Source organism: Spermophilus citellus (genome assembly GCF_964194105.1).
Source record: "Spermophilus citellus genome assembly, chromosome: 17".
NCBI classification, from domain to species: domain Eukaryota; kingdom Metazoa; phylum Chordata; class Mammalia; order Rodentia; family Sciuridae; genus Spermophilus; species Spermophilus citellus.
Window position 1 is genome coordinate 28,609,258 of NC_138199.1, and position 143,139 is coordinate 28,752,396.

General features: G+C 48.8%; 1 protein-coding gene across 1 annotated transcript; it reads right to left on the minus strand.

The window, feature by feature from the left end:
• Positions 1 to 13,272: 13,272 nt before the first annotated feature.
• On the minus strand, positions 13,273 to 116,637 carry RPH3AL (rabphilin 3A like (without C2 domains)). Its single transcript, XM_081269992.1, is given in 10 exon segments — positions 13,273 to 14,309; positions 15,830 to 15,859; positions 15,861 to 15,976; positions 18,590 to 18,697; positions 38,870 to 39,044; positions 69,052 to 69,138; positions 97,564 to 97,693; positions 100,350 to 100,493; positions 102,605 to 102,717; positions 116,408 to 116,637. Coding segments are annotated over 9 exon segments (1,041 nt in total). The 5' UTR covers positions 102,682 to 102,717; positions 116,408 to 116,637; the 3' UTR covers positions 13,273 to 14,135.
• Positions 116,638 to 143,139: the final 26,502 nt, after the last annotated feature.

Here is a 143,139-nt window from a genome sequence, read left to right on the forward strand (position 1 = left end):
GTGTGGCTTGGTTGTCCTGGCTGTGGCCTTCAGGTGCCTCATTCTACAATAAAGGTGCCACCAGGGTCCACATCAGTGTCCCGGAGAAAGCCAAAGGCCTTGCAAAGTTTTCTGCAAACTGTTGGAGCTCTTAGCATCACCTCTGCCCTGAGGTCAGCTTTGTCATGGGGATGGATAGGAACCCCAGACAAGGTTCCTAATCACAGAGACACAGACGTGTCATGCTACCCCTTTCAGCCCCCAAATTCATTTCCACAAGGCATTAGGACACATGGGAGACATGGTGGACATCTAGGGTTGACATCACTGCAGTGGAATTACCGTCACATGAAACGTGACACACTCGTCCTGCATGGGGGTTCCGGGGGGCGGTGGGGCTTCTCGTCCTGCATGGGGGTTCCGGGGGGCGGTGGGGCTTCAATACAGAGTTCCCCATCTCTCTGACTTCTCTTCTTTCCTCTAAATGCTATTCATTCTGTTGTCCCTTCTGTGTCCCTGCTGAAACGTGCTCTTTTTTAACTTGTTTTTATTTTTATGTAATGCTGGGATTTGAACCCAGTGTCTCATGCATGCTAAGCAAGCACTCTACCACTGAGCCACAACCCTGGCTGCATCTGAAACGTGCTCTTGGGCTCATTGACAGTCAGCCTTTTAAAGTATTCTCCTGGAGCTGGGTGTGGAAGCGCATGCGTGTAGTCCCAGCGTCTTGGGAGGCTGAGGCAGGAGGATTTCTTGAGCCCAGTCGATGGGGGCTGGCTGGGCAGCATGGTGAGACCATGTCTCTTAAGAAAATAATAATAAAAACGAAAGCAATGTCCTAAACATAGTTTCCTCCTCTAGAGGAAACATGGGGCCACCTCTTCAGATAATTATCTGCTGTTCAATTATCTGCTGGGACTTGAAAGGCCCTAAGAGTTGGGAAAGGCTACTTTCGTGGTCTATTTCAGGCTCGTTTGGAGGTAGATGGCCCTGAGCCCAGTAGTCTAGCTGATTTCTCTGGGCCTGGGTGATGATCTTGTCCCCAGCTCCTGCCATTGAGGGGCCCGGGAACCAGGTCTGCTCTTACCCCGTTGCCAGGGGTGAGGTAGTACCAAGTCACAGACCTTTAGGGCCAGCAGACCCTGGAGCTCATGCAGCTCACCCTAAGCTGAGGCCCACCCCGGCAAGGCCACCTGTCCAAACTCCCAGGCTCTGGAGGTATCCAAGCCAGGAGAGCAGCACCAGAGCATATTTGAATGATTTATTTTAAAATACTTGATTTATTTTAAAATACTTGATTTATTTTAAAATACTTGTGTGTGAGTTTCTGTAGAGATCTGCATACACGTTTAGGGTTGATGAATGAACATGTGAAGTTAATCCCAGTTAATCCTCCGCTGCACAACCTCTTAGGGGTTGCTGATTGACATAAGGAATGCGGGAGTGGTTTTGGTGGATAGAATTTGTGGGGTTTAAAGTAGGGGGTCAGGAGGGATTATGCAAACTCTGGAGGCGGGTAGCTGAGGTGGGCTGGGTATAGGCCTATGGAGCCAGGATCCCAACACAGTTCCTCCCCCTCTGCCCCTCAGCTCCTGGTGAACCAGTGTGGGTGGGCTCTGGCTGGGTAGTGGGTGAGTAGCTAAAGGGAAAGCAGGCCAAACCTGCCACTCTTTCCCCAGATAGTGGCTGCTTTAGAGACCTGGCCTGGTCTCCACACCACGTCATAATTAAGGCCCCCAAAACTGGGTCCTCGATGGCCTATGGGGCATGTTTCAAAATCAGCTCTTTCTGGGAGACTTTTGGTCACTTTGAACTGAATAAATCCCAGGTCAGGAATCCACAGCTTGTGGGAAGTGTAGGTTTGGGTTCGTGAGCTGGTACCTTTTCCCTAGGGAAGGAGAGCAGGTTGGCCAGGGGCCTGGGAGTGTTTTCATCCCTCTGTGCTCCTCTGTCCATGCACGCACGCGCACATCCGTCTTCCCAATGGGACAGCATCCATCTTCCTGTCCTTTGGTACACTGATCCACTGAGAATAGCCATCCACCAATCTTTCCATCCATCTGCCCAGTGCCCCACCAATCCATTCCCCATCTATCAACTCACCGGCTCATCTACCTTCCCATCCAACCATCCATCCAGCCAGCCAGCAATATTTCTAGATGCTAAGCAGCAACTCAAATATGAATAAGACACGGCTTCTGTGTTTGAGGGGCCAGCATAAGACAGGGGCCCTAGGGAACATGGCCCAGCCCCACCACATCTAGAAGCAAGGCCCAGGCCGGTGGTATAGGGTGCTGATCTGTGTAGGCCCTGCCTTGGGGACAGGGTTCATACCACCCAGCTTTGGGTCCCCTTTTCCCCTGAAGGAGCCTGGGAGAGAGGGAGGAGATAGGAGGGAGGAAAGAGGGAGGGAGGGAGGGAGAGATGAGAGGCTTCACTTGTCAGCTGCTCAGCAGGTACAGTCAGACTTAAAATGTCCCCAAAGAGTGTCTGCTGAGATGCAGGGGTTGAGCACACTGAGTTATTTCTCCAGTAATTGGCACTGAAGAAGCTGCAGACATCCTGGGGTCTGCATCAAAGGGCTCAGAGCTTTGGCCTGTCTTCACGAAGATGAGGGGAGTTTGTAGGGGCTCCTCGGGGCTCTTGGAGCGCCCTCCCACCTCTCCCCTCCTCCTGCCTGCTCTCCTCTCCCTGCTCTGTGGTGCAACTTAGGGGTGGGGTGGGGTGGGGGGACGATGCTCTCCTTTCCTTTTGGCACCAGACAGCCTGGGGGTGGGGCTGGTGCAGCAGGCAGGGAGGCCTGGTTGGTTTTTCATGGCCTGGAGAGCCCTAGGGAAGTGGGGAGGGAAGGAGCACAGAGGCCCTTTTCCTGGGGGTGGAGGGGCACCAGGATCTAGCCTTGGTGGGGCCTCTGCCAACGTTCTGTCTACAAGGTCGGGCAGGGTGTTTCTACCCTCCTGGTGTGGGCAAGGCCTAGTTTCCATTTGGTCTCATCCTTGACCTGTGCAGAAGGGCCACAGCTAGTTCTCAGATGAGCAGTGTGATCAACTGGCTGTGCTAGTTTATAAGCCATTGAATCTGTGTCTGTAGGTACTGGATGTGAGTGTGTGTGTGTGTGTGTGTGTGTGCACTCTCCTTTGGCAAGGGCCCTTCCCATTGCATTTTTGGCTGGCACCTGGGCACCTCTCCAGCAGCAGGGCCCTCTGCCTGGTCACCTCATGCTGGTGGCTTCTCCCGCTGCAGCAGGAGAGGGCAGGGAAGGTGCAGCCTGGGGTTGGGGACCAAGACAGGTGGACTCCTCAGACCAGTCTCCGTGTCCATCCTGTTGTGGGATCCAATGGTCGGGGAGGAAACTTATCTTTTTCTTCTACTCATCTCGGGCTCATTGGCTGGGGGCCCTGAAACAACAGCCAGATTGACAAGAGAAAGCATGCACGTTTATTTAATATAAGTTTTATGTGACACAGTTGCAATTGGACACAATACCTTTATTTTATTTATTTATTTTTATGTGGTGCTGAGGATCGAACCCAACGCCTTACATGTGCTAGTTGAGCGCTCTACCACTGAGCCACAACCCCAGCACTTACTCTGGGTCTTTTGACCTGTTTCAAGGGAAGACCAGAAAACCCTTCCTAGGTTTTGCGGCCTGCTTCAAGGGAAGATCAAAAAGAACTTCCTCACCTACAGTTCCTCAGACTCCTTCAGCCTTTAAATTCTCACTATTCCAAGGAGCCAGGGTAGCAGGTCTTGAACTCCACCATGGAACCCTAGCAAGGATGTCAAAGGGGAGCCCCTATGTTGGCAGTAGGGAGTGGGACAGGTTCTAAGCCTCCCTCTGGATCTTCCCATCATCTGTTCCTGCTCCAGAAACTCTGGGGAACACAATTAGAAACTATTTAATACTGCTGTCCTTTACAGATGGGGGGGTAACAAACACACAGGGCTCACAACAGGTCCAGGTGAGGACGCTGGTACCCAGACACAGTCAGAGGCTCTTGTCTGTCAGTAGAGAATTTGAGGACTCACCCAATCAGGCCTTGATAGCACATGATCTAGTTATTCCACTTTTGGGTTTATACTTAAAGAATTGGAAGCAGGGACTTGAACAGATATTTATACACTCAAATTCATAGCAGCATTATTCACGCAGCCAAAAGGTGGAAACAAATCAAACATCCATATTTAGATGACTGGATAAACAAAATCTATCATATATGCAAAAATCCATGTCTGTCCAGTGGCATGACACTCAGCTATACGATGGAATTCAGCTATTTTGACACGGTCCAACATGGATGGACCTTGACAACAGTATTCCAAGTGAAATAAGCCAGATACAAATGGATGAATGTGATGTGAGCTATTTAGAGTAGTCAGAAAAAAGAGACGGACGGATGGTTGCGGGGCTGGGAGAAGGAATGGGGAGTCATTATTTAATGGGTGCAGAGGTCCAGTTTGGGATGATGGAAATTTCTGGAAATGAATGGGGGTAATGGTTACGTGATGCTGTGCATGTACTTAACGCCACTGAACCGTGTACTTATAAATGGTTAGAATGGTAAATTATATGCAGTTTCACCACCAATTAAAATAGGCAGGTGCCCATGGGATGATGAGATGGCCGTGGTCACTCCTGAGATGAGCTGGGGGCCTGTCTCATTATAGGGCTCCCTCTTGGAGCTCAGGTGACACCTCTGTGGCCCAGCTCCCATAGCCCTTGTGGAGTTGCAGGACAGTTGAAAGATAGGTCCTGGGTTCCGAAAGCTCCCACAAGGTACTTGGTTATTAGAAGCTTCTAGAAACCCTCTATGCCAAATCCACCCCCCGTCCATACACGGCTGGAAAAGACAGCGGCTTCATGAACCCACCCCCGGGTCCCCATGAAGGAAGACTGGTGTCAGTACCTGGGGTTCTCAGCCACCTTGGGTCGAGACAATTTCCAGGGTGGCAAAACCTCTGTGTAAGGACTGGGCTTTATTCTCATTTGTCACATCGGCAGTGGGAAATGTGCCAGTGGGACAAGGGGCTGATTGTGTCCCTTCCCATCCAGAAGTTTCCATCCGTGCTGCTGATACAACTCAGTATTCCTGCCCCAAGAGTCCTGATTTGTTCTCACATGCAAATCTCAACCCTGTAGTACAGCTTCAAGGGTACAGTCTTTGGCATCTGATGACCCTGGATGCAAATGGGGTCTCTCTCTCTCTCTCTCTCTCTCTCTTAATATTTTTAGTTGTAGATGGACACAATACCTTTATTTTATTTATTTATGTGGTGCTGAGGATCGAACCCAGTGCCTCACACTTGCTAGGCAAATGCTCTAACACTGCGCTACAGTCCCAGCCCTGCAGGCTCTCTCGATCTCTCTGGGCCTCAGTTTCCCCCTCTGTGAAATGGGACTAGTAAACATAGCCTAGGACTCCCGGGCTGGTGAGGTTTCCCTACTTTCTCCGCAGGTGCCTGACTCAACAAATGGTGGCTACGATGGTTATTATCTTCCCTTCACAGCAAAATGCTTCATCTCTCCCTGGCCTTGGCTCTGTGGAATTGAGGGCTCTTGTTTGTTGTCAGCAAACAAAGCCCAGCCCGCGAGGGGCGGGGGCGGCTGAGGCGTTGAGGGAGCTGCAGCCTGGAGCCCTCCGTGGGGCTCCCTCCCCAGCCAGGCCGCCTCCCTCTCCGCAGCCCGCTGCGCCCTGCGCCCGGACAGAACGCAGCAGCGCAGCGGTGACAATTCACAGGAGAGGCAGAAACAGTTCATGCAGGCTTCTGGCATCCTGGAGAGGCAGCACCAGACAACAGGCCGTGTTCCCATTAGGGAGAGACGCCAGCCCTCACTTTTTGGGGTGGAAATGGCTCTAATTTGCTGAGCCCGTGGGAGGTGAATCCTCCCGTGGATGCTCTTTGTTCCGGGGCTGCACAGGCTCAGGGCAGCGCATCTTTCTGGGGGAAGGCACACAGCAGCAGATCTGGGTTCAAGGAGTCAACTGGAGACAGGGGTTCACCCTTCAGCCTTCGGGGGGGGCTGCGGTTTTCTCTGCCAGCCTGGTCTCCACCTCCTCTGCCTCCCCTGCCAAGGTCTATGTCACATCCCCCAGTTGGTGTGGCTTTAGGGATGCTGGCCGAGAAAATACAGGTAACCCTAGTGGGATCTACTGCATCAGTGCCCCTCAAAGTGAGGTCCCCCAAAGGGGAGCCTCAGTGTCACCTGGAAACTTAAAAATGCACCTCTCAGCCCAGCCATTTAGACCCCGACTCTGGAGAGGGGGACCAGTGATCTGTTTTAAAAGTCCATTGGGTGATTCAGAGGCAATAGGACGACAGGGGTCATCTCTGTTTTGTGCACCATTAGAACCCTGCCCTGGCCCTCAGCAGGGCATGGTTGAGATGTACGAATGAGTGAGACCTGTATCATTGTTCCCAAGCCCCAGCCGGCTGGCACTAGGTGGCCGCTGAACTTCTCTTTAAGCTCTCCTTACCTCATCAGAGAGCAATGCCTGAAAATAAAATAAAATAAAATAATGCCTAAGGTAGGTGCTACATTTGGGTCCTATAGGAGAAATGACTGCTGCTATTGATGTGCTGATCAGGGTGGCAGGACTCTGCGTTGGTTTTCATGTTTTTTTTTTTCCCCATTACTGGGTATTGAACTCAGGGGTGCCCTACCACTGACCTACAGCCCCAGCCGTTTTAATTTTTTTAAATGTTCATGGGCCTTTATTTTATTCATTTATTTATATGATGCTGAGAATCAAACCCAGTGCCTCACACATGCTAGGCGAGCTCTCTACCACTGAGCCACAATCCCAGCCCCTCAGTGTTTTTTGTTAAGAAAGAATTTCTTGGCTCTCAGACCAGCCCACAGAGAACCCTTGACTCTGGAAGTTGCTGCTAATCCCCCATGGGAGGGTCTGGATCCCATCTTCACCCTAAACCTGAGACTTCCAGCATTGATTTATGATAAATCTGTTTCTAGGACATGAATTTGGAATTCATCCTTGGGCTGCCGGGAGTGGGTCCCTGTCCTGGGCTAGGTCTGAAGGAGACCTGGGTTTCTGTGGGGGGCTGAATGTGGGGCTCATGCTGCTGCGAGTAGGAGAGGGATTGGTCCTTTGAAGAGACACAGGTAGAGCACCTGTCACTTAGAAATGGAAGCAACAGCCACTCGCAGGCTAGATGCTTCCCAGGTGGAGTTGTGGATACAGGAGTCCCTGGACTTTGGATGGGGTTACGTTCCTATAAACTCTGTTAATTTGAAAATCTCCTAAAGTAAAAATACATCGAATACACCTAACCTCCCAAATATCTTAGCTTAGCAACACCTGTGGAGTGTGGGTTGTTGCCCCTCCTGACTGTGGGGCTGCCGGAGAGCTCGCTGCTGCTGCCCAACCTGGCGGGAGAGGACCAGCTACATGCAGATAGCCAGGGAAAGATCAAAATTAAAAAAAATTAAAGTCCAGTTTCCATTGAATGTGGATTGCTTTTGCATCATTGTCAAAAAGTTGCAGATTGAGCTGGACACACCTGACATCCCAGTGGCTCAGGAGGCTGAGGCAGGAGGATCTCAAATTCAAAGCCAGCCTCAGCAAAGGCAAGGCACTAAGCAACTCAGTGAGACTCTGTCTCTAGATAAAATACAAAATAGGACTGGGGATGTGGCTTAGTGGTCGAGCGCCCCTGAGTTTAATTCCCTGTACACTCCCCCCAACCCCCACCCCCCATCCCGCCAAAAAATTTTGCAGGTTGAACCATTCTAAGTCCAGCCCAAGTCTGTACGTTCTCTGCCTGGCTAGAACTCACAGTCTCCATGCCTCACTCGCTCCTTATGGCCTCAGGGCTCTCACTGCCTCCACCCGCTGCCCTGTGGGTTCGTCAGGAGTTTGGTATGTATTTTTCCATTATTTTTTAAAATTGTTTTAAATGTAGTATGTAGTCTACAAAGGGCAACTGTCATACCACACTTACAACATGGAGTAGCAATCCCCTGCCACTTGGAGTCCCTCTCTAGGCAACCCCAAGAATTGTTCTAGCTCCTTTGTACCTAAATCTCATGCTTATTTTAATTCTTGATTTTTTAAAAATTTTATATGATTATAAAATAGGATAGGATTCAGCTCTTAGGTGCAATCTACCCAAATAACACTTGTTTCTTGTATATCCTCATCTATTTCCCCTGTCTGAGCTCCAGTCTGGCCAAGTCACACATCTTTACTATCCCCCTGGATATTCTCTGCCTCTCTCCTGAGTCCTCTTTATCCTCTTTTATGGTTTTCTCCTTTGTATGGTTGGAGCATATCCTGCAGTAGCTGCCTGAGAAAGAGTACATGAGAGGTGGAAATTTTCAAGAATTCCTGTATTTGAAAATATTTTCATTTTCCCTTCACACGCCACCAATGTTTGGCTGAACATAAAAGTCTAGATTAGGAATAATTTCCCTTCTGAATTCATGTGTGTGTGTGTGTGTGTGTGTGTGTGTGTGTGCGCGTGTGTTGAACCCAGGGCCTTGTGCATATGAGGGAAGCACTCTACCAGCTGAGCTATATCACCAGCCCCTTCCTGCTGAATTTGAAAGGATATTTCTTTGCTGTGTTCTGGCTTCAAATTCTACTTTGAGATTCAATTCAAATTCTACTTTGTATGTATGGGATCTATTTCTTTTTCTCTTTGGAAGAAAATTTTTCCTATTTATCCTGATATCCTGAAATTTCATAAGAAGGCTTGGATCTTTATGATTCAACCTTGGACCCAAAGGGAAGAGGAGAAGAATAAGGTCATCATGCACATGTCACTAGAGAACAACATACACAGAACTGATGGAGAGGGCAGACTCTTACAGAGATCTGAAAGTCAATTTCAATAAAGTTTCAGGATAGAGTCAATATCTGGTCACTTTCAAGGATGCAGGATTTTTATTATTATTTTTTTTATCTTATGTCACTGACTAGAGACATCAACAAATGGTAGAATAGAAGCAGTAAAAATGAGCTTTGCCATTATTTAAACCAATATATATTGTTCAAGCCATTACACAGTACCCAATGTACAGAAACAACCTAAATGTCTACTGACAGATGAATGGATAAAACAAATGTGCTATATCCACATGTTGGAATATGATTCAGCCTTAAAAAAGGAGAGATCCTGCCATTTGTAACAACATGAATGAACCTCGAGGACATTGTGCTAAGTGAAATAAGCCTTCAGAGAAGGACAAATACTACATGATTCCACCTACGTGAGGTATTTAAAATGATTTAACTCATAAAAACAAAAAGCAGAATGGTGGCTTCCAGGGGCTGGGGGTGGGGGTTGGCAATGGGAATTTGCTGTCAAATGCATAGAAAGTTTCGGTTATGCAAGATGAATAGCGTCTAGAGATCTGTTCTACCACATTGTGCCTGTAGTTAACAATGTCACATCATGTAATGAAAGGTTTGTTACAATGATAAAAAAGACTTGATACAGTTCCTTAAATTTTTTACTTTAAAAAATCTGACACAGAAAAATAATTTAAATGTAACATCTAATATGCAATGTATTCACATGTATAAAATATAATACAATATAAAATATATTACAATCTTTTTTTTTAATTGGTACTAGGGATTGATCCCAGGGATGCTCCACCACTGAGCTACAGTCCCAGCCCTTTTTAATTTTTTTTATTTTACTTATTTCACAACTCATTAAGTTGCAGAGGCTGGCCTCAAATTTGTGATCCTCTTGTCTTAGCCTCCCTCATTGCTGGGATTATAAGTATGCCCCACCATGCCAGGTGAAAACCTTTAATTGCATCCCTTGTCTTCCCAAGTTGTGTCCTTAATCTGCTGTTTATCCTTCCACTGTCTTTCTTTATTCTTTCACTGTATAAAAAGTATTTGGATACAATTTTTTTTTTTTTTTGGTACCAGGGATTGAACTCAGGGATGCTCAATCACTGAACTCCATCCTCAGCCCTTTTTATTTTTTGAGACAGGGTCTGGCTAAGTTGCCCAGGCTGGTGCCAAACTTGCAATCCTCCTGCCTCAGCCTCCTGAGTTGCTGGGATTACAGGTGACACCACCCACCTGGCTAATACATAAAACTTTTGCATGTTTTAAAGTCTCTACATCATAACAAATTTATTTTCTAGCCATCTGTTTCTTTGCTTACCATGTTTGTGAGATTCATCTATCTTAAGTATGGACTTATTTTCACCAGTGCGTAATATTCCACTCTTTACATATATTTCTGCATCTATTCTTCTGTGGTAGACTGTTCCCAATTTTCTGCTAAATATTCTATTCATGTCTCCTGGAGTCTATGTAGAAGAGCAGGGAAATGGCCCTCAGCTCTCCCAGAACCCTGCTGTTATCTGGTGAACTTTAAAATTCCTCATGTTAAGACTGCTTCCAAAATTAAACCAGAATTTCTTATAGTGGATCTGGCAGGAATGCATTTAAACCTTCCCAGGTGATTCCAATGAGCAGCCAAAGGTGACAACCACCACTGGAGACCAGGGCGACTCAAGGCATGGCCTCCCACCCTGTGCATCCCCTGGAAGAGTGTTAAGGTGCACTCTCAGCTGCTCAGCCAGTGAGGGGAATCCGGGTGTGATGTAACAGCGCATGCTTACCTGTTAGTAGGTGCTGCCAATCAAATTCACCTAGGCAGCACGGGTCACAGTGGCAGGGAGGTGCCATGTCTCTGTGCTTGCCTTTAGTTCTAGGAAATACCCTTTTATATTTTCTGACCTATTTTCCTTTAATTTTTTTTTTTAGTTGTTGATGGACCTTTATTTTATTTATTTATATGCGGTGCTTAGAATCAAACCCAGTGCCTCACACATGCCAGGCAAATGTGCTACCACCAAGCCTCAGCCCCGGCCCCTATTTTCCCTTTCTGTGGTATGGGGGATGGAACCCAGGGCCTCTTGCATGCCAGGCAAGTTCTCTACCACTGAGCTATATGCACAGCTTCTTATTTAATTTTTAAAACTGATGCATAACATAAAATTATGCATATTTATAAGGTACCATGTAATATTTTGATTTGCATATACACTGTGTAATGTTTGAATCAGGGTGAGTATATCTCTTCAAATATTTATCATTTCTTTATGATGAAAATATTCAAAACCTTTTTTTCTAGTTCCTGCCTCCCCAGTTTTGTGGTACTAGGGATTCAACTCAGGAGCCCTGTACCACTGAGCTGCACCCCAGCTTTTATTTTTCATATTGAGGCAGGGTCTTTCTAAGTTGCTGAGGCTGGCCTTGAACTTGCGATCCTCCTGCCTCAGTCTACCAAGTTGCTGAGATGATGGGCGTGCACCACCATGACTGGCTTCTTCTACTTTTTAAGAATCCATAGTATGTTATGGTTGCCTATAGTCACCCTACTGTGCAATAGAACCCCAGAACTTCTTGCTCCTAACTGTAAGTTACTACCCATCTAGAAAACATTTAATAATTTTCTCTCCTTTGCTTTCTGTTTCTCCCTTTGAAGTTCCTATTAGTTGGAAGTGGAACCTTCTGTATTGATCATTCTTTTTGGTTGTACATTGTTCTTTTTTTTTTTTAATTTTAACATTTATTTATTTTTTTTCTTAGTTCTCAGCGGACACAACATCTTTCTTTGTATGTGGTGCTGAGGATCGAACCCGGACCGCACGCACGCTAGGCGAGCGTGCTACCGCTTGAGCCACATCCCCAGCCCTGTACATTGTTCTTGACTTTTTTTTTTTTTTCTCTCAATGCCACGATGTTTTATAACTTGCTGGAACTCGGGCCAGACCAGCAGACCTTTTTCCTTTTTTTACATTTTTTTATTTTTGTATTTTACTTTCTGGGAGATTTTCTTTGTTCTCACTGTCCATCCCTCTCACATATTTTAAAATTGTTGGTCTCAACTGTGTGTACTGGTGCACGCCTCTAATCCCAGACACTCAGGAGGCTGAGGCAGGACGCGTGCAAATTTGAGGTCAACCTCAGCAACTTAGTGAGAACCTGTTTCAAAATGAAATAAAAAGTTTGGGGAAGTAACTCAGTGGTAAAGCACTCCCTGGGTTCAGTCCACAGTATCCATCCTCCAAAATGCTATTTTACTTTTAATTTTCAAGAGCACTAACACTTCCTTTAAAAAAATATCTTTTTGTTTCACAAGTGCAATAGCTTCAGAGGACTCTCCGGACTCCCATCTCCTGTGGATTGGAAGCTCTGCTTTCAGTTATGGGACTCAGTCGACTCCTGGGTGCCCTTGGCTGCTCACACTGTGAGTGAAACATGACAGCCCCCCCCCCATGTGGACAGAGTATGTGAACGAGGAGCCTCCCAGTGGTGACTGGGTAGAGACCCATTGTTAGACTGGAGGGACCCCCCCAGGGTCAAATCTGTCCCTGTGTCCTCTTTGATCAGTTTCCCAGAGAGAAATTCAGTATGCACTGCCCCTTGGGGGTAGGTGGGGGGGGGACTAGGTTTTGAGAGTGAAGGTTTCCCATTGACCATTCCCCATCCCAGGACAGCACCTCCCTGCAGCCTTTGGCTGGCCTGGGCTCTTTAATCCAGAATCTTTCTAGTTCAACTTCAGCCATCAGTAAACTTGTCCTCTGCCAGGGTTAGGGAAGAGCGGTCACTAGGCAGGTGGGCCACTTTTATTTATTTATTTTTTGGCCCTGCTGGGGATGGAACCCAGGGCTTCCCATGGGCTAGGCCAGCACCGTCTAAGCTGCACCCCCTGCCCATTTAACCGCTTCCTTCCACCGGTACCATTTTCACACCCATCCCGAACACCCACCCTAGGGATACCCAGTCCCTCCAAGTTCTGAGCATCTGGGGGATTCTGCAGAGCAAGAGGGCTTGTTCCTTAGGGGCTTCCTCCCTTATAGGTGTTTTGGAGCAGGAGAGCCGACACGAGACATCATGCTGTCCTGTCGCCCAGAGGTCTCCAGCCCCCTCGTCCCCTGCCCTCCTGTCTCCTGTGCCTTTTCTGTGGTTTGTGCCATTTTCATTGCTTGATGTCATTTCAGTGGGCTTCTGGAGGACAGAAGTTTTTGTCCACTTAAAAAAAAATTTATTACAGATGAACATATACATCTGATATCAATCTGAATAACTTTTTTTTTTTTTTTTTTTTTTTTTTACATAGATGACTTTTTTCTCCCCATTCAACATTATTAGCTTCGTGAACTCTTGTCCCACACCTCGATCTGGCTCATTTCTTTTAAATCAATGTTACCACATTTCTCCCCCCACCCCCATCCGTTTCTCTCCTAATGCATCTCAGAAGCACAAACCTTGTGGTCTCTGGATCAACACTGGCTTAATGCAAATTCTAATCTTTATTGTTTTAATTCTGAAGCGTAACATGTCACAGGGGAACATGAGTTTTACCGTCTGCCAGCAGCAAGGGCAAAGAGCTAATGGTGGGGGACACGAGGGCTCCTGGCCCGCAGACAAGGAGGCCCCTGGAGAACCGGGTGCCCGGGGAAGGAGGGCAGGGTGTGGACACTCACGCACACAAACACACAGGGTTTTCCAAAAGCATTTGCCTGCATTTTGTGTATTTTTCATGCCAAACCAAACCTACTGAAGAGAAGTGAATTGTGTCTTTGGGGAGTCTCCTGCCCGGGCTGAGAGCACCCTGGGGAGGCCAATGGGGGGTTCAGAGAAACCTAACAAGGAGCCAGATTTCAAGCCAGCTCTTGGGCCAGCCCCAGGGGAAGACAGGACACTGTTTTTGCCTCCCTGGGAGCCGAAGCTGGGGGAAGGGGTAGACAGATCTCTCACCCCACCTGCTCTGGGCTCGGGTCTTTGCACCTTGAGGGGCCAAGCTCAGTTTGAGGGGGGACGCTCAGGGTTGTATTTCTTCTTGCTCTAAATATAAATATGGAGAAAGACCCATGTAGCTTCCTGCTGAAACTTCAGTGCATATGGGAAGGCCCCTCAAGGTGGCTCTGAAGGCCCTTCCAGCCCAACCCGAGACCCAAGCAGACTTAAAGATGGGTCAGACTGGGGGGTGGGGACAGGGGTGGGGGGACAATAAATAAAGGTCAGTGACGGAGCAGGCTGGTGGGTGGGGAGTGGTAGAGGAGGAAGGCGCCTTGGCAGTGGAGGGGTGCAGAAAGGCACTGGGTGGGGGTTAAGCAGACTCGGCCCCCAAACACTGGTTAGTTGAGTCAGAGGTCATGGCACTGGGGTGGCTGGTGAGAGCTCAGGAACTGGCCAGGAAGGAGCTGGGAAGGCCTGGCTCCTGCTTCCTTCCTCTCTCTCAGGATCTTCCACTGGAAAGTCTGCTCCATGCATCCAAGTCCCAGAAGCCACATCAGTAGCGGGGACTCGCCCGGGGGTGTCTTTTGCCTTTGGAGGAAAGAGAAAAAGACCAGTGCACAGTGAGCAGACACGGATTCCCTCCTCAGGGACAGCTCGACCTCTGGGAGCGAAAAGAGGTGAAGGCAGCCTCCTAACTGGAACCGTCCCTGTCCCTGAGGCTGCTGCCCAGTGACCTCGGGATGTCAGAAGGAGCCACGGACAAGGGGACAGAAATTCTCTTCTAAACCAGTGCTTTCCACATTGTTTCTGAAGCCCTGAACCCTCTCCATGCCCTGGCTACGTCTGGACATTTCCTGAGGACCTACTCAGGGCCGGCAGTCCCCAGGGACCCTGGATCTCACCTTCCCCACAACCCCATGAGGGACACTTCAGTGATAACGGGATTGTGGAGAGAGTCTGCTGGTGACTGACTGACTGACCTACAAAACCACGGTTTCATTTGTGCCCAGATTCACGTGGTCATGGGTGGTGGGTTGGGCCTAGAGCTTGGGCCTGCTTCATTCCAAACTGACCTCTGTGGAAGACTTCGGGAGGCTAGAGGGAGGGGACAGGGTCTATTCCAGGAATACAGATGCCTCCATTGCTTGGAGGCCTGCCCCCCTCCCAAATGCCCTGGGAAGGCTTCAGAAGAGGCAGGAGGGAGGGACAAAGGGAGGGTCCTGGTGGGTGGCTGCTGGGGTACACTCAGGCTCCTGGCAGGAGCCCCCTGCCCTGCTGCTAGGAGATCAGCTGCTGCCCCGGGCACATGTGCCTGTGGGTCTCTGACCAGGGAGGTGCCCAGTTCAGTTAGGGCTTCTTCTTAAGGGAGCTGGGCCACCTGCAGGTGCAGTTTCTCATGAGAACCCCCCCCCCCCCCCGCCCACTACATGAGGATTCTGGGCAAGGCCAGGGCCAGGGGGTTGGGCTCCTTAGATAATTGCCCTTACCCCCTGTGCCTGGTTTCCACTCCTATCAAATGGGGGAGAGTAGGGCTCCCAACTAATCTGTCAACAGAATGGAAGTTGACCTTGGAGGAGCTGGGGCAGGCTGGGCTCTGGGTCCCTGGCTCCAGCACCCCAGGATCTCAGTCCCAGAATATGGGCAGCTCTAGATGGCCTGGGAGGCCGGTTCAGCTTCCTCCCTCATGGGGCAGGTTTCTGGAGAGCAAGGACTGACCAGAGCCCCCAGTCCCCGGCCAGGCTGGCATATGACGGGGCTTGGTGAGAACTGGATGCCTAGCACAGAGTGGGCACAAGGTGGGGTTCCTGTTCGTATTCAAAGATGGGGAAAGGCTTGGACAGATAGATTATGCATTGTGAAGTAGAGGTTGGTAACAAGCATTGCTAAATTTATTGACAGGGTGGTTGCTATTATTTTGGGTTCCTCTCTCAGGTCAGGGGAGCGGGGGTGGGGGGTGGATCTGGCTTTTTGCCCCAGTGCCTGGTACTGCGCTTGGTAAACATCAAGAACTAAAAAACCATCCCTCTGCAGTTTTGGAGGAGGGAATGAAGAGGGGACAGAAGAGGGGGAAGGTGGTGGTTAAGTGGGAAGGTGCAGCGGGTACTCACCGGGGCCCTTGGGCTCAGGCCAGGGCGGGGCGCCCCCCTGCTGGTCTGCAGAGCCTCCCCCAGTCTCACTGGCCAGGCTGCTCTGGCTTCCCGAGAGGAGGCTGGGCGGGTGGGTCAGCCCCATCCTAGGGGACTCCGTGCTGCCACCTGCAAGGACCACAAGCTGTTTCTCACAGCAACAAGCCACCGACAGGAAAATTCACAATTATTAGTTTTTCCCGCCTTCCTAGGATGAGGGTGTGTGGTGGGGAGAAGGGTGTTTATTTTGGCTAACCCAGGAGGGAGAGGGAGAGGGAGTCTACTGTCTTTAGTCACCAAAGAATCCTCCAATATGGTGGTTAGTTCTTGCCTAGCTGAGAGCAGAAATGGAGCCTGTAACACTTCACCCAATCCTTTCCTGTCTCCTAGTCCTAGCTGGGAGTGGGCGTGAAGGGAGAGGATGGGAATCCTCACGGTAGGAGGAAGGAGGAGTGTGGAAACCAAGGTGGCACGGGTATTTCCTTTACACTTTTTTTTTTTTGGTACTGGGGATTGAACCCAGGGTGCTTAACCACTGAGCCACATCCCCAGCCCCCCCTTTTTTTTCAAATTTAGAGACAGAGTCTCACCCAAGTCATTTAGGACCATGCTGAGGCTGGCTTTGAACTCACGATCCTTCTGCTCAGCCTCCCGAGCCACTGGGATGACAGGTGAGCATCATGGTGCCTGGCTCCTTTACAATTTTTCTAATGAAGAATTTTGGGGGGTGGGGTTGTGGCTTAGTGGTAGAGCACTTGCCTAGCACGTGTGAGGCCCTGGGTTCGATCCTCAGCACCACATAAAAATAATAAATAAAGGTATTGTGTCCAACTACAACTAAAAAATAAATATTAAAAAAAGAATTTTTGGGGCCAAAGGGGCTGAATCTAGGGCAGTTTTTATCTTTTGCAATCATCTCTGCCAATTGATATTGACCACTTGGAAAACTGTACTGAGAACTCTAAGTGCCTAGCAGGGCTCAGAGAATCATGATCAATGAGTACTGTGATATGGACACAGGACTGAGAGTGGTCAAAAGAGCGCCAGGCATTTGCCATCTCTGATCTAGCCGAAACTTCCATATAGGACAGATCACCTAGTCTTAGCTTCAGGATGGCACCCCAAGGCATTTCATTCCAGTTTGGGGTAGTTACTATACAGCTAGCACATGCACTCTCTCTCTTTCTCTCTTAAATGGTACATTAAACTCAGCCTTCCTGAAACTTCTTTCAAATATTCTACTTCTCAGGCTGGGTTGTGGCTCAGTGGTTGGGTGTTTGCCTTGCATGTGTGAGGCACTGGGTTCGATCCTCAGCACCACATAAAAATAAATAAGTAAAAATATATTGTGTCCTATTGCCCTTCTCGGACTATTCCCTGAAGACCTTAAAAGAGCATGCTACAGCGATACTGCCACATCGATGTTCATAGCAGCACAATTCACAATTGCTAGACTGTGGAACCAACCCAGATGCCCCTCAATAGATGAATGGATAAAAAAAATGTGGCATCTATACACAATGGAGTACTATGCAGCAATAAAAAATGACAAAATCATAGAATTTGCAGGGAAATGGACGGCACTAGAGCAGATTATGCTTAGTGAAGCTAGCCAATCCCTAAAAAACAAATACCAAATGTCTTCTTTGATATAATGAGAGCAAATATGAACAGAGCAGGGAGGAAGAGTAGGAAGAAAAGAGTAACATTAATCAGTGATATGAGATGGGAGGGAAAGGGAGAGAAGAGGAAAATTGCATGGAAATAAAGGGAGACCCTCATTGCTATACAAAATTACATATAAGAGGTTGTGAGGGGAATGGGAAAATAAACAAGGAGAGAAATGAATTACAGTAGATGGGGTAGAGAGAGAAGATGGGAGGGGAGGGGAGGGGGGATAGTAGGGGATAGGAAAGGTAGCAGAATACAACAGTCACTAATAGGGCATTATGTAAAATTGTGGATGTGTAACCGATGTGATTCTGCAATCTGCATTTGGGGTAAAATTGGGGGTTCATAACCCACTTCAATCTAATGTATGAAATATGATATGTCAAGAGCTTTGTAATGTTGTGAACAACCAATAAAAAAAAAAAGAAAAAAAAAACAACAAAAAAATAAAAGTCTTGAGAAATTACAAATAAAAAAAAAATATATCGTGTCCATCTACAACTAAAAAAAAAACAACCTACTTCTCACCTGGGAATATGTCTGAATGGAGCGTCTCCTTTTTCAGGAAGGTCCTTCGTGTGTTTCAAGGGAAGGGGGAGGCCTTTCCTTACCTTTCTAGGGCATGCTCTGCTTCTACCTCAATGCTGCAGTTAACCCCCTGTTACACGACAGAGTCACAGAGGTGAACTCAGCCATGTCAAAATCAGAGGAAACTTTGGAAACCACCTTCTCTGTCTCCCATGTGCTAAAGAGAAGGAAGTGTCCACCTGGAGGCAGTGGCACATATTGGGAACCCCACTGTGAGCATGGGAGGAATCCCAGGGTCAAGGTGGAGGGTGTGGCCTGGCTGGCCCTGCCTCTTGTCCCAAGCCCCAGCAAATACAGATGAGCCTGGCTCCACGCCCTGCTCTTCAGTGCTGCTGAGATTTAGCTTCTAGTGGGCCCAGCCCCAGGTCCTCCCCCACCCCCATTTATAACAACCAGATGCCAGCCTCAAAGTTGCCATCTAAGGAAGTGGCAAAGCCACTCAGCACCTGGGGCTTTAGAAACAGTGTTATAACCCACACTTACCTGATTCCCCCACGAGCTTGTCACCTTTGGTGTTCCTGACCCCAGTGGGTGGGAGTCTGTCCTCCAGGCTGGAGGAGCTGAGATCGGAGTCACTGTCGCTGGAAACCACTGGAAAAGACAGACATGGACAGAGGGTGTCACCCCTGTGGGCCGCTGCTTGGATAGAAGGGACCAGAAAGGTTCCCTCCTGCCATGACAGTGTGGTGTAGAACCTTGGGGATTCTTCTGCGAAGGAGGTGAGTCCTGGTGTGAGGAGTTGGGATGTGGACCAAACTCATCCAGAACTGGCAGGGAGGCTCGCCCCTTGCCCAGCCATCTCCACATATGGCGGAACTGGAACCCGCCTAGAACCCGCCTGCCTGGTAGAAGCTGATTATCCCCTTTGGTGCAAAGGTCTAAAGGCAAAAGGTGACACTCTGCAAGGATGAGAATCAGGTCACAGCTGACCTTCACACAGCTTCCCAGGACTTTACATATGAATTCATGGGAGCTTCAAAACAACCCTGTGAGATAGGAGATCTCATCATCCCATCTTACAGATGAGGAAACCGAGGCATGTGCCCCAGGTAGTAAGTGGAGGAGCTAGGATCCTAGTCTGGGCAGGCTGGCTCCAGGCCTGTGTTGTGACCACTCTGGTTCCACTGGAAGAGCAAAATCAGGAGCCAGAGGGCCTGGCTTCTCATTGCAGCCTCTCCCCTTGTGCATGCAGAAGGAGCCGCTGGGCGGGGGTGGAGTCCCAGGAGGGCGAGGGAGGGAGCGCTCCGGTGAACAGTCTCTTCTGCACTCGGTGAGACCATATTTGGCTGGTTCATCAACAGTGGGCGTCATAATACAGAATATATTCATCCTTTAAACACTCTATTTTAATTTTAAACATAGAAATGTACATCCATTTGCCAACCTTTGGCGGCAGGCCTTGGCGCTTCTCTGAGGCTGGGCCCACACGGCCTTCCCTGTACAAGCCACATCCGTGCGGCCTTGTCTCAGTCTCCAGCTTCGGTTTCTTAAAAGCAGAGCAAGAACTCAAAGACACCGACTGGGAAAGCAATCTGACTGCAGAGTCTTCTCTATTTTCCCCTTTCTTCCTCTTGTTTCTCACAGTTGTCTGCCCACACCTAATTCAATAGATTTTTTTTTTTTTTCCCAAAGCAAGTTGCTTCCATCAAGACTTTACAAGATCTTGGTTTTAATGAAACAGCTCTGATCTCTTTTCATCAATTTACATAACGTTTAATTAAGTGATATAAGGATAATAAGTACAAATGACAGAAACCAGCTCTCCCAGGTGACAGGACTCAGCGGATGGGGTGGGATTCCAAGGTGTGTGTCTGTCTGATTTACTTTGAAATGCAAAATGCTGGTCACAGAGGGAGGATAGGAGGAGAGGCACTGGGCTAGGGGCTTAGCAGGCAGATTTTACACAGTCTTCTCCCAGCCCTGAGCTGTAGGTACACATTGGTAGGAGATAAGATTAGAAACAGAATTGATCTGTACCAACGGAAGCTAATAGTTTGATCTGCCAAGCCCTGTCTGGAGAAGCCTGTGGAGAATTCTGAGACTGCATTAGAGTTCAGCAGGAGGAAGCGCCTGGTCATTTAGGGAAATCCACTTCGAGTACAGGAGGGGGAGATGGCAGCTTCCACGTGGATCTAGAGCCTTCTGGAAAGTCTGCGCGACTTTAGCCTCTGTCATCTTTCAGCTAAGGGAGTCATAGGTCACAGATGCAAGCAGCCAGAAGGTCAGGGCTGGGCTGACCATTTTGGCTGTAAGAGACGGCATACAGTAGGTGCTTCATGGAGGGAGTATGACAAGGCGGTGCTTGCCTCTGTCATCCTCATGTCCTGCCAATTGCACCATGAAAATGGATCTTGGATCAGTTGCCTCCTTATCACCAAGGTCTTAGTTCCTCCAGCTGAGACACCAGTGACAAGATCCCAGCAGGGCCCCACCTGCAGGTGCCTCCCTGTCAGATCTCCCTCTGCACAGCTGAGGACGTGCCAGCTCCCCCTCTTTAAAGGCCAAGCTCCTGTCCACCAATGAGACCACATGGATCTCCTTTCTGTGGCTGGCCCGTGGAGTAGGGTGAGCCAGGACCACGTGGCTGTTCCCAGTTTTTCCTTCTTCTGTCTGCTCAAGGATCCTGCCCTTTTCTTCTCTGGTTTTTCCCCTCTGCTGCCTGCCAGGGAGACTTCTTTGGTTTTTTAAGTCTTTTGTGATTTAGAACCAAGGGGGTCCACCCACCCCTTCCCAGTACCTGAGCAACCTGACAGACCTCGGTTGCTTTTCTGGTCCTGGATTGAGCAGCTTTGAGCATGAATCCGCCGAGACTGGACCTCCCGGGCGGGCGTCAGAAGCATTTGCGTAGTTTTGACTCATCTCCTGACTGACTAAACGCCAGTCCTGTGGGTCCCTGGACAAAGCAGGTGGGAGGAGGTGGGCAGGAGGCAGAGATGCCAAGAGCAGGGGAGATGGAGCAGCCAGGCCGCTGTGGAGCCCCGTGGTGGGACAGTCCCTGCAGAGACGAGGTGACCGACTTCCATGCTGGTTTCCCCCTCTCTGGCAGAGACTCTTAAATGCGATCCATTTGTGCTTCCTGCCTTGGAATGTTCTGTCTTCCCCATGGCTGATCTGCAGATCATCTCTGCACTTAGGTGTCAGAGTGGGCTTGGGGCTCTCTGGTGTCAATAATGCCTGATCCTTTGGTGCCAAAGGACTCAGCGGGAGATGATGGGATGGGATATCCCAGGGCTCAAGTTGTGGTGGCACGCTCATTCCTTCCTTGCCACCATGCCCCTGGCTCATTCTGTCATCTGTTGCATGTGGTCATAGGCTCAAACTGTTCCATGCCACATTGGGAGAACAGCATTTATTGTGAGCTGTATGTCTTGCCCAAAAAGGCACCCCTGGAGGTGGGGTGAAGGGGCCACATTGCCGTGTCCCCTTGGGGTACCTGTGTTGTACAAGGGTTAAAAAAACAGCTTCTCCAACTTATTGTCAGTTGGCTTATTCTTGAACTCCTGATACAGATCCCAGAGGTCCCTAGCCATGGGAAGGTGGGGAACGACGTCAGAGGACAACTGAGCTCACCATGGTGTCACACAGCAGACTCATTTCTTTCTGATGCACCGTCTCTTGGCTCAGGCAGCTTTGCTCATTGTATGTGGGATTTCAAGTGGGGGCCAGGTCTCAGCTTAGAGGTCTTTATGTTCAGACCCAAATCCCGTCTCTAATCCACTCTCATAAACCCCACTCGAAAGAAACAAACCCGAAGTGTCAGCTGGTGCACTTACTGTCACTGGGGAAAGGGAAGGTGCTGCTGAGGGGATCTGGGTCCCACAAGCCCTTTACCCAAATAGCCCCCACTTCCTTCAGCAGCCAAGGAAGCTGTTCTTTCTTTTCCTGTCCCCAAGATGCCCCAAACCTTGGCTAATTTGCCATTCGATCGCCACTGCTACTTCTCCTCCTGCAGAGCAGCTGCGATCCTAAATCTTCCAGGTCTATTTTTTTAAAAATTTTTTAGTTTTCGGCGGACACACCATCTTTGTTTGTATGTGGTGCTGAGGATTGAACCCGGGCCACACGCATGCCAGGCGAGCGCGCTACCGCTTGAGCCACATCCCCAGCCCTCTTCCAGGTCTATTAACAAAGCTTTTAGGCTCATAAATCTTTTGGCCCTTGCTCTTCCATCCTCCACGACATACTCCAAGGGTCTGAGGGCTGAGTTTTCTTCTTTCCTTTAATTCTCCAAAGGCTGTGTCCAGGATGGCTCAGCTATGAGAGCTGGGATTCTGCCCACGCCGGATTTTTCAGATCGAGGATGGGAAAACCCGCGGGAGAAGACGGGCCGGTCGCCTTAGGGAGGACAAGGAGCATCGCGAGGATCCAGGGAGAGGCAAGGAGGCAGGGAGCGGGGAGGACTCTCCTGGTCCTCCTCCACAGGATCCTGAGCTCCATCACTTGCCATGGAACCTGGCATCCCCGAATTTCCCCCATCATGCCCAGGAGGGTGGCCCTGCTCAGCCTCAGCAGTGGACAGACAGCCCAGCGCCAGCTGTGTCCACGTCTTTAGGGATGGGCCAGCGTCCCCCCCACCCCCAGCTCATTCTTGGATGGATTTGCAATTTGTCTATCACCATGGAAACTCAGAGTTTTGGTACATGAATTGGGGGAAGACTCTTCTTTTTTGGAAAGTCTCTCTTGACAGCCTCAAAGGACACATGTGGCAGCTGCTGTCCTGTGGAGATACTTTGTCTGGGATAGGCCAGAAGACAGGTGGATGGGGCTATGTGGCCTCACATTATTGCACTGGGACCTTGGGGGCCTTCCTCCAGGCTCTGCTTGGCTATTATTCTCTCCGTGACCCCAGACATCTCTCTAGGTTTCATGGCCCAAACCAAGAGGTGTATCTGGCAATCACTAGGAGTCTGAATCCTGGGACTCAGTTTGGGGTCAGTCTAGCAGTGGAGAGACCCCTGATGCCCCCTCCCTGGCTGAGAGGTAGGGAATGCCCTTCTGTGCCACCCAACATCCGTCTGCCTGGCACAAGGACAGCAGGCAGCCTGTGAGCCCGGGAAGCACTTGTGAGCCATGGCTGCTCTGCTTGGAGGCTCCCAAAGCCCCCAGAAATTATGGGAATTAGAGAGGAAGGGAGATATTTTCAGCAAACATTCTGCCAAGGCAAAGCAGATGGTGGAAAATTTTGCATACTAAAAACACAAGGAAAAAAAATTTAAATGTAAAGGAACGATGATAAGGCCCTGGGGAGCGCAGAGACATTTCCAAGCCATCCTCCTGAGCCCACCAGGCTGGTGCGGCTGCAGATGTCGAGCTTGTCCCTGCTGGGACAGAGGATGGCTGCCTCCCTTGAATACAGGGCTGGGTCTGTGGCCTGAAATTTCACCGAGATGCCTCCCATATCCGGGGCTCTGTTTTGGTGGCAGCAGGATGGGGCTGTGGGGTGGTGAGGAGGTACTGACTTGGAGTCAGACACTTGGGTCTGTGTCCTGTCTCTGCCATTTCCCAGCTGTGTGATGTTGGGCCAGTTTCTTTACCTCTCTGTGTGCTTAGTGGGCTCAACAATGAAATGGGGGGTGAGGACTCCCTCCCTGGATGTCTGAGCATTAAGAGGTAACACTGGCTATGTCTGGCACGTGGCAGGTGCTTCATAGATGGAAACTATTTGTGTGTGTGTGTGTGTGTGTGTGTGTGTGTGTGTAGTATCTTGAACTCATAGGCCCATATCGCTTGGTGCAGGGCTGACCTTGGGGTTCACCATGTTTAGTGCCAGGAGTGTAGGTCCCCAAGCTCTGCTTTGTAGGATGGATGTTAAGATCACAGATGCTTCCAGAAACTGTTCGGTCGGAGCTGGGTTGTGAACCAGGGCTACTCATTGCCAGGACCATGGCCCCCCATCTCACCCAGCACACAGGGCACCCACAATCTCATTCTAATGTCCCTAGAAATCCTCCTCTTGCTGGTGATGCATGCCTATAATCCCACCGACTCCGGAGGCCGAGGCAGGAGGATTGTGAGTTCAAAACCAGCCTCAGCAACTTAGTGAGCCCTTGAGCAACTTAGTGAGAACTTGTCTCAAAAAATAAAAAGGGCTGGGGATGTGGTTAAGCATCTCTGGGTTCAATCCTGGTACCAAGAAAAGAAAAAAAAAAAAAAAAGAAAGAAATCTTCCCAGGCAGCCATTTGTCTCTCTACATCCCCAATATTCCTCTCTGTGTCTTCTCTGGGCCTTTCTCTGTCAGTCAGAGGCTGTGTGTAGTGTGGGAGGGAGACTTCTAGTTCATTCTCAAGCACCTAGGGTTGAACTTGGGCCCTGCTTCGGATGTACCTGGACAAATACCTCAAATTTCTGAACCTCAGTCTTTTCATCTATAAAATGGAGACAAAAGAACCACAGATAAAATAAGGTTAAGCAGGACAAAAAGCTATACAAGGGCTGGGGATGTAGCTCAGTGGTGAAGTGCTTGCCCAGTTGGTGCGAGGGCCCTGGGGTGGATCCCAAGCACTACGCACAAACGCACATACACACATACTAACATAAATAGCTAGCTAGCTACACAAGTCTTCAAATATTTTTTAAAAATATATTTTAGCTGTCAATGGACCTTTATTTTACTTATTTATATGCGGTGCTGAGAATCGAACCCCGTGCCCCACACATGCTAGGTAAGCGCTCTACCACTGAGCCATAGCCCCAGCCCCATCTTGAAATATTTTTAAAAGATGGCATCTAATTCATCCCCAGAAGCCCAAACTCTGGCCTCTACAGCCTCCCCTGCCCCCAGAAAGGAAATGTGAAATTTGACCTCCCCTCTCCCATTTAGCAACTTGTGAATTTCTTTTCCTCTCAAAGCCTGCCTTGACTTCCCAACCAAGCCAGGAGCCACTGAGGGCAAGGACGCATCGTAACCCACATCTGACTCCTTGAGCCTGACAGTGGGCCTTAGGAAGAGCAGGCCCAGGAGACCTCAGGGCCCCAAGTGCCACCTCTGTTCCCATAGAAGAGCTGGGCTTTCCACCAGGCAGGCACCTCTCACTGCTTCTCCCTTGAAGGACACTCAAGGGGGTCGAGCCAGGGCACAGGTAGCCTTCGACTGAGCAGGGACAGAGCTGGGGGTCAGTGGCGGGGGGGGGGGGACCGTCAGAGGCTGATTGCCATGGACATTGAATGAGTGGGCCCTGAGGGAGGGGGCACTGCTCTTGAGGGTGGGGTGGGGAGGGAGAAATGGATCTTCTTTAAGTTTGGAAATTTCCTAGGCCCCAAACAGGGAGAAAAATGGCCCCAAGGCCCGGGGAGTCTGTCCTCCCAGGGATGGGCCTACTGGCAGCCAGAAGATACTCAGAACCAGGCTGTCCCTCTCTCTCAGGCCCTGGAGTCAGGAGATCTGGTGTGCTCCCAGTGTTCAGATGGCCACCAACCAGATCACCTCATCTGCAATTCAGGGGTGGTCACAGGACCACTTGGGAGGCCTGGGTGAGGCTGTGGCACCTGTGTTGTGATGGTGAAGCCTGGGGGCGGCCTTTCCAGTTGCCACCGGAGGACCTGAGGATGGCCCCAGGGGAGGGTCAGAGGGCAGCACAGACTGGGCTGGGGAGTCAGACACCGGGAGTGGAGGGCCTCCTGGGCTTATTCCTTCGCCATCGATTTTAATTTACTCCTGCTTTCAGGCTCCCAGACAGGTAGGAGGCACCAGAAAACGAAGATAAATCCTGGGATCGATAGAGATGTGGTTGCCAACGTGGAAGTCCTGTGGTCCCTGCCCTTGCCCAAGGAGCTCTGGATAGATCGGGAGGTAGATGGATGGAAGCTAAGAACTGCTCCTTCCAGAGAGAACATGATACACAGATTGTGAGTTGGCGGCCTTCAGGCAGAGGGAAAGTCACAGAGAACTTCCTGGAAGAGGCGGAATTTAAGGATGGGTATGATTTAGGCAGATATGAAAGCGGGGGAGGGGGTGTGCCAGGCATCCAAGATGGAGAGCAGGAAAAGCCAAGGCCAGACCTGCCTGCTCCCTGGCTCGGGCACTTGGGGTACAGGAGGCTGGGCTGGGCTGGGCTGGGCTGGGTGTTCTCTGCACTGGTAGGGGACAGATTTTGCTTCTGGTTTCTGGCAGACATAAAACACAGCGGGTGCCTGCCTCCTGCCTACTCCTTGTGGGATGAACAGTGCCTTCCGTTGTTCCTGGCTGCAGGTGCTTTCTGTTCTTCAATCGCTTTGCACCTCTCACTGATGTTTCCAGAATTCTCTCTCTGCCTTTGCATTTCTTACCTCTATTTCCCTCTCTTCTGGGTCTCCATGTGTTCCAGGTCTTCTTGGGTCTGTTTCTTCATTCTTTTTCAGTTTCTGTCTCCAGTCTCTGTCTCTGGGTCTCTGTTTCTTCCTCTCCCTCCAGGTCTCTCTGCCCTTGAGGCCAGGTTTTTGTAGCCTCTGGGGCTTGGGCCTGTTTCCCTCACCTGGGCCAGAACCTCAGCCCTCCATAGTCCCAGGGAATCTGTGCTCAGAGCCATGGTGTGGGGATGAGCCATCTGCCATTCCTGGATCCCATGGTTACCCAGGGGTAGCCGAGGCAGAGGAAGCCTCTCCCATTCCTGTGTGGACTCTCAGCCTCTGCTGTCTGCTCCTGGAGCAGCCATGGGAAATCAGCTCAGCCCCATCTGTAAGGCTGGCCTCCCCCTGTAATGGGCAGGAGGCCCCAGAAGGACCTGCCAAGATCAACACGGCGAAGCTGGTATTGTTATCGCCCAGGGTTTTATTGGAGACAGACAAAGCCCAGATTCATCCACTTCACCTGGGTCCCCCAAGGCCACTAAATCTAGAGTGGGTGGAATTAAGTTGTAGGTTCACTGGGCAAGACAGGTGAGCAGCTGGCGAGGGCTGGCTGTGCTGGGTGAGGAGCCCAGCATGGGCCTGGCCTTGGACGCAGCTCCGTCCCCTTCGCCTGCCCTGGAGCCCGAGGCTGGCTTCCCTGTTTCCGTTCAGCTGGGGGTGAGGAACCCTAAGACCTCACCTTGCAGTGGAATTGCCAATCATCTGAGGCTGTCATCAGGTTTGGGTCAATTAGAGGTGACAGCTGTGCCCCTATCCTCTGTGGTATGGCTAATGAGGACCTTCTGCTCTTGAGAAATTGATGTCCAAAGCCACTGAGGATACCAGGACAGACAGGAGGGCTGCTAGGGAGGGGCAGGTGTGGCCGTGGGGGCAGGGGCACTCCCTCCAGCTCAGGACTCCTGTTCTGGGGAGGGTCCCTCTGCTCAATGACACTGCAATTTTGGCTTAAACAAGGCTCCAGGACAAGACAAATTTCGTATGCATGGTGCACGGGCTTCCCTTCCAAAACAGCCGTATTAAGAGATGGCCGGGCCTCTGTTTCTCTGAGATTTAAGGGAAGGGCAGAGTTTCCTGAAAGCTACTGGTCTCTCTTCTTCCCTTTCACGCTAAGATGACAGTGCAAATTATTTGACCTGTCCATGCTTTAGTGTCCCTTTCTATAAAGTGGACAATGGTGGAGTCCCTTCCCAGGTTGTGGGGAATCCCAAGAAATACCGAATACTGGATGCAGAGATCCTGCCATGAGCAACCATGGAGTCTACGGCAGCTGCCATTGGGCTCTTTTTCTTTCTTTCTTTCTGTTTTTTTTAATATTTATTTTTTAGTTTTCGGCAGACACAACATCTTTGTTGGTATGTGGTGCTCAGGATCGAACCCGGGCCGCACGCATGCCAGGCGAGCGCGCTACCGCTTGAGCCACATCCCCAGCCCCTATTTCTTTTGTTTTTTGTATCTTTTTTTTCAAGGCAGGGTCTTGTAAGTTGCCCAGGCTGGCCTCCAACTTGTGATCCTCCTGCCTCAGCAGGGATGATAGGCATGCACCACTGCATCCAGCTTGGAGCTGTTTTTATTTGTCCAGAGATGTCCCCTCCCTGTACAGAATGATGGCAAACAGCACCCAAGCCCTCTGTGGGCCTGGCTGTCATGACCAATGGTCAGTGTCTTCTCTTGTGGGGCCCCTGGGCTTGGGCTCCTCAGTACATTCCCCTGCCTCTATCATTCAGTCCCCAGATGGATGGCGGGGGTCACAGACAAGATGCTCTGACTATAACTGTCATCCATTTGCTTACTTATTTTCTTGATTCGACCGTTATCCTTCTAAAGGCCCGGGTCCTTATGTGTACCATGTGGCACCCGCACACCTCTTTCAAATGGTGCACACTCGCCCACCCTCCTATCCAGTCCTTACTGGCTCGTGTGTGTGGCTGGTGGCTTCTGTTATCTTTACATTAAGAAAAAAAATCCCAGGTACTTCCAGCTCCCCAGGACTATGGAGCCTACGCAGGAAGAAAAAGGGAGAGAGACGGGGAAGTGGTGATTAAGCCTAAGCAGTGACCCTGGGGATGGGACCTGACAAGTGGTTCCTAGGCACTTAGCAAAAGCTTCTCATGAGCACAGTTGGGGCGAGTGGGATGGGACTTGGTGGGCAGCACAGTCCTGGAAGACATGTGTGACATATGCATGTGTTTGGGGGGAGGGCGCGATGCAGAAAGGGGGGCTGGTCTTTGCAGTCAAGGCTGCCTCCCCATGGGACCTGAATGCTTTGCCACCTGCCTGAAATTCCTCCCCAAAGGCTCATTCCCTTGGATTTGCACCATTAGAAAACTGGAAGAGAATAGGCTCCTGCCCGAGCTCCTCGTCCTTCACTCTCATGGGGAATCTAACACCCAGAGAGGAAAAAAGTCATCCTCAAACCAAGGATTTCCCTGCAACATGGCCCTTTAAACCTCCACTGGCAATGGAGGTAATGGTGGTGGCCACCTCCATGCTCCCAAGAGGCACAGAGACACTACAGGCAGAGGTTGTGGGTCAGGATTAGGTGCAGGGACTCATGTGACATGGTCAGGCTCCTGCTTCTAACTGTCCAGGTAGAAGGTCAGAGAGTGAAGTTAGTGGGTCAGATATGAGAAGCCTTCACTTCCACAGAGAAGCCTGTCCATTTTTCTTGCAACAGGAGTCCCTGTTAGTCTATCTTCTATTCTCTCTCTTTTCCTAGGGCCATAGAAATACGAACAATTTCCTTTTCTCTTTTGTGGTACTGGGCATTGAACCCACAGGTGCTTAAGCTGAGTTACATCCCCAGCCCTTTTTACTTTTTTTTTTTTTTTTTTTTTGAGACAGGGTCTTGCTAATTTGCTTAGACCTCGCTAAGTTGCTGAGGCTGGCCTCAAACTTGAGATCCTCTTGCCTCAGCCTCCCATGTGGGTCACTGGGATTACAGGTGTGCACCATTAGGCCTGGACCCTTTCTTCTTAATAACCCTGCAAAGGGTGATGTTAAAAGAATGTCAGAGACAATAGGGAGGGGTCCAGACCACAGCAAAACAGAGAACATGAGCCCTGTGTAAAGGCAGAAGCTGCTACAAAGCCAGATGGATTTTTCCAGAGAGGGGGCAGACCTTCTGATTTTCAAAAAAGAAACCAGAACTCCATTAAAAGAAAGAAAGAAAGAAAGAAAGAAAGAAAGAAAGAAAGAAAGAAAGAGAGAGAGAGAAAGAAAGATAGGTCATAATTTTTCCACATTTAAAAAAGTTGACAATGAATTTTAAGCTAGACTGAGTCACTGCTTTACCAGTTTGTGACCTATAACATAGGCAAAATGTCTAACCCTGCACAGACAGATGGCATCCCACCTCCCGACATGGATACATCCTGCTCAGCTCTGCCTCCTTCCACCTCTTGGGCAGCCTGGCCTCCTGCACACGGCGCACACTTTGTGCTCCGAAGGCTTCTGGGAATTCAGGAACCATGGCCAGCCAATGTGACCAAAGCGGCAAGTTCAGAGTCCACTGGGGAAATACTGGGGAGGGGAGAGGTCGGCGGGGCGCTCTGAGGAGCTTCCAAAATGCTAATTTCTCAGAAACAGAGAAAGAAGGAAGGCAGCATAGCAACAGCTGGCTCTGGGCAGTGAGCAATCCTGTCTGAAAATAAAACATTTTACAATCCACAACCGAGGCTCATTAAGAATGAATGGATCTACTGGTATAAATAGCACGCTGCGTTAAGAAGTCAGGAAACAGCATATGCATTTGATGGAAAAACGGCTGCCACAGAACTGCTTATTAGCTTAGTCGGCTGTGGCTCCGTGCTAACAAGACAGAGGTCTCGGGTTCAAAGCCTGCCAGGGCCACGTGGCTTCCCCAGTCTTGGACCACAGACTATATCTTCTGGCCCAGACCTGGTGTCAATAGGAGGTCATAGCTCTGGACATACAATAATAGCCCACAGTGAGATTCTTCCTGTTTTGGATCTATAGGATCCCCACTATAATACCCAGCTTCTGTTGGAATGCTCCCCATAACAGGGAGCTCACTACCGTGACAGATGCAAATCAGTCAGTTCTGTGGTTAGCTGACTATAGATCCAGAACTAGAACCTTCCCCTGCCCTGCCCCATCTCTACTCAGAGGGAAAGTGGTCCTCACCAGCTGTGTCCTTGTTATGTCCCACTGTGGACTGGATGTAAAAGGGGTGCTCTGAGCAGAAATGAGGAGCCAATCACATCCTGAGGGTGGCTGTGGGGTCCTGAGAGTGGGGGCAGGTGCAGAGACTGAAGGGCATGTGGACTTGGGCTGAGTGTAAGCTGCTGGTCAGGCAGAGGGAGGGGAACGGGGCTGAGATGCAGAAGCAGCTGTGGCTTCCCCTCCCGCTCCAGGGACCTCTCCTCAGCAGCCTGGCTGCACCCCCTTACTCAAGCCAGTTTGGGGGCCGGGGTGGGGGCTCTGTTCCCAGTCAGAAAGGAAAAGCCATCATGGCGGTGATGTGGGCAGAAGCTTCACTCTGTACCACGAGGGAAGGGGGTGGGACTGGGATTCAGAAGCCTGGGTCCCTGGCCCTCCTGGCCACAGCCCAGCCGCCTACGTGACCTTGGGCAGACTTCCCCTCCTCATCCATCACGAAGAGTCAATTTCAACTGTCTGTAGCTGCACCATAGGCTGTTCTGAGCATCAAATGAGATAATGACCATGAGTCACAGAGGGCTCTGGCTGAGGCCAGCGCGAAGTTGAATGACTCGGCTCCTCCAGGGGCATGGGGACATGGGCACACTCGGCGGGTGGGTGGACAGGTTAGCTGGGGGGGTCACTCAGCAAGGGCAGCCCCAGGTAAACCTCTGTGGCCTGAGCTGATCCAGATTGCTCAGCCCCAACAGAACCCTGAAGCTTGCTTTCACTGCACTACAACCAGGAACAGGTTAAGATTTTAAAAAATTTACTTAAACGCTAGTGAATCACTGAAATGATAACAAAACTCCTATTTTTTTTTTTCTTAAAGTTACCCAAATGGAAAAAATCCAAACCCTCGAAGAACTTTTCTAGAATAGACCTTGAAGGGAACCAGCAGTCCAGGAAGCCAGGGTCCAGCCCAGGAGAAGGAGGGCAGGTGGGGGCTGGTGTATATAGGGGGGCTCCTGTGCAGGGGGCGGGGACTGTTCTGGGGAGAGACTGTGACCCAGGCAGACCCAGTCTCATAGCTTCAGGAACTCCAGGCATTTGAAGCAGCCTGTGCCCAAGACAGGGTCTTTTTGGTGTCTCTGCTATCTTGGAGGGGGCCGAGGCGAGGAGGAACTGGATATCTGTATCCTGTGAGCAAAGCTTTTCAGGGTCTGGAGAAGAGGTGGGCTCAGCTCTACGGGGATGCTGACTGTGAGCCCTGGTCCAGGTTCTGCCTCTTACACCTCATGCCTCCGGAGGAAACAGACCAGGCCGAACCAATAGCTGACTTTATTTATCGCTGCTATAAACCCAGGGCCAGGAAGGATCTGCCAGGCAAAAGCAGCCTGGGACACACTCCACCCACCTCGACTGGGCAGGAGGGTGGAGAACTGTCCCCAGAGGTGACCAGGTTAGACTCGGGGGCCAGTTACCAGGAGGGGTCTCAGGTCAATCTGTTCACTGCCCCCTTCGGTGGTGAGAATGAGCACCTGCTGTGGGCAGGCTTTCTGGGGAACATCAAGGGTCTGCAGGCAAATTCTTGGCTCAAATCAACATGCAGAATCCAGAAAGGGGATACTAGCAGATGCAGAGAGTCAGCTCCCTGTCCTGTGGGGCCACAGCAGTCACCAGCTGTCCTTGGGGTAAGAGGAAAGGGCCGTGTCTCCTCATTTCTTGACAATTTCATGGTTTTATTTATTTTTAGGTGGCAGCCTTAAAGTCCTGGACTCTTGGGCTCAAGGAATCTTCTTCTCTCAGCCTTCTGACTGCTGGGACTATGGGTACATATCACTGTACCCAGATTTCCTCCTTCTTTTTTTTCTGTACTTGAAATTGAACCCAGGGCCTTGCACATGCCGGGCAAGTGCTCCACCACTGAGCTACATCCCCAGCCCTTTGTTTATTTTGAGACAAGGTCTTACTAAGTTGCCCAGACTGGTTTTGAACTTGTGACCCTCTTGTCTCAGCCTTTCAAGTAGCTAGTATTACAGGCATGCAACAGCTCATTATTTTCATCATCATCATCATTATTATTATTGTTATTATTATTATTATTATTATTTTTGCAATACTGGGGATTCAACCCAAGGCCTTGTGCATGCTAAGCGAACACTCTGTCATCAGACTATGTCCTCAGCCCTTCCTTCTTTTATTTTTTACATTGATATTAGATGTGTTTCTGAATTCGTATAAAAAGGGACAGAAATCTAATGACACTAACTCCAGTCATTAAATAAATCGTTATTTTCCCATTGAAGTGAAAAGCTACCTATATTCAGCTTCTAGACATTCTCAGGTCTATTCTCTCTCTATTATAGCCTACTTATCTATTTATTTATTCTACAATAAATAAGCTATTCTCTAACTTCCTTATGAATTTTTAAACTCTTATCTCATAAAATTCACCCTTTGAAAGTACACAATGCAGTGGGTTTTAGTACAGTCATAAAATTGTATAACCATCACTGCTGTTTAATTTTAGAACATTTTTAGCATCTCTAGAAGAAATCCTGTACGTATGAGGTCATCATTCCCCACATCCTTCCATACTCTCCAAACCCCTGGAAATCACCAATCTATTTGCTGTCTCTACGGATTTGCCTATTCTGAACATTTTGGATGAATGGAAGCATCCAATACGTGGCCCTTCTTGGTGTTTGTGTGTAGTACTAGGGCCTCACACATGCTAGGCAAATGCTGTACCACTGAGCTGCATCCCTAGTCTTTAAATTTTATTTTGAGACAGGGTCTCACTAAATCACCTAGGCCTCATATTTGCAATCCTCCTGCCTCAACCTCCTGAGTTTTGGGGACTACAGGTGTGTGCCACTCTCCCCAGCAATACATGGCCTTTGGACTCTGGCTTCTTTCACTGAATATTTTCAGGGTTCATCCATGTTACAGCACCTATCACTACCTCATCCCTTTTCAGAGCTGAATAATTCCATTGATTGATTATGACACATCGTGCTTATCCTTCATCAGGTGAGCCTAGATGAAGGTTGTTTCTACTTTTTGGCTACTGTGAATAGTGTTGTAAGAACATTTTTGTGTTTTTTGTGAACTTTAAACAAATCAACTTATTCCTTCCTAATAAGTCCACTGGGAATCTGATAGGAATTATACTACACTTATAAATTGGGAAGGACTGAGATTCTTATCTGCCTCTCTGTTCAGAGCTTAATTTTTGTCCTTTGATATGTGTTATAGACTGAATATTTCTTTCCCCTCCCCCACCCCATCCCAATTCAGTTCAAAGCTCTAAATCTCGGTGTGGCTACATTTGGACTCAAAGGATGAAATTATGGTTAAATGAGGTCATAGGGCAAAGCCTGGGGATTAGTGTCCTCATAAGAAAAGACACTGGAGAGTTCTTGTTCTCTCTGACCTTGTATTCACACACTGAGCAAGAAGGCAGCCTACCGCATCCCAAGGGGTGAGCCCTCACCAGGTAACAGCACTGCTGCCACCTTGATCTTGGCCCTCCAGCTTTCAGAACTGAAAGGAAAACAGGTTGCTGTGGTTTAAGCCACCCCTAGTCTGGTGTTTTGTTATAGCAGCCCAAGAAGACTAACATAATAATACTTTATAATTTTCTTTAAAAAATTTTGTTTCTAGGCATTTCATTATTTTTGTTGCAATTACAAATGGAGTTTCCATCTTCCAATTTTAATTAACCAGCATAGGTTAAAGCTATTGACTTTGTTATAGATTTATCTTAGGCCCTGGCAATTTCCAATCTTTCTTCTTCACTCTAGAGGGTTGTTTTAGTGGAAACCGTTGCGTTTTCCCGGGATATAATCACATCATCTGCAAACGGGAGAACCACTTTTCTTCTCTTCCAATATGAACAGGCAATTTTATTTTCTTGCTTTATTATATTAGTTAAAAATTATATGGGATGGGGTGTGAAGCTCAGTGGTAGAGGGCTTGCCTGCTATGTGTGAGGCCCCTGGGTTTGACACCCAGCACTGGAAACAACCACAAACTAGAAAATACTGTTGAATGATTTTTTTTCCCCCAGTCCTGGGGAATGAACCCCAGAGGCACTCAACCTCTGTGCGACATCTCCAGTTCTTTCTATTTTGAGATAGGTTCTAAGTTGTTGAGGCTAGCCTCAAACTTGCAATCCTCCTGCCTCAGCCTCCCAAGCTACTGGGATTACACGCATGCGCTATCATGCCTGGTGATGATGGGATGTTCTTGACTTGAATTTTGATTGAATATGGTTTGACGGCTTTATAAATTAATGATATCTGATTTTATATATTTTCCCTTTTTTGTTAACTTTGTCATAGACAGTTTCCTTTTACTCTCACATTACTTACACTATTTATTTTAGCACAATTTTTCTGAAATGTTCAGGCAAGGAAGGCATTTCGAAGTAAGACAGGAAACAGAGACACCACAAAGCAAAAGACACACTTGACTTCACACACACACCACTGCTTTTGCATGGCGAAAGATGCTATCACAAAGGTTAAAACCCAAACCAGATCAAATGGAAAATTCAAAAGAGGAGAAAAACATTTGCAGCCCATTTAGCACCATGTACTACCCCTAACATGTAAGGAGCTCTTGACAAATCAAGAGTAAGGAAATGACTTAGCAGAACATGAGCAATGGATGTGAACAGGCTGCTTTAAAAAGAGGAAATCTGAAAAATCAATAAATAACAACCAAAGGAAGAGATATTTGAATGTGCACATTAAAAACAACAAAATTCCCTCCCATCCTGCATCTTGGCCCCAACTATAAACCTCAATAATATTCACGGCCAGAAAAGGTGCAAGTAGGTGAGTGTCTCATGGGAGTGAGTGTAAATGACGAGAAGAGCTTTATATATAGTTGACAACGTCCATCGCAATTTAAAATGTGTGGCCCCACTTTTGAAAACCTACTCCACAGATTTAAAAGCTCGGGTTCGAACTGGGCACAGTGGTGCATGCCTGTAATCCCAGCGGCTCAGGAGGCTGAGGCAGGAGGATTGCAAGCTTAGGGAGGCTCTAAGCAACTTAGCGCCTCTAAATAAAATATTAAAAGGGCTGGGGATGTGGCTCAGTGGCTAAGTGCCCCTGGATTCAATCCCTGGTACAAAAAAAAAAAAAAAAAGCTGTGGTTCATGGTATTTTATGCATCAATACATTTCAGTACTGCTTGCAATGGTGAAAAGGGAGAAACCATATGAATGTCTGTTGATGGGTGAATAATAAAGCCCTGGTGCACTATACTCTGGAATTTATTCATCTATTAGCATGAATGAAGTAAAATCTATACCTAGTGGTCTGGAGGGATGCCCACGGTACTCTTTTAAAAACAACAACAGAAAAAAGCAACAAAGTCCTGGGTAAGAGCCTGTTTACTTTTGTTGCTAAACAAAAGCAAAACTAAAAATTTCGATGCCTAGATTTGTGCCTGTTTGTAGGTACAGTGAGAAAGGGGTTGGGGACAATAGCAAGTAGAAGAGATGATTAGTTTTTCAGATCCTGTTGAATTATTTAACTTGTATTCTTAGGTAATTAAAAATGAACAAAGAAAACTCAGAGGAGGAAGAAAAGGAGCACATTTCAGAAACATCAATACGTTCACCCAGTTGCTCTGAGGATTGAAAAGTTCATGGCTCGTATCTATTGATTATCCCTCCTCTTCCAACCGGACATGAGAAAAAACGGGGAGGGCTGGGACGTGGGGAGAAGTTGTCCGGGGGCTGCAGGTGCAGAAGTCCGAGGGCTGAGAGACAGAGGGAGAGGAGGGGAGATGGAGGAGGCGGGTGGGGAAGAGGGTCAGAGACAGAGGGAGGCTGGGAGAGGCCGAGGGAGGCTGGGTAAGTGAGCTGGTGCTGGGATCAGCTCCATGCCATGAGAGGACAATGCTGGTCAAGGGGTCCTGAGAGGCTGAAAGAGGGTCACCTTGGGGAGAATGGCTTTAACAGTCTCCCAGTGTTATCTGGGGCCATTCAGGAGACCCTGGGCCCAGAGGAGCCTGCTGGACCTAATGAAAACCCCTCCACGGGGCCTTCTCCTCCTTGTGCATGTCTGGAGCAGGTGGTGGCTGGGTCACCCATCCTCGCTCTTATCTAATTAGGGTCTACCCTGGGCTGCCCTTTGCTGTGTGCTGAGGAACTGGCCTGTCAGGACAGACGTGGTCCTTGCTGACCCTTAGTGCTGTCGCCTGTTTCCGCCTGAGCTCAGTCTGGACCCACACCACAGCTGAAGCCCCCAGTCCCGGAGTCCAGCAGACTGCCTGGCACCAGGTCCTGGATGGTTCCGGGGTTGGGGTGAAGGTAAAGCCACTCAGAGCCAGGGGATCACCAAGAGGACATCCAGTTAGCAAGGGACTAGATAGGCCCATAGATGTCCCTGCCAGGGCTGCTGGCTATCTGCTTCCTGGAGCCCCAAAGCTAGGATGGCAGCCAGAATGGACGGAGACAGTAGCTTCTGGCAGCTTGGCGACTTTCCCAGAGGCTTCCACAACTTCATCTTGAAGCCCTGCGAACTACTAGGAAGCCGCAGGGAGGGCTCCTCCCTGCCCTCAAGCCCAGCACTGCTGCTATAAGGCTGCCCAGGGCCTTCTGGTCTCCCACAGGCATCCAGGAGCCACCTCAGGACTCCTGTGAGTACATGGCCAGACCTGGGATAGCAGAGGACACACTCCATCAGAAAGCACAGACCCCAGCCTCTGCACAAGATAACCACAGGGGACACGGAAATCACCCAGGAACGGGCTTTGGAGCAGCTCAGGGACAGTCAGCCATCTGTGGTTCCCCAGTGCCCCTCTTTGCCCACCTAACATAGAGGCTCCCTTGGGATCGAGAGCTTCCTGTGTCTCCTGGACCCTGCCTCCTCTGCCTCTGCCACCAATTCTTCTCCCTGCCTTCACCCAAGTTTGGTCCTTCTTCCACCCACTGCACCTCCGTATCCCAGCGTGGTCCCTCTCAGTGTGGATTCAGGGGCCCCCTGAGCTGCCACAACCAGACAGGCCACCAGCTCTCCCCAACTGGCTGCCTGTGGGGTGACACTTGTCAAGAGTTTGACGTGCCTGGCACAGGCCTGGCACAGAGGAGCCTGGTGGGGGGTGGGTATTGCCATCTGGTACCTCAGAGGGAGAACACGTTCCCGTGGGGGAGCCTCTAAGTGGCCTGGTCTGGCCTTGGTGCAAAGTTGGTAAGAAACAGCGCTGATTCCAAGTGAGTGGGGCCACCGGCCTCCTTGCCCACATAACAAAAAGGCCATCTGTGTTTGTCCGGCTGGGGAGGTGGTGGGGGCTCTGCTCCTGCCCAGGGCATGTGTGGGTCTGCAAGCGCCTATGTATGCACATGATTGTGTGTATGTGCACATGTGTGTGTGTGTGTGTGCGTGCACACATGATTGTGTGTATGTGTCTGTAAGCCTGTGTGTGTGCTTGTGAGTGTGGGTGTGCTGATCTGGAGCAGATAGGGTAATGATGACCCCTTGGGGTGCTCCTTAGAAGACGCTGTCAAGTCTAGTATCTTGGGGTTACCTCTCTCAAGATGAGCCCCTTACCCCTCTGGCTGCTGTCTCACTTAGGACCCTTAGACCCCGAGTCCTGGGCTGAAATGTGGTCACATCAGGGCAGGAGGGTAAGGGCCTGCCTTAGAACCCGGCTCTGCCACGCACTAGCTGAGCCAGGTCCCCCTCTCTGGGCTATTCCTCTGTAAAACGGGGCTGTTAAATCCCTTCACTGACTATTGAAAACAAGCCTAGGAACAACAACAACAACAACAACAAAAAACTATCATAAAAGCTGTGGAGAGCGCTCAACAGCACCAGGTGATATCCCAAGGGGACACACCCATGGCGATGCAGCCATCACAAATGCCAAGGGCACTGGGCCACAAAGGTCCCTTGCTCATTAGGGCCAGGAAGCCCTTCTTGAGACACAAGATGAGTGTGGGGGAGAGGGGCACAGGCTGCCTGGGGAAGATACCGTTTTACATCTTGCAAGAAAACTTCACCTGATATTTTATTTCTGCAAAGATCTATATGTCGCCGGCAGCATCCCTGCCCCCGAATTAGCACTTGTTTGGGAAACTGCCCCCAGAGGACCTTCCCACCACATCCCTGCACGGAGCGAGCCATACTGTGGGCTCAGAGCTGCCCTCTCCCTTGGGTGTATGTGGGGAGCCCAGGGCACAGGAGGGGACGAAGCACAGAGTGACCATGTAGAGAGTGTAGTGGCCCCAGCCTCACACCCATGTAACGCCTGGCGGGCTGATGGCCTGCAGGTCATCCACGGTGATCCTGGGAGAGAGGGCAACAGGGTCTTACCTCTCCCTCGAGCCCACGTGTAGACGCGGCTGGCCTCAGTGCTCCTGGGTTCTGGCTCTGCCGGCTCCACAGGCAAAGGTCGGAAGTGGGGGTCGTCAGCCCGGCCAGGGGTCTTCAGGGGCAGGATGTACTTGGGGAGTCCTTTGTAGAACCAGGCCCCAGACCTCTTCCAGACCTGTGTGGGGAGACATCAGCTTGGAGCACAAGATGCAGAGTCCCTGTGCTGAGCAATCACTGCCCGCCCGCCCTCTTGCTTCAGCCCCATGCTTTCCGGTGATGGGGGATGGGAGAGCAGAGAGCCATCAGAGTGGGAAGGGACTCCTGCCTCTGCCCTCCCTGGCCAGTGGGCCAGGGTGGTCGCTTCCCCCTCAAGGACCCAGGACAAGTGGGAATAAATTCCACAGAATCTTTGCATCTAATTTAGGGACCATTCTCTGTCTTGCAAAGTGGTGATTTCAGGGGGATGACACATTGAAGCATGGAGACATGCTTATGAAACTGTCCACTGCTACCATCTTGTCCTTTCCGGTTCCCAGAATCAGGAAACAACTAACCACACACCCCCCCTGCCCATCCCCAGCCCCTCCAGGGCTCTATGGAGTTTCTAGTAGATCTGCCCGTGACAGGCTCCCTCACTGCCGGCTGGCCTCACCCGCACCTTCTCCCTCTGGCCCCATGTCAGGGGCCACACTGCGCCGACCTGCTCAGCCACTAAACAGCCGTGTCTACCTCACCCGCTGGCCAGACATGGGTGGCCTCCTCTGCATCCTGCTCAAACCCCAGCTTCTTGAGGATCCGTTTGGTGGTCCCTCAGGTATTCTGTGCCCCCTCCCATCGAGCCACTCCTGTGTCTCATGTTTGTCACTGACCCTCAGAGAGGGGCTCAGAAGTAGCTACAAAGTTCCAGGCTTGGTTGGCTACCCCCCAAGCCATAGCCATTGGCTTTGCCCTTCTTTTCCTTGCCTTGATGCATCCTCCTCAGTGCATCCTCCTCAGGTCCTGGGTGCCCCAGGAACCCTTCTCCATCCCACAGAGCCTGCCACAGAGGTCAGATGATGCTCATCAGGTCCCAAGCATGTGCAAAGCATGCTCCATCACCTCCCCTTGGAAAAGATCTAGGGCTGGGGAGGCAGCGAGAAGAGATCACAATAAACCATGAAGTGGGACTTCCGGAGGCTAGGCAGAGCCAGGGAGCTGAGGATGTTCACCCGCATCCTGAACAAGAATGACAGGGCAGGAGATATTTGGAATCGGGGACCTGCAGCCTCTTGGGACTCCTGAGGAGTCCCTCTGTGCCCCTATCACCCTCAGCAGGTCACTCAGGCTCCCCTCCTGCTCTCCCCTGGAAACAAGGTAGAATCAAAACAGCTTCTACACCCACTGTCTGTGTGTGGCTTTGGGTGAATTACTTAACCTCTCTGAGCCTAAATATTTTCATTGTTGAAGTGTGTCCAACAGGGCTGCTGAGAAAGTTGGGGAATGATCAGCCCGGTGCCCAGTACCTGGAAGTTGCTCAGTAGGGGCCACCTGCCTTCCTCCCGACCAGCCCTTTCCCATGAAACTCTGGACAGAGTGACAAGAAGCTTAAAGAAAATCCAGGCTGGGCCACATCACAATATTTGAAAGCTCTTCCTGAGGGCTTCTGCAGCAGGCACAGAAAGAAGTCGAATCTCAGAGCCTCAGGTTAGAATTCAGAGCAGCAACTGAGATAAGGTCCCTAAACTCTTAATGCCTACTTCAGAAGACACCAAGTCCTCTCTAATCCCTTTCCCCATGGAGGAAATGCATTCAAGGCATTGAGTAAGGAGGGCTGGGAGTGTGCGGAGGACTCCTGTCAGAGAAGGACAGACCTTGCCTGTTCTAAGCAGACAGCCCGAGTTTGAATTCTAGGTGTGTCACATGCCCAGCAGCTGCTTGATTTGGACACATCCACCTCCCTGACCCTCGGTTTCCTCATTAGTAGGTGGGACATGGGACAGTGCCCTTCTCACAGGGCGGCCAAGAGAATGGTGCAGGGAAGCCACCCCACAGCTCTGAAGCTCAGAATCACTATGCCATCTTCCTCCTCCCATCTGATAAACACAGCCAGTGGACCCAATCCCCTACTAGAAAGAAAGAATTTAAAATAGAATCTTTTCTCTGAGACAGTGTCTCCCACTCCCCAAAGGCCCTCAGCTCCATGCTGATGCTATGGGATGTTAATAAGATCTAAGCCACAAAGAAGGAAGGAAGGAGAGGTCTGAGTGAGTATTGCACCGACCCTGTATTGCACCAACCCTGTATTGCACCACTTCTCAGAGCCTCTGATCTGCTAAAGCACAGAGTTTTCCATCAGGGCAAAAGAACACACCCTGCTCCCACTGAGCCTTTCTATGCCTGCTGCAGAAACTCAATTCCATCCACTCAGCACTTTGGGGGACAGCACTGTTATAGTCAGCTTTTTCATTGCTGTGACTAAATGACCCGACCAGCACAACTGTAGAGGAGGAAGAGTTTATTTGAGAGTTCACCGTTTCAGAGGTGTCAATCCACAGGCAGCTGGCTCCATTCCTCAGGGTGCCAGGTGGGGCAGGGACAATATGGCGGAAGAGTGTGGCAGAGGGAAGTGGCTTACAGGGTGATCAGCCAGCAGAGAGAGAGAGTCCACTTGCCAAATACAAACGTATATACCCAAAGCCTGCCCCAATTCCCACCTTCTCCAGCCACACCCTCCAGTTACCACTCAGTTAATCCTATCAGGGGACTAATCCACTGACTGGGTTCAGACTCTCACAACCCAATCCCTTCTCTGAACCTTCTTGCACTGCCTCACATGGGAGCTTTTGGGAGACACCTCACATCTAAACCATAACAAGCACTAACTTGCTGAGTGAGCTGCATCTATTTCTCCAAGTAGACGGGGTCACCTCTTGATGCTCTGGAGTGCCAGGCACAGGACTGGCAGGAATCACTCATGGCTCCTCCCAGTATCTCTGCACAGCAGGGACTGGTTTAATGCAATTCTTGAACAGCACAGGTTTGTGGGATGCATGCTTTGTGGAGCCCCTTTGGACAGCATCCCGAACCCCTGGATTGATGCTTGTCCCCACCAAAACTTAGGTTCAACTTTAATGCTCAAATTCATGTGTAAATGGTGTCCAGAGGTGGGACCTTCAGGAGGTAACTGGCACTGGATGAGTTTATAAGGGTGGGGTCCCCGTGATGCCATTAGCTATCTTCTAAGAGGAAGAGCTGGTCCGTTTGCTCTGTCTCACAGTGCGACACCAAGGTGCTCACCAGATGCTGGCACCATGCTCCTAGATTTCCCAGTCTCCAGAACCATGAGCCAAATAATTTTTTTAAAATAAACTACTTGGCCTCAGGTGCTTTGTTATTGCAAAATAAAATGGACTAAGGCAGTTGTGGATGCACATAGTCTAAATCCACAAAGGCAAAGTCTTCTCCCCTGAGGTGTCTGGTGATAGGAGCTCACTGAGGAAGCTTATGTTATTACTCCACTTTCCAACAAGTTCAGCAACTTGCCCAAGGGCCTCAACCCTATCCCCAGGGGCTCAGGGTCTCACCCCCACGGATGCAGAGCTGATGCTCACTGAATTGTGGTTGCAAGTAAATAAGTCCTCAGTGGGTCAGGCGAGGCCACCAAAAGCTAAGTGTCCTACAGACTGGATGCTCAGAAGGGAGGGATGAGCCACAGAGGGAGAGGGATAATAGAGCCTCTAAGGCCACTCTGTCCCTGGAGAGCTGCTACATGAGAACAGACCACAGCAAGACAGCTGGGGTCCGGAGGTGCCTGCATCGGGCTCCCTCAGCCTCCCCGCAGCTAAGCAAGGCCTGAATGGTGGTAGTCCATGCCTGCCCCAGCCTGGGCACGACAGCTCCTGTCCTCCAACGTGGGCTGGGCTTCAGGGCATCAAATGAAGTGGGCACGGACAGCCATCTGTAAGCAGGGGTCAGTGTGGGCTTGGGACCTGTGCCACACCACCTCCCCCATCCATGGAAATTGCTTTGTCTTTTTTTTTCTTTTCTGAGAAACAGATACAGAGTACAGAAAAATCAAGACAATAACAATGAAGTAAAATGAAAAAAAAAAAAAAACAACACAGGTTGCAGATAACCCTGACCAGAGAGAGCCCTGCTTATCACCAATGTGTGAGTTTCTTTTCTATTTCTTACTTAGGGCATATGCACCATTTTTTTTTATTTGAAAAATAAGCGTGTATAGATATAACCCATCCTCTCCTATCATGGAATTGTTCTGTGTTAATAAGTCATGGTCTCCATCATTGTTTTTTTGATGGACCTTTATTTATTTTATTTTTATGTGGTGCTGAGAGCAAACCCAGTGCCTCATACATGCTAGGCAAGGGCTCTACCACTGAGCCACCACCCCTGCCCCTGCCCCTGCCCAGCCCTCTTTTGTATTGTATTTTGAGACGGGGATCTCACTGAGTTGCTTAGGGCCTAAGTTGTTGAGGCTGGCTTTGAACTCACAATCCTCCTGCCTCAGCTTCCCAAGCCACTGGGACTACAGGCATGTGCCGCTGCGTCAGGCAACTTTACGCCCTTCAGAGCAGGGCCATGGCCACCATCTTTGTCCATGTGGCATTGGTCAGTAGGGGGCTACTGCCTTAGGTAATATCCTGAGAAGTGGGATTGCAGGTCAAGGGATGTGAATACGTCCATCTAGATGAGGATGTGTATATTGGCAGCTTGGCCTCCAGGAAGAAAAGTGACATCCTAGTGTGACACTTAAGTGTCTTCAGGGTGGGGACCTTGTCTTATGTTCCCCGTGGAACCTAAGTCTGTGGACCCTGCTTAGGAGAAGTTTCCCAGGGTTGGTGGGCTAGGGCATTTGTCCAGTCCTGAGGTCCCCAGATGTAGGTGCGGCAGGAGGGACAATGGAATCCCCTGCCACTTCTAAGATATTTCTTCAGGAATGGGAGAGCACAGGGACAAGGACATAGTCTGTGACCAATGAGACCCTGAGGACAGCCCTCAGTGCTTTGCAGCATAGGACCATGGTCCTGCTCACAAGTATATATGGTCCTTTTGAAAAAAAATTAAAATTTTTATTATGCCAAAATATACATAACACAAAACTGACCGCCTGAACCATTTTTCAGTGTCTAGTAGTGTCAGGTACATTCAATCTCTGACTCTTTCCCTCTTGCACACAGAACTCTGTCCCATTAAACAACAATTCCCTCCCTCAGCACCTGGCAACTGTCCTTCTCCTCTCTGCCTCTGTGAACTTGACTGCTCTGGCTGCCTCATGTAAGTGGAATCAGACAGGGTCTGTGCTTTTGTGACTGGCTTATTTCACTTAGCACAATGTCTTCAAGGTTCACCTACACTGTAGCACTGTCAGGATTTACTTATTTTTTGAGGCTGAAAAATATTGCATTTTATGGATGGATAAGTGACTTGTTGATCCACTCATCCACCCATGGGCACTTGGGTTACTTCCACCTTTTGGCTGGTCGATCCTTCCTTCCTTCCTTCCTTCCTTCCTTCCTTCCTTCCTTCCTTCCTTCCTTCCTTCCTCCCTCCCTCCCTCTCTCTCTCTCTCTCTCTCTCTCTCTCTCTCTCTTTCTTTCTTTTTCTGTACTAGGGATTAAACCTAGAGGTGTTTAGCTATATCCCCAGTCCTTTTTTATTTTTTATTCTAAGGCTAGCTCTTGCTTAGTTGCTGAGGCTGACCTTGAACGTGTGATATTACTGCCTCCACCTCTGAGTTGCTGAAATTACAGGCATGTTCCATCACCCTGGGCTAGTGGTCCTTCCATTTTTAATTGTCTCCCTGCAGGACTCTACCATCCAGGAGGAAAGGTTATGGCTGCTTGTGTCCTCAATCTCCTAGCACGTGCTCAGTACACACTGGTGAAATGACAGGCAATCACGGGTAGTTTGTTGGAAGATATGCAGAGCCTGTTGGCTTCCTGGGGAAGGAGCCTGGGCGTTTCACCCAAGTTTTGGGAATTAACCAAGTGGACTATTGCAGATGAAAGACAGGCTACAGAGGAAGGGCCCAGCAGAGTGTCCTGGTAGAGAGCAAGCCCCAGGGTACCTCCCAGCCCCTCCTGCCTGTTCTCCACAGCAGCTCCTGTCTTCTCTGACATAGACCAGCCATTAGGCCCCAAGCCTCAGCCTCAATTTCTGCCTTAACAATCCATCTTCAGTCCACCTCCACCAAAAAGACACAGTGGTCTGTAAGGTGCTTTTGGGAGACAGGATAAAGAACACAGGAGCCACAGTTATCAGGTTGAATTGCATGAAACTGTGGGTCATCAAGCTCTTTGGTGAGTATTCAACCCTGGAAACCTAGGAAAATCATCATCAATGTGACATCATTCACTTATTATTTATGCTCAGCAGAACAATGTCCCCACAGGCCAGCCAGGATGAGGGTCTGTCTGGGGTCCGTGGGCAGGTCTGTGGCTGCCCAACGGATCAGTCATTCCTATGAGTGCGCTGTAGTGGGGACTCCTGGCTGACTGTTCTCTGAAGTCCAGGAGGACACAGTCTGATGATCCCGACTGCCAGGAATGGCTGGGATTCTGGCCTAGTGAGGGAAGTGGCAGCTCTGGAGTCCCTGCACCAGAGGGCTCAGAGCACACAGGTGTATCACCCAGTACAGGAGGCGCACCTGTGCAGATGTGCATAACACAACACTGTCAGTATTTGGAAGACGCCTTCCGCGTGGGTGAGCAGGCCTGGCGAGGTGAAGCGAGGACTGAGGAGGCCAGCTGGGCTGAGTTTGGAGGAGCAATGCCCTCCCCAGGCCAAGCCATGCACATCCCGACCTTCTCCTGCCTCGCTGCCCTCTGCCATTCCGCACAATGCACACCAGCAGCTGTCAATCATATGACTCCTGCTTGGCGCATCCAGCTCCATCGCCCACGGCCTGACATCAACACCTTGCCCTTCCCCAAGAACAGGGGTAGGAGGACCCCTCCGTGGGAATACACCCACCCTGCACCCCAGGCTAGCCCCGCAGCTTGGAACTCATTCCTTTTCTGGAGGAGCCGAGCGCTTCGGAGAAACCCTACTCTGCTCCCCACGTGTGGTTTGCTGTGATAAGGCCAGCAAAGCAGCCAGCCTTGAAAATGCCATTTAATGAGAAAAGACCCACACAGCCACCATGGCACTCGCAGGGGGTGTCTGGCAGCACTGAATGCTCCCTGGTACCACACTGCTTTGTGCTCGGCTTCGAGGTTTTCATTACGATTTCAGCTCACGGCCAACCTGACTGCAGATACTGATGGATATTAGCCAAGCTGTTCCCAGGGAATTTTAATTACCATGATAACAATCACTAATCATTGGCATTTCCTAAATGGCTGTGGCTGGAGAAGGTGGTAATTGCTGGGACCCTGCTGGAAAGAAGCGGAGGCCAAGCGGATCGGGGAGGATGGGGGAGGAGGGGGCTGACGACCGCTCTGGCCACTGCTCTGCCCCGTCTGAGTGTGACCCCCTTTCCGTCTCCCACACACCTGGCATGACTCAGGTAAGTGTCTTCACTGGCTTGGGTGGGTGATTACTGTCTCTGCCCCATAGTCACAGAGGAAGTTCATGGTCTTTGTCATGTTGCTCCTATCACCTGTGACACCCATCATCTGGGCTCCATCAGGCAGCTTCACTTCCCCTGGGGAGGCTTCTGAGCCATCTAGGGCAGAACCAGGATCCCTGGGCTGTGCTCCCAGAGGCCACGTAGTACCACTGGGACAGCATGTCACACCTGGGCTGGAGTGCACACTTGCCCATCTTCCAGACTAGGAAGCTCTTCAAGGGCAGAGTTGTGCCTGAGCCATCTCTGCATGCCCAGGACCCAGCAGGAACCTGCAATGTGGCCGACACTCAGACAGACAGAGGACCAAGCAAAGGAACAGTCTCCAGGGGATGGAAGGTGGAACCATGTCTTCAGGGAGACTATGTTCTGTCTACAAGCCACAGGCTGACCCAACCTTGAAAAGCCATGGGAAAATGGCCTGTTAGAGAGTGGTCCTCTCCTTCACACTGTGGTCACTTTAAGGGTCTCTCTAAGGTGGTGGAGGAGTGGTGCCTGCCCCCCACCCCCCATCACCTGAACCCACACACACAGAGCTGGTCTTCCAGGGACCTACCAGGCAAGCTGCACTCCATACACATCATGGTCCTCGTCCCCACCCCTCCCCACCAGCCGGACACAGCTGCTCTCACCCCCTTGACTATGCTAAGCTCTCTGTTGCCTCCTGGACTTTAAAATGCTGTTCCGCCCCCATTCCCCAGACTAGTTTCTCTTCTGTCAATGGGAAACCACTGTTATCTAGAAGCTTCCACAGGCAGAACCTTGCACTTCCTCCACCTTGCCTTCCTGTGGTGAGATTGCCTATTTACATGTTTGGTCCCTGCTAGATCAAAAGGTCTGCAACAGCAGGAGCTACCCAGGGCACCCAGCACATGCCAGCACATAGCAGGTGCCCAACAAATATGGCAGCTCATGACTGTGAAATGTGACGTGCACATTTCAATGCTTTAAATCACTCAGGTTACTTAGGAGAAGCACAGGCTCTTAGAGGGTGTTAGGGACTATACTGTGTCTCTCCCAAATCTGTATGCTGAAGCCCTAGTCCCTAAGGTGATGCTGTGTGGAGGTGGGCCCTGGGGAGAATATTTGGTTTAGATGAGGTGATTAGGGTGGGGCCTTCACTAGAGAGTGGTATCCTTATAAGAAGAGACCTGGAGAGAGTTTGCTACCTCTTTCTTTTTCTCTGCCAGGTGAGGACACAACAAGAAGGCAGCCATCTGCAAGCCAGAAAAAAGGCCTTCATTGTGGGACTAATTCAGCCTTGAGCTTGGATTTCTTGGTCTCCACAACTGTGAGAAAGAAGTTTCTGGGTTGGGGGGTGTAGCTCAGTGGTATAGCACTTATCTAGCATGAGTGAGACCCTGTGTTTAAACCTCCGTACCACAAAAACAAACTAACAAAAAACAACAAAAAGAAATTCTTGGGCTGGGGATGTGGCTCAAGCGGTAGCGCGCTGGCCTGGCATGCGTGTGGCCCAGGTTCAATCCTCAGCACCACATACCAACAAAGATGTTGTGTCCGCCGAGAACTAAAAAATAAATATTAAAAAATTCTTTCTCTCTCTCTCTCTCTCTCTCTCTCTCTCTCTCTCACTCTTTCTTTAAAAAAAAAAAAAAAGAAATTCTTATTGCCTAAGTTAGTCTATGGTGTTTTGTTGTAGCAGCTTGAGCTGACTAATACAGAGTAAATGCCTGGGGGGTGGGAGGGTATAATAGATCAAACATGGCCCCAAATTATTTTATTCTTCTCTCTTCAAGAGATGGAGTCTGTTTTCCCACCTCTTTAATCTGGTCTAGTCTTATGATTGGCTTTGACAATAGGATGTGGCAGATGTAAAATGTGACTTCTGACACATACTCAAGAGTCCCTTAGAACACTGCCACCATTATGAGACAGTACCTAGTCCAGTGTACAAAGGGATGAGAAGCCACATGGAGGTAAGCTAAGACACCCCAGCCACCAGCAGCTGCAGACAAGTCATCGAGCTCCCTCTGACCTTCCCTGAGTGGAGCTGTCTGAGAGCTACAGCTGCTAAGGACTCCAGGAGAGGTCAGCAAAAGAACCACCCTGCTAAGCCCAGCTCAAACCACAGAGCCATGATCAAAGAAGGAAGGGTCCTTTTCAGCCATTGAAGCTTTTGCACATCTGGCAGAACATCCATCATGTTTTTACCACTTCTAGAAAAAGAGTCGGATATGTTGCTAATTAGATGAGTGCAGCTGGATAGTCAAGAGTTCAGGGACTTAGAAAGGCTCATTCACCAAATAAGAATGTTGGTCTTATGCTATGAAAAAGGAACAATTTGAGAATAAGGAAAGGTTCCCAGGAATAAAAAATAACAGTGCAGAAATGCAAAATAAAGACTGGAAATTAAAAATGAGGAAATTTGGAATATAGAGCACAAAGACAAAACAACAGAAAAACGTGAAAGAAATGATAAGTGACAAAGAGGCTCAACTTGAGGGGTTGAATTCTTAATAATAGGAATTGAGAGAGCAACAGGAAAAAGAAATTTCTGGAGCTGAAAGGAGGACAGTCTTCACATAAAACATTTTGTTGATTCTAAGGCAAGAAAAATGAAAATATAAAAAGCAAGGCAGGGAGACCAGGGATGCCCAGGCCTCCGTGCAAGGCCCCAGCACCACACAAAGGCACACCCAAAAGCAATAGACACGTACCAATAAAATCACTTAATTAAAAATAAAGCTTCCAGAAAGAAAAAACAAAACAAAACAAAACAAAACAGGTCGTCTACAAGGAAACCAAACTCAGAATGGCCTCAGACTTAATAACTGTCAACATTGCATGCTAAAAGGTTCTGCATCTAGAATCTATCTGCCAAACTATCAATTCAATATGAGGGCAGAATGTAGACATTTTAAAACTCACAAGAATGCCAAGTTTCCCTTGTACCCTTTTCAATAAGTTACTTAAGGATAGGTTTGAGCACAACACAGGTGAAAAACAATAAGGAGGAAGAAGACAGGATCCTGAAAACAGTGTCTCCAACTCCCAGAGAAGGCTCCACACAAGAGAGAGTAGAATGACAAAAGATACAAAGTTTCATTATTATATTCTTTTGTCAACAACAATGTCAATAAAAACTCCAGGAAAAACTAAAAGTTACTCAAGAATAACATGTTCCAAATATTAGGTAAATCAAAATGTGACATAGTTTTAAGAAAGAATTAAAAAGGAATCCATTTGATTATGAAAGTAGGAATGTTTCCCTTTGGGTGATCCAGGGGTTAAGGTAGTTAACCAAAATGAAATTCTTACATACCATTGGATCCTGAGATATTTAATTTAAATTTAATAAAAATAATTTAGATGCCAGGTGTGGTGGTGCAGGCCTAGAATCCCAGCGGCTTGGGAGGCTGAGGCGAGAGGATGGCAAATTCAAAGCCAGCCTCAGCAATGGTGGGATGCTAAGCAACTCAGTGAGACCCTGTCTCTAAATAAAATATAAAATAGGACTGGGGGTGTGGCTCCGTGGTTGAGTGCCCCTGAGTTCAATCCTGGTACACAAAAAATAAATAATAAATAAATAAATTTTAAAATTTAACTCCCTAATAATTATTGAGTACTCTGTATGTGCCAGGTACCATTCTAGGAATTTTATCCATAATTTATATAACTCTCACAGAAATCCTATGTAGTAGATATTATTAGATATTATTATTATTATCATCTCTATTTTATAGCCAATGAAATCAGGCAGAAACAATAAGTAACTCAAACAGGAGAAATGGCACAAAAGTCAGAACCCAGGCAATCCAGCTATAGCCTGCTTCTCACCTAGTTATAAAATCATACTCTATTAAATACTATTCACTGATCTTTTTAAAAAAATTTTTATTAGTTATTGATGGACCTTTATTAACTTATTTGTTTATATGTGGTGCTGAGAATCGAACCCAGGGCCTCACACATGCTAGGCAAGCGCTCTACCACTGAGCCACAACCCCAGCCCCTGATCTTTAACTCTTAGGGCTAACTAGAGTCAAAATATTCTGTGTTTTCTCAGATTCTGCAGAAATATTAATGGTCAAGATTGTTTACCTCTCCCCAAGGACCTGGCTTTTGTAGGCACCTAAAAATATGATTATCCAACTCCTCCTGAGCCCACATCCCCAAACATCTCCTTTATCTAACTCTCACATAAAGCCAATATTTTCGCTGCCCTCAATCAACCTAGGGCCAGGTACTACACAAGCAGGGACAGATTTTATGCCCAAAGGCTGCCAGACTCGCTGGCTTTCGGCTGCCCCTTGTTTAACCTTTTCTGCAGAAACTCTGATCACTCTTTGCCCCATGCCTCACCCTGGCTCCTTTTGCCTCCTGAGTGACACTGGTGGCCCTGCATGGTGTGCTGAGCCTCTTCTCCTGGGAGCTGTAGGAAATAAATCCTTCTTTCCATGGCCTTAGCCTTTCAGTGTCACCACTCAGTCACCCTTGTAAATTAAGACCTGGGCACAAAGCACCAAGCATGGAAGAATTAATTAACTGCTAGCGAACAGAATCTAAATGTGGAATTCTGGCAATCTACTAGTAAAGACATAACCTAGCAGAGGAGGAGGAGGGTATGGGGGAGGGAAGAATAGGGACCTTGGTACGTACAAGTCACCCAGAGGGAGCCAAAGTGAGCATGCTACAGCCTATGGAAGAAGAAAGAGGAAAATGTTATACGAAGTGATGAATTTAACCAAAGTGCTAAGAATAATATAGTCATCAAAAATTAGGAGGGAGAGAGGAAGCGGGGTAGTCCAAGTTAGTCAGCTGTTCACCTTTCAGAGTGCCAGTCGGCAGAGGGTGTCGCAAGCTGACGGATCAAGAGAAAGAACCAGAAATCAGCACGGGACCCAACATGCAGTTTGATGGTGATGGACAGCCAGGGAGGAGCCGGCGGGCGGCTGCCTTCACCAGCAGATGCTTTCCTGAACAATTTGATTTTTTTTTAAATCACATGCATTAGTTTGATTGAAATTAAAATATAACAGATTGGTAATTGAATGTTGCTGTTATTCAATCCTTGGGCCACATGGCAGGTCGACACGTGGGGAGTTGGAACAGGGCTGGTATATTGAATCTGGATGTGGCTTTAGGGAGAAAAACTGGTAGCTCAGGAAAGGAAAGAAAAAAATATATATTTTTTTTTCTTTTTTTGCTAAGAGGAGCAAGATAGGACAAGACTTAGTGAAGCTACGGTTAGTTTGAAAACATTCATCATGCTGACATTCCTGTCCCTGAAAAAAGCCAAGTGCCCTGGCGTGTCACTGTACCCACCTACCCACCAGGACCTAGAATCTTGGCAGCAGGAAACGGCCTTTATTGCATGAAGGTGGGCAAAGCTGGACCTGGTAGAAAGCAGGAAGGGCCTGGGGTACCATGCAGTTGGTCGGGGCAGTCTTGCTCTCCAAGCCTGCTGGACACACCCTATGACCAGGTTTCTGTGGTGACAGGCTGAGTACGAGAGGCTGTGATTATACCCAAAGGCGAGAAGCTGGGCTTGCTGGAGTTTGGATCTGGAAACCCATGTCCCCAGAGGCTCACATGTTGAAGGCTTGGCCCTTCACCTGTGATGCTACTGGCAGGTGGTGAAATCTTTCAGAGGTGGGGCCTCGTGGGAGGTCTTCAAGGCCTGGGGGTGGGGGGAGTGTCCTTGAAGGGGACAGGTGGACCTTCAACCCCTTTTTCTTCCCCCTCTTTCACTTCCCAGCCTCAAGATGAGCAGGTTGCTTGGTCACACACTCCTGCCCTATGTGATGACCTACTTCCCAGCCAGAAGCCAAATAGCCACAGGTCTGCCTGATCCTGGACTGGAACCCAAAAACGTGAGCCAAAATAAACCTTTTCTCTTCACAGATGGATTGTCTAAGGTGTTTGTTATAGTAACAGAAAACTGACTAACACAGGACTCTACCAGAGCCTTGGGCCCATGAAAATACTGAAGGAGGCAGGTCATGATGAGATACACTAATGCATCATATACATGTTTGTTTCTAGCACTGTTTTCTGCTAGAAATGTTGTCTGTCACTCAAAGCAGATTAGAACCATCCTACCCCAAGTTCTGGCTAATTGCTGGATTACCTGCTGGCCCACAAGCCTCCAGACCCATTCAAGTTGGATGGAGACTCAATTCATACTGGGTGTGACTACCATGTGATGGGTGGTTACTTTGTGTGTGTGTTTGGTTTTTCTGACTAAGGGTGCAAAAGAGGCCACAGGCCTGTAACACAGCAGCAACACAGGGAAGAGCTTGCCATCTTCCCTTCCAAGAGCCTAGGGTAGTGGCTCCACCTGCCTCTGTCATCCGAAGAATAGCCGAGACTGATCTCCAATGGGTCCTGTGACTCTGTTCGCAAAAAAGACAATTCAGAGAGGCAACCATTTTCCCTAAAAAACTGCTCAAAGGTATAATAATAGGTCAGTTGGCCAACAGAAGAACTAAACAGCTCAGCATGGTAGCAGAATATTCACAACAAAGGCAGAATTCAGTTCAAATAACGAATGAAAATATAGCTACAAAATATAACAATGTGTAATTATGTTAAGAAGATAGGGTTAACTGTGATCTGATGCAGAATTTCAGATTATTTCAATGAAAACCAACTGGTTGGAAATAAAAGCACTGGATTCCTCATGGTGAGGGAATTACTATATTTTTCTATTGTAATGGAAGAGATTAGGCACACATTGCTTTGACTATTCATAAAGTTACATACATGCAGATACATATCTAAGACAACCAGTAGAATGAAAACCAGGAGAAAGATCATCGGACATATTTAATTTTCTTGCTTTCCCTCGTTTCCTTCCCCCTCCCGATTTTCCTTCCTTCCTTCCATTTTGTTTGCAATTTTTCTTTGTGGTTACCTTTTTTTTTTCTTTTGGCAGGAATTAAGTTTAGAGTAATTATCTTTCCTGTTGGCTTCCCTGGAAGATGATGTTCACAAACAACTTCTGAAGGGGGAGTCTGTGGATATTTATTAATTCATTCAAATCACATCCATTGAGCTCCTCCTGTGTGTTAAGATTGAGCTATGGAAACTAAAACCACATGTGGCCCAGGGCTTAAGTCCACAAAGGGCTGTTTTCCTCTCTCCTGCCTGGGAGCACGGTCGTAGTCTGGGATGGTGTAGCTCATATCCACCCTGCCCTAGGGAGGGCCACTGAATACATTCAGCGGGCCATGTTCAGCAAAGCCAGCCATCAGAAGCCCTCGGAAGAGGTGGTTTGAGGTTTGTCAGACTTGCTGCGTAAAGCTGTCCAAGACCTGGATCTGCTCCTCGTTTCTTCTGGCCCAGACAACAATCTGGTTCTAATCTTGCCTAAAGTGCTAACTCCTAATTGAGGCTGAGACTCCTCCTATAAGCATTAGCATAGCTGCATTTTAAAGAGTAACACTTCTTTAAAAAATTACAGTACTGGGAATCAAATATGTTATACCACTGAGCTATACTCCAAGTCCCAGGATAACACTTTAAAATCACATGGATAGCTGGGCCTGTAATCCTAGCAACTGGGGAGGCTGAGGCAGGAGGTTGGCAAGTTCGAGGCCAGTCTTAGCAACTTAGTGAGATCCTGTCTCAAAATAAAATCCAAAAAGGAATGGGGATGTGGCTCAGTGGTAGAACACCCCTGAGTTTAATGCCCCATACCCAAATAAAAACAAACTCACAGGAATGTATGTGTATGTGTGTTGGTGAGCCTGGACCACCAACACCACCACCACCCATCTGCAGCAGTGAACAAATTTATTTTGCCTGGAAAGTCTCCTGCCTCTGGGGTCTCGCTGGTGGCTGGCTGGCTCCCCTCTGAGCTCTGAAAAACATTATGCAAGTCCCCAGACCTCCCAGAACAGAAGGCAGGCTGGAGATCCAGCCCCAACAAAGGCAGAGCACGCACACACCGCTGCCCTTTCTTCCTGACCTTGTGGGTCAGGAGAGCTCCCTGCTCAGCCCAGTGGAGTGCAGGTTTTCCCAGGGCCCCAGTGAGTTTCCTCTTCACTTCAAGTGAGGTTTTTGAGCAACCAGGTCAGTCCGGGAGCCAGGCAATCGCCAGCACAGCGGAAAGGAAAAAAATGCAGTGAGAGAAAATATTATGAGGGTGCTATCTGTTTTCTTGACAGATAATTTAAACACCTTGGCTGGATCATTTCAGAACCAGAGGAAATGCTTTGGCTTCCATTAACCCCTGGTGAGGGGCTGCTCGGGTGAGGTTTCTGCACAATCACCACAATTACTGGTGAGGAGTATTTGCAAGCATCACGGGGGTGGGGGGAGCCTCTGACGCTGGCTCCCTATAGACAGCCACATGCCTGGGCACCCCTGCATTAGGGAGAGGTCCTGGGGCAGTCTTGCTAAACTCCAACCCTGGCCTCACCTGCTCCTTGTAGTTCAACCTCAGGAGCTGTGTCCTGTTGGGTAAACCCTCAGCCCTTGCATCTCCCATGTTCTCTGGGGTGTGGAAAGGTTCCCATAATCCACTAAAAATGGGGATCCTTATCTTCGCCCTCTGGCCTCCAATGACATCTCCTCCCTTTGTCCTGATGGTCTTGCAAGTTTGGCAAATCCAAGGAGGTGGTGTTCCTTTCTTTGCAGAGGGTGGTGGGGGGCAGGTACTGGGGTTTGAACTCAGGGGCACTTAACCACTGAGCCACATCCCCACCCCTATTTTATATTTTATTTAGAGACAGGGTCTCACTGAGTTGCGTAGTGCCTCGCTGTTGCTGAGGCTGGCTTTGAACTCGCCATCCTCCTGCCTCAGCCTCCCTTGCCGCTGGGATTCCAGGCCTTGCCCGGCTGAGGTGTCCTTCTTAATTATTTGCACCGTCAACATTTTGCAAAAGCTTCCCTTAACTCTTAATCCTCAAGCAGTAGGAAATTTTTTTCAAATCCCAATATTTAACTCGATTCCCTGTTCCCACGCAGGTCTGAGAGAAGCTGTGTTGGTGACGTTTGGCAGGGAAGCCAAGTTCTGTCCCCAGATGGAGTGGGCTGCACACAGGAAATGAATAGAGGCTGGCAGCAGAAAATTGGACCGGCCAATTACACCCAGCCAGGTCTTTTCAGAGGAGCTTCATGATTTTGATTCAATTCCCAGAACAACAAATATGTCTATGTTTAAACACAGTCTCAGAAATATGTTCCAAAGTTAAAGTGAAACCATTTCTGAGCTGACCCCTCCTGGGCAGGGGCGCATGGGGGGCTTCCACTCAAGGACACTTTGCTCACTCATGCATTTGATTATTGCTTCATTTCCAATCAAGTCTCATTCCCTCTTCAGGAAAACTTCTAATTCTGAGGTTGCATGAAGCCTTCTCTGCTCTTCATGTTCAGCCTTCCCTAATCTAGTTCAGATCTTTGACTCCACCCAGCCCCCCACAATCTGGAAGACCTTACGGGATTTCCGCCGAATCACTGATATTTTTTGACCTTATTATTGTCTGATTTTAGGGATCTCCTGTATTTTGGGGGTGTGTGCCTGTGAAATCTAGCATACATATGAAAGTGTGTTTCATACATAGCACATTTCAAAGAATCATATTCAAGTTAACACCTGTAAACTCATCAAGAAACCAAACATTAGAAGACCGAGAAGACCCCACAAGCCCACTCTCTCTTCCAAAGGTAAACAGCATCTGAAATTTTGTGTTAAGCAATCTCTTGCTTTTTTTTTCAATTAAACAAAACAAAACAGGGCTGGGGATGTGGCTCAAGCGGTAGCGCGCTTGCCTGGCATGCGTGCGACCCAAGTTCGATCCTCACCACCATATACCAACAAAGATGTTGTGTCCGCCGAGAACTAAAAAATAAATATTAAAAATTCTCTCTCTCTCTCTCTCTCTCTCTCTCTCTCTCTCTCTCTCTCTCTCTCTCCTCTTACTCTCTCTTTAAAAATAAAACAAAACAAAACAAAAAACTCCAGACAGGCTCAGTGGTGCAGATCTGTAATCTCAGCCACTTGGGAGGCTGAGGCAGGAGGATTACAAGTTTGAGGCCAGCCTCAGTAATTTAGCAAGGCCCTAATCAACTTAGTGAAACCCTGTCTCAAAATAAAAACATAAAAAGAACTGGAGATGTGGCTCAGTGGTAATGTGCCCCTGGGGTCACTCTCCAGTACCGAACCAAACCAAAGCAAAACAAACTCACTCCAGGGAATGCATTTCTAAATTAAGTAAGTATTCCTCATTACCTGTTTTTGAACGTCATGTATTTGAGTCATTGTGCTTTCTTTGGTAACTTGCTATTTTTTGCTTATTATCTTTTTGATTCAAACTTTGGTAAGCTTAACTGACTTCTCTGCAGAATATACAGCATATTCTTTCATTGCCCAAACTGATCTATCCATTCTACTTTAAAAGGACATTCGGGTTGTTTCCAGATTTTTTTTGCTATTACAAGAAATGCTGCAATATGTATTCTTGGCATGTTTCCTGGAGAGGGAGTATGCCCCACTGGCTGGGTTGAAGGTTCATGCACAGGAGATGAAGCTAAGAAGGATCTCATGAGGTGCCAGTTGCAACATGAAGAGGTACCAGCCAAGATTCCTACAGAAGAGGCTTTGTGCTTTCTTTGGCAAACAGGGAGTACTGGGAGCTAGCCCAGGACCATGAGAACCGACCTCAAATTGATGCAGTGTTAGGAGCGTGGGCAAAAGTTCAAGGGTCAGAGGAATAACCAGGTCCTGAGACCCAAAGCAAGAGTCAGAGATGCATTTAGCTAGATAAAGGTCAGGGCCAGGCTGGGTGTTAGTTGTGACTTGCATTTCTAAATTAAAAAAGTAAAGTCACAACTTGCAAAGTCAGGGCAAGAAGAGGCAGGGACCTGGAATTCCCCAGAGATGGGAACCATTGAGGAAAGAAGAAGTTGAAGGGCCACCTCTGTTCCTCTGTCCTTCTTCCTTCAACCTGCAGGCCGGCCCTGGAGCAGGAGGTCTGTGGGCTCATTGCTGAAGGCAGGGGTCACGGGCCTGGTGGAAGGGAAGAGGAAGCGGATCTAGAGGAAAGAGTCTGTCAGGTTCACGAACCAGCTCTGCATGTCCTGGCAGTGCCACAATGGACTTGTCATTGAAGGTCCCAGAGCTCCATTTAGCTAGAAAACAGGGCATCAATGCCCATCCACCTTGAAGAAGGACCTCGGCAGAGGCCAGTTCTTCCTGTTTCTCTTCCTCATCTGATGAAATTTCTGGCAGCTCAGTAGGATGTGCATAGGAGAGGGGATGGATGTGTGGTTCCAGGGCCCGGCACCACCCAGGAGCTTAATAAATACTTCCTGAAGGATGGAGCCACCCTCAATTCCCCAGTCTCCATCTGTGAGACAGCTGACTAGGGGGAGGGGCACAACTGTGCCAGCCAATGTCACTTGGCATCTAAAAAATGGGCAGGAAAGTTGGATCAAATTTTTATTCAAATTAGTGCAAGAAAAAACCTAAATTCTGATGCTTTCCCCCTTGCTTTATACCCCTTCCCCAGGGGCGTGCATGGGAGAGTACCATAGCAAGATGCGTCATGCCCGACACACAGGCACAGAGGTGCGGGTGGGTGGCTGCAGCAGGTCAGTAACACATCATCTGCTCCATGGAAACGGAGAGGCACCTTTCAGCTTGCTGTGGTCAAGACTGGTCCCACAGAATAGAGTGTTCCCAATACCACCAACCTCTGAGCATATCTACTGTGGTTGAGTATCTGGGAGACACCAGTCGAGTGACACAGCCAAACGCTAGGAACTGTGGGCCCAGGGATTTCATGGAGGACCATGTCAACCCCAAAGAGCCTTCTGCTACCACTCCAAGCACTCACCTCTGGGGAGTCCAGGGCCTGGCACCTAGAAGGTGGGGTCTCTGAGTGATAAGAATATGCTGTGCCAATTGTCCCCCTAGACCAGCCTGCCTCAGGTCTTTGCTGAAATTGAACCTTCTCAAAAAGGCCCATCCTGGCTAATCTATTTGTTTTCTCTCAACTGTGGTTGAAATATACAGCACAGGCCAGGCATGGTAGCACATGCCTGGAATCCCAGCGGCTCAGGAGGCTGAGGCAGGAGGGTCGCAAGTTCAAAGCCAGCCTCAGCAAAAGTGAGGAGCTAAGCAACTCAGTGGAGCTCTGTCTCTAAATAAAATACAAAATAAGCCTGGGATGTGACTCAGTGGTTGAGTGCCCCAAGTTCAATTCCCTGTACCCCTCACACAAAATATATATATATATATATATATCTCACATAGAATTTGCCATTCTAACCATTTTTTTTTCAGGAGTCCTAAGTGCAGTGGCCCTGTGCACGTTGCCACCACCCACCTCCTGAACTTCATCTTCTCAGACTGAGACTCTGCGCCACTAAATACTACCTCCCCAGCCCCCTGGAACCTGCTGTCCTACTTTCTGTCCCTATGAATCTGACTATTCCAGGTATCTCGCCTAAGTGGCGTCCTATGCCAATTGGTACTTTTATGACCGGCTTATTACTTATTATTATTTTTAGTTGTAGTTGAACATAATACTTTTATTTTATTTATTTATTTTTATGTGTTGGTGGGGATTGAACTCAGGGCCTCACCCCTGCTAGGCGGGTGCTCTACTGCTGAGCCACAGACTGGCTTATTTCACTCAGCACAATGTCCTTGAGGTTCATCCAGGTGGCAGCATATGTCCAAATATCATTTCTTTTTGAGGCCAAATAATATCAATAATATTATGTATGTAGCACATTTTGTTTATCCATTCATCTGATGATAGACGCTTGGGTTGCTTCCACATTTGGGCTATTGTGGATAACGCTGCTATGAACACGCGTGTACCAATATCTGTTGTTGCTTTCAATTCCTTTGCCTAGATGCCCAGAGGTAGAAATCCTGGAGACGCGGTAATTCTACCTAATTTTTGAGGAACCACCTCCATGCTCACATGGAGTGAGCACATCCTCACCTGCAGTGCGCAGGTTCTGATCTCCCCACAGCCTGACACTTGATATGTTCTGCTTTTCTATAACAGCCATCCTGATGGGTGTGACAAGGTGGCTGGTAGACTTTAGCATGGCCACCTCCCTCCCATGCCCAACACCCCTGATCACTTTGCTATTATCCTTGTTTCTATTCAGCATCCAGCAGGCTGTACCAGGAGCTTATGAGTTTGCTCCTGCTTTAATCATCTGGTTCTTAACTCTCCATCTCTGGCCTCTGATCAGGACACAAGCTCTAGGCAAGAATATTAGGCTGTTTTGCTTATTGCTGTTTTCCAAGGGCCTAAAACAGGGCCTGGCCTGTTGCAAATACTCAACAAATATTGGGTGAATGAAGGAAGAGCAGAAAATAAGTCATTGCCCAGCATTTGCAGGAAGGTACTTCTGGCTTTGTCAATTACTCTCTGATGTCATTGGGCAAGTGGCCTCCCTTCTCAAAGCCTTAGTTTCTCCATCTGTCACAGGGAACAACAGCTCCTTTTACGCATGTCACTGGGCTCCTGTGAGGATAAGAGGTATTTGCTGCTGGGTTCTAGCTGGTGCTCAGCTAATGTCTGCTATCAATAATCAGGCTGCATTGGCATGCCTGGATATGGACTATTAACTCGGAAGGCTAGAGCAGCGTGCTGATGGAGTCAGGTTTCTCCAGTGCAGACACGTGGGTAGGCACCCCAAACAAAGTTGGGGAGTGGGGTGGGAGTGGTTCAGTATTCGGGGGTGGGGAGGGTGTGCCAGAGGGTCCACCCTAGGCAGAGTGTTCTGGGGGGTGCTGGGGGCCAGGAGCCTCCTTCTGTCACCTGTACCGGTGTGGGAGGCCGGGAGGCAACACTGATAGTGGGTCTCCTTGGCAGAGCCACAGTGGTGTGGGAGGCAACCAACACACTAAGGAAGTGTGACCATCCGGGTCCCCCGGGGACGCCGAGACAGCAGCCCAGAGTGAGCCAGGCACAGATGGCAGGGTGCTCAGACAGCCACCCGCCCCAGCGCCAGCCACCCACTCCTGAGCGCACTCACGGGCCTGCGGAGGGGGCCCTCTGGCAAAGCTGTTTGCAGCAAAAATCCAAACTGCAAGTAACAGCGGGACCAGGAGAGAACCAGTGTGGAGAAGCAGATGGCAGCTTGCAGCAAGCACAGGCCACCCTCCCGGCAGGCAGGTGCCAAGGATGCTGGGCTCGGCTGGCACAGCTAGTTCCCATCAGGGACTGGCTGGGGAGGGGAGAGACCCTGGTTCTCCTGACCCTCTGTGAGTTGGAGATGGTTTCAAGCTTACCTGGGTAGTCACTTTCCTTTTTCATAAATCCCCTCTACCTGTCAATCAACAAGCAGGAGGGGGTGGGGCAGGCAGAGAGAACACACAGCCACTGTCTGATGGGCACTTTGGCCCCAGCCAGGGTTTCCTGCTATAAGACTCCAGGGAAATCAAAAGCACCCGCTGGGAAGAGGTTCTAAAGTGATCAGAGCAAGGACATTTCTTTGCAAATTTCTCTTCCAACCAACAAACATTTCCTGAGTACCTTTATATGCAAAACACTGTGGGAGGCCGAGTAAGTGTTGGCTGCAGCCCGGCCTGGCAGCCCGGCCTCTGCCGAGTTATAATCAGGGTGCGTGCGAAATCTGAACCCAAAGCAGATGATGAACACAGGAGAACGAGCTAATTGTATTAATCAGCTTTCAATTACTTACAAATTGGTCTTTACCCCTTCCTAGCTCATCCCCCGCCCCCTCAGATAACACCTGAGTCTTCAGAAGCCTTCTTACGCCACAGGTATCTGTTAGAGGCTGACGGAATGGTTTCTAGAATCCGGGGTAATCTAGATTCCAATTAGTTCTTTCCCTGATTACCTTATGATGTTCACTGAGTCACGCTGGTTTTTCAAAAATGGATAGAGACAAAAGGCTGGACAATAAATTAAATGAATTTCCAGTCTGCAACACTGTGTGTTTATAAGTCCCCCTCTGCTGTCCCTTCCAACCCCAACTAACAGACCCCTGAAAACAGATGAAAAAAGAAATCACAAATGAGAAATTATACCCCCTTTATGTATGCTATATCAAAGTGCATAAATGCATTCATTCTACTGTTATAACTAATGAAAACAAATTCAAAAATTAAAAAAAGAAATCACAATTGCCAGAGCAGGAGGGATGTGACAGTAGGTCACAGAGGGTCCCCCTCAACCACAGGTGATGGATGGCAAATGTGTGCAGAGGCACAGCAAGGTCTTGCCTGCCTGCCAGTGGGCAGGGGAGGGCTCAGAAGCTGCCTGGGCAGCCTTCCTGACCCAGCAGGGCTGCAGGTTTCTGGAACCACACAGGGGCTGTCCTCCCTCCTCCAGCCCTGCCATTGTCCCCAGGAGATTTGACTCCCAGACACAGCCAGGCTGGCAATGTGCACTGCATCTGGGAAGGTGGATTTTTTTCAGGCTCGGTGTGGGAGAGCAGAGAGAGGGAGAGATGAGGAGATGCAAACCAGGGGCTACAGTCCTGCATCCTCCCTGGTTCCAAAGGCCCTCGAGGGCCCAGTCACAGGAGAGTCAAAGGTGTCTCCTCCACAGATCAGAGCATCATTTCCCAAATAAAGGGAAGTGCTGGGAGAGATCTGCCCATGGCCTCTGGGTCGACCCTGGTTGTCTAGGCTCACCACACCTGAAGATGGGTGAACAGAGAGAAAATTGGGGCCAGGGAGAACTGGAGGGCAGGTGCCATCCAGAAGACTCAGAAAAAGAGAAAAACCTTGAGAATATTGAGTACGTGTGAATGTGCATGCCAGGTTTCAGAGAAAAGGGGATGATTGTTTGGTGCCTTGAAAAGATGAAGACTCTGAAGTCACCAAGAGAGGAAAACAGGCCACAGGAGGGGAATGATGGAGGACTGTAAGAGCAGAAGCCAAACCGACGTCAGAGGCAGGAGAGTGCAGAAATGACCAGGGAACTCTGGTCACCTGCTTGCGGGAGCACCCGGAGGTCCAGCTACTTTGGAATACAACTGGGAATTGGATAACGAAGTTGAATGTGAGCACGTGTCCCAGCCCAAGAGCAGCCCTCTCAGGTGTAAATGCTGGAGAAATGCTCACACATGTGTTCTGGGAGACATGGATGGTGACAGGAGAATTATCCCCAACAGCAAAGGAATAGAGAGCCACTGACAAGATCAACAGAAGGACTAAAGCAGCGAGGGCTGTATTCATCCCAGGGAAGAGAGACAGCAACAAGAGGAAGGAATACGGCCACTTCAAAATCACAATACTGAGGCCAGGCGTGGTGGCATGCACCTGTAATCCCAGCAGCTCGGGAAGCTAAGGAAGGATTGCAAGTTGGAGGCCAGCCTGGGCCACTTAGTTAGGCCCTAAGCAACTTAGTGAAAACTTGTCTAGAAAAAAAAAAGTATATATATATATATATATATATATGGCTGGGGATATGGCTCAGTGGTAGAGTGCTCCTGGGCTCAACCCCCAGTACTGTAAAATAAGAAAAAAAAATCATAATGTTGGATAAAGGAAAAACAAGACACGTTTCCATCTTATTTATGTCAAACACAGGCATGGCAAAGATCAATTTCTTGGTTGGGGCAGTAGTTAGTGAACATCTGTTTTATGATGATTCTTTAAACTGTACACAAATGATTTTGAAGAATCCTGTTTAGGGTATTGACACACACAAACATGCTCCAAGTGACATGGGAGAAAAGCTTTAATATTTTTCCAGAATGGAGGGAAAAATGAAAAAAAAAATAGAAAATGACTTTAAGAAAATGGCTACTATGCAAGACAGAAAATGGAAACCCAAACTTCAAATGAGTAAGGGCTCTTGAAGTCAGAATAGTTGGTACAAATAAGCAAAAATGTAATTAAAAAGTTTTCCTGGGTCAAATATCCAAATATTGTCTATTTGTTTCAGAAAAAAAAAATCAATGAAAATGGCCTAGGCATATCAGACCAAAACTTTTAACTTCTAATTATTAAATTTTTTAAAAAATATTTATTTATTTAGTTATCGGCAGACACACAACATCTTTGTTGGTATGTGGTGCTGAGGATCGAACCCGGGCCACACGCACGCCAGGCGAGCGCCGCTACCGCTTGAGCCACATCCCCAGCCCCTAATTATTAAATTTTTAAAACACAACAGGTTGTTAAAGGGGAATGAAAACACAAGTGTGGCTTCAATCTGTGCCTGTCTCCATTGTCACCTTTAGAACCACTTTGCAGCTGGGTGTGGTGGCGTGTACCTGGAATCCCAGCAGCTTGGGGGTTCAGGCAGGAGAATCGCCAGTTCAAAGCCAGCCTCAGCAACTTAGTGAGACCCTAAGCAACTCAGCAAGACCCTGTTTCTAAATAAAAAATAAAGGACTGGGGATGTGGCTCAGTGGTTAAGTGCCCTGGGTTCAAGCCCTGGAACCCTTCTTGTCCTTCTATGCTGCATCCTTGAACTGCCTTCTGGTTTCGGGGCCCTTCCCGGGTGAGGCTGATGTGCTATTTAACCAGCCCACTGGAGGGCCACTTTGTTCCCTTTCTTGTTTCATTCGATCTTAAACACATGACAGAGTTTATGAATTGGCCAGCAAGAAAATCGGGCAAGTGACCGAAGAGAGTGCCAGTCCACAGAGTTCCCAGAATGAGAATATGCACGGAGGGACATGTCTAGAGCCGGGAAACGGAAACGGAACGCGGGTGTAGACGGCTAGTTTTTAAAAGCCAAGCAGCTAATTAGGCAAATGGAGTCTGGTGGGGTCACAAATGCATTGTGTTCTTTTTTTGTTTGATTTTTGTTTTGTGGACCTGGGGATGGAACCCAAGGCCTCGTGCAGCAAGGCAAGTGCTCCACCACTCAGCCCCAGCCCCAGCCCCAGCCCCAGCCCCAGCCCAGTTAGTATTCTTGACAGATGGGATCAAGGAAATCACGGGCAAGGTAGTTAGGAGCACCACACAGGAACCAAAAAAAAAAAAAAAAATTGGTGAGAAGCAAATGAGTACTGGGGTCATAGCTCAGCGGTAGAGAGTTTGCCTTACACATGTAGGGCACTGGGTTCGATCCTCAGCATCACATAAAAATAAATAAAATAAATAAAGATATTGTGTCCATCTTTAAAAAAAAAGAAGCAGCAGCAAATAATAAGGCAATGTCTGCAGCCAGTAATGAGAATGACAAGGTTTGATGATCTAAGAAATGATTGAAGGGCTGGGGATGTGGCTCAAGCGGTAGCGCGCTCGCCTGGCATGCGTGTGGCCCGGGTTCGATCCTCAGCACCACATACCAACAAAGATGTTGTGTCCGCCGAGAACTAAAAAATAAATATTAAAAAATTCTCTCTCTCTCTCTCTCTCTCTTCCCTCTCTCATTCTGTCTTTAAAAAAAAAGAAATGATTGAAGTATGTAGTTCAAGTGAGTTTCATAATTCATTAATAATATTTTTAAGATATTTTTTAATTGCCAATGGATCTTTACTTTACTTATTTATATATGGTGCTGAGAATCGAACCCAGTGCCTTGCACATGCTAGGCAAGTGCTCTACCACTGAGCCACAACCCCAGCCTAATAATATTTTTTATTTTTAGAAAGAAAAACGACTCTTTTGGCTCTTTTTCAAATTTGCCTGTACTTTTTGCAAAGGTTCTGTTTGTTCAATGTGGTTTCTATTCCTTCTCTTATATTTTTTAGTTAATTAACTAATTTAAAAAACCCTTCTCTCTACTCTCTTCACAGGTATCCCTAATCCCCTTCCCTGGAGACCACTTCCCCTAATTGCCACCTCTTCTTGATGATGGTTCTTCACATGGTTGGTAGACAAAGAGGCCAAGTATACAGATCGAGTGGGAAAGATTCTGAACAATTGTACTATCAACTTTATGTAGAAAGGCAAAAGATCACATGGCGGCAAAGGACCCAGGAAACACACCATCCACATGCCCTTATTTTTAAAAATTGCATCAAATCTCACACCGGTTACCTATGAGTTCAATAAAAACAATAACAAAACTCCAGGGTGTATAAGAAAAGGGGGCAAGTGAACCCTAGGAAATTATCCTGAGGCTATAATCTAAAATGTAGGCAAAGGGCTGGGAGTGTCGCTCAGTGGTAGAATACTTGCCTAAGATGCACCAGGCCCTGGGTGCCATCCCCAGACTGCACAATAAATACATTAAGGAATTCAATTAAATAAAATGCATGCAAAAAGTTATACATAAAGATACTAATAAAAGAAATGGAAACAAATGTCCTAAATTAGAAGAGCCATATGACAGACTGTCATTGAGAATGTTTACCAAGAGTTATTGATCACACTGGGAAATACTTAAGATCCAATGTGGATTTTAAAACACAGGTTCAACAATATAAACAAGAAAAGCACAGAAGAAAAGGTAAACATGCCAAAACATTGACAGCAGTGTCTTTGGATAGTAAGATGATAGATATTTTTAGTGTGTATTTTGCTTTTCTATACATTATCAAGGTTCCTCGGTGATCCATATTAATTTCAGAAAAGACTAAAATGTATACATTTTGTAAAATGAAAGCTTCCAACAAGAGTAGCAACTGATAAAAATCTTAGATACCTGAGCAACATTTAATATGAAAAATAAAATAGGATGCTATGTTCTGACATGACAGCCTATAGTTTATTCTCAACACAGCAGCCAGAGTGTTCTTTAAGAGTGGGGAGAGAGAGATCACGTCCCTCCTCTACCTGAGACTCTCCAAATGCTCCTCATCTCACAGACTACAAAAGCCAAAGTGCTTACAATGGTCTGCAAGGACCACTCTGATCTGATCTCCTCCCACATCTCTGACCACCTCTCCCAACCTTGATGTTGCTCCAGTTATGCTGGACTCCTTGTTGCTGCTCAAAGCCACCAAGTACAAACCTTTGCATTTGCTGTACCCTCTACTTGCAATGTTCCCTCCCCCATATCCACAGAACGTGCTTCCGATCTCTGCTCAAATGTCCTTTTATCAGTGAGCTCCTCTGTGACCCCCATGTAAAACAGCACTCATACTTCTGCTCTCAACACCCCCTTTCCCCTGAGCACTTTATTGTCCCCCGTGAGGTTACAGCATTTACTTGACTCTGCATGTTTTCTCCCTCTCCCATTAGAAGAGCTACTTTGCCTGGCACATAGAAGATGCTCAATAAATATATGTTGACTGCCTGAACGAATAAACACATTGGCAAACTCCTCAAGAGCAGAGGGACTGAGGCTCACATTGCTGCATCATTCGGGTGCATAAAACAGGCAGCAACGCCAGCTTGACAGTCCCAGGAACGTTTGACCCGCATTTGACTCACTCCAGAAAAAACTACTTCCAATTATAGCCAGAGATGATGGAAGTGAAGCACCAAAAGTAAAGGCAGATTAGAGTGCTGGGCAGAGTGGAACAAGAATTTCCATCAGAAAACCCAAGTTCTTCCATTAGGATTTGGCTTTCGCCAGGAGACAGAACACCACATTCTTATCAGAGTCTCAGAACCAGCTCTACGTGGTGCTTCAGATAGGACATTTTCAAATGCCCTAGGATGCTATCTCTTTGTTATGATTAGATATTTTTCTAAGGAAAAGAAAAGGCATTAGGAAACCTTTCACCCTGCCCTTCTTCCCACCCCAAAAGCAGACAGGAAACTCAGCACCGGGATGTGGTCCCCATGGGTCACAGACCATCAGCACGTTCGCCGCCCCATCACTACCTACTGTGTGTCCACAGAATGGGTGACGCTGAGGACAGCGAACATTCTTTTTTTTTTTTTTTTTTTCAGTGAACATTCTTGATCTTGCGAAGTTTTATTGGCTTCTAAAAATTCAAGGACAAACTGATAGCCTAATGCATAACCTCATATTCTTTGCCTTAGGAAAGATAAGAAAATTCATCCTAAGCTATTTTGGACTTTTCTGGGCCCTGGAGCGCTCTGGAGATTAGGATGGGCTGGGCCCTCCCTGCATGTGGTAGGTCAGGACTATTAAGGAGTATGGAGGTAACTCGTGATGTGGCCAGACGGGGCAGCAGCCTCCGAGGCCCTCCGCTAGCTGATTAAGTTTGCAAAATTCATCTTTTCTTCTCCACTTTCTTTTCCTTGACAGCTCCTTGACCTCTGACCTCCCATGGCTCGCTTGTGACCATCATTTCATCCTGTAAAAGTGTCTCCCCTCAAGGTCATGTGTGAAGGAATTTCCTCCCTGGAGGATATTGACTGTCAGAACGTTGAAAGGGGCCCACTGAGACCCAGAGACCCAGGAACTTTCTGGCTGGGGCGGAAGGGAAGTTTCTAATATTTAAGGAGTGCCAGACATTTTGCACCCTTTAAAGATCTTGCTGAATTCTTGCAGCATTTCCGTGAACTGGGCATTATCATCACCATCAGGGGATGAGGCACAGGGACCACCAGGCAAGGCCAAGTTCTAGTTCACTCTCCAAGGTTCTGCCCATCGCCTTCTCTCTTCCCAACATGCAGCAACGACAGATGGAAATATTTTAAAAACAACAAAAAGGAAAATTACACGCGTTCAACACCAAGATCTCTCTCTCAATATATCTTGTGAAGCCAAGGCTCAGTTGGCAGAGTGCCAGACCCAGAAGCGGGTGGAGGCCGCTGGGAGATGCTTCTTCTAGGATACGGGGACTAACGTGTCCCAGGAGAGGTGGGGGACCAGGGCCGAGTCACTAAAAATGGGGCTGGTGAGGAGGCTCTGCACCTGGGAGAGGAGGCTGAGGGTCAGGGAGATCCACAGAGGGAATTGGCCATGATAAGAAGCTGCCAAAGATATGATCTTCAGGAGACAGGCGAAACGGCAGAGCAGCAATAGTCAAAGAAGCTACGAATGAGAATTTTCCAGAACTGAGAATATTTTATGGATCCTCAGATGATAAGCACATACCAAGTGCCAAGTCAGATCAATAAGAAGACAAACCCATATCTGGAAAGCCAGGGACATGCTCCCTTGGCCAGGCTCCTTCCATCCCCATTCTGCCTCCCCATGGCCCTCCCCAGAAGCCACCTGTGTAGTCCTGCTGTTTTTGCTCCATCCTGATCTTGATGCAGTGAGGAAAGCCCCTGGGCTTGGGGCTGGAAGATGTGGTTCTAGGGCCCCCCCATTACCCACCCCCTCCAGATACTGCCTCAGCATCCTCAATTTCCTCCCTGGAAGGGTTCAGAACTGAAATGACACAACCCTAGCCCCAGAAAGGACTTGGGAGGGGGCACACTGCAGCAGGCCCTGGCTACGCTTGGTTCCCAACTCCATACCCCTCCCCCAACTCAGTGTCCACAAGTCACTTAGCCACTTGTGTCTCTATTTCCCCACCAAGAAAAAAGGATAAGAACAGTGGCCACTGATGGGGTTGAATAAGGAGGAAATGAATGAATAAACCTAAGGAACTTATTAGCACAGGGCCAAGAGCTGAGTAAATGTGCAACATGGATAGCTATAATTACAGCCCCCCCCCCCCCCGCCCACAAATGCCACATGCCACTGAAACCGTAGACTCCACAAGCACAGAAGCAGGGCCCGCTGCTGTATGGAGGTGGTAGGCCAAGCTGGTTGTCCCTCTGCACCCTTCTCCCCTGGATGGTCCCTCCTTGATCTCCAGAGAGGCTCCTGCCAGCGACCCACCACGTATCCCAACACGTGAGTGTGCCCAGACCCCGCTGCCCCAGGGGCCCTACCTCTCTTTGCTCACTGCAGATCTTACACAGCCACAGGGGCCGCTTCTGGCCAGGGGAGGTCTCGATCCCACATTTTGTGCAGACTTTCTACAAGAGAGAGGACACAGGGGTGTTAATACTTCAGCGTGTTCCCCCTCGGGTGAGGAGGGGCTGGGACAGCCAGAAACAAGAGTCACCTCGGCATCTTCCCAGGGATGATGGATTTTGCTTCGGGATACAAAGACAGATCATACAAGAGGCACGGAAACCCTCGCTTGGCTCTGGGGCTCAGTGGAGGTGTGCTGTCCATGCCTTGATTCCACCCCCATAATTATATTCTATTAGGACCTCATTAAAAAATAAATCTGCGGATATTCACATCATTTTCAGCAGCAAAGAACTGGAAATAACCCAAACACCCAGTACCAGGGGAAGAGCCAGGCAAACACAACAGAATGTGGTGTGTCCTTCACACGGCATGTGCTGCTTGCTACCTGGACAGGTGGGCGGGAAGAATGTCATCCAGCACAGAAGACACCTGTTTGTACATAACCATGCAAAAAGCTCACACACCTGCCTGTCAGGTTAGAGAACCCCAGTGAAGTTTGAGCGTGTACTTAATGCCAAGCCCTCTCCCCCAAATGATCCCAAGACCCCCCTGTGCAAGCACAAGGCCCTCTTTACAGGTGAGGCATCCGGGCTGTGGAGGAATCTGAGAAGTTGCCCAACATCCTGCGGTGAATTGGGACTGGGTTGGGGACTGACTCTGGAGCCATGATATCATTTCCTCAGGATGCAGAAATAGCCAGAACTCCGATCCCAGTGTTTTTTCCTTCTCCAGAGTTGTTTCAGCACGTAACATCTAAATACATATTTTGCTTCCCCTAGAGGCACGGCAACCAGCAATACTGAGGAGGCCAGAATAAACACACAGGGAGGCAGAGGTGGATTTATTGGGGCTGAGACTGGTTCCCAGCCCACCCCGGGCATGATTCAGCGATGGTGATGGTGACGGTGGCTCCTTCTCAGGGGACTCGGGGCCTCCGGAGCCTGCAGAGGAGGGGGCTTTCTCCAGTTCCTGCCACCCCTCCCCCCACCAGGCGAGGGAAGGCTGGATCTGTTACTTGGCCTTTGCTGCAGGCTGCCAACTGAGCAAGGAGTGCACCTCTCCGCGGAGAGGGAAATGTCACCAACTTGGCTTCCCAAAGCGTGTGTCACCAGCCTGATTGGGTGGCTGAGCCTGGGCGCTGCAGGAGAGGAGAGGAGAGGAGAGAGAGAGTCTGCACTTGGAAGTCAGGCTGTGACACACTGGTGGGGGCACGGACTGGCTACCATCCCAAGCTCAGGTGTGAGATACGTCACTCCTCTTTTCTTTTTCCAAATAAAACTGAATCGGCTCCAAGCGCCCATCCCTCTCAGAGAAGGGATGGGAAAGAGGCGGAGAAGCCCTTCTCAGGTCCCTGTCATCACAGGGCCTCCTCCCCAACTCTCAGGAAGGTCCCAGGCTGAGGGTCTGTGGTGGTCCAGCACATCTGGGAGGGTCTCCTGGGCACTGTCTGCTGCTATTTTCTTGCCCTCTGAGCCATCAGGATTCTTGAAAGGGGTGGGGATGGCCACCTCTGACAGCCCTGAGTGTCGGATCTTTGCCAGGCCGGAGGTGAGTCTCTCCACGGACCAGCAGCCTGTCTCCCTGGACCCCCAGCTGCCATCCCCGACCTTCCCCTGAGGGCTGCCTCTCTTTACCCCTCTTGCCTCTCATCCCCAATCCTGATGCCTCTAGGGCAGGGTCCCCCATCAGTCAAGGTGGGCCTCAGGCTGCAACCTGGACCTCTCTTAAGAGAGGAGACACAGGGGCTGAAACCTGGTGGCTTTGTTTCCTTGCTAATTTCCATGATCCCCTATACAGAGGGCATGTGTGCAAAACGGCCCTCAGAGAGGCCAGACTTTCCTAATGCATTCTTAGGGGTTTTGCTGATGGCTCACCCTAAACACTGTGCGGCTCCTCCCAAGGCTGCTGAATGAGACCTTGAGAATCAGGTGGGAATAAAACACCGATGGCTGCCAAATATGTGTGTGTGAAAGGCGTGGGGACCCTGGACATGACGTATGAAGGGAGAGTTACAGTCCCCATTGTACAGATGGAGAAATGGAGGCCAGCAATGTCACAGCCTGCTTCAATTCCCAGCTAGTTAATGGCAAAGCAGGATATTTTCTCAGAGCTCAGGGGAACCATCATGCTCTCCCCTCCCAGAAGTGGGTACCCACGGCAATCAGGGTTCTGTTCAGGCTTGTACCTGAGGATGTGGCTGATGGCTCTCAAATGACCGGGCAGAGAAGGGACACAGAATGACCCTGGGACAAAGACTTCACTGGGCATGTAGGTGCAGCCAGCAGAAGCCCATATACTCCCCAGTGCTGGTTCTAGGCCAAAGAGCTGGCTCTCTCCTGAGCCATCTATCACTCAGGAGGAAGAGAGAGGTTTCTAGGAGACAGGAAGTCCAGGCCCAGAAGCTCCTCCACCAACACCCCTCGGGCTTCTGCACAGCGTGGTCGCCTCCTTCCCCCCGCCACACAGCCAAGGGGAAGGCACCATGCAGTCCTGGCCCTATCTTAAGTGCAGTCTGCTCTGACAAAACTGCCCTAGACTGGGACAACAGAAACGTCTTTCTCACCCCGATCAGACTGTCCACGTGATGGGTGCTGGTGAGGGCCCCCCTCTTGGTTTATAGACAGCGGTCTGTTTACTGTGTCCTCACGTGGTGGAGGGAGAGGAGACGAGACTCTGGTCTCTTCTTACAAAGGCACCAGGGCAATCAGGGAGTTAGTTCTGCTCAGGCAGAACCCTTGTGACCTCATCTAACCCTAATTACCTCCCAAAGGTCTCACCTCCAAATATCATCCCCTAGGAGGAGAGAGTATCAATACAGGGGTTTGAGGGGATATGAACATGCAGTCCCTAGTAGCTCCCCTTCATCACTGGGCCCTTCTTTCTGCTTTTGCATGTTGAAAGCTCTAGAAATGGGTGCATTATCATCTCTCTCAATCCTGGAGTCATTTAAGAGTCCCCAGTCCTCCTTGGTGCTCTAACCCCCATACCCTGAACTCTGTCAACAATGTCATGTTAGCTCAAGCCGAGGCAGTGTAGCATGGTGCCTGTAACACAGGCTTTAGGAGGGGTAGGCCTGGGTAAACTACTCAAAAAATCTCTCCAAGCCTCAGTTGTTCTCATCTGTAAAGTGGGATAATGTTTATCCTCTAGGATTGCTTTGAGAATTCACTTAGACACGCATGAAAAGCAACCAGCACGTAATAAACACTCAATAAACACCAATCCCTGTTGTGATTAGTGACACCCCCATCACACCCTGTTCTATAACTTTGCATGATTCTCCTCTAGCCTTCTGTTATCTATTGCAGTAGCCACCAGCCACAGGTGGATGTTTAAAGTGCAGTTAAGGGCTGAGGGTGTAGCTCAGTGGTAGAATGCTTACCTATCCTGAGTGAGACATTGGGATTGAACTCCAGAATAAAAAAAAAAAAATACAGTTCAACAAAACAAAATGGTCCCTCAGTGGCACTACACTCTTTTCAGGTACTCAACTGCCACACCCAGCTGGTGGCCACATACAGGACCGCACAGAAACAGGACACTTATATCTGGCTGGAAGTTCTGCTGGGTGGTGCAGGGCTGCAGGACCCTCAGCCTTAGCACGCAGGACTCCACAGAGCAGCAGTTCCATTCCACCCATCTGCCTCTTCCCTGAAAACCGATTCCTTAGTCCATGTGACCATCACCTGTGGGGCACCCTGAGGAGCACAGCCTTGTGTTAGGGACACTGAGGAACAGGGCGGGGCCAGGCCTCACTGTGGCCCTAGTTATTATGCACAATGGCTCAGAATTCACCCCGCCCAGACTGACAGGGTGCTCGGCTGCATCCTGGGCAGGGTTCTGAAGGATGAGGGTGCACATGATCTTGGTAAATACTCTCTGATTGATCACATAGCTATGCTGTTGGGGGCAGGGAAGGAAACGAGGAGGGAGGGACTGAAAACTCTCCTGTCCTCCCCCCTAGACCCAGGAACACAGACACCCAGCCTGGGGACAGGGACAGCATGCACCAGTCACCCTCCAGAGGAGGAGGGCTCAAAGGCTGTCCGTCAGCTCCAGTCTGGGGTAGGAAGTGGGGAAGTGGGACAGTGGCTTGTCCCTGCTGGTCGGGGGAACCCCTACCTCCCCCGACAGAGGGTGGGTGCAGTGCTGCTTGCTTCCCAGGTTCCAATAAGGACTGTGGTTTTCAGGGGGGGAAGAAAGCCCCTCCAATTCCACCTTTGGCAGGCAGGGTGGTGGGAGGGGTTTCTAGAATGTTCCTTCCATCCCTTGCTTTTGGGAGCCCCATGGGGGGTGGGTAAGGCGGCATGACAAGACACACCCACCCCCGTGTGTGCACAGCCCTGTGTTCCAACTACCAGCCATCCCTGGGGGACCCCACGGCCAGTTCCTGCCATCTCTTGGTCATCTTCAAGCACCTACAGTGTCTGTGGCAGGTACGGGAACAAGATGCTCCTGAGAGGCTCGGGCCACAGAGAGATACCAGGCTCCTGTTCAAATCACTCATAATTGCTGCTTTATTAAATCTCAGATCAATAAGAGGATAATGAGCCTTTCCCCCTTATGGGCTCTGTTTCCAGGTTCCAATACCAAAAAAGAAGCAGCTGGTATTTTAAAAAGTGTATGCACAAGAGGGCAGGCCAGCCTCTCCCTGTCAAGGACAGCCCCAGGTCCCAGGGAAAGCCACCTGTCTCCTGCCTGGGATGCATTTCCCTGGAGTGGCATTGCCCCTGGGCACGTAAGCACTGGCTTCTGGGGCTCGGCCACCTCCTGCATCCTGCAGCCTGGACCTGCGTCTTGGCATTGAACAACCACACTGTGCTGCTGGGCCTGACTCCAACCCGGAAGGACAAAAATCAAGGCCTGCAGACGGTGCATCCGCTCTGGTCACCCCGTCTCGAGCCTTCCATTCACCCCTCTGCCTGTGTATGTCCCAGCCCCGGGGACACAGGGAAGGGGGTGCCTTGGGGTTGAGCCCATGGGAAACAGAACAGAGCAGGGGTGCACTTTGGAGGCAATCCTGACCTGGGCGCTGACCTCGGCCTCATTTCCTCGTCTGTAAATCAGTGGTGACAGGCAGGCCCCCAGCTGGGAGGGCCAGAGAGACAGTTGGTGAATGTGCTTAGCTCACTGCGTGGTGCAGAGGAGGCAAGGCCCACAGAGCTCTGCCAGCGCATCCCTCCCAGTGACGGACGCAGCAGCCATTGGACATACATATAGCCCCAAACCCAGCCACCATCCCCGGTGCTCACGATCCTTCACCCCACCCAAGGGCCCATCTCCAAGAACTCCAGGTGTCTCTCCAACCTCCGGCACCCCTCCCCAATCCACACTGCCACCACCTGTGCCTGGCCTGTGCCACAAACCCCTTGGCAGGCGTCCCCACCCTCACCTTGGCCCACTTCCAACTGGCTCTTGACACACAGCCTGACTGATCTTTTCAAGATGCAAATCAAATCATGTCATTTCTCCCATCCCTGCCAGCTCAGCAGCCTTCAGAGGCTTCCTGAGGTGTCTGTTGAAGACTGTCCCCCTCTGCACGGTGCGGATGCCAGTTTGGGCTGGACCCTTTTACCTTGCCAGCCTCCACTCACACCTGTCTCCTCCTCCACCACTACTCTCTAGCCTCTGTGCTCCTGACAGGTTGGCCTTCCTTTAGTCCCTGGTCCTTGCTCTGCCTCTGCCACAGGACCTTCACATGTGCCACAACCTCTGTCTGGAATGCATCTGACCACACTGTCTCCTCAGTAGCCTATGCATCCTTCAGACCTCAGCAGAAACACCAGCAATTTTTTTTTGGGGGGGTGGGTACAGGTACTTTACCCCTAAGCTACCTCCCCAGTCCTTTTTATTTACGTATTTTTATTTTGAGACAAGATCTCACTGAGTTGCTGAGGTTGACTTAGAACTTGCAATCCTTCTGCCTCAGTTTCCCAAGCGGCTGGGATTATAGGTCTGTGCCACCATACACCTGGCTTCTAAACCTGTCTGCTCCCTGGGAGCCGAGGCTGTGTCTATTTCTCTTCACTGTCCTGTTCCGAATGCCTAGCACCATGGCTATTTGCAGAACAAAGGCAGAGAGAGGCAGGAACTTATAGAATTACAACTGAGAAGGTGAGATGTGGTCCCTCCTGGAATAGGCCAATCTGCTGGGGAGACAAGACACCTGGAAACACATAATGCTCCTTCAGCATCACCTGGCAGGGTGACTCACATCCACACCAAGTGGTGCTGACCAGCCATGGTGGTCTGGAGGAGGTGGGTCTGCTGGCCTCATGGGCCCCATTCTCGGGAGACAGAGTGTGAGTCCAGCTGGACAGGCACTAAGGGTGTTGGCTAAAGGTGGGGAGCAGGAATGTCTACCCCATCACTCCAGGGGTGCATCCTATAGGCCGCCTACATATGTGTGCAGGCCTGTTCCAAGGCCTGATCGGGTGCCCTCCTCAATGTCCTTCTGGAACCCCATCACATGCCGCCCCATCCCAGACCATAGCAAAGAGTCAGAAAGCACCAGACACTCTGCACCAAGGTCAGCCTGCAAGGCCTCCCCAGGCACCCTGGCCACTCCACACAGGTCCCACCAAGCTCCATGGACAGCTTTCCAAACTGTGGCCATCACCAGGGACACAGAGGGGCTTAGCACCGATGGAGGGGAGGAAAGGAAACTCTCCTGAGAACAGGCATCCCCATCTCATAGAACAGCCATGTGGGGTCATTTATTAATTGGGCAAGTGGCCATACACACCTCCATGGGCCCTGAGGGCTTCGCGATATTATCACGTACCACACAGAAAATGACGTTCATGAGGCTGTCAATCAAAAAGGATGAAACTGCCTTCAAACATTCTATACAAAGAGGCCTAGAAAACGTATACTGCCCTGCATAAATGAATATCGAAGATAGATAGTTAATTTTTACGGGGTCTTGCTATGGTTGCTCAGAATGGCCTCAAACTCCTAGTCTCAAGTGATTGTCTTGCTCAGGCTCCCCAGTAGCTGGGACTACAGGCAGTGCCACCGCCTAAGATGGTTAATTAAAAAATATTGGGTGCTTCAATTCAACATTTATTCAATTCTGCATGTAAGGCATTGTTCTAGGAATGTTGAGGATGAACAAGGTACAACCCTTTGTCCTTAATGAGTGTCATATTAGAAAGAGGGGTTCATAAATAACTTTCCTGGCTGTGATGGCACACACCTGTTATCCCAGTGACTTGGGAGGTTGAGGCAGGAGGATCACAAGTTTGAGGCCAGCCTGGGCAACTTGATGAGACCCTGTCTCAAAATAAAAAAATAAAACAAAGGGCTGGGGATGTAGCTCAGTGGTAAAGTGCTCCTGGGCTCAAATTCTGGTACCAAATTTAAAAAATAAATAAATAATAAAAGACTTTCCCAAGAGTTACAATGAATTGAAGTTGGTAGGTTAGAGAGTTTCTCATCAGGAACTATGCTGTAAATGACGATGGCAGAGGACCTGTCCACACACGCCAATAAAGCGGGGGAAAGTGGGTACAACCCAATGCCTTCTACACATGCACAAGGCAGTGTGAGGAGCAAGGCTCCAGTTTGTGTTCCGCACCACATGCTGTGTTCCTGATGCTAGAATCAAATCGGCAAAATGAAAAATCTTCTTGTGTTTTGTGGAAAGCTATGCCAGCAATAAAAATGATGATGATGTAAACAGAAAAGTGACAAAAATAATGACAAAGCTGTATATACAATGAAATGGAGTGATATGCGCAATCAAGTTAAAAAAAAAGCGTGCTAAAAACAGTCTGCATAGTATGATGCTCCACTGTAGAAATACACGCCCATACCTGATCAACTGAAAAGTCTATCTGAACACAGACGACTACCTGGAAGGATACTGGCCAAAATGTGAATCAGATTGTGCAAAGTCAAAATCCATTTTTTTTCCTTTCTTTTTCTTTCTTTTTTTTTTTTTTTTTTTTTTGTACTGGGGATTGAGCCCAGGGTCCTTAACCACTGAGCCATATCCCCAGCCCTTTTTTGTATTTTATTTAGAGACAGGGTCTCACTAAATTGCTGAGGCTGGCTTTGAACTCTTGATCCTCCTGCCTCAGTCTCCCCAGTGGCTGGGATTACAGGCATGCTGGCCAACTCAAAAATCTATTTTAAATTGACATACAGCATTCCTATTTAAAGAAATCATTTGCCCCAATCCTTCCTCCCTCTTCCCTCCTCCCCCCAACCCGCGCCCCCAGTGCTGGGGATTGAATCCAGAGCCTCAAAAACCTTAGGTAGGTGTTCTCCTGCCCCACCCCCCCAACTTCATTTATTGATCAGATCTGGATTTTCGCAGGCCAGGACAGACTTAAGCTGCAGCATTTGTAGGAGACAGGACTCAGCTGTTGACTGTGGCTCAAAGGAAGACAGTTAGCCTCATGCACGACCCACCCTACCAGTCAGTGTTACTGGGTCACTGATCCCCCCCATAAGTTCAGTCATGCTCAAGACCTGGAACACGGTCAGCCAGGCTTGCAGATGCACGCTGGCCCTGCTTGGTGGACAGATTAGAAATAGCCTTGTTGCCATAGACTCAGTATGGGGGGCCCGGGTCCCGCTGCCAAACAACTTTAAGTACATACAGTTCAGATACTGATGTACAATTTATAGACATTTATACCCTTTAGTAGGTGCTTATGCTATGCCAGGCACCAAGCTGGCTGTTTTATATAGAATCTCATTTAATTTTCACAACAACCTTATAAAGTGGGTATTACAGTGTCTGTTTTATAAACAAGGGATCTGAGACTTGAAGTTAAATAACTTGACTGTGGGGAGCTGGGATGTGAACGCTGTTCCCTCTGGGCCTCAGATGTAGGTTTCAACTGCCCCAACCACATCTGGCTGCCTGGGAAGGATGCTTTTCCAAGCCCTCACCCTGCAGCCTGGCCCCAATTTCACCCTCCCCATGCTGAGGGCTGGCTCCTGGTCGCCACACCTCCCTCCAGAAGTACAAGTGACATTGAACCTCAGGTGGGAGCAGGCACAGCCTGGCCCTGGCCCCTCTTCCCATTTATTAGGACATTGACTAGGCAGCCAGCAGGGCTGAAGGCATGCAGAGTCCACCCAGAAACTGACCACCCAGAAATACTGTCACAGACAGGGCCCAGAGAGACACATCCTTAAGAATGTCAGCCACCTGCTGTCCGGTCTGAGATAGAAACAAAAGTGACTGGAGAGAGATTTTGGAAGGAAGGTGATTCTCACCTGGGTGTCCTGCAAGGGACCCTCCAGCCCTTTCCACTCCTGCTGCCAGTGGCCAGGTGAATTAGCCAGGCAGGGCCAGGCTTCCTGAGGGCTGTGCCATTACCACTGACCATCCTCGGTCAGAGTAGCTGCTGACATGCGGGTACGGCCTGCCAGCCCCAAGCTCCTGCCAGCCCCAGGCCACCTCTCCCTAGTTGAACGAAAGCACCATCATTTTCTGCAGATTTCAAGACACGCCTCCCTCCCTGTCACTCAGTCACCGCCACCTCTGAGTAGAGGGGGAGGGTTAAAGAAGTCAGCGGCTCCACTTTTTTTTTTTTTTTTTAACTGTTGGTCGTTCAAAACATTACATAGTTCTTAATATACCATATTTCACAGATTGATTCAAGTGGGTTATGAACTCCCATTTTTACCCCGTATACAGATTGCTGTATCACATCAGTTACACTTCCATTGACCAAGGACAGGGTAGGGACGAAGAGCTTGAGAAGATGATCAACATTAAACAGGGATGAGAGGTGGGAGGGATAGGGAGAGAGAAGGGAAATTGCATGGAAATGGAAGGTGATCCTCAGGGTTATACAAAATTACATATAAGAGGAAATGAGGGGTAAGAGAAGAATAATACAAGTGGAAGAAATGATTTACAGTAGAGGGGGTAGAGAGAGAAGAGGGGAGGGGAGGGGAGGGGAGGGGAGGGGGGATAGTAGAGAATAGCGGCTCCACTCTTGATGATTAACATTCACAGAGCACATAATAAGATATCATGACTCCATGTGGCTCTGGATCATTTCTGTGACTGTGTCTCACGGTGTGTGGGTCCGAGAGGGAAATCAGGGGACTGAGACAAGATGAGCCACAGGGCTGGCGGGGGGCAGGGTGGGCAGGGAGGACAGTGGCCCAGTACGCTGCCTGTTAACCCTTCCTGATCCTGGCTCATCTCCACATCCCCTGGCAGACAGGGAGACTATGTTCGGGATTTCTGCTTTGTTTCCGGTGGGCCATCTGGATCCCAGCTGACGTGAACCACAGCGGAGGCAGCAATGGTTTCAACAAGAGCCTGGGCAAAGGGGAGGGGGCTGTCCCATCAGAAGCTGAGAGGAGAGTTTTAAGACGATAGTGAATCTAATAACATACAGTTGAAGGGGGACACACAGAATGTGGCACGTGGTCCCAAGGAATTCATCCATTCAACAGGCATTTGTGGGGGACACAGTGGGTGCCAGGTGTGTGTCCAGCATGAGGTGGTAAGAAGTACCCATGGGAGTACTGAGCACTGAAGGAAAGACATACAAACGCTGGTCTGAATGGACAGAGCAGAGGGACTGACCAAGGCTGGAGGGGGCAATTACAGCAACGCTTACACAGAAAGAATCATGCACATGGAAGGGACAAGGGAGATGTCCCTAGAGAGCCAGAGGAGACAGCCCATAACAGCTTCCTCATGCTGGCCATCTCTGGTAAGGGCCCGATGATGGTCCCAGAGGCTGATGAGTCTGTCACAGGCTCATTTCCACTGAGGTCCCACTGTGGCCACCAGTCTGTGACTCCATCCAGGTTCCCTCTCCTCTCAGGGCTGCCAGATCCTCTGAGTTCAGAGGATAGGACACACGCAGCCGGAAAAGCGGAGTCAATATCACGTTCACTTTTTTCAAACACAATATTATTTTGAAATTTCAGATTGCATTAAAAAAAAGAAGGTGGAAAGTCTCTGTATCTCTCTAAGGGTGCCTGCTTGGGTTCTCAACATTTAGAGGTGCAGCTGTAAAGTCCCCCCAGCAGAAGAACTAAAACAACTAAAACAACAACTCTTTGTCAGGATACCACAGGGTGGACTCCAGAACTCCATCAAAGGATCTTGTGAGACTCTGTGTGGGGACAAGTGATGACACTGATTCTCCCCAGGGATGACAGAGGACTGGAAATCAATGTGCATATACACTAAGCACTCTGCTGAGGTCAGTTCCATCTGCGTTCTCAAACATACCCCTCCTGCCCTGTCACTAAGGCAACCTACAACAAATCCTTCAGGGGCTACAGTCCTGGGGCTCTCCTTGCTACTTTTAGCCCTAAAAGAAGTTGTCCCTTGCTTCTGCACCCTCTTCACTGAGCCTGGCCTCCTGGAAATGACGCCCAAGCCAGAGCTGGGTCTAGCATGCCCTCCAGGCTGCGGGCCCGTGTGTCTCCACCCAGATATCACTGGGGGACTCGCATTGAACTCTGTCCATCATCTCCCAGGACTACCACCATCCCACAGTGGCTGGCAGCTCCCCACCAGTCTCCCTTTGCCTTTCCAAGTCAAATTGCTTCAAGGCTGGGAAGCAGTTGGGGCAGGGGAAGGCCCAGGTGGTGGGGGAAACCGGCTTCACATCAGTCTTGCTCCCCGCTGTGTAACTTAGACACATAACTCCTAAGAACCATAATAGCCACCATTTATTGAGCACTTATTCCGTGCCTGGCGCTCAACACACATTATCATTACCACATTTAATCTTGTTGACTTTCACAATGGCCCTGGTGAGGGAGGCTTAATGATCGGAATGTCACGGATGAGGAATCAAAGACCCAGAGAGGCTGGGGTGCTCAGCCAAGTTCATGTGAGGAGGAGGTGGCAGAGCCGGGATAGAGGTCCCGGAACATAATAATAAAAGCAAGAGTTCGGGCTGGGTGGGTAGCTCAGTGCTAGAGCACCTGCTTGGCATGCGCAAGGCTCTGGGTTCAATCCCTAGCACCGCAAAAAAAAAAAAAAAAAGTTAAAAATAAAACAGGCAAGAGCTTATATAAGGGATGCTTTGTGTTGGACTCAGTGTGAGCACTTTCCAGGGATCATGCTTTTGACAAGAATGGACATGAAGCAGAGGCAGCTTAGGGCATCTGTCAGAGGCCGCACAGGTTATGCATGGAGGGCTAAGCTGGAACTCAACCCCACTTTCGCCTCTCACCTATGCTGCAGACCTGCACACTTGCTGAGAAGATGCTAATAGGCCTCATGCCTTCTGAGGGAGCCAGGGAGAAAGCAGGTGGAGAGAGCTATCCCCTGGACACAAATGGCAAAAGCTTTCCAGACAGACACAGGCCATGCCAGGAGCACAAAGCCCCAGAGCAGGCCCTGCCTCCCCCGGCCCAGCCCTGGTTGTATAACAAACCTTTGCTTTCTAGCAGCCCTGGGCTGGGCCTCCCCCACACACTGTCTCACCAGAAGCACCTGCATCCTGGATCAGCCCAGGCTCTGTGAAGGGAATCTGGTTCTCAGATACCAAGAAAACGAGAGGCCAAGTCTTTTGTTTTCCATTCTGTATTCTGAAAATGTCCCATCTCTTCAGCTGCCTGAGCCCAGGGCTTCAAGTGAGCCTGATATTCTGAGGGCTGCCGTGAAGACTCGTCTCGGATGGGGACTCCCCGTGGTCAATCTTGACCATGCAAGGAGCAGGGGCAGGAAGAGAAAGTCCTCGCTCCAAAGTTCTGTAGTTCTAGAACATCTGAGCAGTCCGCGGGCCTGTGATACTGTGAAATATATGTATAGCTGGGCATGGTGATATGTGCCTGGAAACCCAGTGACTTGGGGATCTGAGGCAGGAGGATGGCAAGTTTGAGGCCAGCCTGTCTCAAAATAAAAAATAAAAAGGGCTGGGGACATTGCTCAGTGGTAGAGCACCCTGGGGTTCAATCCCCAGTGCCACACCAAAATAAACAAACAAACAAAGCAGCCCCCAACATATACATATGTATTTGGTCTTCATTCCTATTTTTTAACCTATAGTTCAAAAACTCTGGGGATCTCCAGAGTGGTAAGAGTGACTTTTATGCTAATGAAGTGGCTGGTGACCCCCCCCCCCCAAGATAGCTTCAGGATAGGAGTTGCACACCAGAAATTCCAAGGCATGATTAGAGGCTTGGGACTTTCATCCCCACCCCCAACCTCAGGGAAGGGGACAAAGGATGAAACTGATCACTAATGGCCCAGGACGTCATCAGTCATGCCTGTGTAACGAAACCTCCATAAAATCTCAAGAATTCGGGGCTCTGGGGGCTTCTGGCAGCAGAACACATGGAGGTTTCTGGAGGGCAGTGCATGGGGCAGGGGGCATGGAAGCTCTGCACCCTCTCCCACACCTGGCCCTACACATCTCTCTCTGTACGTTTTATAATAATATCCTTTACAATAAACCAGGGAATGTGTTCCTCTGAGTCTGTGAGCTGTAAACTAACTGAATCGAAGAATGAGTTCCGGGAACCCTCATTTATGGCCAGCTAGTCCTCCACATTCTTGCAACTGACATCTAAGGTGGGGTATAGTCTTACCTGTGGGCTGACCCTCGCTCCAGGTAGCAAGTGTCAGGGTTGAACTGGAGAACTCAGCTGGAAAATCTAGAGCTTAATGTATTGGTAGCCAGCAGGAAGAGATTCCCACACTTTCGGGTGACCAGGGGTCACAGAAGTATGCTGTATTGGGTGACGGTGTAAAAACAAGAAAAAGCCCTTGGATTGGCTTTTGCCCATATATTTAGGGCCTGACCCCAAAGATGTGAAGTCACAGCCCTGCTTTGGAAGATTTAAAATCTCCATGATGGAAGGCGGGGAGGCCAGAGCCTCGAGTTAACCGTCCACGGCCCTATCCCTAGAATCTGGACAGCAATGTTAGCTGAGATCAGGGCCAGAGATGTGAAGGGCATCAGCAAACACTTCTTAAGTTCCTGCTACTAGTTTCTTCCCACTGTGTCCCCACAGTGGGCTGCCGTTCCTAGAGCACCACTGAGTGCATCACACAGGACTTCTCTCTCCCGTGATGGGGCCCCTCTAAGGCTATGAGTCCTTAGAGAGCGAGGATTCCCCCACTCCCCAGCACTGGGGACTGATCCCAGGCCCTTGTGCGCTCTGGGGAAATGCTCTTCCACTAAGCCACATCCCCAGCATCCACATTTAATCCCCAGGGTTCAGCAGACACCTGATGCTGTCAGTTGGGAAGGACAGGAGAGGGCTGAGGGATGCAAACAAGTCACTGCAGGGGTTGGGATTCCCTAGATTCATGGGACCGCTGGTGGCATTTAAGTAGTGGAGGGCCATGATCAGACCTGAGTTTCAGGGAGAGGGCATTTGCTAAGAATATGGGCCCAATCCTCCTCCCAGTGGATCTGTCCCCCACAGTCTCTGCAGAGGCACTTTTTCTGGAACATTCCCAGATACAGATGGAATTCCTAGAGCCCTATGGGAGGGGAGGGAAAGGAAGGAAGGACTGCAGGGTTGTTCTGAGACCACCGGGCTGGCCATCAGGATGGGAGATACAGGAGAGGCAGGAGCAGCACATAGTGTTGCTGAAGCTCTGGAACTTGGGGAGCAGAGAGGTCTTGGGGATCTCCCATTTCACACTGGTGTGTGCCCCCTGCTGTCAATCTCAACACCTCCCAACAGGAGTTTCCAGAGGCCCAGGTTTCCCTGGCCTGGTTCTCCAATGTAGCTCCAGAGCCTGGACTGGTCCCCGGCACGCTCTAGATACTCCTTAAACATTTAAGTGAGGGGAAGAAAGCAGTAAGAAGTGGCTAGAGGCAGACTCTGGAGAAGCAGCACCCTTGTTGGGGGCCAGGCAGAGGTGGCAGGGAAGCCATTGGGGGCAAGGGGCCAGGCGCCAAGGGGGTTGAGATGAGAGGCAGAGGCCCCACAGCCCAGCTCTGCTCTCCGGAAGGCCCATGGGGAGCAAGCAGAGAGCTCGGGCTGGAGGGATGGATCTGAGGCTAGTGCTGGGTGAGATGGAAAATGTAAGAAAAGGTTGGGCCAAGTGGGGCCAGGTCCTAGGAAAGAGGGGCAGAAGGGACCCTGAGCACAGCCTGGCGACTTGAAGCTGGCCACCAGGCAGCCACATGGTTAACTTGAATTGCTGGACCACAGAGAATCGGGAGGCCTGCACTAGGGGCAGATAAACATGGCCAGTCCAGAAACCAAGTGGGCCCAGAGTCCCTGGCCACAGTCAGGAGACTGCCCACATCCCACAGCTCTGCCGCGCCAACTCAGTGTGGGACATTTGTGCCCCTCAGAAGCTCCCCCTGTCGAGGGGTAGAACACTGGCCCGTCTGTCTGCCTTTCTGGGATTCCTGTAATCCTCAAAAGGCTGGTCTATGGGAAAACACCCTCTTCTCTGTCTCTTTCCAGCACTAGGGACACAGGAAATATCTTCCTAGCCAGCAAAAGCCTGTTAGAACGGATCTGCTTTGTTTTTAATTTGAAAAACACAGCAGACTAGACAAATACCCTGGTGCTTCTTTATATTCTAAGAGCAACTGGCTCTAATGATCAATTAGAGACCCTGGCAATGGGCAGGACAGAGCTCCAAGGAAAGCCCGACAGGCCAGGCCCAGGCAGGGCCAGCCCTTACAGCCCCGAGTTTCATTTATGCTGCGAAAGTCAGCAGATCACAGTGGGGAAAGGGCTGAGGGCTGTGGGCACCATGTGGCAGCATTTAGACTTTATTTTGCAGGCGTTCTGGGGAGCCACCGAACACTTCAGGGAGAGCAGCAGAGTGACATAATCAGAGCTGCACTTGAGCAAGATGAATAAGCAGAGGACCGGAGAATGAGCTGGAAAGTGGGAGGCGGTCAGAGGCCTGGTAAGGGGCCCTATGGTGGCGATGGCACGGCAGCCCCTCCCCTGAGCTAGGAACCCAGGTGCTCAGGTCTCTCTCCCTGGAGGGTTCAAGTACAGGCCTGTCTGTGCTCGGGTGTGGTTTCTGTGCACGAGGGTCCCCAGAAGGGCTGGCAGATCGTCCTCCCCTTCCGTCTCAGTTCCCACATCAGCAACCCTGGGGGAGTTGTCTCTCCCACAGAAGGTGGGATGATGAGGGTGAGGAAAGAGGCTAAAGCACCCCCAAGCCTCATGCGAACTAGGCGAGTGCTGTACCACTGAGCCACATCCCCAGCCCCGAGTCTTGGTTTTGAAGCTAACGGGAGCCTTGGGGAGAGGAACCAGCTCCTCATTCTCCCTTTGGCCTCCTGGTCAGCAGGTGTGCTGCCCCTGGGGCCCACCTGTGGGGGCACAGAAGGACAGGCTAAATGGAGCCCGAGCTGCAGCCGGTGAACGTCCAGCAGCTATAAGGAGACATCGCAGCCGGAAACAAAGGGGGCGATTTGAAAGCCGTGAAGAATCCCAGGCCTCTGAAGTCTGGCAGCCGGCAGGCAGCAGTGAGGTGTGTGGCCACGCCACGGCCTGGAAATGTCATTATCTGCTATTTACCACAACAGAGGACAAGAGGCTGCACAAAATCACCGTCCCCGGTATCAGCTGCCAAACAGATTTGCCAACAGCGCTTCCTGCTGCCAGGGCCTCTCACAGCTACGGTGACCAGACCCGGGGAAAATTGCCACTGAGTGCTGTGGCAAGGGGCCTCAGGGGGGCCAGGCAAGTGTCCCTAGAGAGAAGTCATGGTGGGACAGACTGCATGAGCCCACAGAGCCTGGCTGGTGTCACGGACACCCCAGCTGAAGGTTAGAGCAGCTTTTACCATTCAACGAGGGGACCACCTCATGTCCACGAGGCGATAACCAAAACCCCCTGCAAACCTCCACGTGTAACCCAGGCAAGGCCTCAGGCCCTGGGCAGCCCAGTCTGGCACCACTTCCTACTATATAGTCTATCTGAGTGGCTCTGTCCCTCCCCAGCATTCAGGGCACACAAACATCACCCTTAGCATCCCATTGATAAAATGCACCAGATCCTCCTTTGGAGATCTCCTGCACGCTTTCAGCTCTTTTGAATCCTAAAAACTATGAAGGCAATGTTCTGAACTGAGCTATAGGAGGAACTAGAGGTCTTGGCTGTACCCCACCCCAGCAGTAAGGCTTTTCCTGAATCTGTTTTTCCATCTGGAGAATGAGTACGAACTCTGCCTTTCACCTGTATGTCCTCAGGAGCGGGAGTGGGGGGTGGGCAGGAAGGACACAGGACTTCATAGCAGCATCAGAGGCACAGGTCAACGCCCCACCCCCTGCTTCCTCTTGCTCAGAGGATATGGGCTCAATCCCAGGCTGAGCCCAAGTGAGCTGGGAAGCAAGCGGAACTGCAGAGGGGAGGGAAATGAACTCCAGTCCCCAGCTGTGGCTCCCGGCTCTGCAGATGGTAACACTGCAAGGGCTGGACTGAGCTCAGGCACTATGGGAAGAATCTGCTGAAAGGGCCAAGAGACTCTGGGCCAACCCTTTCCTTTTACAGGAAGGTCCAGAGAGGGGAAGCGATTTTTATTCAAGGTCACATGGAAAGGTCAGAGCAGAGCCATAGCCAGGCCTGTTTGGACTCCCACCATCATGGGGGTAGCAGGGCAGGCGCTCAGCTGTATTGTTACCTGTGAATTTAGGCCACCTGGTCCCACCCCACCCTACCCGCTATCTGCCTTCTGATTTGCAAGAGGCTTTTGAGAGCTGGATTTCAGATGGGTGGGTTGCCTGTGGGTGGTGTTGGGAGCGGTAAGCAGAGGAGGGAAGCAGAAGCCAAGCTGCAGAGGGCTGTGCACCCTGGCAGAGGTTCAGACTCAGCGATCTGAGGGTGGGTGCAGGCAACCCCCCTGTTTTTACTTGCACCACCTCAGTCTGGCCCCCAGCAGAATGTGTGAGCAGCCTGGGGAAGAAACGGTGACCAGGAAGTATGAAGCGCTCCCTTCCATTACATAGTTCCTAAAACTGGAATTCGATTTAGATGTATAGACCCCGGGGGCGACGGCTTTGATGTGTTATCAAGTGGGAAGAAAAAAGAAAACAGGAAATTATGGAGTAAGGAATATTATGATTGCATTTAAAAATATGGCATATCCGGGTGCACTGGCGCATATCTAAAATCTTGGCCACTTGGGAGGCAAAGCCAGGAGGATGGAAAGTTGGAGGCCAGCCTCAGCAACTTAGCAAAACCCTGTCTCGAATAAAATTTAAAAAAAGGACTGGGGAGGGCCGGGGTTGTGGCTCAGGGGTAGAGCGCTTGCTTAGCATCGGTGAGGCACTGGGTTCAATCCCTGATACCACATAAAAAAAATAAATAAAACAAAGGTATTGTGTCCATCTGCAACTAAATTATATATATATATATTTATATATATATATATATATATATATATATTTATATATATGTTTATATAAATAGAGCACCCAAGTTCAATGCCAAGAGTGCAAAAACAATACACAGTATATACACCTGCACACATTTGTAAGAGTATGGAGAGAGAAAGGTATGAAAAGACTGCTAAGGTCAAGAGTGGGGGGGGGGTCAGTATTCTACACACATCTTTGTCACTTGACTTTTGATAGTCACTATATGCCAGACACTGTCTCCAAGAGCTCACATACACTTCATTCCTCAGTCCTCACAACCACTTGGTACATTTTTTTTTTTTTGGTACTGGGGCTTGAACTCAGGAACACTCGACCACTGAGCCACATCCCCGGCCTTATTTTGTATTTTATTTAGAGACAGGGTCTCACTGAGTTGCTTAGTGCCTTGCTTTTGCTGAGGCTGGCTTTGAACTCATGATTCTCCTGCCTCAGCCTCCTGAGCCACTGGGATTACAGGTGTGCGCCACCATGCCCAGCTGAGGTACGTACTTTGATTATCCCCAGTTTCCACGTGAGGAAAACCAGGCAAAGAGAAGGAAGGGAACTAGCCCACGCCAGGTGAACCCAGTGCTCTAAATCTCTAGGTAATAGTGTCAATTACTTTTTTAAGTTCCAGGAAAAGAAGAGCTGGGGATGAGGTTCCCTGGTGGAGAGAGTGCTTAGCATGTGTGAAGCCCTGGTTCAATCCCCAGCACCAGGTGTGGGGGGGTGGAAATCAGGAAAAGAAGCTCTACAGGAAGACAGAGGGATGCCAACTCTTTAGACTAAGTCAGTGGAGCCCAAACAACCTACTGTCATTCACACCACTCACCTGGTCTCCAGTGACATAATGCAGAGGGGAAGGAAGTCACACCCCTCCTTACATAAGGTTTCTTTGTTTTGGTTGTCCCCAGGGCTGGGGATAGAACCCCAGGCATGCCAAACTCTGAGCCACATCCCCTAACCCCTTCTCACCTCTGAGCAGCCAGGTGCCATGGGTGGGGCCCATGGGCTGGGGCAGGGGTAGGGGTAGGTACACTTTTTGGCAAAGGGCGGCAAACAAACATTTGGAACTCTGTCACAACTATTCCGTTACTGTTGCACCAAAGCAGCTAAAGACAATGAGCAAACGGTGGGCATGACTGTGTTCCAATAAATCTTTTTGGTTCCCGAACTTGAAATTCAGTTATCATTTCACACATTAAATGATTCTCTTTTCATTTGTTTTCAATCATTTTCTTTGTCATTTCTTTTACTTTTACTTTTATTTATTTATTATTATTTTTTTTTTGAGGAGCTGGGAATTGAAGACAGGGCCTTGCACATGCTAGACAAGGGCTCTACCCACCACTGAGCTGCATCCCCAGCCCTTTTTCATATTTTGAGAGAGGATCTTGCTAAGAGGCTGAACCTGGCTTTAAACTCCTAATCCTCCAGCCTCAGCCTCCTTTGTAGCTGGGGTGACAGGTGTGTACCACCAAGTTCAATTGTTTTCAACCTCAAATGTAAAAACCATTCTATCCCATAGGTCATACAAACAAAATAGATCCCTGATCTATTGTCATCGGCTCTCGATCCCTGAGGTATGGTAGGCTGCCTGCAGTGGGCTCCAAGGTATTATCAGATCTATGGCCTGGGCGGTGGCAAGAGGTGTCCATTCTAGAAACACAGAATCAGAGGCTCTCAGCACTGGCAGAGTCGGGCAAGGTCAAGACGGAGCATGAAAGCTCTAGTCTCTGGGTGACTGAACTCGGGGCAGCCTGTGCCCTGCTGTGCTGCAATGGCCCCACTGGGGTGGCCTCCCAGGTGAGGGGCTCAGAGGGAAGAGAAACCCCTTCCTGGTGGCCCAGCTCACACCCACCTCATCTGCCTCTAGACCCCTCTGGGCGGCTTCATGGAGCTATAAGGTTGGTCCTTCTCTCTTTTGACTCCCCACACACCTGGTCCCCACACAGCAAATGTCCCCTGATGGGTCCTGGCTCACTTATTATACAGAGGGGCTCTGACACTCCAACAGCAAGACACCTCAGGATATGAGATCACAGAAGTAGCTTCAGACAGGCCATGAGCCTCTTCCCCATACCTGCTCCTGTCCTAGCACTACCCATAGCAGGCCCTGTGCATGCGTGCAAACTGGTGGGCAAGGTCATAGACCTACCCCATCAGGTGACCTAGCAAGGGATGTCACTTCCACTCAGCATGCCTCTCTTCACCTGCAAAGAGCCGATGGCAGATGGTGACCTCCCAGAGTGGTTTGGATGATGAAGTGGGCAGGGGCCTGGCTTAGAGAGAGCTGTCAATCACTGCAGCTCTTGCTATTTCTAACTCTTACCCGTCTTTGGGTTTCCACCCCAGTTGTTTGGGTGGAATTGGAAGGAATTGACTTGGCTCCTGTTGCCGGGGTCAGAGGACCAGATACTGCACAGCATCTTGGGACATCCCTGGCCACTTCGAACTGGATAATTCAGTGTCAGCATTCTCACTCGCACCTATGACACTGTCCTTTCAAATCTGTGTGTAACTCAACCTCCCCCAAAGAGCCCTGGAACTCAGCTCCCTGCTCAGCACTCCTGGAGGGCTCTGCTGCCAACAGGAGAAAACCCCAATTCCCTTCCTCCCTCCTCTTCCTCAGCCTGCCTTTCTCTTCTTCCCTCCCATCTCACTCTCCTGTATACCCAAAGCAGCAGCTAAGCCATGTGCCCCCAACCTCTGCATCTCCTCCACAGAGCTCGGCCTCCTCCTGCCGTGGCCTACCTGGCCCTCCTCTTGCCCTCCCAGGCCAGCTCAGGGGCTAGCTCCACTCTGCAATGGGGTCCTGCCAGGGTCTGCTCCCAGATGCTCCCTGCCTTCCAATTCTACATCACTTCTTACACTGTGCTGCAAGATCTGTCACCATCCTCGAAGGGCAGGAGCTGGCATCTCCATCTCCTCCCCTGGGGGCCTGGCAAGATGCTTCACGTGCCTGGCTAAGTGGGCACAGTCTTCTGAGAGTTGCAAGACAAACCCACAGGACAGGAAGGAAGGTCTCAGTCTAGAACAGTAGGGGTAGGGGATGTGTCCCCTGAGCCCACCCGCCTTTGTCCCGAGCTGAAGGCCCATGGCCTGCTGGTGACATGCTGGGGGAACAGAATAGACTCTGAACTGCACCAAGTAACCATTCTTTCTTTCTTTCTTTGGGGGAAGAAGAGTCATCTTCTTGGTACCTGTAGGTACCAAAACAGCAAGAAAAAAGCACACCTAACAGAGATGTTCTGCTCTCAGGCCCCTAGCAAGGCGGATGTCCCAAGATGCTGTGCGGTATCTGGTCCTCTGACCCCGAGAACAGGAGCCAAGTCAATTCCTGCCAAACAGCCTTGGCAAATAAACGTGCAAGCACCAGATTGGCCCCTCAGGGCAGATGAATTAAGTGACTTTTTCCGGGAATTTAGGAAATAGCAGGAGCTGAATGAAAAAATCCATCTTTGTAACAAGGCACCAACACGTCTTCCGCATTGAATTAGGTCGAGGAGGAGAAAGGACATCGCGAGGCCAATTTGAAGGCAACTCAGATGAAATGACTATTGCTCAAGGAAGCTGCTGCTTCTGCGGCTCCACCTGAGGGACCCAGGTGCTGAAGATCAGTTGAGGGGAAAGAATTAGTTGAGAGGGAGGCCTTGCATGAAACTCACCTCCTAGCCCTCATATACTGCTGGTTGGGATGTAAAATTGTGCAGTCAGTATGGGAACTGGTATGGTAACTCTTCAAAACTACTATAATTACCATAAGATCCAGTAATTCCACTGATATATATATATATATATATATATATATATATATATATATATATATATATATATCTCCCCCAGAACTGGAAGCAGGATCTCAAAGAGATATTTGCACAACCATATACATAGTACAATATTTACAATAGCCTAAAATATGGAAACAACCTCAGGGTCCATTACAGATGAATGGATAAGCAAAATGTGATGAATACATGTAATGGAATATTATTTACCCTTTAAAAAGAAGGAAATTCAGGCTCATACTACATTGAGGACATTAGGCTAAGGGGATCTAGTTAAAAAGCAGATTTTAGTTCACAAGGGCTGAGGGGGCCTGAGAATCTGCATCTTCAATGAGCAACAAAGGATGTCCATACTGCTGGTCCTCAACCCACACTTTGAGCAGTGAAGACCCTATCAGCACCTGGATTCTCTACAACTGCCCCCAAGGCCTCCACCTTCAGGAGGAGCTCTCTGGAAACCGGGTGGGGCTGAGACTCCCAAAGCTACATAGCCCAGAAGCAATATCCTTCTCAGGGGTCAGCAGGCTCTTTAGAAACTGCCATCTCTGAGTGGAAGGCTGAGTGCCTTGAAATAAAAGTGATGGAGAGGGAGGGCTCGGCCTCCTTTGATTGCAGTCCAGTAAGCAGGCAGCCGGGTGACAAAGAAATTCCATTTGTTCGTCCCTGGGCTCAGCAACCACTGTCCCCAATACTGAACAGAGAGGGAGACTTCAGGGGAAATCAGCACAGCCTCCGGTTACTGCCAGCTTACCCTCAGCAGCACACAGCTCCTCCTCAGAGCAAAGGGGTGGAGCCCAGCCCCTTCCCTGCAGTGCTTTCCCAGGCTGGGCCCACATTCCCTCCCATGCAGCTGGACTTCCCTTAAGGCCTCTGAGCAAAATACAGACTGACCTCAGAGCATCTTTCACCAGGACTAAGTGCACGTGGCCACAGATCACTTCCCAGGCAGGCTCCCCTGTGGTCCACACAGAGGGATTCCTTATACTGAGGCAAAAAAAAAAAAAAAAAAAAAGGCAACTGTTTCCCTGGAATGGTGACAATGCCATCGTGGGCTCAGGTGGGTCCTTCCACAGCTCTGCATGGCCTCCCGGTGGCTGGTGGAGCTGGACTCTCAATTAGACCCAAGGCTGCGTGACTCAGATCCTAAGCAATTAAGAGCGCCAGGCCTCTCTAATTAACCAGCCAGCCCCTCTCCCTTCCTACTATGCCCTCAGATAATGAGGGCGGGCAGCCTGGGCGTGCAGACCCAATTACAGAGGGGACGTAGCTCCGAGGACCGGCATCGCCTTCCATTCGTGCTCATTAGCTTGTGGTTGCTGGATGCTGCCAGGGCTCTTGCTCAGCACCCGGGGGCCGGCCCTTCCCCACCAGGCCTCGCTCTGGACAACCCCTAAGTCAGAGACTCCCCAGCTATCCCTCTCTACAACCGGCCCAAGGCCATATCTTAAGGTCCCAGGGCTGTGGCCTACCCCAAGGGTGAGAAGCCAGGAAGCAGAGATGGAAATAAACAGACAGCCTCCCCCGACAGGAGCGAGTCCAGAGTAGAGGTCGCTTCTGAGGCCCAGCACCCTGTTAGAGCTCTGCCGGCTCCCCCAGGGCTGCCGCCTTCACCCCAACCCTAACTGTAACTAATGATGCATAATGAATTAACTTCTCTTCCCTGGATGGTGGGGATCCGGGTCTCCACATCCTCAGTGGGCATATGAGAAGCACCTTTTGGATGAGGGAGTGGATTACGTCATCCCTGCCCTCCCAGCCTTCAGAGACCCTGAGGGCTAAAGTTTGCAGGGGCTATGCCTTGGCTCCTCTAATTATCGGGGGACTCAGATCCTACACAATCACTGCCTGGGTATCATCGGTGCTTCTGTGACCATCTTCTGGAAACTGCAGGGCCCTACAGACCTGTCTCTGCTCAAATGCAGCTTGTCCCCCCGGTGCCCTAATGCCTTAGCTTCTCAAAGGTCTCAGCTCTGCCCACATCTCTGGGACCCCAGGATCTCACCCCTGGAGGTCACAAGAGCATCTCCATTCCTCCTCCAAGCCCCCCTATTCCCAAGTCAAACACCCCTGTCACATGCATGTCCTTGCTGCCGTCCAGTTGTCCCTTTCATTTCAACCCCTCCCGCCTCAGCTGTGCTGTCCTGTCTCAGGCTGAATGAGTGATCGAGTGCTAGGGGTGTATGAGCCACCAGCAGGAAACGGAGGGGCGTCCCTGCCAGCTTGGGATATCCCATACTGGAGAGCAACAACAATGTCCAGAGGCTTCCCCATAAATTTTGGAAAATAGGAAACTCACTGTGGAAGCTTCAATTTTAAGTTCGAGAAAACATAAATTCTATTAAAGAGCACATGGGCTGCGATGGGCTGAATTATGTCCCCTCAAAATTCACATGTTGAAGTCACCACCCCCAAGGTGACATAGCTGAAGAAAGCAGATCCTTAGGCAATCATTAATGTTACATGAAGTCCAAGGGTGAGACCCTAATCCAACAGGATTGGTGTCTTTACATGAAGAGGAAGAGAGACCAGGGCTCCGCTCTCTGAGCATTTGTAGGCCAGGAAGAGAGGCCTCAGCAGGCACTGAACTGGCCCAGACCTCCCAGCCTCCAACCATGAGGAAGTAAATGTCTGTTGTTTAAGGCGCCCCCCCGTCTGTGGTGTTTTGTCACGGCAGGAAGAGCCAAGCAGTCCATGGAATGTCACTCAATCTCTCATGAGGTCCACAGGAGATCACTTAGCCTGAGCAGGTGGGACCCTGGGGTGGCCTAGGAATGACAATATCCAGGGCCCTTCACCAAGGCTTGCAGTGGAGACCATGTGTTGCTAGGGGCAGCCACGTTCTACCTCGTCCACTCTTCATCTCCACCGGGTGCTGGTTGGAGCTGTGTGACCCTATTTTACTGATGCAGATGTGGAGGTCCAGAGTGGATCAGTGACTTGGGACCTCAGCCCAAGTCTGTCTGAATCTATAGCTCTGGGCACAAGCACCTCATGATCCTGCTGTTGCGGAAGAGGGAAGTTGGCCCTCCCTGGTCCTTGCAGGAACATGAAGCCACTCCAGAAATATGGATGAGCCCCTTGGACACAGCCGGGAGACCCACACACTGCAGAGCCTGTGTGGGAACAGTTACTGGCAAGTCTCAGGAAACCTGCAGCATCCTGAGACACAGGGTGGACCAATGGCCCCTTGTCCTGTCCCCGGGAGCCTACAACTCTCTTTCCAGCCTGAGGCCCTCATTCTTCCCCATCTGCTTTGAATATACTAAAGAAATTGACTCTGTCTTAGCAAAGGGCCTCTGTCGCTATGATGCCTTGTCCCCAAGCCCATCATCTCTTAATGAGAGCCATCACCACCAAACCTGTCTCCTGCTTTTCCTGTGTCCCCTGCAGTCTACTCAGCACACAGCAGCTAGGATCCATTCTTCAGAGACAAATCAGGTCACATCACAGCCCTGCTCAAACACTCCACTGACATCCCATTCAACTTACAATAACATTCCAGCTCCTGACCTTAAAATTACAAAGCTGTGTGGGATCAGCCATGCCCCTTGCTCCTACTGTCCCTGATACCTTCATTAGTTCCTTGAACAAGCCCAGCTAGTTCTGCCTCAGGGCCTTTGTGCTTCCCTTCCCTCTGCCTGGGATACGTTTTCGCCCAGATCTTCCCAGGGCCGACTCGTGCTTTGAGTCTGAGCTCAGAGAAGCCTCCCAGAGCACCCAGGTGTAGGCTATTACAACACTTAGTTTGAATTCAATATAGAGCCTTCAGACAACTTGCCATTGTTTCAGGTTTATCCATTCATTTATTTCTCTTTTCCCATCCCTGAAAAATAAACTCAAAGATTTGTCTAACTCGTTCCAGGTACGGCCAGCACCTAGAATGGGTACTGCACACAATGGGCCCTCTATTACTTAAAGAATGGGTGCCTATGAATGAATGACACCATCTTCTCAAAGACAGATGAAGAAAACTGCCAAATGCCCCTCATCAGCAGGGGCTCATCCAGTAGCCCCTCTTCCTACCTTTGCTTGGGTGCAAGTCCCCTCTGAAGCTCAAAGGGCTCCTCTGCCTCCCGCCCAGGCCAGGACCTAGTCCTCAGCCTGCTGCAGAGTAAGAACCCCTTTGGCCGGGTGCGGTGGCACGTCCCCATCATCCCAGCTCTTCAGGAGGCTGAGGAAGGAGGATCAGAAGTTCCAGGCCAGCCTCGGCAACTTAGAGAGATGCTGTCTCAATAAAATTAACAGGGCAGGGTGTAGCTCAGGGTAGAGTGCTTACCTAGCTAGCATATGCAAAGTCTTGGATTCCATCTCCTATACTGAAAAGAAAGAGAGGCGGGTGTGGTGGCGGGGGAGGAGAGAGAGGGGGAGAGGGAGGGAGAGAGAGGGGGAGAGGGAGGGAGAGAGAGGGGGAGAGGGAGGGAGAGAGAGGGGGAGAGAGAGAGAGAGAGAGAGAGAGAGAGAGAGAGAGAGAGAGAGAGAGAGAACACCACTTCAAATAGAAAAGTCCTCCTGAGGAGCCCAGAGCTCCAGGGTACCAGGCAGTGGGGGCGGGGAGAGAGACTGGAGGAACAATTTCCCTACAGGCCCACATCCAGCTGAGGTCCTCCCCTGAGACCCCACGTTGCCTAGGAAATGGCTCTCCCAGGAGCAGCTGGCATTCACTTTTCACAGCCAGGGGCCGTAGCCTGCCTCTCAGGGGAAGGAGAGAGGGTTCTGCCCTTGTTCATGGTGCCATGGACCTGGAATTGGAGCCGTGTGGGTTGAGAGGCAGGAGGAGGAAACAGGCTGCTGGGGCCTATCGTCCCAGGTCGGAAGCACAAAGCACCTCCACCTGCTCAAGCCCTGAGCCTGAGGCAACCCAAGTCCCCATTGGTCTCCAGTCCAGGGGCTGGAGAGAAGCTGGGACACCATGACACCAGGGCCCTGTCACACCTCCACCATACTTGGGCCAAGGAATCCATGTATGTCAGTCCAATTCACCACATGTGACAGAGTCAGGGGGAAAAATGACCATACCCCCAAATTCTCACCTTCCCATTTAGTAATTGGTTACCTTGACCTCTTCCTCATCCAGCTTGAATAACACTGAAAATGCCCCTTGTCAAGGTGGCCAATGGCCTCAGTGTTCCAAGTTCATATTTACTCGACTATTCCATCTGTTTTAGTTCTCTCAACCCTTGGCATCCCCGACCCCTCTCCACACCTAGTCTTATATCTCCTGTTATTCCTTCCCAGATTTATTATTTTCCAAAATCATCTGATTTATTTGATCATTACTTGTTTTTTGTTTCCTGGCCCAATATCATCTCAAGAGATAGGGTTCTTTTTTTCTGTCTTGTTCACTATAACAACTCCAGCTTTAAAACAGTGGAAGTTACTTGAGGATGCGTTCCAGCAAAATGAGGATTAAAAAAAAGAGGAAGACATGGTATCTTGGGAATACTCTCTCTCACCTGGGAGGACAGCAAAGGGCAGTCCCATGATTGCTGTGTCACAACTATTCTAGTCTAGAGCAGGCATAAAAATCTAGAAAAGTTTCTTTTAGGAGAAAATAGGAAATAGGTTCGGTGTGTCAGAGAGCAAAATCGAGATACTGAATAATCTTGAAGATCAGAAGGACATATTTCTTTGGGCAATAAGAAATGCAATTAGAAACAGCAGGGAAAACTAAAAACACACACTCTCTCTCTCCATACACACACACACACACACACACACACACACATATGTATATATATAGTCTTGAACTCAATATGAAACAATTTAACATGTGACACAATTTACAATAAGGAGAAAATCTATTTGCTCTTGCTGCAAAGATCATTTTTCATTGAGTGACCAGAGACCAAGAAAGCAGACCAACGGAATAGGAAGTACACTCCTAGCACATGACTTGGCCCTGAGGAAAACAGTACTTATTTATTGGGTGCCTCTGTGCCAGGCAAGATTTTAAGAGCCTCAAATTTAATATATTTAATCTTCACAGCTCTGAGGTATACCTTATCATTACCCCTACTTTACAGATGAGGAAATTGAGGCATGAAATGGTAGCCAAGTTTTCTGAGGTCATATGGCTAGTGTAAAAGCCAGATGCACACCCCAGCTCTGACCCAAAGTCCACTTCTTCAAGCCAGCCCTAGAAGCCAGGTGCTCTCCTCTCATCTTCAGGCCCTGGTCCTGTTTGCCAACAGGCAGAGAACACCACATGCATGCATAAACACAGGCCTGAACACACGCACACTCCCTCTCTCACTCCTGGGAGCCAAGATGCAAAGCCACAGAGCAGCAGAGCTGGTCAAGGTGGGAGAGTCAGAATAGAAGGGTCAGAGCAGGGCCTTACCTTCCTGCAGTCTTTGCAGAATACTGATGAGCTGCCCAGGAAGCCCAGCACCTCCCCACAGAGCAGACACTGGGAGAGGCCGTTCCCCATCACATTCCGCCTCATGGTCTCCAGCCGTTCCACCAGGCGCCTGCAGCACAGGACACAGGAATCAGAAGGAATGTGCTTCCTGTCCCCGACACAACCACTGCCTGAGCATGGCTGCTACAGGGCCCCAACACTGGACCATGCCACAGGTACTGTTCTCTCACAGATCATTCATTTTATTCACCAACTATCAACTGATCACCTCCAATGCCCCCAAGCACTGGGGATATTGTAGCAAACTAGCCAGAGAAAGTCACGGCCGGCCCCAGCTGCCATGGAACTTCCACTCAATAAGAAAAATCCATAAACACGCAAACTGGGTCGGGAAACAGAGACGCACTGTGGAATGCAAAGAATCGGGGTGTGGGGAGGACAATCGAGGGGGTCAGAGGCACTGGTGGCCAGCAAAGGCTCTGAACACATGGGACCTGAGATGGAGGATGGCCAGGACCCAGCCACCTGCAGGAAAGGCAGAGGGAACAGCAGAGCTAAGGCTCGGGCAGAGAAATGGCCACCGGTAAGAAGGTGATCAGGGCCACTGCCTTGTGAGCAGACAGAGACCCAGTGCGGCTGGAGGGGCGAGCAGGGGCCAGATCACGGGGGTTTCAGGTCACAAACTGGAGTCGTTTTTTTTTTTTTTTTTTTTTTCCCCTAAGCTCAATCCAAAGCCACTGAAGAGTTTTAAAGAGAGGAGTGATTGGATCTAAAGTGACATTTTAAAAAGCTCACCCTGGCTTCTGTGGAAAGCTGGGATAACAGGGAGAGCCGAAGGGAGGATGCCAAGAGGAACTGGGCCTGGGGCCCCAGGAGGTGGGTATTTCTGAAGCACCCTGCATGGCTTGGTGGGGGGAGGGGAGAAAGACCCAGGATGACGGGGAGAAATTGTTGCAGGAAAGACAAAAGGGCTCTTCTTGGAAACGCCAAGGGGGTGAGCGTCCAGGGCACTTCTCCGAACCCTGCCAAGCCTGGGCAGGTGCCTCTCCTGCGGCCCCTGGTCACACCGCAGCCTCTGCCGCTCCTCAACCTGTGTGAATTGACTGGGCTTGTCAGCTACTGTATTGCCAGGAGCCAGGGGCCACTCAGGAAAAATTCTTGAACGAAGGAAGGACAACACGCAGGCATTACAGCCCCAGTGAAAGGCACGTTGCATTTCCCATTTCAGAGATAAGAAGACTGAGGTTCCAAAATAGGAGGCTGCTGGCTAGAATCACAAAGCTCCCAAGAGGCGGAGCCCCACGCCTTCCCCCGAGATGATGAGTGGCTGCCACCAGGGCCGAGAGACAACAGACTGGGTCCTGAGGCCACCTCTGTACACGCCCTCCAGCCAGTACTGATGGCTTCCACGGGGGTCATGTCCCTCATGCCGGGACCTGCAGGGCCTAGGCCAAACCTAGCTCCAGCCCTGGCATGACCCACTTGTTCCTGGGGACCCTCTGTCACTCCATCCCATGTTTTTGTCACCTAAATACATAGGATGCACCTCTTCCATCTGAACCATGAACCTGTGTTGTGACCTTCTGGGTCATTCCATGTCCCTACCAACCCAGCGCTTGCCATGGAGCTAGACAACAGGAAGGACTCCGTAAAGCTGCTCAAAGAGGCAAAGAAGCACCCCGATTGCTGAAGGGACCCCATGAATGCTCTTTTCCACCATGAAGGCTTCCAGGAGGAATCAGAAGGCCAAGTGGTCAATCACCAGTATTTGAGGTTGGGGTTCCTACCAGGTTAGATTAAAATAAAGGAAAAAAAAAAAAAGCAAAATCCAACCAGTCTTATATAAGCTCTTTCTGTATTAAAAGGGTATGTTCCTTTTTCTAAGGCACATCCAAGAAACTGCATATAGCAGTCATCTTTATAATAGTACCTCTACCTCCCAAACTGCATTTCTACAATGTCTGATTTTTCCGGGCCCCAGTGGCGCACACCTGTAATCCCAGCAGCTCAAGAGCAGGAGGATCACAAGTCCAAAGCCAGCCTCAGCAACTTAGCGAGGCACTAAGCAACTCAGCGAGACCCTGTCTCTAAATAAAATATAGAAAAGGGCTGGGGATATGACTCATTGGTTAAGTACCCCTGAGTTCAATCCCCGGTACAAAAACAAACAAATGAACAAGAACGACCACAGGAAAAAAAAAGAGAGACCAGAATGAAATGGATTCCTGCCTCATGCAATGCAGTGTCACTGTGTTTTCTGCTTAGACTTTTCTGTATTTTTAAAGATTTTTTAGAAAATGCTTTTATAATAAAATAAAAAAGACACCACAAAAAACATTGGACAACTGAACTGTGGTCTGCTCTGGGTATCAAAGGAGCTGAGAACGAGCTGGAGGCCTTGGGTGGAGTCGTTCAGGTTCAGCCAGGACTTGAATCTGTCCCGTGGCTGAGCCGTGGCTGACAGGCAGGTGTGTGGAGCCCACCAGCCCCTGACAGGGCTCACTAGGCTCATTCATGCGCTGTGACCTGGGCCTGTACGTCAGTTGCCATCCCAGCTTACAGAGGGGCATCCTGGGGCTTTGAGGAGCTAGGTTCTTGCCTATACTCCAGGGGTGTCTGGCAGAGGAGCGGGGGGCCTCCTGACCACGCCCAGTCGGGCCACAGAACACCAGGACCGAGCTTTCCAGCCTCCCCACCCATGGCTCACACCAACAGCCTGTCTTTCTCCCACCAGGCTCACTGCTGCCTGGCTGGCCAGTCCTTACCCGATTCTCTGCTGCTCCATGACGTCGAGCCGCTCGGCCCTCTGGATGACCTGCAGGATGGCCTCCACCTCTGCGGGACTGAGGCTCTGGCTCCTCCTCTGTTTCTCGGTCTGGTAGGTGTGCACAGACCAACCCGTCTGCAGCCTTGGGAGAGAACAAGGGCACCGACCATGAGGCCTGGTGCAAACTCCAGCACCCTCACCACATCCACAGAGCTGCAGTATGGCCTGGGGACAGTCCAGGGGCCACGTGTTTAGAAGTGTCACATGAGAGCTTCTATAAGGCATGGGTATGTGCCTATCGTTAGGCTGCAGCACTATTATGAGGCAACATGGCACCTGCTGTCTCCCCCTCCAGAATGGGAGTTTCTAGAAAGCTAGACCCTGCCCCCATCTGGTCCTGGCTCACTCATCCATCCTCCTTTTTACATTCAAACCACACCAGCCTCCTGTCAGCACACCTACATGCCATGTTCTTTCCACCTCAGGGCCTTTGCATATGTTGTTCCTTCTGCCTAAAGCTTTCCTCCTTGTATCTCCATCTAACATTTACTCCTCCTCTGAGTCTCAACATAAGCACCGCACTCAAAGGAAGTCTCTCCTGACCCCCAGACTAAGTTAGCACCCCTACCACATGCCCCACTGCCAATGATCACTGTGAAAACGGCTGTAGCACATGGGTAAGTATTTGCACAAAGCTCGCCTCCCTGTCTTTGCTTTAAGACAAAGGACTGTATAGCAGTCTTGTTCACTGCTATACAACCAGTGGTGGATAGTGCCAGAAGACTGGCAGGAAGGCCTGCACTGCAGAGGCCTTGGGCTTGCTTGAAGGGTCCCATGGGGCACAGCTCCCCACTCTGCAAATCCCTGATTTGCACTACTCTCCTGGACACTGCCAGGCCCTACTGGCAGCATACCCTGGGGGAAGACACAGCATTTGCTCTTCTGGAAGAATCTCAGCCACTGAGCAGGAGCTGCAGTCAGAGAGAAGGACAGGGACCCTGGAGGGGTGAGCAGGGCACATCTGGCCCTGTCAGAGCTCTCCCCAGACTCCTTGCCCTCCCAGGAAGGGCCCGTTGTCTGCCTGGCATTGGAGGACAGGGGTCCACCCTGCATCCCTGGTCATTCTCCCTGCAGGGGAGAGGCGGAGGCAGCTAAGGGGAGCCAAGCCATCCCAGTGAACCGGACAAATTAACTGTGGGGCAAAAATTCCCGCAAATCATGCATGACACCACTCTTCCTGGGCGTTTCAGATTAATTTTCCTATTTCTCTTTGAAGTTTCAGCTCTGTCCCCCCCGAAGGCTCATAACATCTAATTGCAAATTTCTCTAACTTGGTCCCTTTTAGGAAATACTGGCTCCCCTAATTGGCAGAGTTTGACAGAGTCAAGGAAAAGGACACTCTAGAACTTACCAGACGCCAGGGACCCCCACCCCTCAGAGGGGCAAAGAGGGATGGGAAGGCTGGAGATGCATCCGAGAGCCACACCCCCCAGTCCAGAGGGACAGTGGAGGGAGTAGCTGGGTCCAGCCAGAGCTGGGGGGACACCTGGGTTAATGGAAAAGTCACGACTCCCTAGGGCACAGGCCAAAGCCAGGAGGTAGAGAACCCTGCTAAGAGCACGGGAGAGACCTGAGAAAGAGCCCGGCTGGGTCTCAGCCTGAGAGACAGCTCTTCATTTCTGGAGAGGGCCTTGACCTGTACTGTGTGACCAGGCCAGGCACTGGACTCTGAAGTGGGCATTCAGAGACTCAAGGCTCTGCCTCAAGGGACTTTCAGACTCAAGCCTCAGTGACAGGAGAAAGGGAAAATGAGGTGGTCGGGTCCTCTGTGGCCTGTTGTGATCACATACAGGCATGAGAGTCAGCTGGACCAGATGTGGGTCCCAGTCTGCCCACGCACATGTTAAATGACATGGGCATTTAACCCAATGTTAACTTAAATGATAACATTAAATGTTAACTTCATTAACTTGATGTTCATTAACTTGATGTTCATTAACTTGAAGTTAACTTAATGTTAAATCACATGGGTATCCCTTTCCTCATCTGAGAAATGGGAACACATTCCACCTGGTGGGTAAATGACTAAATGAGTGAAGCGCCCAGCCCAGGGTCCAGAGTGTGGCGTGCATTTGACCGGCACTTCCCTCCAGGCTTTGCTTCAACTCCCTGGGAAGGAATCTTCCCAAAGGAAGGAAGGAAGCAGGGAGGGAGAGGGAAGTGACAACCTGGTGTGGCCTTGGAAGTACTCACTTGGCTCGCAGGGCAAGCTGCCGATCGTTAGGGCAAACCCACTGATCATTCCCACTGCCGAAGATGGTGTCAGCCATGGCTCAGGGCACCCAGACAGGCACGGGGAGTCACATCTAGATGAGAAAAGGGAGAAGACATGAGAGCATGTCCCTGTCTGGGATGTGGATAGCCGACAGAATCCCTCTGCACTCAGGCATGGGACACATGGCACTTCCAGCCTGTTCCCATACACCATTCCCGCTGATGGTTTCTCATTCCTCCAGCATAACACAGCTCCCTCAGAGCTCCAGAATCCTGGGTGGGTGACTGGGTGGATCATGTGGCTAAGTGATCAGAGCAGACAAGATTGGCAGGACATCAGAGGGGAAGTTCAGAAAGAGAAGAGGTGCAGCCTCGGTAATTTTCAACTCAGTTGGCAAGGTCCAGAGGGCAATCCAACCCTGACCTTCCAGGACAGCCCCCGCCTGAGCACATCTCCTCCAAGAGGGTCCAACCAGGAGGCAGGGGCCAGACAGCTGGGGAAAACCCTCCCCTGTTCCCAAACCTGGGGGATCCAGAATGGCAGCCCCGGGCCTCCATGACTCATGTTCCCCAAGGGATCACACGGAAGACCACAGCACTCTGCAGAGCAGGGGAGAGGGCAGGGAGGGGACAGCAGCAGCAAGGATCTCCACCAGGCACTGTCCACCAGGACTGGCCCAGAATCCTGCTCCAGAAAAACCTGGTGGTTTAATACAGTCTAGCTCGACCACCAAGGATGGGGCCACCTCTTTAAGGGGATGGGGCCACCTCTTTAAGGATCTATTATGAGAATGCTACTCGCGCATATTGAAGGAAAGGTGCGTATGTGTGGAGAGAGAAAGAGATGAGCAAGGAGAGTCACCCTCACCGCCCTGTTCTGATCTAATCTAGGCCAGCGAGTGGTTCCCAAACTCAGGTTTTTAGAAATATTGAGGTGGGTCAGGTGTGGTGGCGCACACCTATAATCCCAGCAATTTGGGAGGCTGAGACAGGAAGACTGCAAGTTCTAGGCTAGCCTGGGCAACTCAGCAAGGCCCCAGCTACTTAGCAAAATAAAAAAGAAAGAAAGAAGAAAGGCTAAAATGCAGAAATGTAGTTCAGTGGTAGAGTGTCCCTCAGTTCAATCCCCAGTCCCCAAAAAACACTGAGGTTGGGGCTGGGATTGTGGCTCAGCGGTAGAGCGCTAGCCTAGCACGTGCAAGGGCCTGAGTTTGATCCTCAGCACCACATAAAAATAAAATAAAGATATTGTGTCCAACTATAACTAAAAAATAAATATTTTTAAAAAAACCCACTGAGATTGGACATTTGTTTGCTATTTCCTCAAAATATTAAACACAGATTTATAATCAAGAAACTCCACTCCTAGGTATATACTCAAGAGCACAAAAACCTATTTTCACACAAAAACCAGCACAGGACTGTTCATAGCTACATTATTCATAATAGCCAAAAAGTAGAAACAATTAAAATACTCATCAACTGATGGAGAAACACGATGTGCCATAGGCATATGATAAAGATTCTTTGGCCATAAAAAGGAACGCTGTTCTGATACCTGCTATTATATGGCTGAACCTTGAAAACATGATGCTAAGGGTAAAAATATCACATATCATATGATCCCATTTATAGGAAATATCCAGATTAAGCTGATCTATGGAGACTGAAAGTAGATTAATGGTTGACACAAGCTGAAGGAGTAGTTTGCATCCTCCCCCGCAAAAAAAACATGAACTTTATGGGATATGAATCACCACCCATTTGATGTTTTGTTGTTGTTTGTGGCAGTGGTGACTGAATTCAGGACCTTACTCTGCCACTGAGCTATATTGTCAGCCCTGTTTAAATTTTTTTTTTTTAAATTTTGAGACAGGGTCTTGCTAATCCTTCCCTCCCAAGTAGCTGGGATTACAGATGTGTGCCACCATGCCCGGATAAATGTTACAAGATTTTTTGAGGACTCCAAACTATCTGGGTTATATTTATTGGTATGAAATGTAAAAATTAAAACAGAAATTTTAAAATTATTGTTAATTAATTAAAAATAATAAACCCACTAGGTTATTATATGGTATATAAAAATAACTTTTCAAAACAAACAATTAGTGAGATGAATGGCATTGTTTTGTATTTTTACAAATCTATATAATTTGTAGTTTAACAAAGGACAACTGGATGTTCTTATCTGCTTTTTCATTCAACCTTTGGTGATATGCTGTTTTGTTAAAGTCTATTCAGAGTGTCACAGGTGTGCAAGACAGGTGGAAGAAGGAGGAGGATTTTAATAGCTTTTCCAGATAATTGTGGATATTTTTCTCTGATACGCCACCAACACTCCACAGACATCAATTTTCTTAAAGATTAGCTCCAATGTGGCATCTAAAACCACATGAACGAACTTTTCATTTTCTGTACATTTGTAAGAAAATGAACAAGAGTCTTATGATGATAAGAAAAGTAGTTTTGACTTCATGGACCCCTTCAAGGTGCTGGACCGTGCTTAGAGAACTGCTTCCAGACCAATGTCACCCCATTTCTGTGACGACCAGCAGGGGGCAGTGTGCGGAACACAGCTGACTGGCCCCTGCAGGAGCCAAGCCCAGGACCTTACCAAGCTGGTCTCTGTCCCACAGGCACATTTGGGCACCTGCTCTTGCAGATTGGACCCGACATTACACTGTGAGCCACATGTGGAGATCCCATAGGCAGGCCCCTGGGGCAGACCCAGGGGCTGGCCAGACACCAAGAGCCTCCCCAGATATCACCCGGGCCCTTCTCTCAAAAGATGGTAACTAACATACAGGTCAGGAAACCACAGGCTCAAAAAACAACATTCCTCCATCTGCTTTCAACCTGTGCCCCAGCCTCAGCCTTTGAAGCACTGTGTATTTCTGAAGGGGTTTTGTTTTTGTTTTTAATTTGTTATCTTGTGAATAGCAGAGTCACACTGCTGTGTGGGTGTGAAATGCATTACTCTGTTCAAAGCAAACATTTAAAACGTACTACAGCTCCATACCCCTGTTCCTTTTTTTTTTTTTTTTTTTTTAATATTCTGGGAGTTTCAAGAAATGGAAGGAGCAGTACAGCTCCTGCTCCAACCTGCAGGGGGCGCTACCGCCTGGGCCACCGCGCTCAGGACAGCAAATCCTGAGCCTTCCAGCTCTTTCCCCAGGGGGCTGTGCACAGTGAGGGTGGGGGTGACCACTCTCTGCTCTACCCTGTAGAAACTGGGGAGTAACAGGGCAGTGACAGTCCAGGGAACCTCAGGAAGATCCCATCTCTGCAGAAGCTTCTGAACTAAAAGACCATGAAGTGCAGGGAGGGGGGATGAGAAAAGAGCCCCGAGTCCTGATGCCGAAACCTTCATCACCTTGATGAAGAATGGAAGCACCCAGAAGATGGAGGCCCCCAAAATGGGTGGTAGATGCTCTTCACGGCTCCCCCAAAATCACCCCTACATAAATCTCTAGGGGATGAACTTCTTGTCCCCTTTGGGTCACTTTGGGGCCAGAGTTTGGGGATCACTGGTAAGGGATACCTCAAGGTGCCATTTAGCTGTGCTTTGATCCACTGGGGGTGTATTCCTTTAAAAAAATTAATTAAAAATTAATTAAAACTACTTTTCTTATCATCATAAGACTCTTGGTCATTTTCTTACAAATGTACAGAAAATGAAAATAAAGGTGTATTCCTTTAGCCAAAACAATCCATCCATCTTCGGCCAGTCACAGGCCATTCTGCTCTGTTCTTCCGAAATCTAATCATTATTCTTTGACGGATGAGAAGAGAGAGAGAGGTAGAGAGGCTGAGGAAAGGCGCAGCTAGCTACGCTGGTCCACGGCCCTCAGACTAGAGCCACTTTCTCTGCATCACGTTGTCACCTTCTGCAGCAAACTCAGGGTCGGGGGAGGGCTTCGTGGCAGGGCAAGAGGTGGCAAGAAAGAGACCTGAGCGTGGCTGGATTTTGTGCAAACTTGCTAGAAGCCCAGGGACAAGTCAGTTACCTTCCTGGGGCCCTGTTTCCCCCGTGGTACTCGAGAGAGCTGAGGGGACAGGCTGAAAAGGCACGCACCCAGTCCCCACCCTGCTGAGCTGCACGAGGAGGCAGGGACAGGAGGGTCCTGGGAGGTAGGGACTGAGCCCCTGCTCCAACCTAGTCCACACAACAAGCTCCTCCCACCCGCCACACCTGTCACTGTTGGAGCTTCAGGAGAGACAAGTCCAGAGTGACATGCTATGGAGAATTCAAGGGAAATGGAAATATGTCGCCTTTGGGGCTCAGTTCCATGGCGCTGACTGGGAAGGTTCATCTCAGATGCAAGTCTGTGGCTGAGCATGTCCCCAGGGGTGGCTCTGAGCAAAGGTCAGGAAAGAGAACACAGAGCATTCAAGTCCCAGCTCTGGGACCAGTGTCCACCCCAGACTGGCTGGCATCTGGGAAGACACAAGTGTCCTTTACCCGCACAGAGCAACCTCAGGACAGATCAGGGAGAGGAAGAAGAATTCCAAGAGGAACATTTTTGGAATCTGCCAACAACCAGCGTAGGTTCTCCAAACCTGTTCAGCCTGAGTTGCCAGGTCCCTGACTTGGCAGCAGATGAGGACCTCACGTACGGACCCTTGTCCCTGGCTCCCAGACTTCTTCACCAGGGGCTTCTCTGCCAAATGGTGTGCTCACCTTCTCCCTCCCCACACACATTCCTGAGCTCTGTGCCTCCTCAAGGGTGGTCTCAAACAAGAGGGGCAACCCACACCCTAAAAGTTGGGTCCTCCAGAGTTCCATAGAACCATATTGTATGTGATAAATATGCACCATACCCTTGTGATAATGGCAGTTAACTAGACAAACATTAACTTATGAGGGAACTAAACTGGGGCTTATAGAAGGTGGTTTAAAAAGCAGGGAGGTGCTGGTGGGACTGCAAATTGGTGCAGCCAATATGGAAAGCAGTATGGAGATTCCTTGGAAAACTGGGAATGGAACCACCATTTGACCCAGCTATCCCTCTCCTTGGTCTATACCCAAAGGACTTAAGAACACCATATCATAGGGACACAGCCACATCAATGTTTATAGCAGCACAATTCACAATAGCTAAATTGTGGAACCAGCCTGGAAGCCCTTCAATAAATGAATGAATAAAAAAATGTGGCATATATACACAATGGAATATTACTCAGCAATAAAAGAGAATAAAATCATGGCATTTGCAGGTAAATGGATGGAGTTAGAGAAGATAATGCTAAGTGAAGTTAGCCAATCCCAAAAAACTAAATGCCGAATGTTTTCTTTGATATAAGGAAGCTGATTCATAGTGGGATAAGGAGTGGGAGCATGGGAGGAATAGACAGGGCAGAGGGGTTGGAGGGGAAGCGAGGGGGCATGGGGTTATTAATGATGGTGGAAGATGATGATCATTACTATCCAAAGTACATGTATGAAGACACAAATTGGTGTGAATATACCAATTATATAGTCAGAGATATGAAAAATTGTGCTATATATGTGTAATAAGAATTGTAATACATTCCGCTGTCAGATATAAATTTTTAAAAAAAACAGGGAGGTGCAATTCACAATAGCCAAGCTATGAAACCAACCTAGGAGCCTTCAACAGATGAATGGATAAAGAAATGTGGTGTATATATACCAATGGAATATTACTCGGCCGCGAATTAGAATACAGTTAGGTCATTTGCCAGTAAATGGATGGAACTGGAGGCTAAAATGCTAAATGAAATAAGCTAATCCCAAAACACCAAAGGCAGAATGTTCTGATATGCAGATGCTGATTCACAATAGGTGGGAAGATAGGGGATGGTTCACCAGATTGGACAGGGGAGAAGCGGGGAAAGACAGTAGGATGAATCGGACATAATTTTCCTGTGTTCATATATGGACACATGACCACTGTAACTCCACAACATGTACAACCACAAGAATGGGAAGTTATACTTATGGATGCAGAGTATGTCAAAGTACATTCTGTCATGTATAACTGAAAAGAAAAAAAAAGCCAGAAGGTGAATCCACCAATTAGGGGGAGAGAGGGAAGGAACGGGCTTGGAGGGGAACAGAGGTAGGGCTGGTGGACCAAGACTGGCCAAGTGGAGCTCTGGTCACCTCCTCTGTAAACCAGAGAGAGATGGCACAGAGGGTCTCTGAGGTTCTCTCAGCTGCAAGAGAGAAGAGGCCAGAGGACTGGGGTGTGTGCATGTGTTGGATGAAGAACGTGAGTTAAGGCTGTTGCTGAGCAGGGCACGCCGGTCACAATCAGCCCCGAGGTCCTGTTTCTGACCCATCTCCTCTCCCCATGAGGCTGTGGACTCCCTGGAAGCCCTGCATCCTCCCCCTCTCAGCATCCTGGGGGCCCAGCACAGGCCCTTACCAGACAAAGGAGGAATTCAGGAAACAAACGAGACAAACAAGCAAAGAACAGAAGGGACTCTGGCACGCTCTGTCACTTGTTGACTCAGGCAGTTTGTTCCTGGGGATTCCCTATGGGGTAGTCAGCCTCAGGGCGGTGTCGATCTGTCTGACAGCTGAGCTAATTATCCACCAGGGGCTGCTGTGCCCACCAGCCCTTCCTGTGCCAGGAAGCTGCAGCCTCCTGGTGCCATCTTGACCTCTGGGGGTGGGGGGATGAGCTCAGCAGACTGCACCCAGCTGCCCAGGCTGCCAGACAGACAGACACTCAGATAGTCTGCCATGCAGAGGCTGAGGGGGCTGCAGGATGGGGGACAGGGAACAGGAGTGGTCTGTGACAATTTCTGGAGAAAATTCTTAGGGGATACAAGTTCATAAGTTTTGGGGCAACTTTTGGAATCAAAAACTGAACACATTCTTAAAGGGAGATTCACTTCTGCCCCTCAAGTCAAAAGCTTGTGGCCCTGGGTATTTGTCACCATAGGCAGATGCTGCAATCAGAGGGACTGCTCCCGACTCAGCAGCCATCATTATGCAACCTCACTCGGCTGTCGCCTGGGCACTGTAGGATATTATAAAGAAAAACTCCCCAAATTCACTCATCACCACCCCCCATGATGACTCTTAACATCTTAAGGGTACACCTTCCAATTTTTCCTAGGTATGTTAAGTGCAGATTTATTTTTTAAATATTTATTTTTTAGTTGTAGTTGGACACAACACCTTTATTTCACTTATTTATTTTTTTATGTGGTGCTGAGGCTCGAACCCAGGGTCTTGCACGTGCGAGGCGACCGCTCTACCACTGAGCCACAAACCCAGCCCCAAGTGCAGATTTTAAATAAAATCAGGTCCTTACCACTTATATTATTTACTATTTTATACTACATGGTACTCTCCCACATTATGAAAATTCTTCAAAAATACGATTTGCAATTATAGGTTAGTATTCTGGATATATTTTACCATTTTCCTCCAAATTTCCAAAGAACAATATTATATGTATTAAACATGCACTATATTCGTGGCAATAATTAACTGGACAAATATAATTTCTGAGGCAACAAACCAGGGGCTTATAGAAGGTGGTTGGAAAAGCAGGAAGATGAACCCCCCAATTGTGGAGAGTGGGGAGCGGGGGAGAAAGAGAGGGAGGGAAGGGGGCAGGGAATTGGCTTAGAGGGAAACTGAGGCCAGTTTGGGGACACAGAAATGATTTACAATTTTGCTCAATATATTCAACACTAAAATGGATATCCTGGGAGATAAATCCTAGTGCCCAGCTCTGATGACTTCTTTAGGATACATTCCCAAAAGGGAAAGGAAATGTGCATTTTTTGGAAACGTACTTTTGAGTCAGCTTTTCTACAGTAACATTCAGAGCCACACCAAGCTGTCAGCTGCAGGCAGGCCTCCTGCCCGCTCTCTCCAAAGTGCATCTAGAATTGGCCATCATGAAAAATTGGCAGGAGGCAGCTGTGCCCTGTTGGCCTAATGTGGATTTTGTATTTCTGAACTCAGAACTCTGAGATGGAAGAAGCTATCTGTGGATCTCCTATTAGCTGGTTTTAATAACATGTACCGTCCGCTAATCGCTTACTCAAAAAAATAAAAATAAAAAATAAAAAAAGCCTCTTCTTTGCAAACATTCGTATCCACTTAAAAGAAGGTCTCTACCTCCCTAACAGAGTTCACAGGCTCACAGTCGAGAAAGCCAGCACTGGCTTTAGCATTCTGAGTGCTGACCAAGTGGTCTAGGCAGGTCAGGTAACTGCCGGCCAGCAGAATATTCTCCACTACACAGGAGCAGGGGCTGGCTGAGGCAGGAGGATCACAAGTTCAAGGCCCAGCCTGGCCAACTTGGCAAGAACCCGTCTCCAGGTAAAAAAGTAAAAGGGCTGGGGACGTCATTCAGTGGTAGAGCGCCCCTGAGTTCAATCCCCTGCACCAAAAGAAAAAAAATGGAGTGAAGACCTCCCCATGGGGTCCTGGTGAGGACACTTGTGAGAGCACCTTTCTGTGACGCTCAGAGCAGCACAAATAGTCATTACCCCAGGAAAACTGCTGTTCAGCCTCCAACCTTCCCAACTTGAAATAGCTATTACAGAATATGAAAATATGACCCATCTGCAGCTGCTTCTGGCACACACCAGACTTTGAAGCAGACGCTCAGAGGGCAAAACAACCTGCCCCTAGAGAAGCAGGATGCACGCTGGGGGAGCCTCTGCCTGCATCTGGGGATGGGCCAGGGACAAGGTAGCTCCTACCACTCCCATATCCCCTCCTTTGACCCTGCTGCTGTTCTCACCTCCTTGATTTCATTTCAGGGGCACCTTGGTGGATACGACTGAGCCGAGGAGACTCCCCAGGTTGTGGCCCAAATGAGCCAGCTTGCATGGAGCTGTAGGGTGTCAGCAGCAGTGACAGCGGTCAGTGGACCCAAGCACTCAGAACCAGAACATTTACTTAGCCAAGTCTGCCTTGATGAAGTGACCCCATGAAATACCCCCAGAGAAACACATCCCCGAGCCCAGGCGTGAGAGGGTGTGGGTTCCCAGGACAGACCATCTCTGTGTAAGAAACAACCCAGGGAGAAAAGCAAGAAAGAAGCAGGCAGGGGACAGCTGGAAGGAAACCGTATGTCTATGAGGGGACCCTGACATGCAAGGGCGAACACAGGCCACCAGCAAGTGCAGAAACCCTGGTTTAACAGCCACGGGGAGAGAGCAAACACTTGGGGCCACCGCAGCATTATCATGGCAATATACAACAAATGACATCTGGCAAATAAAACCCCCACTCTGGCTTTCAATATCCAGCTAAAAGCCCTTCCGGAACTATTCTGAGTTAATTTTCTACTTGGCAGTGAAAAGACCAGAAGCCTGGCTATGGGGCAAAGAGGAGAGGACCGCAAAACCCACTCCAACCCCACCACGTGCCAGGGGACGAGAAGAGGGCACAGGGAAGGGGCTGGGGCGTGAGCAGGTAGCCTCTGGCTTCATCTGCCCTGCAACCCCCACGCCCCCCCCACACACACACAGCTGCATGGCACAGGCGTCTCAGCCTCCCCAGGAGAGGATGCTGTGATCCATTAGTCATGTCTGCCCTGGTGTGGGAGGGAGAGCGGCTGTATATTTGCTACTGCCAAGTCTGCCATCCCAAGACAGCTCGCTGTGCACAGACCCTGGTGACAGGGGAGAAGAGGAGGGTGGGAAAGAAGGAAGGAAAGAAAAGCCAATACTTGCCACCAAGCTGGTGCTTCCAAAGCCCTCAAAGGCCCCGTGTGAAAGCCCTCTGTTCTACACCCAGGTATTAATATTCCAGGGAACCCTTAGCAACAGGCCCTGACATCTGCTCTGTTACTATGATACGGGAAACAGGATGATAGCAGCGAGATAAGGTGAGCCCCAGACGTCCACATTTCCCCCATCTGTCAGCCCTGCTGGGAGGATGAAAGATTCAGACAGGAAGCCTCCCAGGCCTGCCTGAAACCTGAAGGGACCACTCACTTGGAAGCATCTTGGGCTCATTATGCATAAGGCAGGGCCCGAGTAAATCCAGAAGATGAGACAGGAGCCCCGGGGAAGCCAGTGTCTGACAAATGTCCCAAAACTCTGCCTTGTCATTATACATCCTGCCAGATCTGACTCCTCGGGGTGGCTCTCCCCTCCTCCTCCTCTCCTCCTCTCCAATTCTCCTCTTCTTTTGCCCCAGATGGTGGGAAAAGTTTACTAATTGGTCTTTGGGGCTTACCCTTGTTCCACTTCCTGTGCAGCCAGAGAAATTCTCCTTACTACCTGGGTTAGACCGTGTGATTCCTTTGCTCAAAAACCTTCAATGGCTCCCCACTACCTTAGGGAAGAAACCCAAGCTGTACTGGAGTCTGTCCATGACTTGGCCCAAATAGCCTTCCAATCTCACCTGCCACCACATCCCTGCACAAAACTCAGGCTCCAGCCACTTCGACCTGGACATGTCCCAGGTGCTCAGCCCTATGTCCTCTTGTGTAGAACTCCTTTTCTTCCTACTGTCTCCAGGAAGATGCCCAGCACCACCTGCTCTGAATACTCTCCAGCTCCTCCTTACTTGAGCCCCATTTGAATTGACTCCACTCCCAACTCCTCAGCATCTCATTCTGCCTGTATCTTTGTGGGTCTTTGCCTGGGCTACCCCTATACACACCATGGTTCTGGGGAGGTGTCTAGATGTCCCTAGGCTAGGATGGTGCCCAGAACATGACAAGTGTCTGGGACATCTTCATGGAACTGATATAAACCCTCAAGAGTCCACTGTGGCCCATGGAATAAACCCAGTCTCCTCCACCTGGAATCTCAAGTCCAACCTCTATCTCCATCTTCCTCCCAGCCACACACAGACCTGTCCTCTGAATGGGTCCTGCCTTCCTGCCTCTGGCCCATCCTGTAAGGCGGTTTATACCCACTAAGACCATGGGATCTCCAGAAGGGACTCCAGGTCCTGAGGAATGGCCAACAATGGCGTATATCCAGACACAATGTCATGGGCAATGTCAAAACCAACAAATGACCTGGGAGAGGGTGCACAGCAAGATCAGGTGCAAGAAGTGGAATCAGTCGACACAGGGATGGCTCAGGATCACGGCCACATTCTAGCCACAGAAAAGGCGGCGTCCACGGGGCAGAGTAGGAGTTGGGATTATGAAAGGACTCATTTCTTGAATCGTCTTCAAATGATGATTCAGTAATAGTTAAACAAACAAGGGTGCCCTACCTATCTTCATAGCTCCTGCTCAGATTCCTCCGCTTAGGTGGGCCCTTGAAGCCCCCAAGCCACAGTTCAGACTGCTGCTGCCTCTCTTGGCCATGGTCCATCCCGGACACCCCATGACCCATGCCACTGGTTCATCCTGACACGGTCGCAGATCTAAGAGTCTCCTATTGTCCTCAGCAGGGCAAAAACAGAGCAAATTTTGGGTTCACTGCAACATTCAATCACTCACTGTGCCCCGGCCCCAGCCACTCAGTCTCACCGCTTGGGGAGCAGAGCACACATTGTTTTTCTTTGTACCCCCTCAAGACTCCCATGGTCCATACACAGGAGATCTCACTTAACGCTGTGGGACAGTTTTTTGTTTGTTTGTTTGTTTTTAACCAGGAAAGTAAATCTTTGGGACCCTTTAATAGCCTAAGGTGCCTATTCCAGTAGGTCCCAAATCCCTTCTTGTCTCTTTAACTAGAAACCATTTTCTCCTTCCCAGGCTGACATGCTATGCAAAACCTCCACCTGAAATGAGATGCAAAATATCCTCCTCCTTCCCCCCTCCCTCGAGCTACAGGCTCTGCCCACGCACCCCCAGAGGCGCAGCTAGCTTTTGTCATTTCTGAAAGGTCTGATACAGGGCAGGTACAACTCCCCAGTCAAGGCAGGGACTCCAGAGTTACCAGACTCTGGTGGCCAGTCACCCTGCACAGGGCCAGGGAGGAGGGAAGCCCCAACTCCTCCCCAAAGTGGCACTCCCTTCCCCATGGCATGTGTCCCCTAGGGCTGTCTTTTACAGTACTATGTGCTTTGTGGCTTACAAAGTTCTAGAACCTAGAAGTCTATTATTATTATTATTTTAAATACTGGGGATTGAATCCAAGGGCACTATACCAATAAGCTACATCCCTACCCCTTTGTTTATTTATTTATTTAATTTTGAGACAGGGTCTCACTAAATCACTGAGACTGACTCCTGCCTCAGGCTTCCGAGTTGCTGGGATTACAGGCGAGTGCCCCCGCACCTGACTTGGAACCTAGAAGTCTTCATCAAGGTATCCGCAGGGCCAAGCTCTGTCTGAAGAATCGGGGAAGGATGTGTGCCGAGCCTGTCTGTCAGGTTGTTTGAAGCCAAACCTTGGCACTCCATGCATGGCCTGGAGTCCCCCCACCTCCCAAGCCTGTCTTCATCTTCCCAAGGTCTTCGCGTCCCTGTGTCTGTCTTCAGGTAGCCTCTCCTTTCTTTTTCTCTCCTCTTTAAAGGACATTTGTCATATTGAATTAAGGGCCCATCCTACTCCAGAATGATCTTGTCTTACCTGATTACACCTGCAGTGATTCTATTTCCAAAGGACATATTCTTCAAAGGTACTGGGAGTTAGAACTTGAACATATTCTTCAGGAGAGACACTTTTTTCTTTACTAATTTTTTTTTTTTTTGTGGTGGTACTGGGGATTAAACCCCTGAGCTACATCCCCAGCCCTTTTTATTTTGAGACAGAGTCTCACAAAGTTACCCAGGCTGGCCTTGAACTTGTGATCCTCCTACCTCAGCCTCCAGAGTAGCTGGTACAGGCATGAGCCATCATGTCCAGCTTGGGGTACACATTTCAACCCATAACATAGGATAACAGGACCCAGAACTCCATCTAGAGAGTGAGGGGACACCAGGTGACATGCATAGATGATTAAATTGGTCTAATATGCCCCCCTAAAGATCCAGAGAGGTGTCTAAATTCTGGGACAGAGAAATGCCATGGTTTATACAAAGAGAAAATTCAGGAAAACAACCTCCTTTGGTCATTGCTTGTCTTGGGGGGTTTTTAACAGGGGATCCATGAACTTAGATGGGAAAAAATATATCTTGATTTTTATTAACCTTCAACTGAAAATTTCTATTTCCTTTAGTGTAGGAAACATCGCAGTAATATTGTCAGTCCTTGTGTCCTGGTCATCAATAACATCACAGATTTTTTCCTATAACACTAAAGAGCAGCAGATACCTTAAAATACTTATAGTTATCACTGAATTAAAAATTAAAAGAGTTAGACCCACGGCAAGACTGTTTATTTAACACATCAACAAAGAAGCACATGGATTATAATATCACATGCTTTCTTAACTATTCTAATAAAGTCAATATAATTGGTTTCCTCTGAATCTTATTTTGCATTTTAAGCCACTATTTCACCAGAATGTCAAAGAAGGATCCATGGCACCAAAAAGAAGAAAAAAAGGAAAAAAAAAATGAAAGAACAGGAAATGGAATTAGAACTTAAGCTATACAGTTATGGGAATAATATCAAGTCATCTGGGTAAGCAAGTCTTCAATCAGAAAATACCCAAATCCTTCCAAGGGGCTGGCAAGCACCTGGCTTGGGACAAGCAGCAAGGGCCATGATAATTGTGTTTGTCTCTTAATGCAAAAAATACAATCTGCTTTCATTTGTGTGCTCTATGTGGGTCTGGCAAACCAAATTTCTGTAAAGGAAATCTGATTTTAGCTAACACCTGGGTGTTGCTTATTGAAGGAGCCCAAGAGAAACCTCTCCAAGAAGCAGAGACTTCTAGAAAAACAAACAAACAAACAAAAAACGGACCCACACTTCCTTACCTGCCAGGTAGACCCAATCCTCAGGTTTGCTGACAGCGCAGACTTTAGATCTGGGGAGCAGCTTCCCTCACTGCCACCTCCCCCAGTGGCCTCTGCACAGCCCAGCCCAGGCACCAGCTCAGGTGGCTCTCCTGGAGCCCTGCCAGCTTCTTCTTTTCCATCCTCCTTCCACCTAAGCCCCTGGCCCTCGCTGTTTGCTTAAAGTCAGCAGCCAACGCAACCCCCAACTGACTGAGCCTGCTGTCTGCAGGCCAGCTGTCCCCTCTCATTCATGGAAACACAAACAGACGGTTCTCTGTTCCAACTCCAAGGTCAAGCACCGCGCTGCCTGGGAACCAGCTGTCCATTAGCTACACACTCTCTATGCCCCTGGCAGAGGTTCAGACCCCAAATAAGTGGGGATACCATCACCAACAACCCCTGCCGAGGACTCAGGTGACGGTGGGGGCCAGCAGAGAGTCAGAGGGGATCACCCCAAATCAGGGCTTGGTACAGAGCAGGTGAGCAGGGGAAGGGCCAAACAGAACCCATGGCAACTTGCCAGGAGTTCTCAAGGCTTAAGAGGAGCTGACACATTAAAACCACCCTTGCACATGTGCACACGGTCAGCCGGCCCTGGACGAACCAATTAGGAAGAAAGCAGCCGGAGGCACCAGGTGCGGCCACCTGCCAAACCATCACAAGCCCAAGGGGGTGACATGATGGTCATTGAAGAAAGCAATCCTTGAGAGGCACAAGCACTTGCTCAATGCCCACAGGGCTGGCACCTGGGGCCTCATTTGACTTCACTTTGCTGGTCTGAGCCGAGGTGCTTTCTCTCACCTTCTTCTGCCCCCAGTCTTTCTGCAGCAAGAACTGCCTAAGAAAAGTAATGAACCAGGGGATCTTCTCCAGCATTTACCACTCACCCAGCCCTCGGGAGGGTGCCAGGAGTTCCCAGAAACTGAGATGGGCAGGAGCTGGCCAAGCAGGAGTTCTGAGAAGTCTCTGGGTTACCTGGTTCAGAGAAACCTGCAAGGTGTTACAGAGAAGGTGGGCTGACGTGGCTGCCCAGGGCAGGCCACAGCTGGGATCGGAGGCGCACAGACTGTGAGGACCGGAGGCCTGCAGCCAGTGCTGCCGACCCTGCGTCCGTCCCCACCCCAGGCCCACAATGCAGAGCGGCACGAAGGGAGTGGTCTCTGAGAAGGCCTGGGGTCTTTTTAAAGGACAGCCCCTGCTCCCCACTCTTCCCACCATCTGAGCCAGGTACTCACCAGAGCTGAGTCACCCTGTGATCCTAAGGGTTCCTCGGGCTCAGCCTCCCCTGCTCAGATCCTGCCTACTCTGCCTCCAAAGGCTCCACTCTGCTGAGATTTCAAATGAAGTCCATGGTCCTCACCTGGAAGTTCATGACCCTCCACAGGCTCTACCTTCCTTGCCAAATTGGCAATATATAAATAACTCCTATGTCACAACAACATGACAATTAAAAACTGGACAAGGGACTTCAACAGAAGATAGACATAAGTAACCCCAAACCAACATTGTTAGCTGTCAGGGAAATAGAATCAGAGCCACAATGAGATACTATTTCACATCTGCAAGGATGGCTTTAATCAAAGAAATCAAGGGTAAAGTGTTAGCCAGGAGGTGGAGAGAATGGACCCTTTGTGCATTGTTGATGGGAATGTAAAATGGTGACGCCACTGTGGAAAATGACTTGGAAGTTTCTGGAAAAGTGAAACTTAGAATTATGTCACAACAATTCCACTCCTAGGTATATACCCCAAAGAACTGAAAACAGAACCGAACACAGTGGTACACGCCTGTAATCCCAGCAATGTGGGAGGCTGAGGCAGGAGTATCGCAAGTTTGAGGCCAGCCTCAGCAACTCACTGAGACCTTGTCTAATAATAATAATAATAATAATAATAATTAATAATAATAATGGGCTGGGGATATAGCTCCGTGGTAGAGCATCCCTGGGTTCAATCCCCGGAACTGGAAAAAAAAAAAACAATTCTTGAAAACAGGTATTTGAACAAAAACTTCTGTGCAAATGTTTACAGCAGCGCAACGTTCAGCCAAAAGGTGGAAACAATCCAAATATCCAACAACAGGTGAAGGGATTAACAAAATGTGGGGTCACCACACAAGGAATATTATTTGGCTATGAAAGGAAATATTCATTCATGTTACAACACAATGCACCTCAAGAGCATGTTAAAGAAGCCAGTCACGAAAGACCATATTATATTATTCCACTTATATGAAATGAACAGAAGAGACAAATTTCTAGACATAAAGTAGACTAATGGTTGCCCAAGGCTTATTGGGGTGAGTGAAGAACGACAGCTGAAAATATCTGGTTCTCCTTATGGGGATGAAAATGTTCTAAAACTGGTAATGTTGATACCTATCTATGAACATATTAAAAAACCATGAGAGGGCTGGGGTTGTGGCTCAGCGGTAGAGCACTTGCCTAGCACGTGCGAGGCCCTGGGTTCAATCCTCAGCACCACATAAAAATAAATAAATAAAATAAAGATTTTTTTTTTTTTTAAATGAGAGCTGGGTACAGTGGCGCACACCTAGTAATCTCAGTGGCTCCAGAGGCTGAGGCAGGAGGATCTCGAGTTCAAAGCCAGCCTCAGCAATTTAGTGAGGCCCTAAGCAACTTGGCAAGACCCCATCTCTAAATAAAATGGGGATGGGATTCCGTGGTTAAGTGCTGCAGTGCTCCTAGGGTTCCATCCCCAGTACCAAAAACAAAACAAAACAACAACAAAATCCACACAAATCAATGAGAGCTGAGCCTAGCGGTGTTCACCTATAATCCCAGCTATTAGGGAGGCTGAGGGAGTTCATGGCCAGCCTGGGCAACCCAGCAAGAACCCACCTCCCCAAAACAAAAATAAAAACGAACAATAAATTGACCATTTTAAATAAGAGTAAAGTGTAGAGCGTGTGAACTGTGTCTTAAAGCTGTTAAAAAAAATGTGGCAAGATGAAGAAGAAACCTGGGACCTAAACAGAGGCAGGAGGAGCTAGCCACTGACATTTTACTGTCACTCCCAATAGTCTGGGCACAGATTAACTGCAAATTAACCCTGATTAAAAATAAAAAAACAAACAAACAAAAAACCAAACAGATGGTGCATTTGTGAAAACACTGGTGAGACCGAGGAGGGAGGGGGAGGGGAGGGGAGGAGGGAGGAACAGAGAGAGCAACTGCAGTCAAGTGCAAGGAACCACTAGAATCCAGGAGAAGGGCGAGGGGTTCTTTGTACTGTTCTCCAGGTTTTTCCATAATGGTGGAAAGCTTTCATTAAAAAAAAATTGCATAATGAGCTGCCATGGCTAAGGCTTGAATAATCTGAACAAAATAAATAATAATACTATTGAATTATAACCCCTAAGATCGAATATCTTGTCTTTATGATATGTGAATAAATAGAGGCGAGGAGACAGTCCTCTCCTAGAGAAAAGTTGTAATTAGTAAATGTAGAAGGGCCTGTAATCCCAGAGGCTCAGGAAGCTGAGGCTGGAGGATCGCGAGTTCAAAGCCAGACTCAGCAATTTAGAGAGGTGCTAAGCAACTTAGAGAGACCCTAACGAAAAATAACAACTAAGAAGGGCTGGGATGTGGCTCCGTGGTTGAGCGCCCCTGGGTTTAATCCCTGGTTCTATTCAATGATGGAGGTGGAAATTAATAGGCAAAGTTGGAGAAGGAGGATATTCACAGAGTCTCAAGGTATCTCCCCCAGGATACATATTAATTGCAAAGAAAAAACTAGTAACTTTCCAGTGAAGGAACCTGGCAGACACCACCTTACCCAAGTGATGGAGACTGAGACTCCCAGGGATAACATACATGGATGTCACATTGCTCCTGATCCTGATCCAATGCGCTGAGGACACAGCATCCCTTCGGAAGGAGTCTCCCAAAATGCAAACCTCAACTGAGTCGTGAGAAAATATCAGACAAACTCAAATCAAGGGACATTCTACAAAATAACTGACCAGTTCTCTTTAAAAATATGAAGGTCAGCTGGGCGCAGTGTTGAATGCCTGTAATCCCAGCAGCTCGGGAGGCTGAGGCAGGAGGATGTCGGATGTCGAGTTCAAAGCCAGCCTCTGCAACAGCGAGGCACTAAGCAACTCAGTGAGACCCTGTCTCTAAATAAAATACAAAATAGGGCTGGGGATGGGGCTTGGTGATTAAATGCTTCTGGGTTTAATCCCCCTCTCCCCAGCAAAAAAAAAAAAAAAAGAAAAAAAAAACCGTGAAGGTCATGAAAAGAAATGAGGAGCTAAGATACTAAATATAACAGGAGAATCGGAGTAAAGGGCGTGCAGGAATTCCCTGTAGCATTTTTGAAATTTTTCTGCAAGTCTGAAATTATTTCAAAATGAGAAGCTTTAAAAATCCTAAAAAATTGTCATGATTAAAAAAAATTATATTAAAAGTTTCTGTTGTCCAGAATTGCCTATATCAAGAAGCCCAAGTCACCTGTCCCCTAGGAAGGTACCTGCAAGGGAAACCCCCTTCCCTGCATGAAGCTCCTGAGAAAGAGGGTGGGAAAAGTGGGGTGGGGGCAAGCCAAGATGTGACTGTGGGTCTCCCCTACCTACCCCATGGAATCTGGGCTGCAGGGAGCTGGAATCTCTGAGAAAGGGGTAAGAGTGGGAACGGCCTATCAAGGTCTTTTCTTATTTCTGAAAAAAACAGGGGGTTCCACCAACGGGAAACCAAGGACAGTAATCTAGAATTTCATAGCCAAAACGCAGCCTTCATCTTGTCAAGCAATTTGTATTTTTATTGTTTGAAAGTGTACATTTATATTATTTCTGTATTTCGAGATGGCATCAATTAAATCCTAGATGACATTTGTTGGGGGTGGTGGGTTGAACCCAGGCCCTCATACATGCTAAGCACCTGTTCTACCACTGAGCTACACCTCCAGCCCTGGGTGACATTTTAAACTATTTTCAATCTACTCAATAGTCTGTTTACTAAAAACTCAGTAACTCTTTCAAACTAGTCGTGATTTTTTTTTATCTTTTCCATCAACCCAGTTAATGAGGATCATCTTTGTCTCATGGCCGCTGTACTCTGTATTCCCAACTTCTCCTCCTCCTAGAGAATTTATGGTGCGCTCATCAACCCACAAGGCAGAGCAGAGGCTGACCTGGATTCAGGAGAGGGACACACTGTGAGTGACGAAGGAACTCGAGTAGAATCGAGTAGAATATTCATGACGGAATCTAAGTGGGCAGGCAGGTATTCGCAGTAAAATGCTTTCAACGTTGGTGTCTGCTTTTGATTTTTCATAATAAATTATTTTAAAAGTAAAATTATAGGTGGGCATTTGGAACATTCAACCCATAATCTCAGACACAACTTTGGTGGGAGAAAACAGACGGTGAGCTGAAGAGGCCCCATTTTCAGAAAAACATACCCTGCTTGATCCTCCTCCCCCCAGGTGTCTACAAGTGTCAGGATATCTAAAGGAAGAAGTGGAGGACCTTCTGTCACAGCCCAGGACCGGGACCTGTGGAGTCTCCACAGAAATACACTCAGCTCTTTAGGTTCAAATCAAATCAGCAAACAGGTAGCAGCCACTTGTTTCTGGGCTCCCAAGGAATCTGACAGTGGATACCTGGGTTAACCAAGCAGGTTTCAACCTGGAAACATTCTCCAGGTGGCTCTGCCAAGAGGCTGATGAATTATCTTCTTTTCCCTGGAAATACAGGGTCCTGGTTACAAGTCTGAGTTTTACCTTCTGGCTCTGTGAATTATTTGCTGAGTGACCCTGGGCAGCTTCTTTCATGTCTCTGAGCCTTAGCTGGACTCATCTGTACAATGAGTAACTGCCTGCTGGGGCTGTTGGGAAGAAAAGATTAGATCAGGGGTTCAGAATCGGGGGAGGGGGATTTTGTCCCCAAAGAGACATCTGACAATGTCCACAGATATTGGGAGAGGTGCTACAGATCGCTACCCAGTGGGGAGGGGCCAGGGAGGCTACTCCTCATACAATGCACAGAATAGCCCCGTAAGAAAGAATCACCCAACCTAAAGGTGAATGCACTGAGGCTGAGAAACTCTAGCTGTTATAGGTGACACAAGCCCTACAGGACAGTATGGCCATCTCAGGGCAAATGGCCATCAGCGTCATGGTCATCATCATCACCACCATCATTGTAAGTGGCATCACTACCAGCCCCACTGGTGGCCTTGAAATTCCTGATACTCAGGAAAGCACAGGTAGGAGGTATAAACTAACGTGGCTGCACTGACTGAACCGTCAGGTCATTTCTTTAACTGTTCTTGGGCTGGGGAGATGGCTCAGTTGGTAGAGTGCTTGCCTGGCATCCACAAGGCCCTGGGTTCAATCCTCAGCACCACAGAAAACAAAAACAAACAAAAAACAAACCCCACTCTCTTCCAAAATGTACATTCAAACCCCTCACCTCCTCTGAGGGAGCCAAAGCAGTGGGAGGTGGGGAGGTGGGGAGGTGGGAGGCAGGTGGGGGAAGGGAGTGGAGTACCCTGGGACCCTGGGAGAAGGGTCTAAGCCAATGATGCTGATACTAGCCAGCAACCTCCTTCAATGCTGAGTGTCTGAGTTATGAGCTTCTCATGAATGAATTCATCTGAATCTCTCAACAACCTTGCAGGTCAGTTCAAAGAGAATAATGTATCTCACTTCCCTGCCAAGATCGTAACCACTGAACTTCTGCTTCCCTGGCAGGAGGGAACAGTGGCTCCACAGAATTTACCCCTGGCCTCTGGCCAGCCCTGGCACTGGTCTGACCACTGTACAAGAAGGCACAGTTCTGGCTGGGTGTGGTGGTGCGCATCTGCAATCCGAGTGGCTTGGAAAGGTGGAGGATTCTGAGTTCAAAACCAGCCTCAGCAACTTAGGAAGGCCCTAAACAACTCAGCAAGACTCTGTCTCTAAATAGAATTTTTAAAAAGGGCTGAGGAGTAGTTGTGGTGATGCACGCTCATAATCCCAGCAACTCGGGAGGCTGAGGCAGAAGGATCTCAAGTTCAAAGCCAGCCGCAGCAAAAGCAAGGCACCAAGCAACTCAGTGAGACCCTGTCTTTAAATAAAATATGAAATAGGGCTGGGGATGTGGCTCAGTGGTTGAGTGTCCCTGAGTTCAATCCCTGGTACTCCCACAAAAAAATGCTGGGGATGTGACTCAATGGTTAAGTGCCCCTGGGTTCAATTCATAGTACAAAAAAAAAAAAAAAAAAATGGTGGGGGTGGGGGCGCACAATTCTGTGTCCAACCTCTAATGTGGGCACTTTTCCAGATCTTCCCCACTGTACTGTGGGAAATGCCCACCAGAGGGGGGTCCTTTCTGGGCAATACCAAGGGTTGGTGAACAGAAAGTGCATCCACTGGAAGAGAAGTCAGTTTAGAGAAAGACCCCGTGGCCTTCCTGAGAGGGACAGGAGGTCTGCTGGCAGGATCACACCAAAGTCCAACCCCCAAAACCATCTCCAAAGATGCCAGGAGCCCAAGGTGTCTAGAGCCACCATGGAGAGCTCGGTCCACCTGATCACTCTCTGGCCGGACTTCTGACCAGGAGAGCGAAACTCCCTGGAGCTCACCCTCAGAGAAGCTGCCGTGGGGGTGTCCACACTTGTAGCCAGGCTGAGAGGGACAGAAGCAGCAGCCCAGGAGACATGTGGGTGGGAGAAATGATCAAGGAGCTATGAATGGAGGGGTCCAGGGCTTGAGACGACACGAACACTTATGAAATGACAGGCAGCCAGCAGCAGGGTCCCCGAGACTGAGAAGGGCACCTTTTGGAGCATGATACACCCCCCCACCCCCAACATACACACCAACTCCGCCTGGTAAGGATAGATGGGATTCCAGTAGGCTCTGGTTCTCAAAGAGTAGGCCATGAGGGAGACACAAAACGTCCCAGGGGAAGAGAAAGTTGTGCCTGTTAATTATCAATTAGAACCACTATCACTTAGGAGCACTTGCCGTCTACAAAGCCTGGTGCCAAGTGCTTTACAGAATCATCTCCTTTGATCTTCCAAAGCAACCCCATGAGAGGGTTCCCCCTGCCCCCTACCCCCCCCCATCCCTTTTGCTTGGTTTTAAAATATATTTTATTTATTTATATATTTATTTAGCAGTACTAGGGATAGAACCCAGAGGCACCCTACCACTCAGCTATATTCCCAGCCCTTTCTAGTTTTTGAGAAAGAGCTTCATTAAGTTGCCCAGTCTGGTCTTGAACTTGTGATCCTCCTGCCTCAGTCTCCGAAGGAGCTGGGCTTACGGGGATGTGCCACTGTGCCCGGCTGAGATACATTTTGGCGGGGAGAGTAACTGGGGATTTAACTCAGAGGCACTCAACCACTGAGCTGCATACCCAGCCCTATTTTGTATTTTATTAGAGACAGGGTCTCACTGAGTTGCTTAGTGCCTCGATTTTGCTGAGTCTGGCTTTGAACTTGTGATCCTCCTGCCTCAGCTTCCCGAGCTGCTGGGATTACAGGAGTGCGCCATCACTCCCAGCTTGAGATACATTTTTAACAACTCTATTTGACAGCAGACTGAGGCTCTGAGAGGTGAATAGTTAAGTGGGTAAGTGGCAAAGCCCCAGGATGTGAACTTCAAGTTCAAGGTCTTAACCATGGGACACCTGACCTTCTCAACATTTCGCTTCTCTTCTAAACAGAACCACATGTGTACTCGGAGGCTTTTTCCCATCAAAGTTATCCTACATACATGTGACAATCTTTTTTCCCCCCCCTGTTCTGTCAAATGAATCAATTACAATAAATTGGATTCTAAATAGGGAAGTCATATTTTTTCAAAAGTCAGAAAACAAACCACTTAGCTAAAAGTGGAAAAAAGATTTGAAAAGGGGCTGGGGGTGCAGCTCAGTGGCGGAGTTCTGGCTCGGCACGCACATAGCTCTGAGTTCAATTCCCAACACCAAAGACAGCTAGCTCATCAAAGATGTCATATAAATGGCAAACAAGCATAGAACTCAACATCATAAGTTATTAGAGAATTACTGATTGAAACAAAAAATGAGATAGTACCACCACCCACCTATTAGTACCACCAAAATCTAAAACAAGACATCAAATGCCGGTGAGGATGAGGAACAATAGGAACCGTTGATCACTGCAAAATGCTGCAGCCACTTTGGAAAGCAGTTTCTTACAAAATTAAACATAAGAGTGGCCCCTCTTATCTGTGGGAGATACAGTCTAAAACCTGCATTGGATTCCTGAAACTCCACATTTACTATCAAGCCCTACATATACTATGATGTTTTCTATAAACATATAAACCTTTAATAAAGTTTAATTTATAAATTAGACACAGTAAGATATAAATGACAATAATTACTAAATAAAATAGAACAAATTTTAACAATATACTGCAAAAAAAAGTATGTGAGTGTGGTGTATCTCTTTTTCAAATATCTTTTTTTCTTTCTTTCTTTTTTTGGGGGGTGCACAGGGGCTTAAACTCAGGGGTGCTCTACCACTGAGTTGAGTTGTATTCCAGGCCCTTTTTATTTTTATCTTGAGACAGGATCTAAGGTCTAAGTTGCTGAGGCTGGCCTTGAACTTGTGATCCTCCTGCTTCAGCCTCCCAAGTCGCAGGGATTACAGGCGTGCTCTACCACATCCGGCCCAAATATCTTAATTCTTCATTGCACTACAGTAACCTTTTTGGTTAACCACAAGTAACTGAAAATATAAAAGAAAAATCATGGATAAGGAAGGAATTCTTATAATATGATCCACAAAAAATGTACTTCTTGGTATGGAAATGAAAGTTATGTCCATAGGAAAACTAGCACGCTGATGCCTGTAGCGGCTTTATTTGTAATTGTGAAAACTTGGAAGCTACCGAGATCTCCTTCAACCGGTGAATAAACAAAATGTACCTCTACCCTGAAATATAATCAGCAATAAAAATGAGCTAGTGACACTGTTGTTCGGGCTGAGGTCATGTTACTGGTTTCATCTCCCCTGCTCTGGCTGGGAAGTGATTCGTCTTTGCTAAACAAGAAAGAGAAAGTGGAATCTATTTTATTCCATTAGTCCACTTTGAAGCGAAGGCGCCATGGGACAACTCGGAACATTAGACTCTGCTGCTGATTGCATCTTTATTTCATTGAACTGACAACAAAGTCACCGGCGTTTAACACACTGTGCATGAAAGGAATAGCAAAACAAATAAACCCTACTGTGGAAAGCAGACAGTGCCCCGCGTTTTTTGCTTTTTTTTTTTTTTCCAACGTGGAAGATTGAACCTAGGGGTGTTCTACCACCAAGCGACACTCCAGCCCTTTTTATTTTTCATTTTGATACAGGGACAGGGTCTAAGCCGTGGAGGCTGATCTCCAATGTGTGATCCTCCTGCCTCAGCCTCTGCAGCTGCTGGGCTTACGGGTGTGCAGTTGTCTTTTGAGAATTACAGAACTCTGCTTCCTTCTCTCATTTGAGAAATCATAGTGGTAAAAACCAAGGCAGATGTTTAATTACAAATTAGCTCTTTTATGTAAAAGCCTATATGATCAGCTATATTATAAGGAATGTTTTCAAAAAAAAATTTTTTTTTTCGTTTAAAATACAATCTTCCTGGGTTGGGAATGTAGCTCAGTGGCAAAACACTTAAATAACATGTGTGAAGCCCTGGGTTGGGTCCTTAGCATTGCAAAAATTTAAACCAACAATAAAAACAAATAGACAAATGAACAAAGCAACCAACAACAATTTTTTAAAACCCAAAATACAATCACCCTATGTTTTTCCATCTGTGCGTAGCACCAGTTTTTATTTCCCTCATCTTGAAGGAACAGAATATATTAAGAGCAGAAGTCAGGCTGGGGATGTGGCTCAAGCGGTAGCGCGCTCGCCTGGCATGCGTGCGGCCCGGGTTCGATCCTCAGCACCACATACCAACAAAGATGCTGTACCCGCTGATAACTAAATAATAAAAAAATATTAAAATTCTCTCTCTCTCTACCTCTCTCTCTCTCTTTAAAAAAATAATTAAAAAAAAGAGCAGAAGTCATTTGATACATGGGCTTCTTGTCATTTCAAATTCCCTTCCAAATATTTTCAAATATCCCCAGGGTATGCTTCATATAAACCCCCAAACACTGGTTACCAGCTACCTGACCCGGTCTCCTGTTGCCACTGTCACTCTGTCCCTGTCTTCCCTGGTATTTAACTCTCATGCTAAATCATTGATTCCCTTCATCATTCTGAATACCACCTGCAGGGAACTAGAATCTTTTCTTTTTTTCAGTACTGGGGGACTGAACCCAGGGTCTTGTGCATGCTAAGCAATCTCTACCACTAGCCACGACCCCCAGCCCCCGCTTTTGTTTTATTTTGAGATTGAATTGCTAAGGCTGCCCTTGAACTTGTGATCCTCCTGCCTCAGCTTCCTGAGTAGCTGAAATTACAGGTGTGTGCCGCTGCGCCTGGCTTCATGAATAGAATCTTAAAGCCCAAAGGGAATATATTTTTTCCCTGACTTTTTTTTTTTTTAGACTTTTACTCTTTAGCTGGAAAAATACCAAAATAAGCCTTCACCCTACCAGCATCTTAGAGAGCAGTAATGAAATGGCTTAGTCTTCCTTTCATTTATGGTCCTTTCTCCAGGATTGGCTCCTTTGTTCATGGAGATAGACTAGGAATATTTCCGAGGCATAGGTACCAATTTATATGAGGACTCATTTTCTCTGTGAGGACTGGGGCTCTGCCACTGGATGAGATTGTATGTTTAAGTCTTCCTTTAGTAAAGCGTTTCTAGGAAGTTCATCCCACAGGTGACATTATGAAAGCAGGTTCCACAGTTTCCCACACCCCACCCCAGATTAAACCCAGGTACCTCTACACTGAGTTATATCTTCAGTACAACCCCTTTTATTTTCTTTTTTGAGACCAGGTCTCAATAAGTTGCCCTGACTGGCCTCAAACTTATAATCCTCCTGTCTCAGCCTCCCAAGTCACTGGGATTGCAGGCATGTGCCACCATGCCTAGCAAGCCTAGCAATTCCACTGGATACGCCTGTTTGGCATGTGCCACAGTAACGACCCAATTACGCTTAAACCTTAATTCACAATTTCAGCAATTAGGAGCTCAGAACCAATAAGTAATATCTGCCTATGAAATTTTGGTGATATAATAGATATATAAGTTACAAGTCAAGAAACAAGAAAACAAAATTAAATGGAACAAAGCCACCCCACCCCACCCCACAAAGAAAAAAAACCCACACCTTTAAACATACTGTTAAATGAAAGAAGCATCTGAAAAAACTTCATACTATGTGATCCCAACTGTGTGGCATTCTGAAAAAAAAAAAAAAACATGGAGACTAAGAAATTCAGAGATCTAGAGACAGAGGGAAGGAGTCTGTGGAGCCCAGGGTTTCAGGGCACGGAAACCATGTCTCTCTATAACACCACACCTGCTAAAACCCACAGAATGTACAACACCAAGAGCAAAACCAAGGTAAACTATGGATTTGAATAATAATAATGTATCACTATTGACCCATCAATTGTAATAAAAGTATCATACCCAGGTAAAATGTTAACAATGGGTAATTGGGGGAACTAGCGGGTTTAGGAGGAACTCTGTACTCCAATGTACATCAGTGGAACTTTTGTGTATGTTACTGGGGATTAACCCCAGGGCCCTGTGCATGCCAGGCAGGTGCTCCACCCCCGCGCCACCACCCACCAATATTTATTTTATTTTGAGACGGGGTCTTGCTAACTTGCCCAGGCTGGCCTTGTACTTGGGATCCTCCTGCTTCAGTCTCCCAGGTGTGTGCCACCAGGTGTGCAGGTGTGCGCCGCCAGACCCAGTGGAAGTTTGTTTCTAATTTTTAAATTTTCTTCTCCACGGAACAATAAAAACCCCACTACAGCCTTCACGGGTGGAAAAGGCCCTCGCCTCACGGCTAGCGTTGCGTCTGCACACTGGGTCACACTCCTCCCAAAGGCTCTGTGTCCATCCACAACCGCATCGGGCTAGCCGGGGCATGTGCATGCTGTTTGCGCCTTTATTTCTCTAACATCCACTTGGTCCCAGTATGTGGCCCTTACTGGGGACACAGCCTAATGCAGAAGATAGAAAGGTCACCAGCATAAACTCCCAATTCTTTTTCTACATGACATGGATCATAATCTGAATCTGTGCATTTATTTCTTTGTTTATCTGTTCATCTCTGAGACTCTCGGGGAGAGGGGTCACCTCTATTTTGCTTGCTCTGAACACCCAGTACATGCTTCAGGGGGGAAAGAATCCCCAATGAACCTGATAATCGTGCTAATAAAAGCCAGGTCTGGCCAAAGAACAGGGGCTTCAAGGAGGAGGAGTCTGGTGTCCGGGACTTCAGGATCGAGGTAGGATCCTGGCAGGCAGAGGTCAGGCATCCCAGGGACAGGAATGCCAGAAGGAAGTGCCAAAGAAAGAGCCCCCCTCCAGACCCCTTCTCTTCTCCAAGAAATCTGACTCCAGGAACTCAGCTAATCAGGAAGGGAAAGCCCTGGGGCAGGTTAATCACTGCAGGGAGGTCACAGCCCCTCGCACCAACTTTGGACAGAGCTGAGATGCTCAGGGAACTCTGCACGCCGATTTTCAAATCTTCCCCAAAGTAAGACCAACGAGAGAGAAAGTGAGCAGGAACACCCCTCGCCCACTACACACAACATCCCCCATCCCCCATCCCCCAGGCCCAGGGGTATGGCCAGAAACAGCCAATCCAAAAAGGAAATGCCTCCAAGGTCACATTTTCACATTCTACCCCAATGAGAGTTATTATTTTAAAATTCAAAGAATGCTTCTCTCCTGCCCTAAGCGACATGTTCCCAGAAGTGTCTTCAGGTAAAACGGATTTATATAAGCCTCTGGTCTTATGTAACTCTGGGAGCAGCAGTTAACCTTACCTACAGCATGACTCAGAATGCTGAGGGGGCGCTGCCGGCACCCCGTTTTGCAGGGCAGCCCCCTACCCACACAGAGGAAGCATGAACAGTAATGTATTTTGTCCAAGGGAGACATCCTGTCCACAGTCTGGCTACCACAGACAACAACAGGCAGGGGTGAGTCTGGAGTCAGAGGCTGCGACTCACCAAGGGTATCATCGAGGACTAGTGAAATGTCCCCACCCTGTCCAGGTTTGTCCAGGATGAACGGGGAGAAGAAAGTAAAGCTCTGAACACAGTATCCAGCACATAGTAGGCTCTCGAAGGGGAAAAAAATAAATAACCCCTATATTTTAAGCCAAGTTGGTGTCTGAATGATTGATGGGCTTCTCTGCTCTATGAGAAATGGGAGAGTAAAAAAAAAAAAAAAAAAAAAAAAGTGACCCAGATGACTTCAAGCCCTGCTGATGAATGAAACCTGGCCCAGGGCTGTCGGCCAAGGCAGGAAACTGCACACTTCCTGATCCTACAGAATTCTGGCCCAGAGAGGAGTTTCCTCTAGCTGACTCCACCCGCTTCCCCCAGAACATTCCAGAACATTCTGTGCTAGGCCAGGAGGCACCAGGAACAGGTCACTGGGCCACTCCTCCCACCTCCTTCCAACCCCCTGTCCCAGGCCTCTATCCACAACCCCTGACTTGTAGCCCTGCCCAGCTTCCACTGTCTCCCAGACAGACCAAGACTTGGCTCATCTACCTCAGACCTGTCTCTCTGCAATGTGTCTGGGCTGCAGGCCAGAGCCAGCAGGAAGGAGACAGGCCAGGTGGGCATGGTCCTAGTCTGACCTCTTAATACTCTTTTTTACTTGGGTCCCCAATGGGTCATCCGGCCTCCAATCCTAATGAGACAGTCAGGCCATCTCTGAAAAGGGGAAGTGCCACCCCCAGGGGCCTTCACTCACAGCTTGTTAGCTATGAAGAGCAGGGTATGTACCTTTTCCTACCCTCTCGCTCACGCATGTTCTAACAGCTTTAGTGGCCTCAAATACCAGGAGCATCACTAAAGCCAGGATGCCCCGGCCATGATGCTCCAAGAATAAACAACAGAAAAGATAAAACTGTTCAGGAGGCACACAAACAGCAAATTCCCTGCACCCTTAATCTGTTACTCTCACAATTTGTGTTTTCTTCCACTCCCCACCTATGTGTTCTCTTAAAGAGGCATCAATCCATCCCTATCCCAAGGCAAAGATGATCACACAGTGTCAGATGTGACATCTGAGACTGACCACCCTTCTTTCAAAGCTGAGGTGCCTGCACAGGACCCGCAATGAAAACACCTTAGAAAACGCGCCCCCAAAGCCAGTTCAAACACCCAAACTCTCTGCAAGTGGCCCTTTTGCACAAATAAAACCAGCTCTGTCCCTTGTCCAGACACTCTGTTTGACACCCTTTCAGTCAATGCTGTGTCTCCCTTCTGCTCAAGCAAGAGGTCCCAATAAAAGGTTTTGTTCCTGTCACAGTTGTGCCTTTATCTGATTCTCCTGATGGAGCACAAGAATTCACGGAGCTGGTAACATTGGTACCCACGGCAGATAAACAAGCCTCCCTCGGGACACTCAAGACTCACGCCTCCTCAAACACCTGCCCTGGCTCTCACTGCCTCCTGAATTAGATTCAGAGCCCAATCCTGAGATGGATGGTCCTCAACACTGTAGTCCAAACCCACCCTCCTGTCCTGACATAACTCATCTGTCACAACCTTAGTGGATCACGCCAAAACTCACACCCATATTTCTGGACCTGGACATTTGGACTCCCCTCCTCTCTCAGCCTCGTGGGTCCTATTCCTCCCCACCTCAGTGGACCTTCCAAGAGACCTTTGCTTTACTCATCTCTGAATCTTCTAGTATGTTGTTCCCAAATCTCAGGCATTTATATGCCACCTGCCACCATCACATGGCTCCTGTACTATTCTTCACTCAATATTTTCCTTTAAATAAGCAAATTTAAAAAACAAGTTATTTTCTAATACATATGAAAATAATCATTAATATATTTTAAACGGGGTGGGGGGGGCAGGGTTGTGGCTCAGTGGCAGAGCGCTTGCCTAGCAGGTGTGAGGCCCTGGGTTCGATCCCCAGCACCACATAAAAATAAACAAATAAAAAATAAAGGTATTGTGTCCATGTACAACTAAAAACATATTTTAAAAAAAAAGTATTTTAAACGCTTGTCTGTATCACTTCAATTCCTCACACATTCTAAGAAATGCTACCTTGCCTGTTTATTTTTGCCTCCTCTGTGGTCCTTGGGCTTGGCGTTGTCTCATGGCTACGTGGGGAATTGTCACAGTCTCAAGTACTGGGACACACACATCCTGCTGCCCCTTTTACAGCCCTACACCCGGCATGGCATGCAACAAGGTAATCGTCAGATAAAATATTTCAATTTGCTCAGTTGTAGGCTTCCATTTCCAGCCTGAGCCCAGGCCCATCTGCTGCTAAACTTTGACCAAAACACGGAAGCCCTTCACCTGCACCCCAAATGCAAATCCACCCGCCCCCTGCGGTAATTTGAAGGATGGGGCAGAGTGTAGAGATCACTTCCTGTCACAGCAAGGCCTGGGGCACCCAGAAAAGCAAGTTTCTAGTCAACCATTAACCAGACACTCCCCAGCACAGACCCACACCCTCTCCCTTTGGGAGGAGGAAAGTTCTGGAAGAACCTCTGCAGGAACTAGGCCCTAGGCTCCGGAAAACACAAAGCCATCTTGCCAGGTCCTCAGAGCCATGAGATCCAGAAAAACACCTACCAGGAAGCCACAGCCGCTGGGCAAGGCCCTGCTGAGCCCCAGACAGGACAAGGGCGCACTCCCTCCCACACGGTTGTCAGGGGCGACCCAGGTGCTCCAGATGCAGATCTGAATCACTCACACTTAAGTCAATAAGTGGCGGCCACCAGGAAGGCCCAGCTGGAGCCAAACCAAGGCCTGGATTCTCCTTGGTGGATGGTAGCCTGGCCAAGGTTACCCCAGAGCCGTTCCCTGCCACCACACAGTCTGTAAAACAAAAGATGCAGGACATGTCCAAGGTCTTCTTGGGGAATCTTTACATCCTTTTTGGTGTGTGGGGTCGTTTCTTTTATCACTCTAATACGATTTTATGAAATTCAAGTTTTTTTGTGGGGGGCAGTGGTTTGGAAGGGCACATTTTCTAGAAAGTTCTCTAAAACACTCATCACAGGCAGTAGCTCTGCACAGCAAGTCAGCATTTCAAAACTCCCTAAAGCCGCCATTGACAGGGGTAGGGTCCTGTCTGGTATGGCTCCTCAGGAAGAGGGTGAACTGAGGCACAGATAACTTGACCCATGCTGTGAATGGAACAGCCTCCCCAGAACACCTAGCCCGGGAAGGAAGCAAATGTTTTGGTGATAAGAAAAACACAACATTGGCAACCTTGTCCCTATGGGGGATAAAAACAGGTGTTCCTGAGAGAGAGACTGATGGACATAGTCACCCAGGGGTTCTCAAACTGGGTTTCCAGGAGCCCCAGGAGTGTCAGGTCCCTCGTGGGGACAGAGGTGGGAAGAAGGAGGGGCGGGATTCCAACCCGACCCAGACAACGTGGCTTCTGTCTGCTTTATATATCAGGCTTCCAGTAGGACTTCATTTGAAGATTCTATTGTTTCAAATGTTGAGGAGAGGGCTCCGCGGGAGGTCACCTGCCTACTGTGTGGGAGGCCCGGGATCCATCGCAACACCACAGTGGGGGAAAAAGAAGAGAAAAAAAAAAAAGAAAAAGTCACTGCCAGTCCTAGGGAAGGGAGAAGGTGACGACCTTGTCACTGAGTTTGCAAGAGGCAGCCGCCAGGTGTGCTTGGAACCACCTTTGAGCTGCAGGTGCTCTGAGTTCAGAAGCAATGCAAGAGAGGGGCCTCTTTTGTCAGGGTCCAGCTTGGCTACTTTGTCCTTCCCCTGCTGGATGGACCAGTTCAGAAACTGCAGGTGACAGTAAAATCAAGTCAAGCCTTGAGCCAAGTCAAGCATTAGGAAGTGACTCAAACCCCAGCAGGGTGGGAAGCCTGATGCGGACATCAGAGCCAGGTCCCTGGATCCAGTGACCAGAGGCCAAGTGGTGCCAGTGACCAGAGGCAGTCTTGGACGACCTGCTCACAGAGTGCCTGCGCGTGGAAAGGCCAGCTCCATGTGGTCAGGACCCACCAGACAGGAATGTGGGGAGGGACCTGAGCGTGGTACTCTGCACACCTGAGAACTACAGCATCAGGGGCAGCTGGACACTGTGCCTCTAGGCCCCAGCTGGCTGTGCTCCAGTGGGCTGGGGAGTCAGTTCTGTCTTTAGCAGAGAAAAGTCCAGCGGCCTCTGCCGGCCTGTGGGATGCCCATACATTTTGCCTGCCCAGCATTCCTTTCTTTGAGGAGATTCCTTCTCCAGGCCACAGTGATCGTGCCTGGTCCTTCTGCCAATTCCTCAGGGGTGAATATGACTGGAGCTGACCCATGAGCACAGCCCCACTCCCTGGGCAGTGACTGGCTCAGGGCTGGGGATGTGACCCAGGCCCAGACATACAAAGTCTTCCCTTTGTCTGTGACATCTGTGAACACAGTATTGACTTGGGATGGCCAAGATACAGCCTGTCCACAGATGAAGCTCAGGGGGGGGCTGTAAGACAGAAGTAAATAGTCCCAATGGCATTATCTGTGGCTGGATCCAGCCATGTCTGAACCACTGTTTGGGTTTCCAAGTGGCCAGGGCCACAGATTTCCCTTTTTGCTTAAGCTATTATGAGCTGAGTTCTTGTCATTTATACTCAAGAGCCCCGAGGAAGTTACCCAGATATCTTATGGATACGACATGAGCCCTGGAAGTGAGCTTTCTGTTCCTGTTCCCAACTGTCCTTTGGAGGCCCAGCAACAAGATTCCAGAGCAGAGGCTGCTTTCCCCCAAACACCAATGTCCATTCCTAGAATTTGGCTCCTCTGCAGCAGGCTCATGGTCCAAAGGGAGCCCCTTCCCTCTGAGCTATTTCCACCTGCTAATATAGCTGTCCCTTCTGTGACCACATCCGATCTGCTCACCCAGCATTTACGCACTGTCCATGCCCCAGGATGGGAAGGGAGAAGATGACTGAAGCTGTCCCCAGTCATCCCAGACCTTAGCCCATTTCCCAGGATCCAGGATGAGGCGCTGTCATCCACCTCTGGCCGTCTCTGGTCTTCCAGGCTAGTGCAACCAGACTCACGGCGGGAAGGAAGCCTTGAATGCCGACATGAGAACCCTCCGCGCTCACATGTGGGAAGCACACAGCCGTTAGCATCTGTCAAACCAGCATCGTGTGGTGATGCGGGAAGCGCAAGCAACAGGCCTCCCCCTCCCACCTCTTACTGTCTTGCCACACTCCCACTAAACCTAGGGGAGTTTTACAGCCAACACATCCCAACAGACAACAGGACATTTCCACCTGCGTCACCCTGCAAGGCACTTGCCATAATTTTAAGGTGGCTCTCAGAATCCCCCCATCACTACGGATGGTGCCACCACCACTTGTGCTAGAAGAACAAATGGGTTTCATCTTGCGTGCAAACTCCCAAGCACTGAGCATGGCGGCCTGGAACATAACACTCAGAAGGGCAGAAAGGCTACCCCTGGTCCCAGTGGGAAGGTGCCATGATTGATTAGTGACGTCAACCATGAAGCAGGAATAGCAGCGGCACACAGGCCACACATTTTCCTTGCCACATGGGGTCCCATAAAGGACTATCCAGGCAAGAAATTTCCTTCAGCTCTAATGGCCTGGAAGAGCATTCGGCCGCTGGTACCCACTTCGGACGACAGGAACCACGCCACTCATATTTTTTTCCTGCCTTGACTGCTCACCGGCTCAGAAGTCTAGTTCAAGTATAGTAAACTGTGTATACCTCGGGGGCCTGAGATGTATTCTAATTCTCCCCCTGGTTTTGACCTTCTAGATGACCTTGATTTTTCCTGATCTTTTTTATGGGTTTCTATTTAATTACATATACTTATATATACATGCATATGGTATAAATATACCTAAGTATATATACATATATGCACACATACATGTATCAATCTACACAAAGGCCTGGTATATAGCACCTACTTTTTTTTAACCGTTTTGTTATGAATACACGTTTTTATATTTCTTGTTTTTAGTGCTGGGGATCACATCCCTGGCCTCACACACACTAAGTAGGCCTTCTACCACCCAGCCACCCTCTCAGCCCTGTCTTCCTTATACATACACAGACAAATATGTATTCTCATAGGCATCCTTGTGTAGGCAATTTCTTTCTTTCTTTCGTTTGTTTGTTTTTTGATATTGGGGATTGAACTCAGGGACATTCTAACACTGAGCTACACCCCCATCCCTTTTTAATTTTGGAACAGGGTCTCACTACGTTGCTGAGGCTGATGTTGAACTTGTAGTCCTCCTGCCTCAGCATCTTGAGTAGCTGGGATTATGGGCGTGCACCACTGTGCCTGGCACGTCCTCAATTTCTTTTCTTTTCTTTCTTTTTTTTTTTTTTTTGGCACTAGGGATTGAACTCAGGGGTGCTTAACCACTAAGCCACATCTCTGGGGCCTTTTTTGTTTTATTTAGAGACAGGGCTTGCTCAGTTGCTCAGGGCCTCACTAAGATGCTGAGGCTGACCTTGAACTCGCGACCTTCCTGCCTCAGCCTCCCAAACGGCTGGGATTACAGGCGTGCGCTACCGCCACCCTCAATTTCTTTATGGAACATGATGGAGGAAGGAATGGATGGATGGAAAGATAACAGATTGGGAAAACACGAAAGAATAAGGCAGAGTCTTTGCCTGAAAGAATCTGAATTCACTTGCCCTCTGTGATGGTCAGAGACGGGAATTAGACTTCAGAAGCCAGGCTTTTAGTTTCAGCTCTGATCATCTATGTGACTGTGAAGGGAAAGAACTGCACACTCATACACAAACTCTCTCTCTCTCTCACACACACACACCCCACCCTCCAACCCAAGATTTTTATCAACTACTAAATGCCCACCCCACAACCTGCCCTACTTCCTTCACCCGTTGGTAGCAAATGAACTGCAGAGGTTGGCGCTGCTCTATGCAGCCAAGTCTATGCACACCACAGCAATTAGTATTAGGAGCAACATTTGAGGCAACAGCATTCAGCCATAAATAATAAGGCACCCAACTGCACGCCCTCCTTACAAATGCGGTAGGAATTCAAAGAGAAAGGAGCGGTTAGAAGCTGCATCTGCATTCAAAGTGTCCTTGTCCCCTCCTCTGATGTCTGAGGGCAGTGGCTGACTGAAGGACTTCGACTCCTTGCTTCTCCCAGCAAGAGAGAAAGCCCCAGCCAAGATCAATAGTGCTCCTTGAGACTGGAGGCGGCTGCCCCAGTGCCAGGAGCCTGGTCCCCATGGCCCCGCAGTCTCCTGACCACAGAGTCCCCGCAGAAAGGGTGGCACCACGCATATCACCTGCGCCAGTTGAAAAGGGATGAGAGGGCGAGCTGCCAACAGTGGGTCATGTGGGCGGTGAACCCTCGCACTCGCCTCCCACCGGACTTCACAGACACATCATGTCCCCTCCTGTCCCCAATCACAGGCCCATTTATTCCACAGTCACCAGGGCTCCAGCTGCCTGAATCAGCACCACTGCGCGCCAAACAGCAGGTGAAAATGAGACAATGACAGTAACTGGGGTCCTTTTCAACAAGTTTTTCAGGAGGGCAATAGTCAGGCATTTCTTTTCTGGGGGAACTGACAGAATTCACACAGATAGTTAGACTGTTTCTAAACTCTGGAATGTTCCCTGCCCAGTGAAAGGCTGAGAGTGAAGGGCAAAAAAGGAGGGGTGACAGACAGCTGTCTGCAAACTAATTCAAGTGACAAAGTCTTGTGTAGTTCATCCCTAGGGGCCGACTGATGGGGCTCTAAGCTATCCAAAGTGGGGATGGGGACAACTTTTGAAATAAGGTAGCCAGGCATTCTGCTCCCCAGCCTTGCTGTAGCTGCCCAGCCACCAGGCAGGAGGATTTCGAGTTCAAGGCCAGCCTCAGCAATTTAGTGAAGCGCTAAGCAACTCAGGGAAACCCTGTCTCTAAGTAAAATACAAAATAGGGCTGAGGATGTGGTCAGTGGTTGAGTGCCCCTGAGTTCAATCCCTGGTATACCCCAAACCCCGCAAAAAAAAAAAAAAAAAAAAAAAAAGAATCTGGGAAATGACTTGGAGGTGTAGCTCACTGATTGAGCCCTGGTAAAGGCACTGGGTTCAGTTCTCAGTACCACGAAAAAAAAATTCTGGGAAATGATTTGGGAGACTAAGGCAGGAGAATCAGAAGTTTGAGGCAGCCTTAGCAACTTAGGGAGATACTGTCTCAAAAATTTATTTATTTATTTATTTATTATTATTTTTTAATGAAAGGAGGCCATAACTCAGTAGTAGAGCACCTGCTGACTGCAGGTGAGGCCCTGAGTTCCACCCCCAGCACCACCAAAAAGAAGAAAGAAAATGGGGTGGGAGGAACTACGGTGGTGGGAGGAGCTATTGGGTGGGAGGAGCTACTGAGTGGGAGGAGCTACTGGGTGGGAGGAGCTGCGGGGTGGGAGGAGCTGCAGGGGTGGGAGGAGCTGCGGGACTGAGTTCGCTGCTCTCTAAGACAGCAGGATGCAAACTTATCAACTGCCGGAGGCGCCATTCTCCCCATGTGAAATGACCAACTAAGAGACACAGAAAGGCTAACTGCAGTGTAAGAAAGAAGGGGGGCCTATACAACAACTGCGGCAGACACAGGCAGAAGGGGCTCCGGGCTTCTCCCAGTGCATGCACTGACCCAGCCTCCTGAGCCCTGGGTGTGCAGCTCCCCTTCTGCTTCTATGATGCACTCTGGTCCTTGGCAACGAACTCCCTTTCTCCTCCTTCTCTACTGTTTGAAACCAGCCCTCATCAGCACATTGTTCTCATAGTCTGACCAACAGGACAGATACCTACTTGCTTACCTCCCCGGCCATTCTCTGAGCTGATTGGGAATACCTGTGGGAGCAGTCCTACCCGATTTTTCTGGTGAGCCTGACTCCTGAACTCTCCATCCTACTCCATTCTATCACAAGTGCATTTTTCATGTTAAACTATTTTTGGGGGTGTGTGGTAGTGGGGCCCGAATCCAGGGGCCTTAACCACTGAGCCACATCCTCACCCCTTTTTTATATTTTATGTAGAGACAGGGTCTCACTGAGTTGCTTAGTGCCTCCCTTTTGCTGAGGCTGGCTTTGAACTTGAGATCCTCCTGCCTCAGCCTCGTAGGCTGCTGGGATTACGGGCGTGGGCCACTGTGCTCGTCCTAAACCACGATTACTTAAGCTCTTCCCGTCCTTCTTATTAATTTACCAAAGTTAGCGTGTGGTCTTTGCCCCTTACACTATGTATCCATGGAGGCTTTATTTTCATGACTTTATAACGTCTGGTTTACAATAGTTCCACCGCCCACGTCTTTGCTCTGCCCAGTCACCTTGCCCTTCCTCCCACCACCTCAGGAAAAAAAGAGTCAACTAACAGGTGAAGTGCACAAGGTGTCTGTGTGCTTTGTGTAGCTTCAGAGTTAGATTGATATTGACGGGCACAGATTTAGTCTTGTCATTGTGTTCACACATTGGGGGGGAAAAATCAGTTTATTAAACATTTCACGTCACTGCATCCAAACTTTGCCAGGCTGGAAACTTGGACCTTCTCTGTGTAGTGATTTTTCATTTTAGTTCTCACAACCTGGAGATCAGACTGTTGCTTTTGCATGGTGTATGTAGTGACTCGTGAGTGGAGTTTGCTTTGTTCTATAGTATCTGCACTCCTTGTGTTTTTCAAGAGCTATTTTGCAAACAGATGATGTATTTCTCCATTGAAAACACAATAAATTTTAAAGAGAGAGAGAGAGAGAGAGAGAGAGAGAGAGAAAGAAAGAAGAAAGAGAGAGAGAGAGAGAAAGAAAGAAAGAAAGAAAGAAAGAAAGAAAGAAAGAAAGAAAGAAAGAAAGAAAGAAAATACCTGTGGGCAGCTAGGCCACTGTCAAATTCCAGAATATTTTCATCTTGTTCTGGTGGCACATGCCTGTAATGCCAGTTAACTCAGGAGGCTGAGGCTGGAGGATCACAGGTTGGAGGCCAGACTGGCCAGTTTACAGAGGAAATAAAAAGAACTGGGGATGTAGCTCAGTGCTAGAACACCCCTGAGTTCTATCAACAGCACCACAAAAACCAACCAACCTGGGGGTATTCAAATCAGTGGCTAGGGAGAGAGAGATTTCAGTGGTAGAGGCTCCAGGGTGTATCTCCTTCTAGCAGGGCGACCTGGAATAACAAGCCTCCCTGAAATGCAGGTTCCTTGTACCTTGGCCTCTGCAGCTACATCCCAGATCCTCTCCTGGCCCTCTCCAATCTACCCTCACTGTTGTCACAGTGAGCTCTTCAAAATGCCAGCCCTGTCATGGAACTACCCTACTTAAAAATCTTCCCAGTGCACTGAGAATAAAACCAAAATCTTTACCCACCTGGGGCCTCTGTATTCCCCTCACCACCAGGTTCCTTTCTGCAAGCACTACAATACTACTACATGGAAGTCTTTCCCCAGCCCTCTCTCCACAATCTCTTTTGCCTAATGAACTCCATCTTAAAAAAAAAAAAAAATGTTTTTTTTTTATTAGTCCCATCATTGAGATATAATTCACAAACCATAAAACTGGCACTTTTGAAGTTTGCAGTTGGGTGGGTTTCAGTCGATTCAGAGTTGTGCAATCCCCACCACTATCAAATTCCAGAACATTTTCCTCACTCCAGAAAGAAACCATTAGCAGTCTTTCCAATGCCTCTCTTCTGCACGGCCCCTGGAAACCACGGATCTACTTTCTGTCTTATGGATTTGCATATTCTGGGCATTGAATATAAATGGAATCACAAGATATGTGACCTTTCTTATTCACGACTTCATTTTTTTTTCCTGTTTTAATCTTTGTTGTTTTTATCCCTTCTCTTGGCTTTGGGTTAAACTCACTGTTCTTTTTCCATTTTCTTAAAGTGGAAGATTATTAATTTGAAGTCTTTCTTCTTTCTTAATATAGGCCTGTCTATGGTTATAAGTTTTGCAAGTTTTGGTATGTTTTCATTTTCATTTATCTTAAGGTTTTTATTTTATTTTTTAATTTTTTTATGGTCCTGGGGATTGAACCTGGGGTGCTCTACCACTGAGTTACATCCCTAGCCCTTTTTTTTTTTAGTTTTTATTTTGAGACAGGGTCTCGCTAAGTGGCAGAGGCTGGCCTCGAACTTTTGATCTTCCTGCTTCAATCTCCCTGGTAGCTGGGATGATAGGTGTGCACCATCATACCTGACTCATCTCAAAGTACTTTCTAATTTCTTTTGAAATTTCTTCTTTGACCCCTTGATTATTTAGGAGTGCATTTACTTTCCACATTTGTGAATTCCTCAAATTTCTTTTCATTTCTGATTTCTAATTTTCATTCCCCTTTATCAGAGAACATACTTTGGAGGACTTCAGTTCTTTTCTATGTATTGAAACTTGTATTACAGCTTAATGTGTGATCTCTTCTGTAGGATGCTTTAAATGCACTGCAGAGTGAGTGGTCTACAGATGTTAAGCCTGGTTGCTTTATAGTGTTATTCCAATCTTTTATTTCCTTGTTCATCCTCTTCCTCCTTGTTCTATTCATTAAAGTCACACCTTGAAGTCTCTGGCTTTTATTGTTGAACTATTTCTCCCTTCTTGTATTAGTTTTGCTTAGTGTATTTTGAGAACCTGTTATTAGGTGCATATGTTTATAATGGTTATGTTATCTTGATAGATTTTCTCTTCTGATCATTACAAAATATCCTTATTAGTCTTCAGTAAGAGTTTTTATATTAAAGTTGATTCAGTCTGACATTTTAGTTACTTCAATTTTCTCTTAGTTCCTGCTTACATAGTAGGTATTTTTTCTATCCTTTGACTTTCTATTGGTATCTCTTGTAGATACTTTGATCATAATTTTTTATTGTTTTTAAGTTCATTCTGCAATCGCTTTTTATTGGAGTGTCCAGTCCATCTGAATTTAATATAATTCCTAGTGAGACAGGATTTATTATATTTTGTTATTTGTTTTCTATATGTCTTATGTCCTTCTTGTCTTAAATTTCTGTCTTCTTTGTGTTAAGTTGGCATTTTCTAGCATACCTTCTAATTGTCTTTTATCACATTTTAAAGTTATTTTCTTAGCAGTTGCCTTGGAGATTACAATTACTTTTCCCCCCAGTGCTGATAATTGAACACAGGGCCTCATACATGTTGGGCAAGGACTGTACCATAGAGCCATATCTCCAGTTCATACAATTAATATTTTAATTTAAAACAATCTATTTTGGATAAATACTGACTTAATTTCAATAGATTAAATATTGCTCTACCATTCCATCACATGCTGCATGATATTTCAGTCAATGGCAGAGTATATGACAACAGTGGCCCCGTAAGATTACATCACTTGGTGGTGTGGTAGCCATCTCCTGTAAGAACTCTTAAGATATTTGCACGATAACAAAATTGCCTAGTGGTGTGTTTCTCAGAACACGTCCCTGTCATTAAGTGACATGTGACTCTTCTTTTCCCTCCCCCTTCCTTTGTGCTCCTATTGTCATACACATTATCTTTGCACATGATAAGCCTGTCAGTAGAGTTTTATAATTATTGCTTTATTTCGTTGTCTTTTTAATCAGGAGAAGAAAAGAAT